This window comes from Ursus maritimus, unplaced genomic scaffold (genome assembly GCF_017311325.1).
Source record: "Ursus maritimus isolate PB19 unplaced genomic scaffold, ASM1731132v1 scaffold_12, whole genome shotgun sequence".
NCBI classification, from domain to species: domain Eukaryota; kingdom Metazoa; phylum Chordata; class Mammalia; order Carnivora; family Ursidae; genus Ursus; species Ursus maritimus.
Window position 1 is genome coordinate 28,966,226 of NW_024423564.1, and position 122,889 is coordinate 29,089,114.

The 122,889-nt window shown below is 41.8% G+C and overlaps 1 long non-coding RNA gene and 1 pseudogene across 1 annotated transcript; one reads left to right on the forward strand and one right to left on the reverse strand.

Moving 5' to 3' along the window:
• Window positions 1-2,341: 2,341 nt before the first annotated feature.
• Window positions 2,342-2,901, reverse strand: LOC121101978 (annotated as a pseudogene).
• Window positions 2,902-47,067: 44,166 nt separating this feature from the next.
• On the forward strand, window positions 47,068-99,487 carry LOC121102061. Its single transcript, XR_005834114.1, has 3 exons — window positions 47,068-47,537; window positions 58,986-59,106; window positions 99,367-99,487. It is a non-coding gene; the product is annotated as an uncharacterized LOC121102061 (long non-coding RNA).
• The last annotated feature ends 23,402 nt before the right edge of the window (window positions 99,488-122,889 follow it).

Below are 122,889 nucleotides of genomic sequence, written 5' to 3' on the forward strand. Positions count from 1 at the left end.
AGGGATGAAACAGTACAATACAGACTGTCCCCAACTTACAATGCTTGGACTTAAAGTTTTTCAACTTTACGATGGTGTGAAAGTTTTATACATTCAATGGAAACCATACTTTGATCATGAATTTCTTTTTCCAGGCTAGTAATATGCATAGGCTGCTCTGTTGTGATGCTGGGCAGCAGCAGGGAGCTGCACCTACCAGTCAGCCAGGGGACCATGAGGTAGACAACCCTTTTACACTGACAACCATTCTGTACCCATACAGCCAATCTGTTTTTTACTTTACAGTATTCAATAAAGTACCTGAAATAGTCAACACTTGATTATAAAATAGGCTTTATGTGACATGATTTTGCCCAACTATAGGCTAATGTAATTGTTCCGAGCATGTTTAAGGTAGGGTAGGCTAAGCTATGATATTGACTAGGTTGGGTGTATTAAATGCATTTTTGGCTTAATGGTATTTTCAACTTACAATGGGTTTATTAGGATATAACCTCATCATAAGTGTAAGTCAAGGAAAATCTTTCCTTGCAAATCATATTTGAATTGCAGTAAGTTGCATAGGACTTGACAAATGAACTCTTTGACTTCCCATAGATGTATCATCCATAGAAAAAATTTTCTCGTAGACCTCCCTCCTATATATACTTCCTTATGCTTTCAGGTAGATTGCTGTATCTCTGTCCCCTCTTCATCAGCACTCTTAGTTGTTTTATGGTCAGAGCATATCAATCCATTTTAATATTACTGTAAGTAAAATGTAATTAGAAAATAAATCTTTTGCATATTGTATTATAATGCATTCTAAAGCCAAACAGAAATGATTGCTGAATTATTCACTCTTTTTGGTTTTAGCACAGTTTACTCCTTGGATCCCTAGTAAAGTCACACAAAATATCTCTTTATCATGACCCAATTTCTAGAAAACACCCTCATCAAGGATAGTAGGGAACCACTCCTTGAGGACCTGTAGCCTAGGGATTACATGGCTAACACTTACCTGTGGCCTCTTAGATCGTAATAGGTGTCTATATTTAAGAACTACTTTTGTGGGAGTAGAGAAGATACCAGTGAGGAGAAATTTAGGGCAAAGAGAAGTAAACCAAGCTAAGCTCAGAATTAAGTAAGCTAAGAATTTCATCGTGGGTTTTGGTTAGTGGAACAAACAAAACAAAAAGAAAATAAAACCCTGGCTCTTCTTATCTTTTAGCATGTCAATTCCCGGCTGCCAGGAGTTAAAGGCCTTGCCATTCAGTAAGCGATCCAGAGACCAGTAATATAAGGCATTCTTTAGGAGCTGAGGTTAGATGTTCTCAGGCCTCACTCCAGAACTTCTGAGTCAGAATCTGTATTTTATCAAGATCCCCGGCTGATTGCATGCATGTTAAAGAGTGAGAAGCACTTTTTTTAAGGTGGAAAGGAAAGGAAAGGAAGCGGTATCAGAATTTTTAAGAGAATCCATTCCAGAAGACAAGTATAAGAGTAATGATGATTACTTGGTTTTCTGCACATATATTTCCTATTTTAAATGTAATATGGTGATTTCGCTCTTGTTTAATTGCCTTTCAGTATAGGTTGTTTTCTTCACCAACTGTGTAAATTATCTTTATAATTCCCATGCATCAACTGGGTATTTTTTTATGTAGCTTGAGAGGCACTTAGATGCTCTATAGAGTTTTGTTTTAATTAACATAATAAGAGCCGATAATTCAAAAGAGCAATCTTTGTCTTGCTTATTTTTACATTTCAATTCGGAAACCTTTCCCTAAACTAACATATGCCTTAAAATTTCATACATACTTCAGCAAAACAGATGAAAAAAAAACCCAAACCCTGTAATATTCTGAAAAATTTAGAAAAATGTGTATAAACCTGCACTCACATACATTGTAATTATAATTTTTTTTATCAAAAAAGGAATGAAAATTCAGCCAACTTTTTGCCCATTGAAGCACATCCTTATGACAGTAGTTAACTTCAATCCTTTAGAAAGTACACACGATAAAGTCATCATTTTGGGTTTTGTTTGTTTGTTTCTATATTGATTAGTTTGCAAATGTAAGCCTTTTACCAATTAGAACTTAAAATTTTTTAATCTAAACAAATTTGACTACAATATTTTTTCATTTCAAGTTTATTAAAACTTTAGCAGTACAAATTTTTCAAGTTGCAAGTTATCAAAAGATCAACTAAGTGAAGTTCACATTAAAAAAAAAAAAAGGACAAACATAAAACAATCCCAAAAAAATGAAAAGAGGAAAGCAACATAAAGGAGATTCATCAGTAAGTCTCTACAACTGAAAATTTGAGACAAAATGGAAATGAGCTTTCCACAACTCACTCATCCACTTTTGTCTTCATTTTTTCTAGGGCTGGATTCATAATCAAAAAATTTTTTATGACCAAACTTTTAAATTTTTATCATGTACATGGTCATTTTCTTGACCCTTTGATTTTTGGTTTTCCTTTTCCACCAAGGATGTGGACTTCTCATGATCCTTATGTGGAGAACTTTAATTCATTGTCCTACTTTGTTTTCATTTTGAGAATAGACTTTGATCTCTGTCAGCCTTTCCCCCCTGTTATTATTTGAACTCTTAAGAGCATATTCTTTTCTGACCTTGAGCATTTTCTTTCCAGGGTGAACTTTCTTGGTTTCTTTATTTTTCATTGTTTCTACTTTGACTTTCTTCTCTCTCTGAGCTCTGGGAATCTCCCCTTCTTCCCCTCCTAACTTTGTTTCTTGATGTTGCTTTTCTGTCTGCTTTCTGGCCTTTTCCTCTTGTACTCCTGTTCTCTGTATCTCTGGTACTCATTTCTTCTGCTGTCAGTTCTGTCATGGCTTCTAGATCATATCCTTCTGCTCCTGCCCCTGAGTCTGCTTCTTTCTCTTGTTCTACCATTGTAAATGCCTTTTTTTTTTTTCATTTTTGGATGCTTTATTTTATAGTCTCACCCCATATACCAGTTTCTCCCCTGAGAATCACAAGCACTTAAAAAATATTGTATAAATATTTCATATAGTATCCCTTTGATGTTGGGGTCAGATAAAAGAACCTCACTTTATGGGTGACAAAATTGAGGTGATTCTCCGGGTCACATGTTTCTTAAATTATTGAGAAGTGGCATCCAGTTTACAAGTCTTCTTGTAGCTGGCAAAATTAAATTTTTGTTGAAAAAAGGGACCATTTTATTATATTTCAACCTCCCCTCAACTATGGAAAAAGAGAGAAGAAAAGCTCTTCTTTTTTTCCTTTTTCAGAATCCTGCTGGGCACCTTATCTCCTCTGTATTTTTCTGTGAGCTCAATTACTTCTAGATGAGAGTGAGGTACTGGGATGGGGACTGAGGCTGCAGGATGAGTGAGAACAGAGGAGCAACTGTGATGAATGAGGACCATTGTAACTGCCTTGGGTTGTACCCCATTCCCTTCTACACTGTGTATCTATTCTTTTCCTTACTTTTATTATGATCATGCTCATTGCTCTTTGATTCTATTTAAATTTCTCTTTAATTTTACCCCTTTCCTGATCCTTTCCTTGAGACTCAGACTTTAACATTCTTATGATCCCTTTCTTTACTCCTTGACTTCTTTTCTTTATCCCATTATGCTTTGTATTGTATTTATTTTTGGGCTTTCTGAATCTCTTGCCTCCAATGTGAAGCAGCCTTACTATGTCTGAAATGATCCCTTGATCTGAATCTAGAGGGAGTTCAATAATCCTTGGTCCTATTCCTTTAATTTCGTTGCTAGACCTAATAACTGAAAGTCTCCTGTAGTATGAAGCAGTGTGGAAGTTAGGTAGATCTCTCTCTCTCTCTCTCTCTGTTTTCCCTTTCTTTGTCATCAGCTTTAGGAACACTTTTTCTAACTAGGAATCTATTTTCAGGTATAGGAGGGAACTCTTCTGGATGGACATTACACTTTTGTTATGCTTTAAGATTTTCAGCCTCACTTTCACTAAATGTGCTTTTCTTTTCTTTCGTGTGTGTGTATGTGTTTGGGAATTTTTTCTTAGGTTTCTTTTTCCTTTTTAAAATTTCTCTTCAGGGGCACCTGGATTGCTTAGCCGGTTAAGCATCAGACTTGGCTTCATCTCAGGTCATGATCTTGGGATTGTGAGTTTGAGCCCCATGTAGGGCTCTACACTCAGTGCAGAGTCAGCTTGAGATTCTCTCTATCCCTCTCCCTCTGCCCCTCCCCCCACCTGCTCTTGCTCATGCTGTCTCTCTCTCCCATTAAAATAAAATCTTTTTAAAAAATCTAAAAATAAAATGAAATAAAAGTTCTCTTCAGAAGTACTTTCAGAATTAGACTAGGACGGAGAATCTTTGAGCTGTATGAGTCACTGGATGAGGAGGAGGAGGATTTATGCTTTTTATTCTTAGCTCTAGTTTGGGAATTAGCTCTCCACACTGAGTATCTATCTCAGCAAATGGGTTGCTCACCGCATCTGTTTTCTGGTTTTTCTCTCTCCCACAACTTCCTGAACAGAATTCACTTGCCCAGAAACAACATGATACCCATCTAAATGAGGAGCTGGTTTTGTGGTTATGAAGAACTATGAACCTTTTGTATTCTTCCCCTTGTCACTGATAAGAGAGATTCTCTGTTGTGTTTAACAGAGAAACTCTCATCTTCAAAATATCCTCCATTAACAGATTCCCCTTCTCCTTCATTTTCTTCACTGAAGTCACCATCCAAACCATAAAATCTTTGACAATGCTGCAAAACTGAAAACTCTTATAATATAATGGCTTCTGAGTTAATTTTGATTAAAATTTTGTAAACTTTTGTAAACTTTCTATCTTTCGTCATAAATGTAAAATGTACTTCGTTCTCTTCTTCCTTAAATGTATTAAGGAATTCTTTTCTAGCTATAAACCAAAATAGTTCAATTCTAAACACAATTTTACCCATAGCTGTTGCTATACTTGTAGTTTTGAAATATTGGACACTAAGTATTGTAGTGTATGGTGTATGTAGATTAGAATGGCTTGCTATGCATTAGTGTCTGAAAATGACCAAATATCTTACTGTTCTTTCATTGAATATAGTGATTGAACAGCTGTTTTTTACTACCTCTTCTGTCATAAACTAGTCTTAGAAAAATATAGGACTTTTCAAGTTATCAAGGGTTTTTTGTTTGTTTGTTTTAAAGATTTTATTTATTTATTTATTTATTTATTTAACAGAGAGAGAGAGAAAGCGCACACAAGCAGGCAGAGTGGCAGGCAGCGGGAGAGGGAGAAGGAGAAGCAGGCTCCCAGCTGAGCAGAGAACCCAACATGGGGCTCAATCCCAGGACCCTGGGATCATGACCTGAGCCAAATGCAGACGCTTAACTGACTGAGCCACCAAGGCAACCCTGTTTTTTGTTTTTTGTTTTTAAGTAGGCTCCATGCCCAGTGTGGAGAACAACGCAAGGCATGAACTCATGGCCCTGAAATCAAGACCTGAGCCAAGATGAAGAGTTGGATACTTAACTGACTGAGCCACACCAGTACCCCAAGGTTTTTAAAAGTTAAAATCATCACCATCAAATTATATTATCAGCAAGTATTTCTAGACTCCACATAAGATTTATAGTGTTTGGACTTCTTAAGGAGGTAACATGCAGACATAGTCAAATTTATGAAAAGGAAAGCTACACATTCTTTTGGATAGTGGATTATTGAAAAAGTGAAGTTAGAGGATGGAGTAAATTTGGAGAGGAGCAAAAGATCACGGAGGGGACAGACTGACAGATTCTGGAAGGAGAAAACAAGGGGATAAAGGGACTAACAAACTGAATCATCCGCATCTAGCCGACTGGAGTTAGGATCATTTACATGCATATAAGGTATGTCATTAATGTTACAATTTGGGCTGAAAGGAATTACAAAATCAAGCACTTAGCAGCATATAAAGTAACCCATGTTTGTAACTAAGAAAAATATTTTAGGTGGAAGACTTTTTTATTCATTATGGAAAGTTGAAGTATTTAAAATGTCGTTTTAGATGGAAATGATAAAACATACATCCCTCCCTACTTTGGTGTATTTTGAGGTATTAACCGATGTTGTTGGTTGTTTTTATTTTGTTGTTTTTTTTCCTGTTGCCTCCTTCATTGAGACAGCTAGACTATAAAGTAAGTGTTCCTCAAGGAAGTGTTATCAAATCCTCGATTTTTAACATCTCAAATCTAAGGTCCAGACCTGAGACAAAAGAATTGGAAAAATACCTGATTTTTCCTGTCCTCAAGACAAGATTCTCTAGACTTAGGGAAAAGGAGAGAAGTCAGAGGAAAAGAAGAGAACTCAGATGCTGGGTACCTGAGAAAAAACTTGGGCTCAGCTCTCTCTTGGATTTATTCTTAAGTCAGGTGTTGTAAGGTTTAGGGGAAGAGAGAACACTCCTCTCTGCATAATTTAAGAAATGCAAGAGCAGAAGGAATGTCACTTTTCCATTATACTTTGATAAGGTGGCAACATTCCAGAATTCTCCCTCACTCCCCCATGCCAATGACACAGGAGCAATAGGGTCAAGAGGGTGGTGTGGTAAGTTAGAGCTAAAAAGGGAGACTGAGGTAGCCTCTGTGCCCCAGGAGAGCATGCAGAGCAGCAGAAGCATTTCCCATGCATCAGAGGCTACTACAGTCACAAGGCAGGGCATTTTGGTGCCCCATTCTTTTTCTCAGCCTCCCAAAAGTCACAGAAACTAGTGTCCAACACAAGGAGGACACAGCTATAAACTTTGTGGACTGCCATTCAGGACCAGGAGGTGTGTCTCACGGGACAGTAGCATAGAAACGATGACAACTGACAACAGGTGATAGTCCCTCAGAACATACATGCAATCCCAGTATAAAGAGAGCGGAAACTGCATTGACTGAGGTTGTTTTTCCAACATCTAGTGGAGTGGGGACTTGAAATAGAAATTAAAACATTTCTTGCATACTTGAGCTTATAAACTAAAATTTGGACCCATTATGTTATCAATAGTGATAGTTTGTGAAAGAAGTCTCCTTTCCTAACATTATCAGTATGAACTAACATCTTCAGATTCAATGGTCTATCAAAAACCATAAAACATACTAACATCAATTAGTGTAGAAACTCAGATCTGGATCTCAGTCATCAGATAAATGCTCAAATGGTAAACATACTTTTTAAAAAAAAAAAAATTCCTATCATACCTAACACTAGTACTAGCTAACATTATTGAATATGTACTATATGCTGGACCTTGCCCTAAGCCTTAGGGATGGCATAGTTAATCCTTTCATTAGTCCTATAAGGTAAATACTCCCATTATGTATATATATTTTATACATGAGGATGTAAATATATTGACAAAGGTTGCAAAGCTTGAACTTTATGTGATTGGAGAACCCTTTGCATAATCATTATGCCATTCTGTCTAGAATGAAATACTGAAATACTACATCTTTAAAGTTACATCAAATAATCAAAATCTATGTTTTCCCCTAACCTTTAGAGTTTTTCTTTTGGAGAATTTAAGGCAAATTCAAGAGGGCTCTTAGCCAAGACACATCCTCTGGTGTCTGTCTCCAGTTTAACTATAGTTTCCAGAGAAGCAAGACTACTATGACCTTTTCCACAGATTATCTGATCATTGGGTGAGGCCCTTCCCCTGTGCAGGTCACCTACCAACATGAGCAGACATCTTTTCTTCCTGTTTGGCTCTGAAACTTCAGGTCATTATTTTTAGTTTTCACACTTAAGCTTTTGTACTTTAATCTGCTTTTCTGACCTGCCTCCCCTAAAGGCTATTTATCTTTCCTAGATCAATGACTTCATTCCAAAACCCAATATTTTGGAAAGAGAGAGAGGAAAAAAAGGAGGACTGCTTTTAACAAAATCCTCTTATTAAGGGCAACTTGGAGTTGTCTGTCAGTGCTGTGTTATAAAGCTTCTCTGTTGCTATCAGTTAAAACTAGCCTAAATAAGAAAGAAAAGTGTTTTGTGACCTTTTCTGGAATCACAGTACTTCAGTCATATCTGCTTGGAATATGACTCTCATCTTGGTATTTTTTCCCCGTAATATATAGTTATATGTGATTTTTTTCAAACCTCTCATCTAGGAATATAGTGTTTTGAAGAAAAGTTTGAAAGTTAAATACAAACCTTTATTGAGAGTATTTGATATCTCTTATAAAAAATATGACTGAATAAAGTTACCCTTGAAGTTCTATTTTTATACTTAAATTAAAGTTTAAAGAAAGAAAAGGGATTAGCAGTTATTATTAGATTTTTATGTTAAAAATTATGAACTTTCAATATATAAATTTCAGGTTTTTCCCAATAGGCTTTATTACTTCTTCTGATTGTCTTTTCATTTTCCTGTGCTGTCCATCAACCAACTATTTCCTATCCTTTTGGGATTTTCCTCAATTTCTGTTTGCATTACAATGTCATATTTCTTTTATTTTAAATGATTTTAATTTCATTTTTAATATATAGTGAGAACACACTGTAATGAGTTCATTTCACTACTTTTCAGTTTCAAAATAACTTTGTCTTTTGAAATTTTTGCCTCCTAAAATAAGTCAAGCATTTCAGAGACTTCATAGAAAGAAATATTCTCTTTTCTCTTTAAATTTTCTGTATTTTAAAAGAGTTCCATGTGTCCAAGCACTTTTATAAAGTAGAGGTGTTTAGTAAAATAGAATCGCCAGTGTAATAAATATTTCTACATTGGGATATTTCTGTGGCAAAATTATGTAAAACAATTTATGGCTTTACACTTTTATTTTAGAAGAAAGATTGTTTTCTTTCTTTCTTTCTTTCTTCACAATAAAAAGAGCTTTACTAGATTTTTTCTGATTATGAAAGCATGTGCTTATTTACAATAGCTATGTTATAACAATAACTCAGCAGTTACATGCAGTAGACTTGTACATGTAGCAATGTAGATTTAAAACACATAGTATTAGGTAGAAAATGTAAGAAACAGAATGTGATACCATCTAAGTAAATTTAAAATATCTGTATAAAAAAACAAAAAAAATTTTTGTAGGACTACAAACTAAAGATTTACATCAAATGCATTAGCATAGCTGTCAGTGGGGGGCGGTTTGAGTGTTCTAAGTAGGAAATGGGGGTAAAAGAAGACATTTCACATAATACAGAAGTACAAAGAATTTAAAATCACCCTCAATCCCACTACTTAGTAATAATCACAGTGCGTATTTTGGAGTATAGCCATCCAGATAACACACACACACACACACACACACACACACACACACACACTTTCAGGATTATAATCTGCTTTTTAATCTTATTTTCATTTAACAGTACAATATAAATTGGTTGATATAAATCATTTTTAATGTAGTATGTGCATGGATCTGCACAACTTATTTAATGACTACCCTACTGATGTATATTTAGATTTTTTCCAGTTTTTTTAATGACTAATGTTGCAATTAGCATTCTTATACATATATCTTTATCTATTTGACTTTCATGAGAAATGCACATTTAAATTATTGAAACAAATTGTCAAATTGCCTTCCAGAAATGCCATATTTACATTACTAATATGAAACTGTCTGATTCTCACAAGGTTTTAAAGCTTAAAACACTTGTAAAACAAACCAGCAGGGGCGCCTGGGTGGTGAAGTCGGTTAAACCTCGGACTCTTGGTTTCAGCTCAAGTCACCATCTCAGGGACGTGAGCTGTAGCACCGCTCGGGGCTCTGGGCTCAGCGCGGAGTCGGCTTGGAGTTTCTTTCTCCCTCTCCCTCTGCTCCTCCGTGCTCTTTCCCCCTGTCCCTCTCAAATGAATAAATGAATCTTAAAACAAAAACCGGGGGCGCCTGGGTGGCTCAGTCATTAAGCGTCTGCCTTCAGCTCAGGGTATGATCCCAGCGTTCTGGGATCGAGCCCCACATCAGGCTCCTCTGCTGGGAGTCTGCGTCTTCCTCTCCCGCTTCCCCTGCTTGTGTTCCCTCTCTAGCTGGCTGTGTCTCTCTCTGTCAAATAAATAAAATCTTAAAAAAAAAAAAAAAAAAGAAAGAAAACAAAAACCAAACAGGAACAAAAGTATCTCTCCATATTCCAGGCCATCCAAATGTCCAGATCTCATCAATAGAATTAATTTACTCACAGAGTCCTTTCCATTCAGTGGGAGATGAGAGACGACAAACCATGTTAATGTCATTACACAGTCAATGACTTAGCACTGACTTGGTCCGACCTATGTATCGGAGACTGAGTGAACTACACCAAGAGAACGCAGAAAGAATGCAACTAGAACGACTCCTCGTTCCATTTACACAGATTCACTTATGGAGTACATCAGCTTATTTGCCCTTGTACAGGCATCAGAATCGTGAAGTTAAAAGAATTAAAGCCTTTAATTACTGACAGCTGGATCTATGTTCTAAGTATTGTGAGTTGTCTATTTTTTCAACCTCATTCTTAAAGTGCCTTTTATTATGTTTTTGAGTGTTCTGACCTCATTGGCAACAGTCGAATTTGTTTTCAAACATGGCCTCCAAATCAGACAGCAATTCCAGCCTGGTGGAGTGGGCAGAGCTGGGCTGTGGAGCCAGACTGACTGGGGGCCTTGTCCAAACGCCTGTGCTGCAGGGCCTTAGGCTAGTCACTAAACTTTTTTGTCTCTGTTTCCTAAGTATTACACAGAGATAAGGCTATCCACCGGGCTGTATCTCCAGGATCTAGAGCAAATATTTCAACAAATATTTGTTAGTTAACTCTAAGTAACAAGTAGCAATAATGAACGTGAAATGTCTGGTACCTAGAAAATACTAAGTGGTAGCTATTGTCATATTAAGATAAGATATGAGGATGATGTTGAAGGAGAGAAGCAAAAAGCAAAAAATTTCAGATAGTCCAGATCGCCAGTCAGAGTCCAACATTACATGCTAGGGCCAGTGTGAGTTTGAAAATGTGGAAATTAATATTGACAGTTTGGAAGAAGAGACGGAGTTGCCCTGAATTAGGCTCAGCATTCAGGGTTACCAACAGCCTGTCCAAATGGAAAATACACATGTGGCTTTTAACAATGTGTGAATGTGAATAATCAACTCATCAAGGTAAAGTCCTTAAGCTTTTTCTACCCAATATCATTGCTATACCCAAAGCCATATTGCAGAAAGAATTGATAAATGCATGTTTTCTTAATTCTACTGTGTGGCAGGAATTTAAGTTATAATCTCCTTTCAAGGCACATCTTTATTAAAAGGGAATTATTCAAAGCCATCTGAGTGGCAATTACTACATAAAGGCTAATTGACCTAATTAATCTAATGTGGGTCGATGGCTCTGTACTACCCAAAGAAGGTTTTCAAATGAAAGGGGGAAAAAAAGGAACTCCAAAAGGAATTTCTTTAAGTGAACATCCTTAAATTTAGTGAGTCTGATTTATTTCTTGCACACAGACATAATATTGCTGCATATTATAAAAATAATATAAAAAGAGATAGACTAATTCTCTGAGGATCCTGAAGAATATTCTGTTCATCACTCAGGGGAAGGCACTATATAAATTACATTATAACAATACTGCCTCTTTCTGATAACGTAGCACTGAAAGAAGAATTCAACATGACAAGAAGTCAAATTTACTATCCTACTGTTTTGATTCTCTGGGTGATGTGATAAAGTGCATGCTGATACCTGCTTTTTATTTGATTAACTTCAGCTTCCTTGAATATGCTGGCTTGTTCCATTTGGAGTACTGACTGCCAGATATAGACTGGGACTGATAATATCTGGGCCCTACGACTGAGGAGAGAATGCATAATGTACACCTGTGGTAGGCAAAATAAGGCCCCCAAAGGTATTCATGTTTTAATCTCCCGTATTTGTGAATATGCCAAATTACATGGCAAAAGGGACCTTGAACATATGAAGTTAAGGATCTTGGGATGGGGAGAGTATCCTGGATCATCCAGATGGGCCCAGTGTACTCATAGGTGTTGTTGTAAATGAAAGAAGTAAGCAAGAGAGTCAGAGAAGGAGATGAAAGGATGGAAGCAAAGGCCAGAGAGACAGAGAGAAAGGGAGACAGATTTGAAGACGTGACACTGCTAGCTTCAATGTTGGAGAAAAGGGCCTCAAGTCAAGGAATGCAGGCAGCTTCTGGAAAAGTCAAGAAAATGGATTCTCCCCTACAGCCTCCAGAAGAGATGTAGCCCTGCATTTAAAAATCAAGAAACCTTGATTTTAGCCCAATGACACTGATTTTTGGACTTCTGACCTCCAGACATGTAAGTAATAACTTTGTGTTGTTTTAAGCCAGAGTTTGTGGTAATTTGTTATAGCGTCAAGAGAAAATAATATGCCACCTTTGGGCTCATGGCACCGAGCTACACTGATGTCATTTTAGTTGGATTGAAATGACTTTCCCAAACCGTACCTATAACCCAAGACAGAGCTATGACATAAACCAGGGAAGCACCACCGCAGCAGCTCTCACTTTGCCTTTTATTCATCACAAGTTCACTTTGCTCCTATTTACCCTGAGGCCTTTAGAGAGATGGAGAGTTAGTGAGGGGCTTCCTAAATGTGGGAAGAAATCAGTTCTGTCATGAGTTAATTCCCCTCTCCTAGGATTTTAAACCCCAAAGATATTTTCTAAAAAGATATTTTCAACTATATGGGGCACCTGGGTAGCGCAGTCATTAAGCGTCTGCCTTCGGCTCAGGGCGTGATCCTGGCGTTGCCGGATCGAGTCCCACATCGGGCTCCTCCGCTAGGATCCTGCTTCTTCCTCTTCCACTCCCCTGCTGTGTTCCCTCTCTCACTGGCTGTCTCTCTGTCACATAAATAAATAAAATCTTTTTTTTTTAAAAAAAAAAGATATTTTCAACTATAAACAATGTCTTTTAATCAACGTGGTCTCTGTTCTGTACTCAAAATTAAATCGGCATGAACCGCTTAGAGGATGAGGAAAATGTTCACAAAGCCTTTAGAAAGTGGTTAAGTGTCTTCACTGGGAGTCACCAGACTGGATATGTCCTTGGGCTAATAGGGTAGAATGGGAAGGAGATTTGAGCAGCTGATCAAAATCTTACATGGGGCAGAGAAATTTTAAAATGATACTATGAACCGCCACTGTGCCAAGGAGCACTTACATCCATTAAGGAGCATTATCCTATTATCCCACGCTTACTCTCCCTACTTTTAACTGAGGAAAGTAAAGCTGAAGAAATGGCAGCATCCCCACTGTTGCGCATGGCAGGCTTACTCCAAGTCCCTTCTCCACGTCAGAACTTCCTTGGCTGTCACTTGGAAAGTTTTCTATATGACAGAGTCACGTCAGATTTGTTTTTTTCTTGATGTTCAGAGTGTGCCACCCCAGCAAATTCTTGAGGATGCGGGGAGAGTTTGCGAGAGGAAACGTGTGTATCACATACAACACGTAGCAAAGCGTTACTGCCAGATGCAGTCAGAGCATGGGCAGGTTGTGCATTGCAAGCGTGCCTTTCTCTATGTGCACAGTTCTGATGGGGCCAATGGAAAGGCCTGTTAACTGATGACATGATAGTGACTCTATTAGAAGAAAGGCAAACGTGAAAATGAGTAAGTGCACATTTTGATTCTGACCATTGCAATCATTCCAGCGAGGAAGAAAAGCAGGAGGAATCCAGCGAGGTAGCAAGCTTTTGGTTGGGTACCAAGTTTTCTGATGGACGTGGGTGAACAGTGAACAGGATGACACATACCCAAGGTCCTGGAGTAGCTCAAGTCTTCGAGGACGACTAAATGCTAAAGAAAATTTAAAATCATCTAGAGCAAGAGGAGTTCTGGTCCGGGAAAAGCCCCGGCTTGAAAACAAAGATGCTAAGTTAGCATATAGCCGCAGAGGGGAAAAGAACTTCTCCACTCCTACTTTACTACCTTTGTTTTTTTTCTGGGTAAGAAAACTGGAAGATTGACTGGAAAGGATGGAACAAATGTTAGTAAAAAGGATTGCAGCCCCAGCTTGTCCAAGATTCCACATCTGAACCATTGCATCCCAAGGAAAGGTAATATAATAGATTGAGAAAATAGGCTTCGAAGTCAGATACACTTAGCATCTACTTTATTCTCCTAGCAAGTTACTTAACAGCTCCAAATTTCAGTTTCTTCCCCTGTAAAATTGGGATAATAGTCTACTTCATAGGGCAGGGGAACAATTCAACATAAAGCACTTTAACCAGTACCTGGCACATAATAGATACTTGATGCACAGTGGCTATTTGCTGTATCATTATTGTTTTTATAGACTAAATAACTGAAATGACATCAGAAGTCTTTAAGAAATTGTGAAGAAAGAATAAATATTGTGAATAAGTAGCCAATAAACCTAGGACTAATTATATTAAAGATGCTTTTTACCAGTTTCCAGTATAATTTTTTTAGTGATCTCTAGGAATAGTTGAAGTTTGGTAAGGTCATGCCAACCTAAATGCATTTTCCTCTTTCTAAAGGGGTATGTATATCCTGGAAACCAGGGGAGTTTTATAGACGAAGAGTATTGGGGTTTCAGCCTCACCAGGGATCTCATGATACCCCTATGAAAGAACTGTGCGCTGGCTGTTCCAGGTAGGAAGATTTTAACTTGTTGAATAATCCTAACAGTGCTACTTAAGAAATGTCATAACTCCAGAGGAATGTTTCCAGGAGGAATAACTTAGAGGTTGGCCCCTCAGTCTTAAATTGTTCAACATTTTCACTAATGACTTTTATGCTAACATCTGCAGCATGCTGTTTAGTGTAAGAATGCTAGGATTCAAAAGATTAGGATTCAAATGATTCTCATATGCCCAAACAACAGACTAAATATGGAACAATATGGAATTTATCCGCAAAATTCTAGTCTTTTACTTTAGTCTAATATCAAACTCTGTAAGCAGTGTATAGGGTACATGTTTAAGCAGCCCATATTATTTTTTTAAAGGTTTTATTCATGGGGTGCTTGGCTGGCTCAGTTGGTAGAGTATGCAACTCTTGATCTTGGGGTTGTGAGTTCGAGCCCCACACTGGATGTAGAAATTACTTAAAAATAAAACCTTAAAAAATGTATGTAAAGGTTTGGGGGACCTGGGTGGCTCAATTGGTTAAGCGTTTGCCTTTGGCTCGGGTCATGATCCCAGGGTCCTGGGATGAAGCCCCACATTGGGCTCCCTGCTCAGCAGGGAATCTGCTTCTCCCTCTCCTGCTTCCCCTGCTTGTGCTTGCTCTCTCTCTCTCTCTCTCTCTCTGTGTGTGTGTCAAATAAATAAATAAAATCTTTAAAAAATTAAAGCAGAATTTCAAGGAGATACTTGTTTATCCATGTTCGTAGCAGTATTATTCACAATAGCCAAAAATAGAAGGAACCCAGGTATCTATCAGTGGATGAATGGGTTAAAATGTGATATATACATACAATGGAACATTATTCAGCCTTAAAAAGGAAGGAAATTCTGATACATGCTGCAGTGTGGATGAACGTTGAGGACATTATGGTAGGTGAAATAAGCCAGACACAAAAGGACAAATTTGCACTGTGTGACTCCACACATGAGGTACCCAGAGTAGTCAAATTCATAGACACAAAAAATAGAATGATTATTTCCAGGGTCCGAAGGGATAAAGGGGAATGGGGAGTTATTATCTAATGGGTACAAAGTTTCAGGTTTGCAAGATGAAAAGAGTTCTAGAGGTGGATGGTGGTGATGGCTGCACAGCAATATAAATATACCTAACAGTGAATTGTACTCTTTTTAAAATATATATATTTTATTTATCTATTTGTTTGAGAGAGAAAGAGAGGAAGCACAAGATGGGGGGGGGGTGGATAAGAAGGGACAGAGGGAGAGGGACAAGTGGACTCCTTGCTGAGCAGGGAGCCTGAGGCAGGGCTCACTCCCAGGACCCTAAGACCATGATCTGAACCAAAGTCAGACATTTAAGTGACTTGGCCACCCAGGCGTCCCTGATGTTTTTTTCTTAAAAATGGTTTAGGGGCATCTGGGTGGCTCAGTCGTTCAGCGTCTGCCTTCGGCTCAGGTCATGATCCCAGGGTCTTGAGGTCGAGCCCCGCATCCGAGGCTCCCTGCTCACGGGACCTGCTTCTCCCTCTCCCCATCCCTCTGCTGTCCTCTTCTCTTGCTGTGTCTTTCTCTGTCAAATAAATAAAATCTTAATAAAATAAAATAAAATAAAATAAAATAAAATAAAATAAAATAAAATAAAATAAAATAGAAAGGTTTCCTCTTGGAGACAAAATGTCTTCCTGTTTCTCACTTTGGGGACCAAACCCATTTTTATAAATAAATAAATAAATAAATAATAAAAATAAAATAAGTAAAAATTATTTAGATGGGGGCCACTGGTTGGCCTAGTTAGTTAAGTTGGTTAAACATCTAATTTTGCTCTGTGCTGGGCATGGAGCCTGCTGAACATTTTCTCTCTCCCTCTCTCTTGGCGCTCCCTACCACCATTCTATATCTTTCTCTTTTAAAAAAAGAAGGTTAAGATGGTAATATTAAATATATTTATTATATAATTTTTATATATTATTGTATATAATTTAATTATATTAAATGTATTTCATCATATTTTTTTAAAAAGTAAACCAATGTAAAATCTTAAATATATCAAGAGCAACCTTGTACAAAAAAGATGAAATCTGTCATTATTACTTTGTAATTTATATCTTTTAAAATGTTGATACTCAGTATAATTGTGAGAGGGAGAGGACAGATATCTCTATTTTTAAAATAAAAGACACTGGGCGCCTCGGTGGCTCAGCCGTTAAGCGTCTGCCTTCGGCTCAGGTCATGATCCCAGGGTCCTGGGATTGAGCCCGCATCGGGCTCCCTGCTTGGTGGGAAATAAAATAAAATAAAATAAAATAAAATAAAATAAAATATTTTCTTTTTCTGTCAAATAAAATAAAATAAAATAAAATAAAATAAAATAAAATAAAATAAAATAAATAAAATAAAATACACTGAGGTTTAGAGAGGGGAGCCCAGGACTCCTGATTCAAGGGCCAAATATCCCCCCTTCCAACTCCTCCCTGGCCACACGTTGCTCCCAGTGGCTAGGTTTTGAGGGTGTGTGATTTCAGTTATCTGCACTAATACCACGCTTGGATGTTGTTGCAGTTATAAACATCTCTGATAAGTTGATGTGGTAGGGATGTTTGTCTCTCTGCCAAGCTGGTGACAATGTAATGATAGTATTGTCAACCAGTGTCTTTGATGATTATACACATTTATCAGACAGTGTAATCATCTCTACTATGCCAGTTGCTCACACACCAGAAATGAAGCTCCAGGAACAGTTTATTACTCTGACAAGGATAATAGGTCATTATTACCAAATCAGCAACACAGTGCTTTAAAAATAAATGACCCTGCTTCCTATCATTATTTATTTTTCATAAGGGCCTCAGGTTTGTCTTAGCATCTAACAGCAGGAGACAATTACCCTATAATATTTTTCTTCTTCTTTTTTTTTAGTATGTCTTAAATGGTCTTCAGCGGTAAATGAAATGTTTCTGTTGACCCCAAAATAGTAGCCTGGGTGGTTTTATAGAGGCATTAAAAGAAAATGGGTAGATTCATACCGTCTTCCTTTGTCATCCAATCCTGTTGAAAAAGAATGGCCAGCTAGGAAGATGGGGGGAGGGGGGAGAGGCTGTGGACTACTCACACGAATGAAGGTGTGTTTAATGTTGTCTTAATGCTATTTGATTGGGCCATCAGAGTGTACAAACAATCCCCAATGTTGCCCCTTCTCTATGTAGAGTGGTTTTTGTTTTTTGGGGTTTATTTTCAAGTAGGCTCCACACTGGGCACTCCATTGTGGGACTTGAACTCACAACTCTGAGATCAAGGCCTGAGCTGAGCTAAGAGTCGGATGCTTAACATACTGAACCACGCAGGTGCCCCTATGTGGAGTGTTTTAAAAAGGAAACTGGTAACTCATAAAAGGAAAAATTCCTCTCTGCTTGCCCAGAAGTTCCCCAGCTCCTCCTCCCCTCAGACAAAACAGCCTGAGGGGCCTGAGGGGTTCTTCCCAGAGCTGGGAACCTGCTCCTACCGCTTGGCCAGAGGTTCTGCTCACAGGGCAGCCCTCCTTGCACTGAGTGTGGATTAAATCCCAACCCCTGCTGGAGATGGGACGTTGCCTCCAGCTTCAACTGAAGAAGGCCCCGTGAAGGACAGGAACTCTTGTTTTCTAAGGAGGGAAGGGGGAGAAGTGGCTGGGCGAGGATCCCGTGTTTCTTTGGCAACTGAGAACCATCCTGTTAGGGGTGGCCGCTAGCTTTCAAATCGAAAAGAAGCTTGTAACTGTAAAAGGCTACGATGGGTTTCCTGCTCCCCCACCCTTTTAGAGGCAAAACCTATTTATGAGGCTTTATTAAGTGCAAATAAGTCCCTCGGCTTCAACGGAGAAGCAGCAGCTGCTGAAGATGTGGTCATTTGCATATAAATGACATGATTTCAGCTCAGAGAAGAATATTGAAAAATATACATGTCGACAATGGAATCCTGATAGATTCACACATATTAAGGTCAGATATTGTAATTTTTAAGGCTGCTGCATGCTGATGACTGCATCATATCACACATTCAATTCTGTTTGGGTTATATGAGTTTTATCTTCTATGAAATGGATGATTTTTATTGTGAATTAATTAAACTACTTTTTTTATTCCTAAACATGAGAACATCTAGGTCAATAAGCTAAATGCTCTACAAATGCAAAGGCTCCGTGACAGGCAAAGTTACCAACTGCAAACTTGAGTGTTCCTTACGGCTAACGAAGAGGGATGTGTGCCCAGGAGTCTCCCAGCCAAGAGGCTGTGTGGCGCTTTCTCTAATTTTCATCGTCCGCCACAGGGTCGACCTTTCTTTGAAGGGCCAAAGGAGGCTCCGGTTTTTATATTTGAAGAAGCTTTCTAACAGCCTGCCTGAAAGATGAGTGGGGAAATTCCCATAGCCCAGAAAGTCCCACAAATTTCCCAAGTGCCCACCGTTGTTCCTGGCCCCCTGGCCTGTGGCTTGGAGTTCAGGGCTGGCAAGAGACACATCCTGGATTCATCTGCACTGTTCCCAGGCAAGTGTCCCCCACGCTGCCTGGAGGAAGTCGATGGGTTTCTCTCAAATATCGCCAATTTTGGCCCTGCATCAATCAGGGTGCTTGTTGGCTCCTTTCCCACCTGCAACACAGAGCTTGTTTAGAAACTGCTGCTGTATATTGGCTGCCAGGAAGGCCATAGACATACACACACTACCTTCACCTTGCCAACCAGCCCACAGCTCTCTCTCGAGAACATTTTCCTGTAAATGATGATCACTGAAGTAATAACTTTAGATCTTCTCATAAAAAATAGTATCTTTAAGTAACAGACTTGATTCCTACTGATTGAGTATCTGATCATTGAGTTACTTATTCAATAAGTCAGGTCACTTTTTTTTTTTTAAGATTTTATTTATTTGAGAGAGAGAGCACAAGCAGCAGAGGGAGGGGTAGAGGGAGAAGCAGACTCCTCACTGAGCAGGGAGCCCGATGTGGGACTCAATCCCCGGACCCTGAGATCATGACCTGAGCCAAAGGCAGATGCTTAACCAACTGAGCCACCCAGGCGCCCAGGTGGCAAATTCTCAATGTAGTTTTAAACCCAACACATGAACATTTACTAGCTGAATAAAATCCTTGGTATATACACACATTCTAACAGAGATGATTAAAGATGACTAATAAATAATTGAATAGCTAGCAAGGAAAAAAGGAAATTTAGAAAGTCGCCATAAATATTTGTGTTTCATAGAGAACTTTAGAGCCTTCAGAGAACTCTATTACACTAACTTGAAAAAAGAATTCCAATGTCAATTTGCTGATGTATTCAATATATTCTCTTAAAATGATTTGTGGAAATATATATGATGCTTTAGTTTTAAGAAAGATTTTAGAACTCTAAATTCTAAATGCTTAGTCCTAGGTAATTGATCAAATTATACACACAGAAGATGATTGTATTATCCAAAGTTTGGCATTGGGTTATCAGAGAAGTGTGATTAAACCACCCTGGGGGTGGATCCAGGTATCATGAGGCCTGAAGCTTATACAATTTGGAGGGCCCTCTTTAAAAAAATACAAAATTACTGACATTTATTTAGGTTGAGAAAAAAAATCACAACAAAATTATAAACTTAAAAAAAAATCACAACAAATTACAAAATCACAAAAGCCACAAAACTAACATACTTGGATCGATTTGCTGACTACACACCTCCACATTTTCCCTCTACAACTGACTACCTCTTTAGTCTATCCTCTAATATGGGTGATAAAATGTGGTTTTTTTATTAATGATAGTTTTTTTAAGTTTATTTCATTTCTGCAGCTTGCTACAGGTAATGTCATGTAAGGTTTTGGGATTGTTGTCAAATTGGGGAAAACCTCAATCTGTTTCTTTCACACATGAGCTGTAAAATTTCAGGGAATTTTGAGTCTTCTTGTGGAATGACTGATCCCAAACACTTCCATGTTTTCCTAGTACCTACGGCCACAGGCCACATTGGTTTCTATGGCAATGTGCTCTCCAGCCCTGCACTTTGGTGTTCCTGGAAATAGTGTCTGTGGAAGATGTCCTTATATCAGAACAATTAGTCATATCTTCACAATATACAGAGTTGACTGTAAAACATACATTAAATACATTCCCAACTCAACTTTGGCATGGCTGAAGGGACAATAAGTCTTATTAGAATGAGCCCTGCAGAAAGATTCCTGGCCCTCTCTGCCCTCGGACAGTCTAGTGGTTCTAGTGGTCATTGCTGCCTTTCAAGGCCCAGCATTGAAGAGACTGGGGAAAGAGAAGTCAAGCAGTAAAGCCAAGCAGAGGACAGTTGAACAGTCTCCTCCATCAACACAAGCCCCTTCAAGTTAAAGAAGAAAAGCTGTTCTCTAAATCCATGAACACAGTGCCCTCCAGACTCCCTCCTACCAGCATTCTCTGTTCACCAGTTCAGTTTGGCCAGACTAGAATTAAAACCAGAAAATGCCCCGAGAAAGAGAAAGATAAGAGCCCCAAGTGGATGTCAGTATCCCTGGGGAGAGATTGACTGAACACAACCAATTCTCTGGTGGGTCCATGGTCCCCATCTTCTGGAGGAGCTCTTCTAAAAGCAGCACATCCTGGAGACGCCAGAGATGAGACGGACACTCTGTTCTGTCCTAGGAAGAAGATGAAGCTGGCAGTTTAGACTGCTGAAAAACAGTTTGAGATAAGCTTGCAGTTCCATAGAAATTAATCCGTGCCTCTAGATAGCACGTAAGCCTATTGGAAAGCTTCTTCAATTCAAGCAGTTAATAATATATCAAGTCTTGTAGCTTAAGGGATACAATTTTCAAAATTATTGTACTGAGGGAATCATAAATTCTACCAAGAGGAAGGTTGTAGTCCAGATATTTTATTTTAGATTTCCATCTAGGGTGCATTATGACACGCCACATGAAAGTCAAATCGTCCATGTAAAATGGTTTCCAGGTGATAAGTTTACCCCAAGGGGTCCAGTAAAGTAATACATTCAGAGTTATATCTGACTTTCACAATCTATAAAGACTAGTTATCAATTTTTTGAAAGATTTGATAAGCAGGAACAAAAAAATAGCTTATGGATGCTGACATTTGTCTCATTAATGGGAACAGCATAAGAAGTACAAGCTCCTTCTGGATTTGGCTGTAAATACACCACTGACATACATTTTGGAAGGTTGCTATTTTGTGCTGGTGGGAATGTATTTGTCTAACCTTGCACTGACTATAATAGACATAAGGAAGCAGTGATATTACTGTCAGCCACATTCAGCTTTTTAAAACAGGGGCACCCACTCTGCCAATATCTGTCAGATTCCAGGCCACTGCATATTAAAAATTATGTTCCATCAACACTGTCTGGCCTAGTGGAAGTTTTATTAGGAAATAATTCTCCTGTTGTGTTTGGGGAAGGAAAGAAAAAAAAAACTCCACTTCACCCAATAGGATTCAAAGTAATAATTAATGTTCTTTCCATCCTCAGAATAGGAAAGCTTTGACTTCCCCAGTGTTTCATGTGAATGCCACTACCCCTCCTTGCAAGGGCAGAGCTAATACACTTATGAGAAACAGGCGGGGGGGGGGGGGGGGTGCAGGTACTAATTAATTGCCAGTTTGAGCATTGCCTATCTGTAGCATCATTCTGTGTATTGTAAGGCATTGTTTTCAAAAGTTACTCCTGTTACCAGGGAAAAAGAATTACATTCTTTTTTTCAAGAAGACAAGATGGGTAAATTTGCCAAAGATGGTTATTGAAACAATAATAGTAATAACAAAGTGCTTACGCTTGCTTGGCTTTGGTCAAACTTTCTAGTTTAAAGTGCATTCCTGGGAGGGTGCTGACTGCCCAAACCGCAGAAGAAATGCTCTGGGCTGCCTGCATCATCGCTCGAGTTCATAAGGTGAGACACAAGGAATGGCTACACTCCTCGCCTGTCCAGAGTTCAAAACTAAACCATTCTTCAAAAAACTCACCATGCATTTGAACGAAAGTATATTGCGGTAATATTTCATTTATCTAGCAAACGCCATCAGTAAATTACGGGCTTTTCTGCAAAGGTAAGTCTTCCAAAATAATTAAGTGATATTTTTATTTTAACCCATTCTGTGCAACCTCATTGCAATTCATCCTTTATAAAATAACTGCTTACCTCCCTACCATTTGGATTTGAGTGAACATATATACCAACCTTTCCTTTGTGTAAGTGAATTATTGCTCCTAGGTACCACCCAGTAGCGGCTACAGGGGCTGCTGAGCTACACAGGGCGGTCTGGCTGTGACTTTCGGGCTCCTCCCTGGCCTTAGCATTTCCTGCTCCCGCTCACTGTGAGCTTACCTGTAAATCCCACTCATCACTTCTCAGCAGAGGAGGTGGGGTTTTGCAGGTGAGGGCAGGGGTTTTGGAGTCCCACATTCTGGAGTGAATTTCAGCTCCACCACTTACTACCTGTGTGAACTTGACAATGATCCTCTGTTTCCTTGTTCATAAAATGGAAAATAAATACCCACTATAGGGTTGTTGTGAAATGAAGGGCTGTTAGCACAGAATCCGGGACTGAGGCACAACTGTCAGGCTTGCACAGAGTACATGGCAGAGTGAGTCAGCGCTGAGAGGACCCCAGGGTCCTTGCGACAGCTCAGTACACTGTTCAGGGGCCTTCTTTACTTACTTGTGTGTCGGCTGCTGGCTAGGAGACAGCTGAACTTTCCAGCATCTCACCCCTGAAGACACAGATATCCAGGCCATGGCTGTCCCTAGTAATTTAAGGATTTTATTTATTTGTCAGAGAGAGGGGGCACAAGCCAGGGAATGGCAGGTAGAGGGAGAAACAGGCTCCCCGATGAGCAAGGAGCCCAATGTGGGGCTTGATCCCAGGCCCCTGGGATCATGACCTGAGCTGAAGGCAGATGCTTAACCGACTGAGACACCCAGGCGTCCCTGAGCCTACTGATTTAAAGCAGCACCATCCAGCCTTCTCTCTGTGCCTTTCCTGCTTGCCTATCTGTATAAATAAAATTAAGTTTCTTTTTAACTGTTTTCCCATTACATGGAAATGCTTGAGCAGATCTCTCCAGATTTGGAGGTCTGACATTGCATAGAAACGATACAGAATGCCCAACATTAACTTCAGGAAGACCTGGGGGCAGGGGGTCATCAGGTCAGTGGTTCTCAGCCTGTAGCGTCCATCAGTATCACTAGTGGAGGGCCTATGAAAACACATTCCTGAGCCCCACTCCCAAAGTTTCTGAGTCAGTGGATCTGGGGTGTGACTTGAGAATTTACATCTGATCAGTTCCCAGGTAAAGCTCATGCTGATGTTGCCGGTCTAGGGATCACACTCTGAGAACCACTGCCGCAGGGAATCCAAAGTCGAGTAGGTGTTGTTGATTTGCAATCAGCCAGCGGCACCCGGCGCCCCCGTGCCAGTCCTAGGCTGATGATTGTCCAGAGGCAGGCTGGGAGGCCAGCTAATTCTACTGAAGTAAAGCCCGCCCTCTGCTCTCCTCCGGGGTAAGTGGTGATTTGTAACTTGATTCCTAAAAAGTTTGACTGAAGTGAAGGGTAAAGCAGATTTTTTTGCTGTCTTAATTCCTTCCTACATGCCACTGCCTACTAAATACACATAGCTGAAGCACTCCCACCCCTGCGCCTGTCCTTCTCTTATTTCCTCCCCTAAATCCACAGTGGCTGATTAACGTGGGGTGTGAGTGGGGCTTGTGGTCTGAATTATTAGCAATTGGGGAAGGTGAGACCCATTTAAATGGTTCTTAATTTCCCACCCCACACTTGGGTGAAAAGGAGTCAGTTTTCTAACTATTTGCGAGCCGGAAATTGTGTTCATAAAACATTCAGTTGAGATGACTCCAAACCATGTTCCTATTCTAAAATTCAAATCACACATACTTAATTGAAATGGAAAACAGCTTTCTGAGACCTAGTCTCAGTGACCCTGACTTCGCAGGTGAAGGTATTCCAGGGAATTTTCTGCCAGACCCAAAGGGGAGAGTTACCTTGATGGGCCAAGCTCATCCTGCCTGCATCTGTGTGGCCTGAGGAGAAAAGCAGGCCAGTGAGAAATCCTGGGGCGGTGGGGAGCTGAGGAACTTTTAGGAACTGAGATAACTAATTTTCAAATTAATTGTTTAATGTGTTGTATTGTTGCATAATACCTAGTCTTAGGATGAGTCTGCTGTATACATTGTATTATCAGGGTTTATAGGGTTGTGGTCTCCACAGGATGAGGGGGGAGAGAAGCCCAAGTTGGACTCTGGCATATGTCAGACGGAGTCAGTGAGACGGTAACTCAGAGAATGCAGGCCCCAGCGATTTACCCAGATCCTTTGGGGAGGACCCTAGACTTCCCAGAGCATTTGCCCCACAAGACTTAAGTGTTTTCATTTAAATAGTAAAGAAAAGGTGACCTAGCAAGGGGGACTCCAGGTGACAGGCTTCTGGGTAACCTCGGGTGATGGGCGGATTCTGACTGCTTTCGCCCCCATCCTTTCTCAGATTTCTCCGGTTTGAAGCAAGTGTGTTCATTAATTCAGTAATATTCCCAAGTGGCCGCAGGGCGCCTGGCTGTGTGCTGTTGTGATGGCCCCGAACAGCCTGTTTGGTCTGTTAGGCTCCCGTGTCTTCTCTTCCTCCGAAGCCCAGTTCCATGATGCGTGCTTTCCAGTCCTGCCTCACTCTTCCGTGCTCTCCCGAGGACCCAGTCGCAGAGCCTGCAGTGTTCACTTATGAAATGACTGTGCACCAGGCTCTGTTTGGGGCAGTGGGGACTCAGGAGTGAACGGAAGTGGGAGGAGACAGACGACAAGCAGGATAAAATAAAACAGAGCTACAGTACGTGGAAGATGCGTATGTGAGGCAGTAAGAAAGAGAAAGCAAGCAAGAACAGGAGTCTGGGTGGCGCTGAGAGGGGCCCGCCGGGGCAGGGCCTCTTGGAGGTCTGAGCGGAGGAAGGAAAGGCGAAGTGCCGCGGGCTGAGGGGGGCAGCTCGAGGCTGGCACCCGGAGGAGAGCGGGGAGGCCGGGCTGGGGGAGCGCGGGGCGGGAAGCAGGAGAGGAGGTCAGAGGGGGCGCGCTGGGAAGCAGATCAGGCCGGGCGGGCGGGCCTCTGCCGGGACAGGGCTCTACTGTGCCTGCGGTGGAAGTCCCTGGAGGGTTTTGAGCCAAGGAGTGACGTGGCGCGTCCTGGTTTTAGGGGTCGCGCAGGCAGCTGTGCGAGGAGTGGCCTGCAGGAGAGCAAGCGAGGAGGTGGCTACTGCAGAATGCTGGCGAGGCCGAGGAGGCCTGGACCCCTGCGTGATGATGGAGATGGTGGGAAGCGGTCAAATCCAGGATGTATTTTTAAGGCAGAGGCAACAGGGTTTGTTTACAGATTATGAGCTGTAAGAGAAAGAAAGGACCCAAAGAATCTGAGAGACCTCTCTCCAAAAAAGAGCAAAGAAACCCCTGTATGTATGTATGTATGTACATAGGCATTTTTAATTGGAGTGTGGTAGACATGCAATATATTAGTTTTAGGTATATAACGCAGTGATTCGCCGTTTATAGACATTAGAAAATGCCGCCCACGATAAGGGTAGTCGTGATCTGTCAGCAAACATATTATTGCAGTGTTATTGACTGTATTCTCTATGCCATGCTTTTCTTCCCCATGACCTATTATTTTATAACTGGAAGTTTGTACTTCTTAGTCCCCTTACCCACTTCCCTTCGGCCAACCACCAGTTTATTCTCTGTATTTATGAGCCTGTTTTTGTTTTGTTTTTTCTTTTTTAGATTCCACATATGAGTGAAATCATATGGTATTTGTCTTTCTCTATTTCACTTAGCATAATATCTTTGATCTGTCTTCTAGGTCCATCCATGTTGTTGCAAATGGCAAGATTTCATTCTTTTTGATGGCTGAGTAATATTCTGCGTGTGTGTACCACATTTACTTTACCCATTTATCTATTGATGGACACTTGGGTTGTTTCTGTATCTTGGTTATGTAAATGATACTACGGGTAACACGGGAGTGCATATATCTTTTCCAATTCATGTTTTTGTTTTCTCTCAGTAAATATCTAATAGTGGAATTAGTAGATCACATGGTAGTTCTATTTTTAATTTTTTGAGGAACCTCCATACTGCTTTCCATAGTGGTTACACCCGTTTATATTCCCACCAGTAGTGTATAATGGTTTCCTTTTCTCCGTATCCTAGCCAATATTTGTTATTTCTTGTCTTTTTGATAATAGCCACTTTGACAGGTGTGAGGTGGCAACTCCTTGTGGTTCTGATTTCCATTTCCCTGACGGTTAGTGATGTCGAGTATCATTTTGTGTGACTGAGGGCCACCCGCATGTCTTCTTCAGAAAAATGTCTTATTCAAATCCTCCGCCCATTTTGAAATCACATTCTTTGAGTTTTGTTGGTGTTGAATTGTATGAATTCTTTATATGTTTTATATAAATTAATCCCTTATTGGATATATTATTTGCAAATATTTTCCTCCATTCAGTAAGTTGCCTTTTTGTTTGTTGATTGTTTCCTTCATTGTGCAAAAGCTTTTTAGTTTGATGTCGTCCCAGGCATTTATTTTTGCTTTTATTGCATTTGCCTGAGGAGACAGATCTAAAAAAATACTGCTGAGGCTAATATCAAAGAGACTACTGTCTATGTTTTTTTTTTTTTTAAGGAATTTTATGGTTTCAGGTCTTATAGTCAAGTCTTTGATCCGTTTTGAGTTTATTTTTGTAAGAAACGGGTCTAAGTTTCATTCTTTTACATGTAGCTGTCCAGGTTTTCCAGCACCATTTATTGAAGAGGCTGTCTTTCCCCCCATTGTATATTCTTGCCTCCTTTGTTGTAGAATAATTGTCCATATAAACATGGGTTTCTTTCTGGGCTCTCTATTCTGTTCCATTGATCTGTGTGTCTATTTTTGCACCAGTACCACACTATTTTGATGACTATAGCTTTGTAATGTATCTTGAAATCTCGGATTATGATACCTCTGGCTTTGTTCTTCTTTCTCAGGATTGCTTTGGCTATTTGAGGTCTTTTGTGGTTCCATACAAGTTTTACGATTATTTATTCTAGTTCTATGAAGATGGGCAATAGGTATTTTGATAAGGATTGCACTGAGTCTATAGATAGTTTTGGATGGTATGGACATTTAAACAATATTAATTCTTCTAATTCTTGAGCATAGTATATCTTCCCATTTATTTGTGTCATCTTCAATTTCTCTCATTGGTGTCACAGTTTTCAGAATACAACTCTTCCACTTCCTAGGTTAAATTTATTCCTAGATATCTTTTTTTTTTTTGGATGCAATTGGATTGCATCTAATGGGATTGTTTTCTTAATTTCTCTTTCTGCTAGTTTGTTATTAGTGTATAGAATCACAACCAAGTTCTGTATATTAATTTTGTGTCCTGCAACTTTTCTGAATTCACTTATTAGTTCTAATAATTTTTTGGTGGAGTCTTTAGGGAGTCTTTAGGGTTTTCTCATGTTATCTGCAAATAGTGACAGTTTTACTTGTTCCTAACAATTTAAATGCCCTCTATTTCTTTTTCTTCTCTGGTTGCTATACCTAGGAGAGAGAAAAAACCTCTTTTGTGGCTGGGTATTCTTTCTAAAGATGCAGTCTATTTAGTTATTGTTTGACCTCTGCCAATAGTACTCCTGTGAGACATTCCAGGGCTGAATGAAACTAATCATTGTTATATGTTCATTAACAGCTACCACATAGTTGGATCAGAGCTAGTGATGGCTGGGTTCTGGTTTTTAAATTTTCTTCCAACACAAGTGCACAGAATATGGTCATACTGACCAGCAGGCAGCTGGGCCTGTACCCTGCTTCTGCTGGGCTCTTCAGAACATATTTTTTTAAAGATCAGGGAAGAATATGTCTCCCATGATGCATTGTGCATTAACTGCTTCGGTGTGTTTTCTCACCTTGGACATGTTTCCTTCTTAATTATGATGAGAACCCAAAATCTGAAGTACTTTGGAAAGTCATCTATCTGCCTCTGCATCTGTGTGTGCATGTGCTGTGTGTGTCTGTGTATGTGTGTGTGTGTGTACTCTGTGTACATATGTATGTGTGTTCTCCCAGAAAAAAAGCAAAACATCCTTTTGCTGTTTAAAGTATCTTGTCATGTATTCATTTAAGAAAATAACCTGGGGCAGTAGGCATGAGCAGGTTATATTTAGGGGTTTTAAAATATATGAAATGATAAATGGATATAAAGCTAGCAGAATAGGGGTACCTGGGTGGCTCAGTCCATTAAGTGTCCGACTCTTGGTTTCGGTTCAGATCATGATCTCAGGGTAGTAAGATCGAGCCCTGTGTCAGGCTCCATGCTCAGTTCAGAGTCTGCTTAAGACTCTCTCTGCCTCTCCCTTTGCACCTCCCCACCATGCACTCTTTCTCTCTCTAAAATAAATAAATAAATCATAAAAAAAAAATAAAGCTAACAATAGAAAAAAAATTTTTTAATTGTTTTAATTAACACATATTGAGTGTCTACTAGCTATTACAGGCATTTTATATGTAAGAACTTGCTTAACTTCTATAATAGCCCTGGTTAGGTAGGCATTATTTATTCACTTATTTTAATTTTTTCGTTTTTTGAATTTTAAATAGGCTCCATGCTCATTGTGGGTCTTGAACTCACAACCCTGAGAATAAGAGCTGCATGCTCTACCAACTGAGCCAGCCAGGTGCCTCCAAGGCAGGCATTACTAACCCTATTTTATATATGAGGCAGAATAGCTTGCTGAAGAATATGCAGTTAACAAGAGACGGACAGGTTTGAACCCAACTTTGTCTTGCTTTACAGTCCATGTTTATTCCCCTACATCATGTTGACTTTCAAAGAGATCATACGGTCTATGTATAAGGTGAAAATGTCCTTTGCCTTGTAAATAACCAATGAGAGTTTGTGAAGTACTGCTGGAAGGAGGGGGTGTGAGCACTTCACATATTCAAATCGGATAGAAATTAATTCTCTGGAGTTACAGTTGAGGAACAGTCCGTAGGTGGCACGTCTCTCACTATGTCAGACTTGCTTCTCCGGAGGCAGAAGATGAAACTGCTAGTGCTGTTAGTCTGAAGGACGCAGAGAAGAACTAGCATATCTACAAAGGGGAAGAGCAGGTGCTCTGTGTCTTGGGCTCGGCTCAGAGGGCAGCTCCGGTTGAACTGTATTCTGGCTGGGACAGACACATATGCTCCTCTTCACACTGTCCCTGCCCCCGCCCTGCTGATGCAAATCACGAGCAGTCAACAAAGACTTCCAAGGGTCTCCCTTTGGGCAACCCTGCCAGTGTCTGGGATTAGAATTATAAGTCACAGCAAGTTGTTCCTGTCTTCTCTCTGACTGTTTAAAAGAGCTACTGCCACGTCTGGCCAAAGTAACTTTACTTTTCAGAGGGAATCTTCCTTAGAATATTTTGCTTTTTTGCAGAGTCCACTAAATTTAAAAGAGCCTCAAAATGAAACTATATATCTGTATATGGAGATATAGGTGTAGGTAGATATATAGATAATGTATGTTATATGTTATTAGTAATTATTGCTAATAATTCAAAATGATTAACTACTATCTGTAATATATAGTTATTTATAATATGTAGTTATAATATATAATATACTTTATATATACTATATATCTGTATAACTATAGATACAAAGAGAGGAATATATAGAAAGGGTATAGTTGTATGATATAAGTATATCTGTATATTCTTACTCCTTTATTGTATCCAATAATATAAATTAATGTGGAAATATTTCTCACGATACTGTATCTATAGAACTGTATCTATGTATCTATATCTATATCTATATATTCCTCTCTCAGGAGACACCAGCCTCCTCTCCTGCTGGGTCTTGCTGACACTTGGCCTTCGTGCATTAGCTACATAAGGATACCACCTAGACCCCATTGTTCTTGGCCCGGACAAGACCGTGGGGAACCAGAGCTGTTTGGATATTCCAGGTATCTTGCCAAGGCCACTGCTACTAAACAACTCTGGCAGTAGCCCAAGTCTTATCATTAACCACGCAGTAAGCCAAAAGCAAGGATGTAACTCAGAAGCAGGGAAAACATGCCAAGATCCTGGAATCTGTCCTGCTATTGGGCATCTTTCCCTGAAAGAGCCACAAGAGCAATTAAAAATCAAACAAAAGAGAGACCATGCACACACACGCCCCTACCTCAAGGTTCTGGAAAAGAGACCCCAAGGGGAAAATAAAATTTAGGAGGTTTGTTGAACCCACCGTAGAGCTGATCCAGAATTTAAATTGATTCCATAATTTATTGCATTTTAATTAGCAATCACAAGAGACCAAGTATTGTTTACTCTCTTGTTAGGAGCTCTAGCTGGAAACAAATACTAGAGAGTCTTAATAAGGATGAGTTATATTTACTGTTTTCCATTTTACAGTCTTGTTATAATCATCACAAGAAGAGATTCATTTAGTGCTCATCTGTTCTTGGTATGACATTTGTTGACCACTAGGGTGACATAAAATCAGAACATACCCCACAAGCAGAGAAAGAGCCTCCCTACCCCCACCCCACCCCATGCTTACTCCTTCATTGTTTTCAATAATATAATTTAATGTGGAAATACTTCTGGCTTAGGTTAGATGACATGAGTTCCCAGGTGCCGTCGTCACCCAAAATGCATCTAAATGACTGCTGTTGGTTATCTATTTAAAGCAGAATAACGCTCCAAACAGCAGACAGCTGCATTTATATGCACTCCTCCAACATGGAAACATTAGCCACATCAGACAAAAACTGTCTGTCTGCTCAGCATACACCCGTTGGCTTATCAGACTACCCATCTGATGGGTTATCAGACTTTTTTTTTTGCTTCATTCTATTCGTTTTTGTTAACTAATAGAATATTTGTTCTTTTTAACGACATTTCCTGAGGGCCAGAGTTTTTGGGGTTTCCAAACAGCTCTTGTTATTCTTAAACAGGAAGAACCCTGAGCTTCTCTACTTGTGGGATGGGACTCTCTGCAACAACGCATTTCTTTGGGAGCACTCTGGGTCCCGTTCCTCCCTAGGAACATTCTAAAGTACTTTTTAAATACCACTGTGTATTATTGCAGTGATGGCCATCAGTCATCCCAGCTCTGCTTCTTGGATTGGGCACCCAGCATGTAATCGAGCTCATTATCTCAACTCTAAAGGATATTCCATTAAGTGAAAGAAGAGGACGTGATTCCAAGAGGCCATCCTCAAAAAAGGGAAGTTTTGTGTAATTTGAAAACACATACCCTTTTGAGGCTTTTCATTCAAAATTGACTTTTTTCTTCAAAAGTAGGTAGAGTAGATGCCATTGTTTATTTCTTCTTCTTCTTCTTTTTTTTTTTTAACCCACTTTTTCCACCCAGCCACAGAGACACCAATCTGATGCTTGGGCTTTAATTAAAACTTGCTCCCTGTTAAAAAGCTCCTATTGTTCTTTCCATTTAAATAGGATTCTTCTTAGATCTTTAACAAGACCACAGAGGAGTAATAAATCTAAGTAATTGTCCTTATTAAGAAGAGATTATTCTCACAAGACTATAACAGTCACCAAAGTAACTAAAGCCATTTCCAGGTAGCACTTAGAGTGTCTTCCTCCTACCCAAATACAGAAATGCCTCGTTAGTCACTTTCTTTGCAGCTCAAATTAAATTAGATGGCATTCTGTTTATTTTTCATATCTTTTGCTAACAGAAGGGGATTTTCCCGTTGATGATATTAATCAGGAAACCTCAAGTCCAATTGCACTGAGTTCATGGGATGGAGATGACCTCTTCTTCCTTCCTTCTCTCCTTCCTTCCGTTTCTCCTTCCACAACTGATGCCTGAGTTCTTGCTATGCCAGCCACTCTGCCAGGCATTCATGGTTCAAAGATGAAAGACACAGTCCATTGGATGGTGTATTATCTATTCATCTAATATTTACTAACCCTCTTCCATGTGCAAGACACTGTAGTAGGGGCTGAGTTTTCAGAGGGAAAAAAGCCAGACACTGTCCCTGTCTTCCTGGAACTTGAGATGTGGCAAAAATGTAGACATCAACCCAATAATTCCATAATTGATTAATTGCAACTATGGTAAAAAGATATAAAAGAAAGGACAGGGTGCCATGTGAGCATGTCTTAGGGAATTAGAAGCAGTCCATTCAGAATTATCCACTTAGTTTTTCTATGACAAATGGTCAGACCTCTGCTTTCCTACCATGCAAAACTGCCAGGGAAGCTTTCTCATTCCCCAAGTTCTATGTAGGCGGTGGCTCCTGATGTTTTCAGTTTTTAAAAAGCCATGTTCTAGGAGCGCCTGGGTGGCTCAGTCAGTTAAGCATCCAACTCTTGATTTTGGCTCAGGTCATGATCTCAGGGTCATGAGATCGAGGCCTGTGCTGAGCATGGAGCCTGCTTAGGACTCTCTTTCTCCCTCTCTTTCTCGCTCTGCCCTTCCCCCATCTCTAAATAAATAAATTAAATAAATAAATAAAAAAATAGTAAAATAAAATCCATGTTCTAAACAAGTCTCCCTCAGTTAGAAAAAGCTAACTTACCATGTCTATAATAGAATTGTTAGAGAAAAAAAATGGCAACAGACTCAAATGCCCACCAAAGCTTTATTTCATAGCAGTGTGCTCACGTGTGCATGCTTACATACAGGTGGGCTTGCCAACACACAGATGCCCTAAGGAGCTAGGGAAGGGGGCTTTCCACCAAAAAAGACAAAGTATTGGTTGCCAACCTACTGGCCCCAGTCTTCGTTTTCATATCTTGAGGACACAGCTCACATTGGTTCAGCTCTTACACTTTGTGTTGAGTATACTGTGACTTCTTGTTTGCGAATTGCGAATAGGAACTGAGGAGTTTGTTGCCTCCAAAATTGCCAGTAACATAGAAATTGTGGGTATTACTCGCAAAATTCCTTCTCATCACACAAAAGAGAAGCACCCTAGGGCTGTTCAGGGATGAGGATTGAAAGCTTGCCATCTGACATGGAAAATGCTCATCATCTGACCAAATCAAGGGCTCTCTTTCACCCACCCAACTCAACAAGTTTTCTTGAGAAACAAAGTCAGCAGTCCATCTGCCAGGAAGGCTTTGTGGATTGTGCCCATCACTACCTTTGTGGATTGTCCAAGGGCTGTTCTGGACTTCAGCCGTGCAGACTCAGAACATTAACAACCCACCAAGAACAGATCCATTTTGGGGGTGGGGGTAGAGACTCATTGGCCAAGTAGTGAGACTGAAGAATAAAGGCACTTTGCCAGGGCCCTAATCAGCAATGCCAAGTGACCATCATCAGCACCCAAATGTTCAAAAGCCTCCATGACTAATATGTTCTTTTCCTGAAGGTACACTCTAAGTCATGATCAGAATTGCTTGGGAGTAGAAGAAAGGTAAAGGAATCAGAGCAAGAAGGGCTAAATGACTTGAATATGAAATCAAATGAATATAGACTGATGCTTCCATCTGACCAATGGATCTAGAACTAGTTGGGGCTTGAAGATTAGAACTCAACTGGCCTCAACTCTCTGCGTTCATCTTCACATCACACTTGCCTTTGTAAATGGGGCCCAGTCACTCAGTTTAATGAGTTAGACCCCCTTTAACCTGGATGCATCTTTCCCAAATAGCACTTTGCTATGCACAAGAAAGTAATTGAGAGAGCAGCCTCACAAGAGCCTTTTTGAGAATTTAAATATAAGGCTGCTTCCTCTTTACCACGGAATAGTGTGTCGGGGGGGGAGAAAACAATAACACTTCATCTTATGTTTGAACATATCGGATATATACAATAAAGTTAAGAATCAATAATTAAGAATGTTCCAGAACCACGACCTCTATAGGGTAAGATTCCTTTCCATGACTTCCTACTGCCTCTGAAAATATTGGTTTTTAGAAGACATGAGTATAATATTTGCTGTCTGGAGAAAGTGAGGGAAAAGGGGCCCTAAAAGTAGTTGAATTGGTTAAAAGGGTAAAATAAAAAAGGCACTAAGACAAATGCACCTACTTCGTCACTTTGGGATCCTGTCCCAATCCCTCTGCACTGGCATTCAAGCCCCTTAGCTTCTGCCATCAGCATATGCCCTTGACTCTCTCCTTTCTCTAGGCTTCCAGGGTTGACTAGCTGCTCTTCTAATGGACGTAGTACTCCTTTGTCTGTGTCGCACTTGCCTGCATTGCTAGTGGGGGCCCTCCTTCAAGTGGCTTCACTTCTCTCTGATGTCGATCATATTGTTTGGCTCTCAAAGAACAACCTTATTTCCTGGTTTTGGGGGAAGTGGGTGAGGTTGCAGGGAGTACCATCTTGAAGCCCCAAGTATAAATACAGAAGCTCTATCATTGTAGCACACTTCACACTACCAAAATGAACAGGATTTTGATTTTGGCAGATGCCAGAATGCACGTGTGTGAAAACACACACTGTAGTCTCTGCTTTGAGATCCTCTAATGGGAAAACCCTTTTGAATGAAGATGTGATTACCTAAAGTAACAAAGGGGGAAATTTGCATTTTCTCTAAGCTTAATGGAATTTATTATTGTAACTTTGTCTAGGATGAGTTTGGACAACAGATGTTCAGTGACAAATATCTGCAGATAATGATCAGAAAACTATCAAGTGCTTTAGATCTAACCATATATCTCGAGTCAGGAAGAGAATGATGTTTTTAAAGCTTAAGACTGACCTACAATTCAGGATAAGCCACATATTCTGGGCTTATTTATGAATCCCGAGAATAAGAGGGTGGATTTGTCTCTCTTACTAGTTCCCTTTACAGGATTCTTGCTGCATATGTCATTACATTTCTTGTATTATTAGATCCATTTCTTGACAAGCAAAGAGCTGTCCCCCATGTGCTCCCTGTTCTAACACATGGGGCTGTCCTGTAGCTCAGGGTAGGAGATGGGCAATTTAGAACACCCATGTCAAAGGGTCTCTGGTTTAATGACTATGGAGACATAAGAAAGAAAAAAAAAAGCCTGGTAGATGGGATAGAAAAGTCCTAGAATGAATGGAAAACGACTATTTAGTTTTAAAATGGTCCCCAATGGAATGGCTCCCTTACTGTGTGTGGCAGAGACAGTTGGTGTTCACTCAGGCCCCAGGTGTGTATGCCACTTTGGGGCCTGGCCCCTAAAATGCCCAGCAAGGTCTTTCATGGCCCCTCGCTTGCCCATCTCTGTGCCTGGAACAAAGGACTCTGACATGTCAGAGCAACACACAATGTCAGGAGCTGGAACTCTCAACTCATGACTTCAAGTCACCGAACCAGTGACATTCACGTTGGACTTGGTGTGAATGAATAGCTTGTATTATTTCATTGTGTTAAGCCACTGAGATTTTACAGTAGTCTGTTACCACACTTCACCTAGCCCAGCCTGACTGTCAGAAGTAGGCAAACCCAGTGAGTAACATGTTACCAACACGCCATGGATCTCATCCTTAGGCACATCTATCCTCTTTGTTCTGATATATGAATGCAGGACGCACCCATCACCCAGGACATTCTTCCCCTGGAAATCCAGCCAGCTCCCTATTTTGTAGCATATCTGTAAATGATTTTCTTATTAAATAGATATTCCAGATGGAAAGGCCCATCAGACCCAATATCGTATTCAGACTTACCTGGGGCCTATTCAAAGTGGACTCTACTTTAAGGCTGGGTCCGAGCCAGCGTCCTTGAGGAGCAACCCGATCAAGACCTGATCCCAAGTGTAAGCCAGTGCCTAGTACATATTGAAATCTCCACAACCATTGACTGAACAGCGAGACCCTGAGGTGCAGTCAAGAAACCATGTCAAGGGTTAGGGGCAGGAACAGGAAGGAGGGGTCTGAGAATGGAGAGCTGGCTGAGCCATGGCTGCCTGTGTTGTCAGGAAGATCTGCATGGTGTATTGAGCTGCCCAGAGTTCTTTTTTTTTTTTTTTAAGCCCAAGTCGAGGTTCACAGCAAAATTAGAAAGTCTGGACAGTTCTGATATATCTCCTGCCCCACATGTGCTAGCCTTCCCCATTGTCAACATCCCCTACCAGGGAGATACACTTGTTATAACTGATGAACCTACGTGACGTTATCGTCACTCAAAACCCATAGCTTATATTATAGTTCACCCTCGGTGTTGTACATTCTGTAGCTTTGGGCAAATGTATGATGACATCTATCCACGGTTATAGTATCAAACAGAATAGTTTCACTGCCCCAAAATCAGAGGTACATTTTCACAGTGGACACAAACAGCTTTGTCCACAGCTTTCTCTTCTGAGGCATTTTCCCAGCATGCAGCCAAAAGACCCCAAGAATTCTTCAGCTATCCATGTGGGGAAAAAAAGGCCACCTAGGATCCTGGCAGATGTGAATAGAGCTGTGGCTCCGTTCCCAGCATTCTCTGGAGTTTAGCTTGAGAAAATAATAAGAATCCTATAGGATCAATGATCTCACTCATTTGGACTACAGTAAATCTCTCCTATATTACTGCTCAGCCTCTGAGAATATTATACTGGGTCTCATTTTATTAAAGAATGTCATGCATACCCAGAAGTCGCTATTTAATTTTTAGCTGCAAGATACAATTTTGAAAAACCATTATCTAGAAAGTGCAATAATCAAACAATGTAATCATGAATGTTAAACCTCCTTGGAATATTATTTTAAATGCTTGCCAGCTGGAAGCAAGAGTTGACAAGGAACTGTGTGACTTGGTTGACTTTCTAATTTGTCAAAGCATCTACACTTTCCAACAAGATATATTTGCTAAAATATGTTTTTTTCCTCTGCATGATTGTTTTGAAACTATCAAAAATGCAAAATCCTTAAATAAGGAAGACAGATTTGCATTTTCTATTCATTCCAGCTTAAGATTTAGGATTAAATCACTTTAAGAGACACAATTGAATTTTTTCTCAGAGGAGCCAGACGGCCCACATATATCACCAATTGCCTCTGAGCTTTCTGGCTGCTCTGTGAGATCAGACTCGTAAATTTTGTGACATATGGAAAATATCAGAAAACCACAGCATGCATTTTAAAAGAGCCAGAAAGCAGGACTCACGCTATCATGAGACATCCCTGGTAATTCACCAGTCTTCCCATCACCCACCCCTGACTCTTTGCAAAAAGGACCGAGTGGGTATTTGGCCAGAGACTAGGAATCTCGGGAGTAATCCAGTTGTTTGGGGGTGGGGGGAATGTGCCAACCTCCCTGCCAAAAGGAGGTCCAGCAGGGCTGTGAGTCATAGTGCAGTGCCCTGGGAAGGATGTGCTATGGCTCTGAACTCACGCTAGTGACTCCTCCCGCCCATGATATCCTCTGTCTCAGTGAATTCCCCATTCTGCTCCCACGTGCTTCCTACCGACCCCTCTCTCGGCACCTGTTTCCTTGTCCTATAACTTACATGTCTGTCTTTACCATTGGTGTTGAACTTACAGAGGCCAAGGCCTAGGCCTTATTTTCCTGGTATGCCCTGAACTTAGAGGCACATTCAAACCGATGAATGTGTCCGCCTGCTTGGGGAGCCTGGGGATAGAGCAGGGATTGACCTTAACTCCTGCCTTCTCTTATTCACACTGGTTACATGGCCTTAGGCAAGATACTGAACCTTCCTATACCTCAATTTCCTTGTCTATAAAATGGGAATGATGATGATGCCTGTCTCATAGGATGTGACTATTGAAGGATATGTACACATATTATACTTAAAATGATATCTTGCAATCAATATATCTTAGCTAAATGAGCTCTTACAAAATGTGAGCTGTCCTTATCAGTCATGATAATGTCATTCCACATGGCCCAACTCCCTTGACTTCCTGCAACAACCCAGGGTTCTCCTCCAAGTGAGCAAGTGAGCATGATTGAATTCACTTGGAAGGCTGATTTGCTGGGACTCCCAGGCATTCTGCTAAAAAGATGGGAATTTTTTTTTCTGGAGTGGGCCAGCCATGGGTCTTGGCTGTTTGAATGACAGAATAGTAGGACTTAGTCAACATCTGCTTGATGAAAAGATCAAAAACACAACCTTCACACTTCCCCTCAACACTGTCCCTAAGGGGTCCTTGGATGACCTTGGAAAGGGTGACAGAGGCTGGATCTGGCCTGGGCCAGCACTTCAGGCTCTAATGTCCTTAAAAGTCCACAGGCCCAACAAGGATTCTGAAGGGAAGTGGAGAATGATGACTATGAAACAACAAGATTCACCCCGTGGGAAGCATGGAGAAAAGCCCTCGCCACCAGCCGAGGTTAGTTAGCAACCTCAGAGGCAGAAACAATTAAACCTCAAAAGCTTCTAGGCAAAAGGAAAAGGTGCCATTTGGAAGAAAGGGAGGACAGTGGGCAGGGAGTGGACAGAGGTGGAAAGTTGTCCTAGACAAGGATTTGTCTGGCCCTCTAAGCAGGGGGCTGTGAACTGGGGAGGCAACATATCTGGGTGTTATCTGGGGGCACTAGGGGATGGAGAACAAGGACAAGCCTCCCTAGAGTCATTTTCATTGGAGACTCTTCCCAAAATGGAGAGGCCCTCATCCATAAGGAAAGAGATTCTGTGATGTTGGCCCTGGGTCCACAGACAGGTGACTCAGGAGCAGGTCCCGGCTCTCTGTCTACCTGTTTGGGTCTTTGGGTGGTCACTAAGCCGTGCTGACTCACCCCCTCCTCCTGTGGAATGGAGTTAATACACCTCCCCCCCCAGAGCCATTGTCAGTCTCTAATGAAATAAGGCTTATGATGTTCTGATAGCTGCAATGTGATAGATTAATAGCAGGCATTTTACTGATAATAATCAGTATTTATGATGGTTTAAAGACTCCTGGGTGGTAGAACTGAGCCAGGTTTGGTCTTTAGAGGCCAGCAGTCGTGGCAGCAATGGAGAGAGTCCCACTGGCTCCAGGGCCCCTTTCCAAACCGGCCTCTCTCCCTCATCCTTCCTCCGCAGCATGGCTGAGACTGGCAGTATAGGGTGGTGGTTGAGAGTATGGGGGACCAGACCGCCTGCATTTGAACACTATCTCTGTTACTGGGTGGCTTTATGACCTTAGGCAAGATACTTAACTTTTCCATACCTCAGTTTCCTTGTCTGTAAATGGGGACAATAGTGGTGCTTACCTCATAGGATATTGTATGAATGGTTTATTCCCTATGTTATACTTAAAATGATAGCTAACAAAATGAGGGCTGAAAGAATGTGAGCTGCCCTTATCAGTCACGGTAATATCATTCCAAATAGCCCAACTTTGTTGACCCCCTTTATTTAAGGAACACTGGGACCTCTCTAGTCTGGCAGGCCAGCCAGGAAGCTGGGAAGAAAAAACATCAGAAATTTCTGCAGACGTGAAAATATCTTTCCAAGGAGAGAGAAGAGGGGGTGATTGCAGACCATGGGTAGCTTGTATGACTCACTCAGAGCCCAAACTGGGGCTGTCCCTAGTGATCCAAGCTGACCTCCCACAGAGGGAAGCTGGAGCCTCCACCATTTTGGAGCAGTGGGACCAGCTCTCTTCTGTTCCTCCCATGCTCCTCCAGTGAAGAATCATATACTTTAAGACTGGAATGGACCCTCGAAGATCACTCAGGCCAATGGGATGGTGGGGTTTTCTGGGGAGAAAGACAGTTGACTGAGGAAGTTCTGTTCTTCAGGGGAAAAACCACTATCTGCCTCCCAGGACCAAAGGCAGAGCAGAAAGTGGGCCTCCTGTGCATCTGAAGGGAGGATTGATAGCAATCCCAGCAGTTCCGTAATTGCTTGTTGAACACCTACCACAGCCCCAAGCCATCCAGAATCTCACAGAGTAGTAGAGGGAGGCACATGGCAAAGATCATTGCAGTACAATATAGTGAGAGCCACGTCATGAGTAGCCACGGGGTGCTGTGGCCGAGGGCAAGAGCACCACACCAGCCGGGGGTTATCTGCACAAGGTGCTTTGAAGAAGTTGGTGATTCAGCTAACTTCGGAAGAAGTAAGAGGAGTAAATTCAGGGAGATGAAAAGGGCCCATCATAGTGACAAGAATGAATAAGCAGAGGCTAAGGTGCCAGAGATAGTGGAGGCAGATGAGGCTGGAGAGACCGGAGGCCAGGGAGTGCGGGCCTTTGGGCGCCATGTTAAGGAGCTGAGCTTGGAGAATGGGAGCCGTCGGCAAAGTTTTCAGCAGAGGAGCTGTGCAATCAGGTGTGTAATCTGGAGAAGCCATCCAGGGGTTGGCTGGGTGGGAAGTGAATTGGGGTGGGCAGGCATTGAGGACATTGTCCAGTTAGCTACCTGGAGGCTTAGTCCTGAGCCTTTCCCTGGTTACTTGGTGAGCAGTAGGACTTTCCAGAGAGCGAGGGCACCAGAGTCACACTGCCATTCCACATGTGGCCAGCAAACATCCACCAACACCACCACCTGGCCCCTGCCACCATGTTAACAGTTGTTAATCATCCAGGTAACCCCCTCACCCAACACAGCCCGTGTATGAAGCTTAGGGGAAAGTAACGACTCAACTCTATGCCCTGGTCAGTGTTTGCTCTAAGACTGAGCAAGTGATTCAGCTCAGGCCACTGAGACCCAGGCAACAATTTCAGGGAGGCTCCAGAAGGTGAAATGTGCAGCTATGAGGCCTGGAACCACTGTGGCTGTTTTCTAATTTGAGGGAAGGCAACCCCAAGACAAAGCGGCCAAGAATAACAGAAAAGATCAGAAAAACAGACCCAAGGCCCTAATGATGGGGTGAAACCAGATCAAACTGGACCTGAAGTACATATCCCTCTCCTCAGAACAAATCTCTGGGCTTTTCAATTACATGAGCCAATAAATTCTTTTTGTTTCATAAACTTTTTTCCTCGCTCTCAAAACCTCAGAGCCCAGGAGCAATCATCTAGGGCACCACGGCCCAAACTGAGCCACTCTAAACATGTAAAGAAAAATCACTAGGAATTTTTTCTGACATCATTTTAGAACACTTAAAGATTGTTTCAGATTAAAACCATTTTGCCAAGCTCTCTGCTACGTGGGACTTGCATCTCAAATCCACTTCTTTCTGAGTCCCCCCCCAAAGCAGTGGTGCACTGCCACCTGCTGGTCACAAAACAGAACCTGCCCCAGAAAGCCCGAGAAGCTTTAATGCTGGAAAAGGTCTTAAAGATCAGCGTGGGAAATAGAAAGGGAAATTCATTCTCTCCTAGTGTATATTTCTGAACTGTTTGAGTTTTGGTTAGTATGTGTTATTTTTATAATCAGATAAAAATCGAGATGTTTAAATTGGGAAATATAGTATTTCATATCTTGTGATGTTTGTTCATCATACCTAGCTGTTTCATCGATACCTGTGGTTTCCTTGGAAAGCAGTAGCTACAACAACCACACCACAACAAAAACCCTCTCGTTCTCTTTGCACTTCTGGAAACACACATGCACGTGCACACACAGGCACACACACGCGCTCCACACCCATTAGTTCTTCATGTGCCACTTCACTCCTGCTTCCAGCCAGCGCATCGCTAGCCTGTTGGATCTTCTAGGCAACGGGCCGACCCCAGTCCAGTATCTCTCTCTATTCAGGAAACACGTATCAAGCTCTCCAAGTACTCTCCTTAGAGTGGCCCTCGAGGCTTGACGCAAGGAGCAGCCACAGACCCCCTCTCACCAACCCTAGGAGGGATGGGATTTGAGGGCAACTCTGAATATTCTCTGCAAATTCTTTGTCTTGTACTATGGTTAAAGAATTTAAGAGTTGTTTGCCCTGTTCGTGATACTACTTTGAGATTTCTGCACAGTGGCTCCTTTAGCGTCTATTGCATTCCTGCCTCAGTCAAAACTTAAATAATAAGAATCCCATCCTAAATGCTGTTACAAAATCCTGGCCTCCGTTTGAGGCTGACCCAACCTGGACCAGGAGACTAGCAGTAACGTCAGACTACCAGCAGGTGGCACCCCAATCAGCCTTACCTCCCGGGCTCCACCTAGGGCGGCGCTTGGTGCGGGTGCCTTCCACCATCTTCCCTGCAAACCATCCGCCTCTACAGCCTTCCTTCAGCCTGCCATCTTTTCCTGTGTTGCCCCAGCCCCAACCCCTCCACCGCTGGTTGGGACTGATTTGGCTGGACACGTCCTCATGGACTTCCACAGCCATATTCTGCTCTGCATCAGAACACTTTACATGGGGTCACCTGGGTGGCTCAGTCATTAAGCGTCTGCCTTCGGCTCAGGGCAGGATCCCAGAGTCCTGGAATCGAGTCCCACATCAGGTTCCTCCGCTGGGAGCCTGCTTCTTCCTCTCCCACTCTCCCTGCCTGTGTTCCCTCTCTCACTGGCTGTTTCTCTCTCTGTCAAATAAATAAATAAAATCTTTAAATTAAAAAAAACAAAACAAAACACTTTACAGGACCACACTGTACCAAGCTTGAATTTCCCAGGTGCCTTAGGCCATGGCACCGTGGACTGTACCTAGCCTCATAGGAGTTTACCCTGTAGCCAAGCGAGTTTTCCCTGGCCCCTTCCCAGCTGGTCCAGAAGCCTTTTCCTCTCTTGAACCAGTGTTGAAGCTGCTCCCCGCCCCCCCCCGCAACCCCCGCATATTCCCAACACATGTGTATTTATAGTCCCGAGCTTGCAATGTCCCCTATGATCTGGCCTCGCTCCAGTCACATCTCTTACTTCTTTCCCCAGCCTTCCCCACCCCCTGCACTGACATTCCTCCTTTCCGTAAGCACATGTGTTCAAAGCTGCAGGAAACCAAGCTCGCACCTGCCTCAGGACTTTGCACTACCCTTCCCTCTGCCTTCTGCACTCCCACTGGTGCCCACCCCTATCTTCCCATTCAGGTGTTAGCTCAGAGAAGCCTTCCTTGACTACTCTATCTGGACTATCAACTGCCATCACACCTTATGCTCCTCCCCTCTTTTCTTTATATACTTGTCACCCTCTGGAATTGTCTTATATACTTTTTATTTACTTGTGCGTATCTAGTCAGATAACAAACACTACCTGGAATATAAGCTCCATGAGGTTGAGTACCTTGCCTTGTCCTGTTCTGTGCTGTATCCCCAACATCTACAACAGAGCCTGGCATTAGTGGGGACTCAGTGTTTCTTAATGAAGTGTGTCCCAGGGCCACCCTGCTGGAGTGTCGCATCCCCTGAACCTACAGTTGACTGAATCTGCATAAGACACTACCACAGCACCTGCATCCATTTAGGTTTCTTAGTCTCCACCCCCTGCTTGGTAGAACCCCCAGTGGCCCTCAGAAGCCAGCTTGCCCACAATTTCAAGTCTCCAACTTTAGCCCACCCGGCTGCAGGGGGTGCCTGACATTTTCCCCCATCCAGTTCCAGGTGGGGCATCTGCTGCTGAGGTTGCTGAGGCCCACAAGCCGCCACAGCGTCCAGCCCCCTCAGAGGTCCACCTATGTTGTGTGATGTTGTCCTTCACTGTGTCACAGCTCTGGGCATTGAGGGCTCAGGGACATGGACAGGCCCCTCTCCCCGGCCCTTAACCTTCTCCAGAATGTCCTTCCATTTTTGTCCATCTCTCATCCTTTAGGAATCAGCACTAATGATGGCAGTGGTCTGAATGTTTGTATCCCCCACCCCCAAAATCATATGTTCAAATCCTGACCCTCAAGGTGATGGTATTAGCAGGAGGGGCCTTTGGGAGGTGGTTCAGCCATGAGGGTGGAGCCTTCTCGAATGGGGTTAATACTCTTATAAAAGATTAGTGTTCTGCAGGATCTAGCACCCTCCAAGCTCTGTCCCGAGGAGCCCCCTGCCCCCTCCACCGCGCGAGCACGCTGGTCTGAGACTTCCAGCCTTCAAAATGCGAGCAGTGCAATTCTGCTGGGTACAAGCCAACCAGCCTGTGGTGTTTTGCTACAGCCGCTCGGACGGACTATGAGAATGACCTCGGTGAAGCTGCCCCAGCCTCTGGTGTGGGGACACCGGTGCACTTACCTGTACCGGGGCTGCAGCGCCTTCCCGCGGCCTGAGCTCCTCGGCCCAGCCTCCTCAGCGCTCCCGCGTCCTGAGCCCCCCACTAATCTCTGCCTGCTGCTAGCACCAGGGCTTGTGGTATCTCTGTGCTAGGAGGTCTGGAGTAAAGTGTACCGATTTCTCTAATCGCTATCACTGTGTGACCTAGGGCAAGCAACGGAACCTCTCTGAGCCTCTGCTGCCTCTTCTGTAAAATGAGGTCATAGTAGTATCTGCCCCCCAAGGCAGAGGGAGGCTCAGATGAGGTAGACGGGGCTTCTCAAGCTCTCACTCAAGAGCCTGGCACGGAGTTAGCGTTCCAGAAAGAGCAGCTATTATTAACTGCATAAACCCAGGCTGCTCCCTGTGTCACTGTCATTTCTCGGTAGAAGCTACATTTGGAGACAAGAGCGAGTTTTCCTCAACTTTCTATTGCCTGCACTTAGGATGGTGTTTGATACACCGCAGGGGCTCAAGTGTTTGTTGAAGGATTTGATGGCTTTAAATTCTCTCATTTAGACTATCTTTGTGAAGCATAAACATTACATATATATGTAACAGCATGACTTTTTTATTGTGGTAACCAATACATAAAATTCACCATCTTAACCATCTGTAATGCACAATCAGGGGCATTAAGTACGTGCACATTGTTGGGCAACCGTGTGGTATTTTTAAATCCCTCACAGCCTGCCCTTGAACAGGAACAGAAGCTGAGTCTGCAGACACTCAGAGCATGTGAATACAGAAACCTTCCTCCAGCAGGTTGGCTTTGTTCAAATAGGGACTGTGCCTGCTCCCAGCCCTCCGTACAATTCCTTGACACAATAGGTGCTCAATAAATGTAAAATGAGCCGCCGTCAGAAGTGGCACTCTGGCAGGGGAACCAGACAGGACTTTGAGACAAGTTTTTGGGGTTTTTTGTTTTGTTTTGTTTCGTTTAGTTTTTAGCGAGAGGTTTCGAATAGGTTGGAATCTCACACACAAAAATCATATTGTGGAGCAAAAACTGGAGGCTCTGGCAACGGGGGGCCTGGGCTGCTGCGAGGTGGCTCCCAGCTTCCGCTGAGCAGCAGCTGCCCCTGCGGGGCGTGTGCTCTCCAGCTCCTCCCGTTTCCGGTTCCTGCCCTGGTCCCGTGGCCGTGCGGGTTTGAGAGCCCTGCGTGAGAGTCGAGAGACGGGGCTGGCGACCCACCCCTCCCCTTGCCAGGAGCTCAGTCAGCACACGGAGCCTCACATCCTCTTCTGCACGATGCTGAAGGCTCTTCAGGCGTCTGCGAAGGGCGCTCTGAGATCCAGCATGTGACGGTGTGTCGCACGACGTCAAGGCTATGACACAAGCATTCGCCCCACATCACGGGCGTCCTTTTGCGTTTGCACGGAGGATGTCTGGAATCCTGCCAGGTGGCATACCCGGGTTTTTGTGTACCACGTACTCACCTGGGAAGACACCAGCATCTGTGAAAGCTAGGGTGCTCTCTGGTCAGCACCCGTCAGTCACCTGAGGGCTTTCGCAAAGTCCCTGCCTGGGTGTGACACAGTTGAGAGCAAGTCCCTCGGGGACAGGCCCGCTCTCCTGCATCTGCCATGTGAGAGCCCTTCACCACACCGCACAGTGGCCCCACAGGCGTGTGACTCCACCTGACACGCCACAGCAGAAATTCACGGGGTATTTGCCACATCTGAAAGCAGCTCCTCGGACAGGGGTTTGGCCTCAGGGCACCACCGATTTCCCTTCTCCTCCCTTCCTTTCCCTTCAGAGCTGGGGCTTGGTTTCTGCGGTGACTTTTCAACCTCACCAGCTGGAGGAAATGAGTGCTCTTCCCCTTTAAGTCCCTTTTACGAACTCCATCTCACCAGTCACCTCAAAACTCAGGCCAACTGTGTTTTATTAGAAGCACCTTGATAGTGAGGAAGAATTCAAGGCAGGCAATAAATAGAAGGTAAGTCAGGTGATACGGTTTTGAAATAAAACAAGTTTATGTAGTAACTGGTTCCAGATTGCCTTACAGTCTTGCTTGGCAGGTAGAGATTTATTCCTGATAGCGAACCAGATGTCACACTTGCTCTTCTAAGACATTTGCTTTTATCTGCAGCCGTTCCTGATGGAAGAGATGCAAAGAGAAGACTAGAGCCTTGTTTAAGCACAGAGTCGCGTTTGCATCGTGACACCAAGAGGATCTGATCATCTGAAAGCTTCCAGTCTAGGTCTTAACAGCTTTCGGAAATCAAACACGTTCAAACAAAACAATACAAAACAAAAGCACAGAGAGGCAGTTGCACGTTTTGCAATCATTTCTGTGAAGAGAGAACATGTAGGTGGTACAAGAACTACCTACAATAAGAGATGTGTCGCTTGGCTCTTCTAGAAGAAAACAAGGCTTCCGGAAATTGGCTACTGGTTTTGTAGAGAACATGAAGCCATTTCACAACACTTCCTTGTAACAATGAACCCAGAAACTTCTGTGAGCCTCATTTTATTTTTTTGAGAGGAGCGTGCACGTGCGACGGGGGGAGGGGCAGAGGGCGAGACGCTCTCCAGCGGACCCCATGGCGAGCTCGGAGCCTGACGCAGGGCTCCAACTCACCACCCTGAGATGCGGACCTGAGCCGAAATCAAGTGTGAGAGGCTTAGCTGACTGAGCCACCCAGGCGCCCTGTGAGACTCCTTTCCGCCAGGAGCGGCAGCCATCTCCACGCCAGGGCTCTCAGCCACCCCCTGCTCTGGCCTTTTCTGCTCCTCGCTCCCCTTCCCCTCTCCGGGGCGCATTTCCTGAATCAGCAAATGTAAGCGCTCCGGCTCTTTGGCAAATCGTACAAACCCCCTGCAGACTGGTTAACGTGAAACAGCATAGCCTTCCGGAACCTCCACAGCGCGAATCCACGGCCCTTCTCTCCAGACCCTTGGTCTTGGGGTCTCTTGGCTCAAAATCCAGGGAGAGACTGCCCCAGCTTGGCTCACACGTCCATCCGCTCCAGTCAGCTCGGTCCAGGTAGGAGGGTCTCACGTGAACGTGGTTGTCAAGGCACATTCAGAAGCTGGGGAGTGTGCGACGGAGTGTGGGTCACGGGCTGGCCAGGTGCCCTGTGGGGAAGCCCTCGCTTTGCCTGACTGGGCTTTCATTAGTGGCTGTAGTCGCGGTGCGGGAAGTTGTGTGGAGAGCGCCTCCCAGAGAGAAGTATTCTATATGGGGGATGGGACATGGCCTGGTGAATTGAGGGGCTGTAGCTGGGAGGAAATTGTCTTAGTTTTAACAAATCACCACAAACAACACAAATGTGCTATCTTACAGTTCTGCGGGTAAGAAGTCTGACAACTGGTCTCACTGGGCTAAGATCAAGGTGCGCACAGGGCCAAATTCCTTTCTGGGGCTGGAGGGAAGACTCTACTTCTTTGCCTTTTCTGGCTTCTGAGACCACCCGCATCTCTTGACTTGTAGTATCTTCCACCATTCTTGACAAGCCAGCAGCGTTGCCTCTCTCTGACCTCTTTTCTGTTACCGGAACGCTTTCTTTCTAAAGATTTATTTATTTACTTTACAGAGGAGAGCGAGAGAGCATGGGAGAGGGGGGCAGAGGGAGTGAGAGAATCTTAAGCAGGCTCCACACTCAGCTCAGAGCCGGACACAGGGCTCGATCTCTCACAACCCTGAGATCACAACCTGAGCTGAAATCAAGAGTCCGACGCTCAACCAACTGAGCCACCCGGGCACGCTTATCACGACTCTTTCTCACTGACCACAGGAGGGAAAGTCTCTTCACATTTAAGGACTTGTGATTAAGTTGAGCCCACCTGAATGATTCAGAATACCCTCCTCATCTCAAAGTCCTTAACTTTAATCATATCCACAAAGTCTTTTGTTATGGGTTGAATTGTGTCCAAATTCATATTTTGAAGTCGTAAACCCCAGAATGTGAACTTAACTTGGAAATAGGGTCATCGCAAATGTATTCAGTTAAGATTAGATCATTAGGGGGGCGCCTGGGTGGCACAGCGGTTAAGCGTCTGCCTTCAGCTCAGGGCGTGATCCCGGCGTTGTGGGATCGAGCCCCACATCAGGCTCTTCCGCTATGAGCCTGCTTCTTCCTCTCCCACTCCCCCTGCTTGTGTTCCCTCTCTCGCTGGCTGTCTCTCTCTCTGTCGAATGAATAAATAAAATCTTAAAAAAAAAAAAAAGATTAGATCATTAGGGTGGGCCTTAATTCAATATGACTGGTGTCTGTATCGAAAGGGGGAAATTTGGACACAGACACCACAGAAGGAGAGACACAGGGAGGAGTCAGTCACCTACAAGCCAAGGAGAAAGGCCTGGAACAGATCTCTCCCTCACAGCCTTTAGAAGAAACCAACTTGTTGACACCTTGATTTTGCACTTCTGGCTTTTGGAACTATGAAAGAATGAATTTCTGTTCAAGCCACCCAATTCGTGGTGCTTTGTTGTGGTGACCTTAGCAAAAGATATCTCATAGTCACTGGTTCTGGGGATTAGGACATGCACCTCTTAGGGAAGGCCATTATTCCACTTACCACAGGTTTAAACAGTGGATCCTAGCCAAGTGTTCTTTACTTCACTTTGTCCTGGGACCGTGCTCAGTAGTTCCTGTACCGTGAATGAAATAATGGATTGGACCATAGGCTTGTTGCTCACAAACACCACGCATGCATGAGAGCAGACTCCAAAACAATAAGTCTTTGCACAGGAACATTGTCCAGCCTCAGGCACACTGGTTTTTGTAGCCCTCAATGCAAGGTGCTGGTATTTATTGCCATTTTTGAAGGGCAGACATTGTGTTTGCAGAATCTACTGAACTGGAGGTTATTAGCTTTTTTCTTAGAGCAAATAAAAACATGGGAATGACATCAGCAAAATGTGGAATAGGAGTTTTCTACTATATTTTCCCCACAAAACAGCGAGTTTGACAATCACCCACAGATGAGAATGAGTTTGTGGCTGTCCAAGAGTCCAGCAGAGAAGTTCCAGCAAACTGTTGGAGCAAACAACAATCAGGTTGGATGCATAGGAGAGGATGAGAGAAACGGTTTCACTTTATCCATGTCACCACTCTCCCAAGGCACAGATACAGCCCAATGCCAAGGGAGACCTTCTAATTCTGTGGCTTCATTCACAGGGGGATCTGAGAGTGTGTGAAGGAGCATCTGGCTTCCCAGCTGTGTGGAATGCTGCCAAAAAGGCCCACTTCTTTTTTCACCCTATCCAGAATACTGGGGTATGCTGCACAACTCAGGAGCAGAGAGGGGCTGGGAGAACAGCAGATGGGGTTCTCAGAGGGCATCAGAAAGACATGGATCTTACTAACCACTTTGTGGAATCCATCAGGAAGTCTGCCCACAAGCTGCTGGGGGATGTTTCACTTGAGGATCCCCCCCCCAGATGGCCCATGGGTACCTGAATACTCCATTTGCCTCACCCACATACACCCCACCCTGTGGCTGGCTCTCTCACTCCAAGAGCAGTGAGTATGAGCCTTTGTAGACAGCTAGTGAGCACAGGCAGAAAAGCTGGCCCTGATGCTGCAAGATTGGGAGAAAGAACACTAACTTGAGCATTTAGCACCACTTTAGGGAAAGCAAGAGAAACATACAATCTTAAGAAATCCCCCTAAGAGGGAATAAGAAATAGGGAGCATGTGTATCCATAGAAAAGGTCTGAGAAAGCCTCAGCCCCTTAGTAGAACTGACAGAAGATATTTCTTCCCCAAAGCCATTCAATAAAGACTAGAGAAGGTAACTATTTCTTCAGATGTGAAGACAGCAATGCAAGACTTCAAGGAATACGAAAATTCAAGGAAATGAAGAAAACAATGCTATTTACAATGGTATCAAAACAATAACACAGGAATAAGTTTAACCAAGGAGGTGAAAGACCTGTACACTGAAAACTATGACATTTGATGAAAGAGATAGAGGAAGACACAAGCAAATGGAAAGATATCCAATGCTCATGAATTGGAAGAATTGATATTGTTAAATGTCCATACTTCCTAAAGTGATCTACAGATTCGGTGCAATCTTTATCAAAATTCCATTAACATTTTTCACAGATAGAGAAAAAATGCTAAATTTTATATTCATATCCACAAGAGACCCCTGAATAGCCAAAGCAATCCTGAGAAAGAACAAAGCTGGAGGAATTACAATATGGAGGTTCCTCAGAAATTGCCACATTATCTACCGGAGTAGATCATAGTAATTCAAACTAGAATGAACTACTACATGATCCAGCAATCTCACTTCTGGGTATGTATCTGAAGAAAATGAAATCAGTACCTCAAAGAGATATCCGTATTCCCATGTTTACTGCAGCATTATTCACAATAGCCAAGATGTGGAAACAACCTAAGTGTCCTTCAACAGATGAGTTATAAAGAAGATGTGGTCTATATATAGAATGGAATACTAGTCAGTCATGAGAAAGAAGGAAATCCTACTATTTGCAACAACATGGATAAAAATAGAAGACTTTATGCAAAGTGAAATCAGCCAGATGAAAATAGACAAATACAATATGGTCTCACTTACATGTAGAATCTAAAAAAAAAAAGAGAGAGAGAAAAAAAACATTGAACTCCTAGAGAGAATAGATTGGTGGTTACCAGGGGCTGCGGCTGGTGGTTGGAGGAGACGAGAGATGCTGGTCAGAGTATAAGCCTTCAGTTACAAGCTGTACAAGCTCTGGGGGTGTAAGTATAGTATGGTGATAATAATTAATGACACCCTGTTGTGTACTTGAAAGTTGCCAATAGACCTTAAGTGTTCTCAGCACACGTATAGAACAGGTAACTATGTAAGGGATGAATGTGGTAATTAATTGGATTGTGGTAATCATGTCACAAAGTCTACGTATGTCAAATTACGTTGTACGCTTTAAATATGTGTAATTTTATTTGTCAATTATTATACCTCAACAAAGCTGAAAAAATGTTGTCAAAATCTTAAATTGCAGAATTTCAGTAATTGGTTATAGGGATTCAGTACTGTCTTCCCTATTTTGTCTTTATAAAATAAGTTTCTTTTTTAAGATTTATTTATTTATGTAAGAGAGAGAGAGAGCACGAGTGGGAAGAGGACAGAGGGAGAGAGTCTCAAGCAGACTCCCCACCCAATGTGGAGCCTGATGTAGGGCTTGATCCTATGACCCATGAAATCAGGACCTGAGCTGAAATCACAAGTTGGGTGCTTAACCAACTAAGCCACCCAGGTGCCCCATAAAATAAGAACTTTTTAAAAGTATGTAAATTAAAAGAAACAAAAATCCATATGCACTCTGTCACCCTCCAGTGTGATTTCACCATCAGAGAAGTTGCCTTCCCTACACTATGCCAAGAATATCCCTCACAGCCCTTCACACCCTCACCCCTGCTCACACATCGACCAGGCAGAGCTCAGCGAGGACCTGCGCCCCAGTTCACTGGGGCTGCTTGTTGGTTTAGGCCAGATGCCAGAGAGCAGAAAATAAAGTAAAATAATAATCAGCGGGACATGAAAAATGACATAGATTAACCAGAAAAGTAAATCTGTGACTAATAGTAAAATAACAGGTTCGTGCTCACTGTAGAAAGCACTCACATTGCTCCATTTCCCCTGCCAACGCCTAAACACATTCTTGTCCTCTTCCATTTGGACCATGCAACACTCCTTGCTGGTTACCTGTTTTCAATCTCTTCCTTCCTGCCTTTCATCCTCTGGCTGCTGCATTTGAAATAGGGAAAAAGAAAAGGAAAACACAAACACATACACACACACAAATCTGATAGTGTCATTCACCTGCTTAGGCTTGAAGGCATCCCCATTACCCATAAAGTTCGAGTTTCTGACTGTGATGTATGAAGCCCACACCAGGTGGGTCCAGTCAGCTTTTCCAACATCATCTTTCACCACCCTACACATTCAAGAATCAATTCTAGTATTTCTCAAAGTATGGTCCCTGAGCACCAGAATTAGCATTCTGGGGTGCTTGTGAAAGATCCCAGTCCTACTGACTCTGAGTCTTTTAACAAGCACTCAAAACAATTTGTATGCAAACCTAGCTGGAGGCTGCTGATCACCAGTCATTGTACTCCTTCCCTCTGTCTCAGGTGCCCTCCTCCTCCTTGTCCATTTCTTCTTTTGGGGCATTGTTCAGGTAGCATCTTCTCCCTCTCATAAGCCAAACAAATTGCTCCCCTCTCTCTATTCCCTTAGCGCTTTATGCAGACCTCATAATACAGCCCTGTTTTACAGATGTTTGCTACAGATCTGTCTGTCCTGCTGGATTATAAATTCCTTGCCATTAGGAACCATGTCTTAGTCATTTTTTTCCCCCTGAGTGTGCGATTTCTTTGTTTCTACAATGGGAAATGTGTAACTGACCATGTTTCCCTTTCCCCTTGGCCACCTCATGTGCTTAGAGTCAAATTCACAGCTCAAGTGTAGCAATTATGAAGGCTGCCATTGGCTGTATATCTGTGTCCCGTTTACCCTCTAGACTTGACCTATTTTAATTTATATTTCCCTTGCCCTGAGTTTTGAAACCTGTATTTGGCCATTTTATTTTATATGTTTCTGCTACAAGCCACCTCAGATCCTTTCTGGAGCAAGGTGAGAGAGAGATAAATTATTCATCTCACTATTCCTACCACCCAGGACAGCGTCTGGCAGATAGAAAATAATAACAGTTTGTTAAATGTAATCCAAGGAATACAGTTATGTGGACTCTGACAGCTATTTTACTCATTGCTTAGAACACTTTTTCTTGCTTCTCATTTTGATTACAATGTTCCAGAGCTAAAGCTGCTAGACCAGAGCTTGTAACTGTACAAAATTCACTTGATGTCAGAGATCTGGTTGTCTCAGTTTTCCACCTTGATCCATGGGCAACCCATTTTAGGAGTTGAGGCTACTCATTAACTCTGTAATCTGTGATTAATTTTGAAAGATAGTAAACAGGTAGAAATCTGGGAAATTGAGAAGGGAAAGAAGGACAGTGAGCGGGAGGATAGCACAGGGATCGAGCCAAGGACAGAATACAGGACACTGAGGACCAGTCTCAGAGACAGGGGGCCAAATAGGGAAATGGCAGTGGGCCACGTGTGAAAAGCCCATGGGGAGGTGCAAGTCTTCTGTTTCCTGAGGACACACCATGGTAACGTCCCCATGCGTATGCTCAAGCGTATAGTTAAAGATGTCAACAGGGGGTGCCTGGGTGGCTCCGGCAGTTAAGTGTTGGACACTTAATTTGGGCTCAGGTCATGATTTCAGGGTCGTAGGATCGAGTCCCGCATCAGCCTTGATCCCACAACCCGTCCCACCCCCATTTGCACTCACAAGCGCCCTCTCTCTCTCTCTGCCTAAAAAAAGTAAAAAAAGGTCAACATCAATTGCTGCATAATAAAATTATGAAGAAATAAGATGAAAAATTTTTGAGAAAGGAAAAAAAGTAACTTTTTCTACTTATTGTTCTCCAACTTAACGTCTAATGTCTCCCTAAGAAAAGCCATCTTTTCTGTCATTATGTATCTTATCTGAAGAAATAGTAGCAGCACCCCAGTCTCTTTAAATTGGAGATTTTATTTTCCCTAGAAAACAACATGTGTAGTCTTGACTTTCAGTTGTCACGTCAACTTTCTACACAAGTCCCTCACGCTGCCAGTTAACTATTTTCAAAGCACCATTCTATCAGATTTTTTTCTTTTGAAGAAAAATAAAGGGATGCTTACCCATCAGTTGTTACACGTAACAACTACATGTAAAACCACGTCTAATTTAAATTTGCTTCTGACATCTTCATTTCGATCAGAAACATCAATTCAGTGTGTTTTCTTCATGAAAACCTGGAGAAACGGAGATAATTCTTTGAACAACATAAAGGAAGGTGTTATTATTAAATAGATTAAAATGGAACTTTTGTAGAAATGGATTTGCTGACATGGGATTCGACAAAAATCCTGGTCCATTATAATAAGATATGGCTCTTTCCTCAAAAGTGAAGTTAACAGAGAAACTGGAAGTTAAAGTTTAAGATATCTGGTTTGTTTACGCCCTCCAGGGTCACTGAGCCGTTAGTCCTGGCTGAGAGGTGGGTCTGAGCCTTGAAGGATTCCGTGTTAGTGACAGGATAGTCAGGCGGCCAAAGCAAGGAAGCCTTGCTAACCTTGGGTCTAAGGATCAGCTGGCCGCAATGGCAGATTGAGGCCAGGGTCAGGGGTTATGTGCTAGTACCTCTATGGCGGAGGCCTCCCGCTCAGCAGCAGCTGAACTGAGAGTCACCCTCATGGCCAGCTGATGGCACTAATACCCTCAACTTGTAGGCCTAGCCTTCCCACATTCTGAACCCCTGAACCCCACCACATATACAGGCAAACAGTAAGCTCAGAAGGTCCCAGGTTGGCATGAGGTTAGTCTGGCTGTTATAAGCCTGGGGAGGAGGATGGGGACAGACTGGAAGCCTCTCTGTGCCCCCTAGACCATCTAATCTTTCTCTGAAACCTTCTGCAATCCCCCAGTTCCTGAAATTGTGTAACTCCTCTCTTCTCTCTGTAACACTCTAGTTTCCCTCTGGGACCTCAGCTGCTTTAATGGAAGTCCTGATGCCTTGTCCGACTTTAGCCCACCCCCTCCCAGGGCCTGTACCCTGACTTGTTAAAAAACAGATGCACCACCCCCAGCCCACAATGCTGCTGGGGGTCTGCCTGATTCATCCTGTCACCAGTCCTGGCCCCTAATAACTCTTATCATGTTGCCTTATGCCTCACAACTACTCCTGTTATGATGTCAAAATCATAATCAATAATAAGAGCTACCATCTCTGGAGCTCTTGCCATGGCCAGGTTGTGTCCTGAGAACACACATTATCTCGGCACATTTTCACAACGAGAGAATGAGGCAGATACGCTGTCTTGATTTTACAGCTCATAAACTAAGGCTCAAAGAAGTCAAGTGGTTTGCTCAAGAGAACAAAACTTACAAGTGATAGAGCCAGGACTCAAATTCAGGACTAAAAGAGTCCAAAATCAAAGTTCCTGACAATTTGTCCCTTACGATGAATAAGAAACAAAGAGACTGTGGAAGTCATCTGGAATCTCAGAGCTATATCGCTGAAGTTGGTTGGTGTGTTGGACATAACTGGGATACCACTCCAAATCCCTGCAGCTCTGCCTCTTCCTCTAGCCACTAAAGAAGCAGCTCGTTCTATGTGGGCTTTAATCAGCTTCATCCACAAGCAGCCTGGCGGTGTCTTGCTTCAGGCTGGGTCTCATCCTCTCACTTCCTGTCCTGTGGCTTCTCTGATGTCCCACCATAACACAGAATCCCATGTGTATGGCTCAAAATGCAGGGGAGTTCACACCCTGGGGCCATTCTTGACCAGAGGCAGATGAGAACTGATAAATGTTTCCTTCCTTCATCATCCGTGGACATTCTGAGACACATTTCATATGCATCCTTAGAAAGTTCCACAGGATCAAGCCCTATTGTCCAGGCCATGGCCAACTCAAATGCACATCCTTAATTTGGCTTTCCTTCCTTCCCTGTTGCTCTGTTCCTGTGCCCTCGGACCACATCCCCAAATAAACTACCTGCATGGAAGCCTTTGGCTCAGGTTCTGCTTCTAGGGAAACCCAGGCAGGTGGGCACAGAAGAAGTGCCTGTCTCTCAAGAAAACCAGTCCACTCATTTACATATTGTTCTCTGAGCGTGACCACAGTGATGTCTCTCTCCATTTCAAAGTCACAACTGATTAAAATGCCCTGAAAAGAGTCAGAAGAAGATCTAACAGAGAGGCAGACAGGGCAGCCAACACCTCTGAGCCAAAGGCCTAGGGAAGGCAAAGCTTCTGTAAGGCAGATAAAGACGTGAATTTAGACAGAAGATAAAAGCTTTTCCTGCTACAAAGGTAGAATAATTAACTTAGGAAGAAGACTCTCCAGACCGACAAGGTGCACAGAGACCAGCGCCTGTCACATCTGGGCGAGGACTGCAAGTTGGCCTCTAACCTGCTCCCACCAGGCTTCTCCAGGATGCTCTCCTGTAGCAAAGTTCCAGACTCCTTGTTTCCTTAAACCATTGCTACTTTTAATCAACATTGTTGTCTCTTCTCCTCACATACACTCTCAACAGGGAAGTCAGCATCATCACTGTTGGCCTGAAGACGGGCCAAGAGAAACAAATCAAGAGAACCCCCATTGAGGCCACACTCTGCATCTCATCTCAGCAGCAGAGGTGCACAATGGACACCCCTGAGCGCCCTGCTGGAATTCCTTCCATCTTCCTGAGCACAGGCAAAACTGAGGCATGGGCCAGCCTCATTCCCAGCCCTGAAATGAGATTTATCCATTTTTCCAGATTATTTATCGAGAGCTAATTTGATATGGAGACTTTCTGCTAAAATAAGCTTTATCCTTTCAATTATTTTATTCTAGTGTCCCTGATTTACTTTTGGATGCAATTGTTTATTCTCTAATTCTTAGAATCCTAGATGTTAAAAAAAATCATGATACTATGTACAACTGATGAATCACTGAACTCTACCTCTGACACTAATAATACACTATATGTTCATTGACTGCACTTAAATAAACTAACATTTTTAAAAAATCATGATGCCTATCATAAATTACACAAATAAATGGTACTTCCTTTGTTGTTAAATCTAACAACAATCTAATAACAACTAATTTAAAAACAATAGCAATCTAGTGATTGCCTACAAGTACCCTAAACCACTGTAACCATAACCCACTCAATGGCTATTATACGGTGGGCCTCTGTCCCAGGGTTGCAGACCCCTAGGGTATTTGGAGCTATTACAAGAGATCATCAAAGAGATGATGTGTGTTAAGCATAATTTGTGGCCTAAATACTTAATACCTATTGCACACATATGTATGACTTAAGTGTTTGTAGACCCTGCTGTGATTAGTAAAGTGCAAACCCATAGATATTCTTTGTAGCTCAACAAATAGAGTGGTAGGGCTACGTAGTCTTAAAAATATTTTTATGTTAAAATGAGGTCCTAGTGCCTCAAAATATTGGGGTAACTGGTGTTATGCAAAGAAGCCCCAAGACAAGAGTCCAAAAATCCAGGTCCACATTCTAGCCCCGCTGATAGGCTCTGAAACCTTAAGTAAGTCATTGGTCTCGGTAACCTCAGATTCTGCATATATAAGAAAATAACCAAACCTCTACCACAGAACTTTTACAAGAAATATAAATCAGGTCATGTTGTGGTTTTTCAAAGTTTTTTAAAAATGTGTCTTCTCCCAAAGATTGTGTTTTAAAAGTCCTGGGTGGTACCCAGGATTCTATACTAGAAAGATCTTCAGGTGTTTCTGATACACTACTGCCTTTGAAATAATCCACACGCTAAAAAAATGTAGGTTAAATTCTCTAAAAATTTTAAACTGCTGAGGGCACCTGGGGGGCACAGTTGGTTGAGCTTCTGATTCTTGGTTTCGGCTCAGGTCATGATCTCAGGGTCCTGAAATCGAGCCCTGCGTCGGGCTCTGGGCTCAGCATGGAGTCTGCTTGGGTTTCTCTCTCCCTTTGCTCCTCCCCCCATCCTTTCTCTTTCAAATAAATAAATACATAAATCTTTACAATTTTAAACTGTTATAGAAATATAAAATATCATTAGTAATAATGAGGAACTCTAGAAATTACATTCAAGTAATATTCAAAGACTGGTCCTCCAGCCACAGACCTGATTGGGCCCTGGCCACTAGGATGTATCGGAGATCTGAAGGGCGGCCAATTCCAGCACACCAGCTCCATGTTATTTGTCTAAGGGCCCTGTTAGGGTCAAGCAATAGAAACAGGAAGAAAACTATACCAAAACACATTATAATCAAATTGCTGAATACCCGTGATAAAATGTTAAAAGCAGCCAGGGATGTCGAGTGGGAGGAAGGGTGGAGAAACAAACTAGACATAGAGGAACGAAAATAAAAATTACAGCACACGTCTCATCAGAAGCAGTGCAAGCCAGAAGACAATGGAGCAACAACTGTAAAGTGCTGAGACAAAGGGGTGCCTGGCTGTTGGTGGAGCACATGACTTTTGATCTCAGGCTGGGAGTTCAAGCCCTACGTTGGGCCTAGAGCTTCCTTAAAAAATAAATAAATAACATAAAAATAAATATAAAGTACTGGAACAAGAAACCATCAACCGAGTATTATACACCCAGAAAGGGTGTATTCATTTTTCAAAAATGAAAGGGAAAAAAGACTTTTTTCAGAAAAATAAGGCCTAGGAAGCCACACTACCAGCAGATTAGCATCACAAACGTAAGCCAGTTCACACCAGTTCACACAAACTGATGGCTAAAGATGTAGAACTTTTGCATATTGATTGTTAAAATGTTGGTAGCTTAAAATTGGTAACGACAGGAGAATTTATGTCGTGGAAATGAGCAAACACTACATCAGGGCTCTTTTTGATTTTGCAGAGAGCAACTTGACCAGCACATCACTGGGGACAAGAATATTAAAAGTAGTCCTTCAGGCAAAAGGAAAGTGATACCAGATAGAAATTTGGATCTGTACAAAGGAATTAAGGACGACAAATACGTGAGTAAACAAAAAACATTTTTCTTAAATTTAAAATCTCTTTAAAAGACAACCACCTATTTAAAGTAGCGTAAATGACTAATATTTATAGAAGTACTATCTATGACAGAAGTAGTATAAAGGATGGGAAGAAGAAAAGAGAAATATACTCTTGTAAGAATCGCACACCATATGTAAAGTAGTGTGTTAGTCAAAGGTAGACTGTAATTAGTTGAAAATGAATATGTATTATAAACTACATAAGTTGAAAGTGTGATATTGTGTAAGTTGAAAACAGATATTATAAATTGTATAGTAATTGCACATATACACACACAAACTCAAAGAGGTATGGCTAAATAAATCAGCAGTGGAGATAAGATTATTAAAAATGCTTGATTAATTCAAAGGAAGACAGAAAAGAAGAAAAGGGGATAATGGAATGGATGGGGTGATGAAATTTTTCTATCCCATGATTGTAGTCATTACACAGCTATATTTGTGAGAAGTTACCAAATCACCCAACTTGGCGAGTTCTACTATATGTAAATTATACGTCAATAAATCTGATAGAAGAAGGAGGAAGAGGAAGGGGGGGGGAGGATGACTGCCACCACCGAATAGGAGACTTACGCTACCTGAGTGCAAGACGTGCTATGAAGCTATGCTAGTCAACATGTTGTGGTATTGGTGAAAAGATTGACCTAGAGATCAATGGGACAGATTGTCTGGCTACAAGGAACTCATTCCCACCAAGCCGACAGGGGGTGATGGTACATGCTATGGACCACAGTTACTGTGTGTTCATTTCTCTTCTGTTTTTTAAATCGGGAATGAAAGGCCTAATTATCATACCATTCTTTGACCAACAGAAATAAAGCTCAACAAAGTTTTGACTAGAAAGATGCACAGATGATAGTGATTATCTAGTTTATCATGCAGGGGTCCTGCACATCTAGAGCTGTAAGGGTAGAGGTATATAATGTGGAGAGCCCCCTGAGGATGAAGTCAATTCACAGGGATGCAGAGCTAGAAATGCAGGAAGGGACAGAGCCTCTTGTGTCATATTGGACTCCTGGATCTAGCTACACCTGAAGCCAGAATCTTCTTGGACTGCCTGATTATTTGAACTAATAAATTCCCTTTTCTGTCTAAGCAAATTAGAGTTGTAGCAAGAGGAGTCCTAAATAACGTAAGTGTGTACTCGGTGTTGATAGTAGAGAAGCACTGGCTTACACACATAGTAACTGGCAGGTCTTTGAAAAGCTCTGGGCCCAGACTTCTCATCTGTTAGTAGAAGTAGTTAGATTAGGGCAGTAGTTTCTCAGAAGAGTCCTACAAAGATGAGGAACAATAGTGACCTCAATGGGAAATGAGGGAGAGACACAGAAGCGACCCTAGGCTCTCTTTCAACTATACCAGGAGTAACTCTTCATTTTAAAAATCTGTTTTAGGGCGCGTGGGTGGCTCAGTCGATTAAGTGTCTGCCTTCGGCTTAGGTCATGATCTCGGGGTCCTGGGATTGAGCCCCACGTTGGGCTCCCAGCTCAGCAGGTAGTCTGCTTCTCCCTCTGCTTCTCCCCCGCTGCTCGTGTTCTCTCTCTCTCAAATGCAAAACTAAAAACTTTAAAAAAAAAATCTGTTTTAGATTTCGGAATTACACATAGAGTTAGATTTGAAAAAATGTTCCTTTGTTTAAAAAAAAAAAAGCTCTGTGATCTCCTCCAGTTCCCCAAATTCCAATATTCTTTGTTGATTTCTGAGAAGCAATATGGCATAAGACATTACATTACAGCACATCAGACTGCCTGGAGTTTGAATCCATCTCCACCCCTACGAATGGTGTGATCTTTTTTTTTTTTTTTTTTTTTTTTTTTTTTTTTTTTTTTAAAGATTTTATTTATTTATGTGACAGAGAGACAAGCCAGCGAGAGAGGGAACACAGCAGGGGGAGTGGGAGAGGAAGAAGCAGGCTCATAGCGGAAGAGCCTGATGTGGGACTCGATCCCGGATCGCCAGGATCACGCCCTGAGCCGAAGGCAGACGCTTTAACGACTGCGCTACCCAGGCGCCCCCAAATGGTGTGATCTTGAACAAGTTTCTCTGTTGCTTGGTTTCTTCATCAGTAAAATAGGAGCAATAACAGTGCATATTTCTAAGAGTTGTAATGAAGGGTAATTGACAATATTGGGGAAACCCTTCCAACAGTGCCTGGTACGTGATACATGCTCAATAACTTAGTGGTGGTAGCGGTGGTGGTGATGATGATGATGATGATATGAGGATGATGTTAAGTCTGGAAGATGTCAGTGAATCTGGTTTGCCTTTATCAGTTCCCCCAAGGAGTGAGCTGAAAAAATAATGGAGACCCAAATCAGGTCATGTGCTTTTTCCCTGTAACTGTGTCAATAAGTTTAGGGTACTGAAAGCTTTGGTGTCTATTCTTTGTTTTCTGACTGTAATCATCCCCTCTAGAAATGGCTAGCTCAAATGATAATTTTGTGTGTGTGGTTGAAGTAAAACCTTTCCTGATTATATTAATAATGCATGTGCAGTGATGAAAATTTAAAAAATTAATAGAAAAAGAAAATATTAAAGCACTTATAATTCTACTACCAAAAGATAAATTCTATTAACATTTTGATCATTGCATATTTCAATTTGGAGTATTTTCTTCCAGGTTTTCTTTTAAAGCATTTAAAAAGAACATATAAATACATACAAAAAACTTCATATATAAATATATGTATATATATCCGTGTCTGTGTATATGTGTGTGTGTATGTGTGTGCGTGTGTGTATAATTTCTTTTCTCAAATAAGGCTATGAGTAATTTTCCATGACATTAAATATTCTTTGAAAACCACATATGACTTCTTAATAATTTATCATATGGCTCTCCCATAATTTACTTGACAACTTCCTTATAATTGGAACTTTCAGAAGTTTTTAGTTTGAATCTAGTATAAATAATGCTGTGATAAACATCCTTGGATATCCCTCTTGAAACATATCTGATTAGGATGCTTTTCCTAGAGGTGGGATTTCCAAGTATGTATTTATAAGGCTTCTGATACAGATTGTCAAATAGTCTTCCAGAAAGTTTATACCAATTTATTATTATTTTGATTACAACATACTCCTCAAGTCTTTCATGCCATGCTTTGTGAAGGACCAACGTCCCATCACTTAAATAGTGTAGTCAAAGGGATTCCCATCATCACACTAACGCCGACGTCACTCTTGTCCTTGCACAATTAATGATCTCTGCTTTAGAGCAGGGGCCTGTGCTTCATTAAACATGAGCATTTGAACTTAAGTGTGACAGACAATAGGAAAGTATTTCTTACACGTCTCTCATTCGAGCCGTGGACACTTCAAGTAGGAGAATGTTCCAGGGGACAATTCTGTGACTGGAATATTGTGTTGTGAAAAGCAAAATGGCATCATCTAGAATTCAAAATAATCTTTTTAAAGGCCTCAATTTCCCTAGAGCTATGACTGTCCTGACTGACATTCTACTTCTCTGGGAAGCCAGAATGTGTAGCCGATGTGATGTTTTCTTGGCCTCCTTTTTCTCAGTATTTCTTCACCAGTATTAACTGCATTTATGACCTGGAGGAAACTAACAGAGAAGTGAATCTGATTATGTCCCCATTCTCCACCCTGCTTAACGATCTTCTCCAAACCACAGCATGACAGACAGACTGCTGACAATCTGGACCCTACTATTCTAACCCCAAGGACTGCCATCCTCCCCCATCTTTCTCTCTCATCCCATCCATCTTCCCACCTTCCACCTTGACCTTCCATGCCTCTATACCTGGATTATCTGCACCCCCTAGAAAAGTCTCCCCGCCCCATGCAACCTAGTAAATTTTAGTTATCCAATCAGATCCTCCCCCGACACACATCCACAGCTTCAGTTCATAAGACCAAGATTCATACTTTGTTAGGTTCTTTTGGTTGTAAGGAATAGAAATTCAAGGTACTTCCAGTAATTGGGGAGTTGTTACTCACATGTCTATTACATGGGGGTACTAGGTAAAGAAGCTCATGGAAACCACAGAGCAGCTCCTGCTCAAGATCTAAGACAGGCCTCGGATCCAAGTGGTTTTGTCCCTTCTTCAGTTACAAGAGCCAAAGGTCTCCATTCTCCTTCTCTGTTGCTGGGGTGACTCCCACTCTTGCTGGCCCTGTGTATCTTTATGTGTCAGCTCCTTTCTCCATTTTCCTCCCCAGCTCTTGCACCCATAACTGCCTCTCTCTGTGCCTCCCCTTTCAAACTTACATGAAGTGGTTTCCTGGGCAGAGCTTCGCAGATGAGACCACTTCACAGATGTGTATCCATCCCCTGGATTGGCTGCCTTCAGTGGCCGTCCCACCTTGGTCCAGTCCAGGCCATCCCATGTTTCAACCCCCACCTGAGGCCCTAACTCCTGCAGGAGGGGACTGTGGGAGGGCAGTTGCCCTTATAAAGGGAGAAAGGGCAAGATGGGCATACACCAAGTTGCTAAATTTGGACCTAATAGTATTACTTTTGTGGATAGAAGAGGTAGGATCATAGTTCTCATTTGTTTCATACGTTGTAAAGGAGAAGATTTAGAGTCATCCTGCAAGCAACATGAGATCATCCACACAATATAATGTCCTGGGGTGGTATCAGAGAGAGACTTTTGAAATTTTGTTTTATCTGTTCCTAGAGCAATAAATTCTGCCCAGTGTCCACTCCATCCCCAGCCTTTAAATGAGGCTTATCCACTTACACAGGAAGCACTGTACGTTCCATTATCAGCTCTCCACCCACCCTTACCTCCCATGTGGCCTCTATAATCCCTTGGCCTCATTCTCCAGCTCCCACCGCCCTCCCCAAGAAATCCTCCTCCTTCCCATGACCCACTCTGCTCTGGCTAAGCACGTGCTGCTTGGGATAAGAGGTACCTCTCTCCCAGCCATGATTCGCCAGCAAACCCCCCCTCTTCTACCCACCCTCCACTCCAGCCCTTCCCCTCGACCCTGAAGGGAAGAGATTCAAAATTTAGGGCAAAATGGAGCATTGCTTTTAATGAGGTTTGGGTTGGACTATGGCTGAGAAACCAACATGTTCTACTTACCTCAGAGATTTGTTTTTAGGACTCAGTGAGGTAATCTATGTGAAGTGCTTTGAATGGCACCTGCCCTTAATTATTACATCTTAGTATTTGTAATCCTCTTGGCAGCCTCCTGAGTTGTTCTTCCTTTCAGAGTGGGATCTGCCCTGTGGTGTAGTCCAATTTATGCAGAGCGATTATATTCCCAAGGGAGGAAGCTGAAGCATTTCATGTAGAAAAAGCACAGATTATTGCTAGTAATATTTAGTATTTATTGATATCAGACCCTACATTTAGTGCTTTGCAATAGTTATCTAATTTATCCCTTATGAAGTTAAGTACTGTCATCACCCCACTTATGAGGAAACTAAGGCACAGAAAGATTAAATAATTTACCCAGGGTCCCTCAGTCAGTGAGTATCAGTCAGGATGCAAATCAATCATACAGTCTCTTCTAGAGTCTGAATCTTCTGCCACTGAACCATGCTGTCTCCAATTAGAGTAGTGAATGTTGATGCAGGAAATGGTCTTGGAAATCGTCTTGCCTCTACCTCCTCATTCTATGGATGGGAAACAGAGGCTGAGGCAAAGGAAGGGGCTTTCCTAACATGTAAACCTTGTGAGGGGCACAAGAAGGACTAGAACTCAAGACCCTGCTTTCATTTCAGTGTTTCTCTCACTACTCCACTTTACGGTAATATTTTTTAGGCTAATTGTATTAGCATCCACAGAAATGCTATCTTCAGATTCATTTTGCTTTGAGAGAGTTGTTTTTTTGTCCTATCTGTCAAAACAGGCTTCCGTATTCAGACGTATTCTCAAAACCTGGAGCAATTACATCACTTTTTAGGCACCAGTTTCCTCATGTATCACGTGTGGTGGTTGAGTTTAACGACTGGTTTCTAGACTGGATTGGGGGGGAACGACAAAATTTTTTAAAAACTTAGGGACCAACATAGAATTACCATTTCATGTTTATGGCTCAGGTTTTTCTAAAACCCGTGGACAAAAGAAAAAAACAAAAACAAACTACAATCTAAGATACTATCATCATTCTGTAAAAGAAAGAATATTACAACCAAAAAAACTAGGAAGACTATAATCTTAAAATAAAGGAGAAGTCATTTACAAAGAATACCATTTATTGTATGGAAAGACAATAAATTGTCCTAATTGTTTTCATTTCATCACAGACCGGTAACGGTTTCGTCATGGATCAGCATCTGGCGATCTAAGTTAGATGAAACTTTGAAGTTCTCTCTGGCTTTTAAACTCTGTGATTTTGAGCATCATTTTTTCCATTTACGATTATTTTAGATTTCTGGCTCTTGGGTCTTTGTAAATTAATCCTTCTTAAGCCTGTCCTTAAAGGCTTTGTTACATTGCGTGTGGAATGACTATTGGAAATTTTACCTTCAGAATAGCAATGCATGGACATAGAATTATCTGTCTCCTGTCTTAACATTTTGCACAGCTTCCAGTTTCCCTCACCCCCATTCCAGAGGAACAAAGCAATGATTCTAAACTCTGACCTCTCCCTTCTCCCCAGTCTCCTTCAGGGCAAAGGAGTCAGGCTTATACTGCTGCTGAAAATCTGGTTTTTCTAGTGAGCCCTCTGAGACGTGACTCCTTCTGCCCAGGCTCTAAGCAGGGAATTTTTCCAACAGAAGGAAACATTCCTTAAGGAAAGAACACTTGACTCCATGTAACGACCTGAGAACAAACCAGTCTGGCCCAGCTACCCCTTTGAATTTGTCCCTCAGAAAGTGCATTTCTTTGTTTTCTACTTCATACTGCCATGCCTACCTGTGAGTGTTTGGGGTGAGGAGGAGACATAGAGGGGGTTGGAGGATGCCAGGACTAGGGCATAAATGCATTGAGGGCAGAGATTTATCCATCCATTTGCTTTTGCATCCCCAGCAAGGGGATACTGGCCATAGCAAGTACTCTGCAAATGGGTGCGGAATGCACCACATTTAAGCACACTAGTTTAATAACAATAGTTTTTTATTGTGTGACTACTAGTGTCAGTCACTGTGAGCAATGTTTTATAAAAATTAGGTCTTTTTTTCTTTTTAAAGATTTTTTAAATTTTTAAGTAATCTCTATACCCAATGTGGGGCTCAAACCCACAACCCCGAGATCAAGAGTCTCATGCTCCACTGACTGAGCCAGCCAGGTGCCCCTAAAAATTATTTCTAATTCTTACCAGAACTCTCTCGTAGGTGAATCATTATTCCTATTGTATGGATGAGGAAACTGAAGCACAAGGTAGTTAACTGGGCCAAAGGCATTGAACTAGTTTAAGTGACTGAACCAAATAATCTTTGCAGTGCGCTGAACTGCGGAGCCTACACGTGAGTCAGCCTTCAGGAAAAGGAGGGGAAAGGCAGCTAGCATCTTCCTCCAAGGGCTTAGCAGAGCCTCTTTCCCAGCCAAGTCTCTGCATAGGCAAAGAGGGCAGCTGTGTCATCATCACAGAAGAAGAAATTACTGACCTTCTTCTTAGACTCTCAGATCTCTGAGACCATTTAGGTCCATCAGGAAGTGAGGGGTAGAACCCAGACCAGGACTGGCTCTGCTGACTGCCTATCTGGTACCTCACCCACCCTGCAGACACCAGCAAAACATTGAAAATCTCATCGTACTCATCAGAACAGTCCAACTGCTTCAACCACTACCACAAGGATTAGTAGCTTAGCACAGTGAGAATTTATTGTTCCTGTCACAGTACAATGTAGGAGCAGGTGGGCCTTCCCTCTCCCTCTGAGCTCTTGGTGTCCTTGGTGTCCTCTTCGTTCGGTCAACAAATGAAAATGAAAAATCAGAGCAAAGATGGTACCTGGGAGGGTTTAACAGGCCAGGCCTGGAAGTGGCCCACCTCACTTCCACTGTCCAGAATTCAATCAGCTGGCCACATCTAACTGCAAGGGAGGCTGGGAAATGTAGTCCGTGCTCAGGAAGAAGAGCACTCATGGACACTCGTGAGTGGGGCCTGTTTTGACTTTGTAGTTTTGTCCTGAATTTGCTATGGGCATTTGAACTTTAGGTCCTTATAATATATTTATTGAAACATGGTTTTCTCTGAGGTCACTGCAGTTAGCATGCTTGTAAGCAGGGGTGGAAAGGAGAGGGCCATGGTGGTTTTAAGCAGCTAAAACTTTTTACATGACTCTTCAGGGTTTCTTGTTCTGTTTTTGTTGTTTGGTTGATTGAATTTTGTTTTGTTTTGCTTTGTTTTTTGTTTTGTTAACATTTATTATATAGTTACTACAGGCTAAGTGCTATACTAAGCACTTGACATGTGTTATCGTTGTTAATCCTCGTAACCGGAAGGTGAGTGTTATCATCATCCCCATTTTGCAAATATGAACATGGAAGCTTAAGGAGGTTCTAAGACTGACCAAAGTCACAGAGCCAGTAGGTAGGAGAGCTGAGGTGTTAACCTGGGCCTCTTCCACTCCACTGGCCTGTGGCTGGCAAGCTTCTGGCCGGAGCTAGAGCCCAGTCCCAGCCTGGGACAGCTCTCTAAAGTCTACGCATCTCTGCTATGTGAATTCCATTTGTTGACCTTGGGGTCACCACGTGCCCCATTGATGGAGGCTCCTACGAACATTCTCCCCATGTGAAGGGGTGCCAGACTCGCAGCAACTCTTCCTTGAGTATAAAACAAGTTCTTTCATGTTTATACATTTTTGGCCCACGTTTTAGAGGCTAATTTCAGCCCAAATGAATTAATTTGTGCTCAGCCCAGTATCTCCTAAAAATATTTAATTCAATGGGATAGTTCAAAAGGAATACTGCAACAGTTCTCTTCATCCACTATGGTTACAGGCTAGTCAGATCTTTCATTACATGCTTTTAAATACTTAGAACACCCTGGGAGTGAAGCACGGGATCAATGAGGGCAAACTGACTAAAGGTTAATTTAACAGAGCCCCAAACAGATGCTCTGCCTGTCTTTGCGGCTCAATGGTCTAACAAGCTGAGCTACTTTGTGTAAACACCATTAGAGGCATAACTGGACCGGGGTTGCGTATCCACCCCACCATTAGAGAGTAGCTTAAAGAACCTTATTAGAAGGAAACCATTGGGTGGAAGGGCGGGGAGCAGAAGGGAGAGAAGGGGCTTGTGGAGCTATTGAACTCTAATTGAACAATAAACAAGGCCTTAAGCACTGTTCCCAGTACTCAGCCTGTGACCCCCTTCCGGAGTTTCATTGTAAGCAGAGTTTAATCACACACCTGTCTTTCCAGGGCACCATACCACTCCACTTGCCTCTGGTTCAAGTCACTGAAAGGTGTGAACAACAGATTTTGAGATCATGCTGCAGCACTCTGTAGGGAGCACTCAAGCAGCACAAGGCTGGACCACAGAGATGGTCCCATGGCTCAGGAATCAGGCATGGAGCTGGTTACAGTCCTGTACATTCTTCTCCAGCACTGACAGCTATCGTGGCAACTGGCAGCTATCTATGTTCATTTCTTAGGGACTCATTACCTGGTTTTCAAGTGATTCCCATGGTGGTAGGGAGAGTCCCAAGAGCACCCAAGTCCCAAGTCCCCAACTCCTTGTCTAGCACAGTGGTTCTGTGTCCCCCACTTCTTGTCTAGCCCTGTGGTTCCATGTCCCCCACTCCTTGTCTAGCCCTGTGGTTCCGTGTCCCCCACTCCTTGTCTAGCCCTGTGGTTCTGTGTTCCCCACTCCTTGTCTAGCACCGAGGTTCCATGTCCCCCATTCCTTATCTAGCACTGTGGTTCTGTGTCCTGAGTATCAGAATCACCCGGGGAGCTCTTTATAATACTGAGTCCTGCTGCCCTTCCCAGAGAGACGGTATATTTTACAAGCTCCCTGGGAGGAGTTAATGTGCAGAGTTGAGAACCATGGGAGTGGCCTCCACCTGTCTCCAGCTGGGTTGAGTAGTTTGGTCCTAGAAATCTTCGATACAGAAAATAGAAAGGAGAGGGCCTCAGAGCTGGTACCTGTTGGGTGGGCCAGCTATGCCTAAGCCTCTATTGCACAGGGAAGATGGTAGAACTGTATAATCCTAGGTGGTCAACTCCCAACTCAAGTTCCCTGCCTTTCCTTCTCCCTGCCACAATGCCTTCTTACCACATGACAATTTAATGAGCATTTATGAAATATTTCCTGTATGTCAGGTGCTGGGCTGGGCAATATGGAGAGAAAGAGAAGGAGAAAAAGACCCGGTCCTTATCCCCCAAAGAGCTAACAACATTCACCAGAGAAGCAAATATAATAGTATGGAAATCAATCTCCTACTTATTAAGAGCTCTTAGTAAGGGTTCCCTGGAATGAGACAAAAAGTAGGCTTGCATAACATTTTCAAAATTATTGGTGCTTTTCCCCATTATAGAGGTAATAAAGAATTTTAATGTCTTTTCACCCAAACCTGTTCCCATTCTCTCTCTCTCATGCATACACACACACACACATACACACAACATCTTCAGAAATAGGAAAGAACTAAACATAGATAATTTAGATACCAGCCACAAGCGTGCTATCTTTTTTTATATGGTACTTGTTTGTAGGAAAACCTGGGTGAACTAAAGTTTAATCAAGGCCCCAGAATCCTTCTAAGGAACAGGAGACCCCATCTAAGCTCAATGGACCTTTGCACGTGGCTGCTTCAGACCCCCCACATTCATTTAGTCAACTAGGATTTGAGCCCTGTTTTGTAGACACCATGCTAGACACTGAAAATGAAATCGTGAGCCCCTAACACCATCCCCCCTACTCTACTGGTGCTTAATACCTAGTGAGGAAGATAATGTCAATGTATAATTAGTATTGTTTTAAGTGAAGATATACATGAGGTTTGTGATATTGTTAAAATGGGAACAGATCCAGGAAATCAAGGAAGGACCCCCAGAACTTGGTCATGACCCTGAAAATCCCATCTACGATGTGATGGCCAAGTAAAGAGGTAGCGATGCGGTTCCATCCCAGCCAGAAGGAAACGTATGATTGAATCAATGAGGGTGGACTACATTGGTGGCTCTCAAAATGTGGTCTTCAGGCTGCTGTGGGTACCAGAGATCCTTTCAGAGGTTCTATGAGGTCAAAATTATGTTCATAATTATACCAGGATGTCATTGCTCCTTTGCACTGGATTGACATTTGCACCAATGATCTAAAAGCACTGGTGGGTGAAAGTTCTGGGGCCTCAGCCCTAAACAAAGCAGTGGCACTCAACTCTACTTGCAACCACCGTATTCTTTTTCCCTGCACTTGGTGGGGGAGGGGAAGCCAGTTTCACTTAGCAATGCCTTTGATTAAGCAGTAAAAGTTACCTTTTTAATTAAATCACTACCCTTGAGTGCACATCTTTGTAATATTCTGGGTGACAAATGGGAAGTATGCATAAAGCACTTTTACGTTATAGAGGTGCGGTGGTTGCCTTGAGAAAAAGCATGTTTGATTTTTTTGAATTGTAAATGGAACTAGCTGCTTTTATCATGAAATGCAGTTTTTGCTGAAAAAAACAAAACAAAACAAAACCTAGTGACCATACACCAGAAACCATTGTTTGTGGTTATTCAAACGAGTTCTTGGCAACTCTTTTTTTTTTTTCTCTTTTTTTGAGAATGAATAAAGCCAGCCTGTCACTTCAAGGAAAATAACTGACAGTCTTTGTTGCCAAAGATAAAATTCAAGCTTTCAAACAAAAATTAGAATTTTAGGCAACTTGTAGCTACTACCATGAGCTTAAGAGTTTCCTATTATTTAAAGACTCCAATGAGATTGTTGGTGATACCAATTACTGTGATTTTTAATACATTTCATATAATGAAATACATCAACATTTGGAAGATCTGTTTAACTCAGTGAACCAATCTTTTCCAAATGACCAATGCACAAGGTTACCAAGTCATACATGGGAAAAGGATCCATTCAAAGTGCAAGATAGCCAAATGGATTTAATGTAACAGAGTATGGAAAGTTCACTGATATAGTTTCAGATTCCATATCGTAACTAACTTTTAAGAAACTACTACTTGTCGAGTTTTGATGTATTATCCAAAAAAGAATATCTGTAATCATCAGAAAAGGCCATTAAAATACACCTCTCTTAGCTACGGTATCTGCTTGAGGCCAGAGTTTCTTCGTGTACCTCAACAACAGTAACAAAGCGGATTGCAACTGATTAAATGCAGGAGCAGAGATGAGAATCCAGCTGTCTTCAATTAATCTAGAAATTTGCAAAAATGTGAAACACTGTCATTCTCACTAGTTTGTTTTGGAAGCTAGCTGTTTTTCATAAAAATATGTTATTTATATTAATGTAATAGTTACACCATTGTTATTTTAAAATGAATTAATATATGCACACTTTAAAAATTTCTCAGTTTTAACCTCTAATATGGAAATATTGCTAGATATAATCCACATAAACAAAAGCTCTCTGGGTTCATCAGTCATTTTTAAGAGTTTACAGGGGTCCTGAGACCCAAATGGTTGGAAACTGTTTGACTAGATTATTTTGCAGTAACAAAATTGTCTTGAATCTCAGTGGCTACACAGAAAAATGTTTATTTCCCTCTCATGCACAGACAATCAGGCAGCTCTCCAAAGACAGCTGTCCTCCATGTGCTGACTCAGCAACCAGGTTACTCCAGCTTGTGGTTCTGCTGTCTCAACATATGGCCTCCACCATGGAAGTTCTGGAAGAGAAAGCTGAAAGATGGCACCTCGGCTCCTAACTCTTCTGCTGGGTGTCATGTCCACTCACAGCTCACTCAGCAGAACTGGTCACAGGGCTTCACCCAACTGCCAGTGGGCTGGGAAATGTGAGAAAGTTTGTGAATACTTGGTGGTCAGCAAAGGGCTCCAGGCACAATGGAACCAAGAACTTCTGGTAAGAAACTGAAGCTTCATTGGAAAGAATGATGGGGCACATGTGGAGAGATGAAGCATGATGTGAGAAAAGGCAGGGGAGACCTATGGGGGCCAAATGGCATAGACTGGCATCATAAGGTTGTGGTCTTTCTCAGAGCAATGGAAGACATTGGACCATTGGATGGTGACGGCCATCAGCTGTATCTATCGATGGCCCACCGTAGCTGTGGAGGGAAGGAAATGAAGGGACCAGGAAGTGAAAGCAGCTCTGCTGGGCTGACGGATGGGACTGTTGGGGAGAAACAAAAGCCTTGATTTGTGGCCGTTGACAATTCATGTTGTGTAAATCTTCTACCATGGCCAATTTCAAACTTACCAATCGATGCCACTGGATGCAGAGTCAGGAGGAGACACGCACGATCAACTCTTGTGAGCCTGCAGAGGGGCTCAGTGACACCGAGGCAGTAAGGCAAGTTAGGAGGCTAGTCTAGAAAAAAAGATGATGATAGGCTGACCTTTCCTGTCCTTGGAGCACACAGCCGGAGCTAAGCCAGCATCCTCCATATGTCAGTGCTGAAACCCCCTACTCCACCCCAAACACAATCACCACCACCATCAAATATCACCAAGAATTTCTGACTGTTGCTGTGACACGTGAGGGTGAGGGATGTAGCTGTCTCTCTCGAGTTCATCCACAGTCTTGCCTCCAGAATGAAAGTATGGGCCTCGATCCTTGAAGAATCAGCAAAGAAATATCTCCTCCCCCTTTAGCTCATCTTCCCAGAGCCATGTTTGCAAACACCCTCAGCTATTCTGGCATAACATTCCTCCCCAACTGTTCCAAGGAGGGGGCAGCCCAGAAAGCTTCCAGAAAGGCCCTACTTGGGTTTTCAGCCTCCCTGGATTTACATGGAAAGATTCACAAGAATCAAAATAATTACGGTCTACAACTATAGGTTACAAAAAAAAAAAATTGCACGTTTGTGAACGGGATGAAAACCATTGGCTGGCTGGCTTAGAACGGAACCAGATCACTGTCTAACCAGGACGAGGGATGGGGTGAGGGTCCCTACCCCAGTTACAGTTACCTGAGGCTTAAAGCAGAAGCCAGATGTGCCCCTCATCTCACCCAACCTTGGCTTTAGTTAGTTCACCCAGGTCCTTTTCCTTCTCCCTTCCCCTCTATCTGTTTTCAGAGCAAAAAAGAGCTTGTGTGTACCAGAAGTGGCACCTGCGGGGCTGCTATTGATGCAGCTCTGCCTCTCAACACAGCAGGTGTCCCTCACAGTCTAGCTCCCAAAGTCTGGCTGGCTTTTTTTTTTTTTTCTCCAGAGGGCCATATGGATTTTTTTATTTGAAGAGCTTGCCTGCCTCAGATAATAATCTCCAAATCTCCCTCCCTCACCTCCCTCCCTCTTTCCTGGCTTATCATTCCTTCCTTCCTCCCTCCCTGCATCCATCCTTCCTTCCTTCCTTCCTTCCTTCCTTCCTTCCTTCCTTCCTTCCTTCCTTCCTTCTTTCCTTCCTTCCCTCCTTCCTCCCTCTCACTTTCTCTTTCCTCTTTTTTTTTTCTCTTCATATAAAGCCACAGACTGAAGTCTTCCTCAGCAGCCTCACCCATCCTTCCTGCTTGTTCTAGAAGTTACTGGCCCTTAAGCAGAGTGACACTATTGCCCTGGCTCTGAGGTTCCCTCCTCCTATCTCTACCTGCTGGATAAACCTCCCACCGGGAGCTAGAATTCCTGATTCAGCCTGATTCAGCCATAATATCTGCATTCCCATGAAAGGTTTTACATAAGCCAATCACCGGGCTCTGAAGGATTCAAAGAAAGGCAGCCAAGGTTGATGTGGTAGACAGATGGGCAAGAAAATGCCACAAAAACCTGGATGCCACCAAATGCTAACATTCTCTCTTGAGACAAATTACAAGTATGAGACTGAAGCATGGACATGCAATTTTCTATTTTGGAAATTTCCATTTTTATTCCTAAATTAACTGAAACCACTAACTAAACAGAAGATCTGAATGCAAAAGAGGGTATACCTCTTTATTTCGCTGGAGTTGCTTCATCCAAACATTCCTGCCCATGCGGGCACAAATCCCAAATAACTAGATTAATAGACTGACTTCTTATATAGCTCAGAAAAAGCATTCTTTAAAGAGATGATCTCTCATCACCATCATTTGATGAAATATAGGACATTTTAACATTAAATATTTCAATGAGTTCAGCACAATGAAAACCCATTACATTGTCCTTTTTCACCCAGCAAAAGACTGGTGAAGAATTACAGTCCACCTAACAGCACTCGAGAAGCCAAAGCTCAGTGCCTCCCACACCATCCAAGAGAAAGAGACTATACTTGGTAGTTATCCCCATTGGACTTACAGAGAGATGAAATCTCAGAAGGGTTAAACCACTTGTTCAAAGTCACACAGCTAATAATGTCAGAGCTAAAATTCAAACCCAAGATGCAACTCTGTACAAAAAAAGGAGTAATGTTTTCCCAGCCCTGATATTGAATCAATTTTACTAAGTTTATTCTTCCTGCTATGTAACTCTCCTATCCTGTTGTGTTTTTGATTTCACAAGCAAGCCTACTACCAGGTAAAGAAATTCTGGAATAGATTGTGTCCCCCTTGTAAATTGAGTCCCCTTTGTAAATTATTAGCTTCTTGATTACAAATCAACCGCAGCAGAGTTTGGTTATCATAGGCCTATTTCCTGAGGCCTCTGAGGCACTGTTGGGGAAATGAAGAATAGGTTGTGGGGTTTTTAGACTTGAAAAACCTGATTTTCCTGCCCTAGAACTCAGAGACAATGACCATGCTGACAAGCGCTAACAAGGTTGTGGGGAACGGCTCTGGCCAGGCTGTGACCAAGTGGGATGGATCCTCCACCTGCCAACCGGGTGGGTCTCCAGGCAGGTGACATGGTTACTGACTGTGTGACCTTGGGCATGTCACTACACCCTCAGCCGAGCTGCAGCCTCTTCATCTATGAATGGCAGAGATTTGAATAGAATGATCTTGAGGTCTTGCTCCAGGTTGATAAAAAAACAACAGTAACCAAGGACATTCATAGGACATTTTCTGCCCCTAGCCATAGGGGTCAGGCATTTCTCCCCTTTAAGCTACATACAATTTGGGCACCGAGCAAGACTTCTTCATCATTTTTCCTGTACCCAGCCATTCACCTCAAGACAAATACTGGGCCAGCCAAAGCTCTTTCCCTTTGAGGAGTTCTCAGGTGTGGCTGAAATGTAGTTCATGCAGCTCCATGTGCACCGTATGCTACAGCAAGCACTCAGTAGTCAAATTGCCATAGACTTATGTCCATTGCTCAATCAGCTTTCTTCATTTCAAAGTGTGGACTGAGGGACGCCTGGGTGGCTCAGTCATTAAGCATCTGCCTTTGGCTCAGGTCATGATCCCAGGGTCCTGAGATCTGCTGGGCTGGGAGCCTGCTTCTCCCTCTCCCAGCCCTGCTGCTTGTGTTCCTGTTCTCTCTCTCTGTCAAATAAACAAAAATCTTAAAAAATAAAATAAAATAATAATAAAAGTGTGGACTGAGGTCCTCTTCCCCCTCTTGTGTCCCATAGGGGTGACACATAGCCAATCAGAAGAGCGCCAGTGGGGAGTGGACTCTGGATGTTCCCAAAGCTCCCAGTCCCAGTCACAGAACAAGGCTGGGTGGGCTTTACTGCAGCAGAGGAGGGGGCAGGGCTCCTGGGTTTCACTAGTTTTATCACTTTGGCCTCTAACTTCCTGTCTAACTATTCCTGTCTAACTTTTTTTTTTAAGGTTAGTTGTATCACTTTGGCCTCTAACTTCCTGTTTCCAGAGGGGCCCAGGAGGGGCAGATGCCATTCATTCCATGGCCTCCATCCTCTTCTTCCTCGCTCTCCCTTCCCTGTGGAAATTTCTCCATCCTCCTATTCTCCCGTGTGTGGGGGGATTGGGTGGTGGGGACAGGCCAAGTTTATCCCTCACACACAGACCACTAGCACTGGAGCAGTGAGTAGCTCTTGGGAAGGGAAACAAGGTAATTGAGGGATAGGGGAGAGAAGACTCGGTTTTCACTATACCCCCTTTTGTACTATTTGAATGTTACACCAAGACAGCATGACATGCTTGTTCAATAAAATAAGTTTCTTTTTTTAAAAAAGAGTGACTCTTAAAATCATGCCACCGGGGCCTAATTCTTTTCTTCTGTTGGGCAACTCAGTGCTGTCCAACACTTACAGAAATCTCTCTTTCTCTCTTTTTTTAAAATTTCTTTTAATGTGTATCAGACACCATTGCCAAATTTCTAGTTAAAATCGTTCTTTCTTGGGGCACCTGGTGGCTCAGCTGGTTAAGCCTCCGACTCTTGATTTCAGCTCAGGTGGTGATCTCAGGGGTGTGAGATCAAGCCCTGTGTGGGGCTCCTCCCTGTGGGGAGTCTGCTTGAGATTCTCTCTCTCTCTTTGCCCTTTTCCCCACGTGTCCTCTCCCCCTCTCTCTCTGTCTCTCAAATAAGTAAATAAATCTTTTTGAAAAAAATGTTCTTTCTGGGCCACCTGGGTAGCTCAGTCGGTTAAGTATTTGCCTTCAGCTCAGGTCATGATGCCCAGGTCCTGGGACTGAGCCCTGCGTCTGGCTCCCTGCTCAGTGGGGAGTCTGCTTCTCCCTCTCCCTCTGCCAATCCACCCTGCTCCCGTTCTCTCTCTCTCAAATAAATAAGTAAAATCTTTTTTTTAAAAATTGTTCTTTTGTGTCCGTCTAAAGCCGCTTTTGGTGGTCTGCCTTGGAGCCACTGAACATGTCAAGGAGAAGGGAGTTTGTAGCGTTGAGAAGAGGACAGGATTTAAAGTCAGGCCAACCTCTGTTGCAGTCCTGGCTCTTCCCCTTACTGGCTTGAGCGGGACTCACGTTCTCTAAGCTCAGTTTCTCCTCCCTCTGAAACAAAATCAAATTACCTGCCTTCCCGTGAATCATAGTAGTTAAGAGCATAGGCTTTGGAGTTAGTTCACTTCCTGCCACTGTCACACCCCTGCTGTCTCACGTCTCAGCCTCCGCTTCCTCAACGGTAAAATGGAGCTAATAATAGTATTGGCCTGATTAAGTTGTGAATTTAAATGAGATGATGCATGGAGAGTCCTCAGCAAGATAACCAAGATAGGGCAATAGTCACTAAATTGTTGCTCTTTCTGTCACGGTGTTTTTGTGAGAATATTGTAAGATGAGGTGCCTGTTGCTCAAAAATATAGACGCGGATTTTTTAAAGTTTGTTTGTTTGTTTGTTTGTTTGTTTTAGTAATCTACACCCAACATGGGGCTCCAACTCATGACCCTGAGATCGAGAGTCAAAAATGCATATTTTTAACGTTACTTTTCCTCTAGGTTCTTTCTCTCTGTGGAGAAATTCCCTATGGGGGAATTCAATGCTGCCTGGCTTTTTGAAGTGCTCTCTGTGTCAACTAATGCACTCCTTTTCGTCTGCCCATTACAAAGATTTCATGTGAAGAAATCAACTGGAATGGCAAAAAAGGGAGGACTCAAACCTTTTCTAAAGTGGGAAGATTCTGTAAAGTTTCACCCATCCTTCCTTCCATCTATCCATCCATCCATCCATCCATCCATCCACTGAAAATGCTAGGACCTGGGATTGCAGAATTGGTTATAGACATGGTCCTTCTCCTCTGGGGACTTCTAGTGAGATGTGAGGATGGCATGAACTCAAGCCTGTGTTGACCTGAAATTTCTTTGCCTTCAGACCAAAAAGCTTATAAGAAACCTGCATTTGTGCTCATCAAGTCCCCCCTAAGTTTGGGCTAAATGTATCCAGGAAAATTCCAACTGGATAAATTACAGTTCTACAGACAACTGTGGGACGGGCAGCCCCCTTAATGCCATATATTGAAGAATCAACCTTAATCTGTGGTAAATTATGCAATTCCCCCAGAGTTTATGTAACATATAGCAATTTGTTGGTTTTTCAGGCTTTGTGGGCCTGAATGGAGGTACCAAAGAAAAAGTTCACAATTTTTTGGGCTTCCTTTACTCCAGGCAGATGCTCACCCTGAAGGGATACTTGAGATTGAATGTGGCCAAGCAGGTGAATGGGCTTGGAAAGAGCAGAGGGCCATCCGAGTACATGGCATCATCGCCACTATTTCAGCGGCTGCTGAGGGTGGGAAGGACCCCAGAGTTTCTTGAGGCTTTAGTGTGGGTTTATATGACTGGAACTAGATGGAGTTGCATCCCATCCATCCATTCAATCAATCAAGAGTGATAGAGCAGCCCCTAACTGCCAGGTGCTGGGACACAGCCCCGAAGAAGAGAGACTAGGCTGTCTAGCCAGAAAGAAGTGGGGCTGTAAGTAATTGCTCAGGGCATAGTGACCAGCAGAGGGCTTGGGCCGGTGTTGTCCACATTTACTCGAAGTGGGCTTGGGTAAAGTCTTCCTATGTCTGTGGCTGTGCTGCCCTCATTGTTCACAGAGTTGGGCAGAAAGGCAGCATGAGGGAAAGAGGGACACAGGGTGTCAGGAAATGTGGGGTCCAATCACAACATTTGAGGACACATTGCACTGCTCTATGTTTCAGACTTTTCAGTCATTAAAGGAAGGATTTTGAAAAAAGAAAAATGGTTGTCTAAGGACCATCTGGTTCCAACAGAAGCTCTGATTCAGGAGTCAGGGAATAGGCTGTACTATGTGGGTCCTTGTCACTCTGAGAGTGCTTAGCCAGCTCTCACATACCTGTGTGTGTGGGCACATACCCACACACTCACCCACACACATATACACACAGACACGATTGCCCCCAAAGTGAGGACATTGAGATCACTTGCTTCCAGTCATGTCTTCCCTCCCAGGATCAGATGTCAGCTGGGGCTCTCCTCGGCCCTCAAAATTCAGGTAAAATTGTATAGTGTCTGCCATATACACTTCCCCAATTCCCATGACCTATGGAAGTCAAAAGCCCTCTTGAATATTTCTGAGAATGCAGGGGAGCAGTGGGGTGATGTTCCCTTTGTCAGCTCTCTAGCTTCTGAATTCAAAGGCACTGGTTAGGGGACTTTCCCCATTTTCTAAGTTTGTCTTTGCCACTGCAGGCACCAAATCCTAACACACGTGCCTATGAGTGATTCCCTCGCCTGCACCCCAGGGTAAGGGATTGCATCATATTCATTTTCCTAGTGTTAGCACCAGCCTACACCTGAAATCGAGTAGGCGTTCAACATTATTTGGTGAATAAATTGAAGGAAGAAAGAAATGGTGTGAAGGGCACCATTGAGATTACTTTGAACGGCAGGTCAAGGCCAACTCAGGAGAAAAATGTGTTAAAGGCAATAAGAGTTTCTTTTTCTCCAGGGTCATTCCTGCCCTGCCTGCTTCTGATGCCTCTCCAATTCCCAGTGCAATCCCAGTCTGACCACAAACTGATGAGCTATTAACTGACAATGACATTGTTAATTCATAAAAGTTCAATGCATTTGCACTTGCTCCCTGTCCCAGCCTGTTTGCTTTAGGAGGCTTCCTCTATCTCTGCCCTTCCCTTCCAACCCGGTCAAGGAATACCACTGTAAAAGGCCATCCCCACTCGGGCTAATCCAGACCTAGCCAGACCCAGAACGGAACTGACTTCGCAGCTCTGTAGCTGGGTTCCCTTCACTCTTTGTACAGAACTCACTTCCAGAAATGATCACTCCACACAATTCTGTTTGTTTCTCCAGCTCACCCGCTAGACCGTGAGCATTTTTTGTGATTCCTTCCCTAACTCCAGTGCTTAACTCAATGCTTGAAACATAGGAAGACCTAGTAAATGTTTGCAAAATGAACGAATAATGGGGAAAAAAAAAAGAGTATGGGTGCGGTCATTTTGAGAGTCAATGAGCCAAAATAGCAGAAATGCTTATAGCAAACAAAAGGCCAGGGGGAGTAAAAAAGTTTCAACAGAGAAAAAGGGGGACTGTTCATTCAGCATTATTGAACAGATAAGTCATTTGGCAAAGCATGCTGAGGGCGAACCGGGCTTTCTAAACCCTAGCTCCACGCTTTTTCCTACTGCCTTTATCATCTCTGTCACATTATTTTTGTTTGTGTTTTGCAGCCTTTGGGGAATTACAACATCGGCTCACTGATTGCTGGGTTTCACAATTCTCCCTTCCCATCAAGCACATACCATGAGGCACATACAATAATTGCTTTTTATATATCCAAGAACTTAAATTCTATTTTGTTTTGCAAACTTCATGATACCCCTTGGAGATAACTGGAAACACCTGGGGATGTTGTGAAACCAGGCCTGAGAATGGCCATTTCCCAGTGTGCTCAGGGGGGCTCCCACGGTGAAGAAAGAATGCACAGCTCCCTTGCAGCCTTCTTCTTTACATGTGCTTCTGCTCCTGTGCTCAGTAGTTGTGTTCAGCTCAGCTGGAACAGAGGGACAAGTGGCAGAAGAGTCCAAATTATGGAGGGGTCAAAAATGTATGCAGAAGTAACTACTTTCCTTCCCAATTGTCCATTAATTTAGGCAAAGAATTTTGACTTGAATTAGCAAACTAATTGTGTCTCTTCTGTACTTGGCTTTGTGTAGACCTGTGGCACCCAAAGCTGTTAACTGCTATAACTACTAGTCACTTCTAGCTACTAAGCCCCTGAGATATGGCTAGACTGAATTTTGAAGACTTAGTAAAAAAACAAAAACAAAAACAAAAAAAACCTCAATAATTTAAACGTCGATCACATATTAAAATAGGGATATTTTAATATGTTGGTTAAATATGTTATATTATTAAGGTTAATTTCACCTGTTTCTTTTTACTTTCTTTCAATGTGGCTACTGGAAAATTTTCTATTACATACATGGTTTGTATTATATTTCTGTTGGACAGCACTAGTGGAGACAATGCCTATACACACTCAGTAGACTATTTTCATTTTTATTTATTTTTGAAGTAATCTCCACACCCAACATGGGGTTTGAACTCACAACCCTGAGACCCAGAGTCACATGTCTGCCAACTGAGCCAGCCAGGCACCCCTTTCAGTAGACTATGGAAGCAAAAAATCATGAAGACTGGATCGCTAACAGAGTGAAAGGGGAATTCATTCCAGGAGAAAAGATAGTTTATTTTAGACAAAAACAAAACTTCGCTTGAATTATTTTGTTATAATTTTCATTTCACAGTGCAATCTATTAATAAGCTAATGCTCAGAGTTTATAACGAATGGAAATTCTTTTTTTTAAAGATTTTATTTTTAAGTAATTTCTACACCCAACGTGGGGCTCAAACTCACAACCCAGAGATCCAAGATTCAAATGCTCCACTGAGCCAGCCAAGCACCCCAAAATTACTTCTGTATTACAGAATTAATGGGCACAGTAAATATATCCAACTGCCATTTCCTCCTGAATGAAACACTGCACCTAAATCTTTGGATCGTCATGATTGCTTTATGTATTTTCCTACCTCATCTCTGGACGGTGAGCTCTTTGAAGACGGAGACTCTGTGTAGGTCATTAGTTAGAGTGACCAACCATCCTGGTTTTCCCAGGATTGAGGGTTTTCTGGGACATAGGACTTCGGTTATAAAACCAAGACAATCCCAAACAAACTGGATCAAGTTGGTCACTGTGTGTGGAAAAAATCCCCCAGGCCTTCAATATTCCTTGTGCTTGATATGTAATAAGTACTCAATAAATGTTTAGTTGAATTTGTACTAAAAACTGTGAATGTGTACTGAATGTTTTCCCATTTGTGCATAGAACAATATGAGGTGCTTTTTAAAAACGTAACAGTTGACGAGAGGTTATGTAGCTGGGCATCTTCCCAGGCATTAGGACTGCAAGAACTATCTTTTGTCCCTGTCAATGGAACTTGCTTTCATCTTCTTCCCTTTGGCCCCACCCGTACCAGTTCCACCCATCTACACCAGCTAACTTAGGGGGCCCTTGTCATTGCCAAGGACACTACTCCGGTAGGGGAGACAGCTAGTTTCTCGAGCTCAAGGAGTTCCAATGTATATTGTGCAAATGCAGCACAGTTGTGCCTTTGGGGCAGGGGAGGAGCCAGGGAAAGACTGAGGACTTGAGGGAAGAAAGGAGAATTCTCTGATCTGTTGTTGGCTTCACCCAGGAAAAATATTAGTATATGTGGTACCTGGATTCTGTGACCCCAGCTCAGAAACTTCACAACCGAAGCAATCCCACGGAGTGATTAAGAGCCTGGGCTCCAAAGTTAGAGTCCTAGGTTAAAACCTGACTCTTATTTGCTAAAATTCTCCGGGCTTCCGTTCCTTATCTGTAAATGGTAACAAGAGTACTCACCTCATAAGTTTATTGTAAAGAGTAAATGAGCTGATGGATGTAAAGTGCTTTGTACAGTTCCTGGCACATAGGACTTACTGGGTGTGAGTGCCAACCATAATTATCCTGTCACTCAAGGTCAAGAGAGAAAGTTGGTACAAGCAAAGAGCATGGACTTTGGAGTCAGACCTGGAAATAGTTCAGATCCATGTGATTGCGGTCTCTTTATGCTTCAGTTTATATATTTGTAAGGTAGAACACCATCTTAAAGGATTGCTTATGAAAATTAGATGGTACATAAAAGTATGGTGCCCCGCATATGGTGATCAGTGAAGATAATTGGTAAGATCCTTTCTGTATTCAGCTCATCTTCTCCAATCTAAGTCTGAGAGACCCAGAGGATTTTCTGTCTTCCAGTGCATCCCACACTCCCATGCCTAGGCTTCTACTATCTCAGTTCTAGAAACTGCCCCTGAAATGTTAAAAGCATGCCTAACACTCAAGATCCAGCTAGAACCCACCTGTTCAAATGTCGTTTCCTGTTACCAAGCCGAGAAGGTAGTTCTCTCCTCAGCCAAGTGTCCCTTCATTTAATCCATTCCAGTGAGTCAAGTTGCATCGCCTTAAAGTCAGCATTCCACAGTTCTTGGAAAATGGCAACATAGAAAAAAATAATGATGACAGTGATTTTCATAAACCAAATCACATATTATGTCTCCTCTTCTAAAGTAGTGCTAAAATACTCTTTATTTTATGTAAGCATGGGGATAATCGATGATAGTTGCTATGTTTCAATGTCTTTTTTTTTTTAAGATTTTATTTATTTATTTGACAGAGCGGAGACAGCCAGCAAGAGAGGGAACACAAGCAGGGGGAGTGGTAGAGGAAGAAGCAGGCTTCCCAGTAGAGCAGGGAGCCTGATGCGGGGCTCGATCCCAGGACTCTGGGATCAAGCCCTGAGCCGAAGGTAGACGCTTAATGACTGAGCCACCCAGGCACCCCTGTTTCAATGTCTTTATTTGGCAAAAGAAAAAGTAGACAGCCCTATATTAATCACCAGAATGTTTCTCATTCTGTTTGTTTGTTTTGCTATTTTACTGGTAGGCAAAAACCAAAAAGTCTAGGAACTACTTGATAGTGTACAAACGAGAGAAGAGGGGTGAGAGGAGATGGGGAAAGAGGGATGGAAGAGGGTTAGTCAGAATCTGCGATCCCCATGTGGCCACTTTCTGCTGGTTGAATGGGGGCCCCAATGATCTTGTCTATGTGCTAACTAGGGACCCACATAAAACAGTCCACAGTTAAGAGTACATTCATTTATTAGAATCAAGGAGTGATAATCTCTATCTAATTCCAAGTTGTAGTGGGTAAGATTGCCTCCACTGGTTTTATTATTTTTTTTAAAATGTTTAATAATTTAAAAAATTGTTTTTTAAGTTATCTCTATACACCCCGTGTGGAGCTCAAACCCACCACCCTGAGATCAGAGTTAGTTGCATGCTCTAGTGACTGAGCCAGCCAGGCACCCCCTCCACTGGTTTTAAAGCAATGACTTTCAAACTGCATCAGAAATGCCTGAAAAGTTAGTGGAACTCTGGAGTCCTGGGCCCACCCACAGAGACTCTGAGTCAGTCCGTCTGAGGCATCTGCATTTTAGATCAGCCTCCTCGGAATTGCTGATGTTGGTGGTGCTTGGGCCAGCCGGCCAAATACTGACCATTCTGTGCTCTCCTGTATATCCAAAGGCTCACCCGCCCCAAGCCTCCATCTTTCCCAGCCTCCGTCCTGATACTGCGTCTGCTTTCACATAAGAGCAACTCTCAGGCGTCCGTAATACTTTTTCTCTTGGAACCTTAGTAATGAAAAGTCCCTAATGGTCCTAGGTGGGTAAGTTCCCCTGAATCAAAGCGACGTCTTATTTCAGTTTGGGCAGCCTATTTAAAATGCACAAGTATTGTGAGCATCTCTAGGTCCTGACAAAGCAGCAGGCCCTCAACCTCCCCCATCACTGCTTCTAACCCACGTCCGGCGAGAGGGAAATGCTTTTCCTCCGCCCCACGGATGCTGTGTGAGAAGCATGTTCTGTTTCTTAGAGCAGGTGCTTAGCACTTTGTGCGTGATCAACTATCTGAATTCAGTACCCCAGGTTTCCAGATGCCACGGGAAAGAACATGTGGCTTCAAGAAGCTACCTCTGGTCGATTTAGAAAAAGCAGAGAGAGAAGCTAATGTGGAAACTGACTCTTGTTTTCTCAAAATCACTAATGCATTCACTTCACCTTCAGCACATTGTAACGTTTATCCATTTTCTTGTTTTAGTCACCACTTAGTGTTGCTGTCAGATTTTAATCATCTTTTTGCAAAACTCCTGACCAATATTCATGCAAATACCCCAAAAGAAAGGGAAAATAAGCTTTCCTGGGCCCCCCTCTGGCAGCCTGCATCCAGGTGTTTCTCCAGAATCATAAAGACTTTTGAAAGGACTTTACAGGTGTAAAAAGCTCTCAAAGAGTTTGATTTACAAAATGCCAACTTGGGTCCAACCTCACTCTTCAAAAACTTGAGTTTCTGGAGGAGTGAATTTTAGGGGCCTAGGAACAAAGCCTCGTAAGCTTAGGAAGGATAGGTGAAGAAAGATGTTCTTTGCTTTACACACAAAATAATTGAAAAAGGAGGCATGTCAGTGAGGAGTGTGGGGGAAGGGTGTTCATTCCTGTGTTGAAAGAACAGAAAGGGACCATATTTTGCTTTTTAAATTTTTTTTCTTTTTTTTTTTTTGGTGCAAGGCAGATGGGCTGTGGATTGACACTAAATAAATCCTTGAATAAATGAATCTCTCAGCTCTGGGGTGGGGGTGGTGTGGAGGGAGGGGGGGTGGTAGGAAGTGGCTTGTACATATGGAGCAGATAACTTTTTAAGGAAAGAGGGATTAAAGCAAGAACTTCAGGGCATTTAATAACTGTGGCATTTTATTCTTGCTTTATGTGGATTATTGGGGATTATCTGCTAAAAGCAAGAGCCCAGTCTAGTGTTGCTGTTTGACTCACCCTTCGTTTCCTCTCATTTAAAATCTTCTGTCTCCTCCATGAGTTTCATTTGGTTAAAGGCAGACAACTCTGGAGTGTAAAAGAAGTTTTTCTGATAAATGAAAGGCTCTGCACAACGAGCCTTCCCTAGAGAACAAAAATGGGTTTTGCTGTCAAATGCAACCTTTACAAAATCGAAAAGCCCAATTAGAAGCATTACAAAGTAGATCGAACCAAGACTTTTGCAGCCAACTGCAGGGGCCTAAAGCTCAGAGGGGCTGAAGCTGAGCAGAGCCGGTTGGTGGCAGAACATGGGCTCTAGCCCAGGCGTCTGTGGGCACACGCCAGCTTTTCCCTTGCACCACGTGATCTCTGCGGCTTCTCAGGGACTCGTGCCTTATGAACCAGGCAAATGCTTTTGCCTTGCCTCAAATATTACAATCACCTGATGGAGAAACTGTACTTCAAAAAGAGAAGTCTTTCCTTGGGCTTCCTGGAGCCAGAAAGCAAGGAAATTCTAAAGCAAAGCCCAGCAGAGGGAATGTTTAGCCTCCTTAAAGTTCAGTGGGGGGGATTCTAGACATATGGGATCATCTGAGAAAGTTAGAAGGAAGTAGTAGTCTAGGAGTCTCAGGAATTACGATCTCAGAGCAGTGGGCTTTGGAGCCAATTCCAAAGTGTGGATTCTAGTCCTGGTTCAGTTACTTATTTATAGTTTGACTTGAGACAAAGTCGTTAAATTCTTTAAGTCACAGTATCTTTATTTATGTAACAGGAATAACAACATTTCTCTCACAGACTTGTTATGAGTATGCATGACATAATACATTGAAATCTGTTTCCTTCGATATTTAAATGCGCAGTAAATATTACTTTCATTTTCCTGCTCCCTCTGCCTTCCTCCCACCTACCCCCAAACTCCTCAGTCCAACCAAAACTTCTCACTGCTGCTGTGCCTATATGCCTCAGGGACTTATTTCATAATGTCAGAGGGGGATAATTTGACAAAATCTGCTAACATTGAGGAATTCCCTTAACAGACATATTGGTAAGGCCTGCAAGCTCTGACGGCAGCTGTTCCAGGTGGTGACCATAATTTGCACCTGATATGAAGGATTTCGCCACCGGAGACACTGCCTCACAGTTTTGGTCCAGGTCCAGCTGGAAACAAGAGAAGGCGGGTCCCCAGCGAGAATGTAGTCAGAGGTAGAGAGCCAGTCAAGAGAGAGCAGCAGATGAGGCAATGGGGAGGCGGGGGAGTTGAGTCGGGGAGAAATCCAGGCCAAGGGGTGAGCCGNNNNGACGACACGTTGACTTTAGAGACAGAGTGAAGTCAGAGGAGGGGAGAGACTCTAAAGGCCCGGGAATTCTGGTCCAGGGATCTGAGGGCAGCAATCTTGATAGAAGGGTGATTTGAAGCTACGTTTGCATAGCACTCGGTAATGATAAAGCTAATTCCTACATTGAATCCCACAAAATGGAGGCCATCCCAGTGGTCTGGCCCAGGTCACAAATCTAAACCTAAGTCAGCCTCCATTTATAGGATACACCTCACTGCCAAGGAAACATAACATACTCCAATCAGAGAGCCAGCTCCACTTTAGCTAGCTCACCATACCCTAGAAAACAGGACCTGCTAGCCTTATAAGGAAATTCTGTCTCCCAGCCAATCATGCTGTTTCCTGGTTGCCTCTTGCCCCAAAATCTCTCTGAAAGAATGCTCCACTGTTTGTGAGGTGTTTTCCCTTAAATGAAGAACATCAAATTCATTACTAAACTGTTTCTGTTTTGTCATTTGGCAGTATCCAAATGGGGCGGGGGTTTGTATTAGACCTAACAAAGATGATGAGTGAAGGAATGAAGGAGTTTAAGGAAGGAGAGTGGCTGAAGCTTCTCCTCCTGAGCTTTCTTCCCCTGGACACAAAGGGACAAGATGAAGACTCCGCAAAAGGAGCCAGACCAGTAGGAGGGAGGTGGGGCAGGGAATGAGGCCTTGAGCACACAGAGAAACTTGGCCTAAGAATCTGTATTTTTTTAAAGCTTCCCCACGGATTCCATTTGGGAGCTCCTCCATTAGCGGTGTCCTGTTTTGCATGACAGTGAGCCAGCAGAACCATCTGCCCCAGCTCCTCTCCTGCTCTCATTGTTATGTAAAGCCCATGTCTCTCCTCATTTTGTTTTCTTTCCACAGGGACATTAACAAGGCATTAGAGGCACAATTCCTAAGGACGTATAAAAAGGTCTCACACTTTAAAAAAAAAAAAACTGGCTGTAAAAAAGGAAATGAAAAATTAATACATGTTTAAATGCTTGCAAAATTCAAGTACTCAAATATAACTCCATTCATATTTACTATACATGAATTATAGTCAAATATTCAAACTCTGTTCCTCACATTCTTCTTCTACATAATGGGTATATAATAATAGCACCTTTCTCCTCAGGATTTTTGTTTGTTTGTTTTGTTTTTTAAAGATTTTATTTATTTATTTGACAGAGAGAAAGACAGCCAGTGAGAGAGGGAACACAAGCAGGGGGAGTGGGAGAGGAAGAAGCAGGCTCCCAGCAGAGGAGCCTGATGTGGGGCTCGATCCCAGCACTCTGGGATCAGGCCCTGAGCCTAAGGCAGACACTTAACGACTGCGCCACCCAGGCGCCCCTCTCCTCAGGATTTTTTAAATCCTTACTTGACACTGGTGGGAATAAATGGATGTTATATGGAAAGCACTATACAGGGCCCTGGGACACAGCGCGCCTGCTTAATGTTATTAACGGTGTTGTTAATGATAATGAAGATGATGATGGGATAATGAAAGCATACTTTTCCCATGCAATACGGTGAAGAAATCTCAGTGTACTAGGCATTTGTGACGTTGATATTCCTCTCTCCGAAATACAGGCGGAACAGCAGGCCAGAGCCAAACCATAGCTCTCTATAAATAGACTCCCACCTTTCTGTTCTGGTCTGGCTGATGAGGATGTGGCATGGGGCTTTCAAGCCCCAAAGTGTGCCAAGCACTTTCATATCCGTAATTTTCTTTCCCCCTCTGAGCTGCCCTGTGAGCGAGGCAGCCAGGGCATGGCGATGAAACGCTCCGGAGGACTCCGGCTGGAGCTCTATGATTTTGAACAAGTCCTTCAAACTTTTTAGGCTCAGTTTCCTCACAGGGAATCGATAGTGAATTCCTGCTTTGGGAGATCCACAGTCTTGCAGGAATCAAAAGGGAAACTGTATGTTGAAATGCTAAGGCACATATCTGCATATAAATATCTGATCTGCCCTTATTTGGGGAGAGCAGGAAACTAACATTGACAGAAATGACCTGACATGTGCAAAGTCTCTCAGCTTACAAGAGGGAAAGGCAGGACAGGAAATTGGGTCAGTGTGCCTTCCTTCACACAGCACAGCTTCCGGAGCCGCTAACATTCCCTGCGGGCCCTTCACCACAGAAGCAAAGTAAGGAAAGACTCAGGTCACACAGACCCCTGGGGGCGGAGTTTTGTAAAGGAGACTTGGCTGAGAGACCACCGGACCCTGGCCCCATCAGTTAGGCAACCACCTCTCAGTGGGAAGCGTGGCTTCCTGTGTCAGCCTCTCGCCAAGCCAAAGCCCTTTGGGGACATTTAACTCTTTGTTACATTCCAATTTATACTAGGGTTGTGTGGCATGGTGGGGTCTAAAGTTCCTGATGATGCACTGACAGACGTTATGAGTTGAATAATGAATATATTTCTGCCTAAATTCGAGACAACAATAGCTACCATTTCTTGAGTGTTTCATATGCATACTTTACCCACATTATCTCATTCAGTTCTCACTATAGCTCCCTGAGGACTTAAGCTCTATTATTATCTCCATCCTTCAGGTGAGAAAATTGAGGCCCTGACGGGTTAGGTTACGCTTCCAAGGTCATGCAACCATGTCTGTCAAAAGACAGGTAAGAAAGGAAGCACTTTGATCTTCAATACCAAAGCATCTTTGGCAAAATTGTGGACAACAAAAGCCAAGTCCCTTTTCCCTTATAATTTGTTGAATAACCTACACAGCTTCTCTTTAGTAGGTCTGAGTGGGACAAGGTTGTTCCTGTTGATTGACAGGGATTTTAGCATGAATATTTAATGGACAGGGCAGCCAGTACACTTGGCTAATGTAATATTTCAAGCTCTGCTTTCATACTGAAGGGATTTGCCCTCCCTTAATGCATGTCTACATCCTGTCCCAGTCCTTCCAACAGCATTTTCCACACAGATAATGCCAGTTCAGGGAGCCTCTTTTTCCCAGCTCTCAGTTTAAGATAGCACTTACTCTTGTCTTGAGATAAGGATTTTTGTGATGACAAAAAGCCAAGGGCATTGTCTTGATTTTTATCATTTCTTGTCCTGGCCCTCTGTGCCTTCTTGGTTACAACCCATTGATAGAATCAGCTTGGCTGATGTCATTCAGATGAATCGTTCACACCTTTACCATTCTATATCTCCATCATCTCTATCTCTATCTCCATCTCTAGCCCATCTCTGTCTCTGTCTCTATCCCTATCTCTGTCTCTTCTTTCAGCCGAGCCAATCAGAGGCACAAAGCACTCCGTCATCAAGGACTCTACTTTGCTGTGTTTCTGAAAGTTCTTGAAGAGCAATTGCGTACAACTAACATTATACTTTTAGTGAAAGATGAAATACTTTCCCTCTAAGATCAGGAACTAGGCAAGGATGTTTTCTCTTAACCTCTCTGTAAAGCAAATAAATGAATGCATTCAGGTTGGAAAGAAATAGGTAAAACTGTCTTCATTCACATGACACAATGTTGTATGTAGAAAATCCCAAAGAATCTACAACAAACTACTAGAACTAATAAACAGGTTGAGTTAGGTCCCAAGATACAAGAGCTATACACAAAAGCCAATTATATTTCTATGTATGAGCATCAAGCAATCCAAAAATAAAATTAAGAAAACAACTTCACAACAACATAAAAATATATCTAGCAATAAATGTAATTTAAACGTGGAAGACATACGCTAAAAATGACAATACATAGATGAGACACATTAAAGAAGATCTAAACAGATGGAAAGACACCTCAGGTCCATGCATTGGAAGACTCAATATTGTTAAGGTGACAATTCTCCCCAAATTGATTTATAAATTCAATACATCCCTATCAAAATCCCAGCCTTTTTTGTATATATTGTCAAATTGATCCTAAAGTTTATATGGAAATGCCACAGTAGTCTAAGTAGTCAAGACAGGGTAGTATTGGCTCAAGGATAGGCATAGAGATCAATGGAACAGAATTGAGAGTCCAGAAATAAATCTCACATTTGTGGTGAATTGAATTTCAACAATTCAATGAGCAAACTGTAACCCTTCCAATACGTACTGCTGGAATTGGATATCCATATGCAGGATACCCCTCCCTACAATTGGATATCCATATATAGAAAAATGAACTTTACAAATACACAAAGATTATTTTAAAGACCTCAATATAGGATCATAAACCTAAGTTTAATAGTTAAAATTATAAAACTTCTAGAAGAAAATATAGGAGACAATCTTTTGAGTTTGGATGAGGCAAAGTTTTCTCAGATACAATGCCAAAAGCAAAATCACCAAAATGAAAAACTTTGCCACTTCAAAAAACACCATTAATCTGGTAAAGCACTTATATCTAGAATATGAAACAACTCTTATAACTCAACAATAAAAAATTAATGAAATTAGAAAATGAGCATGACATTTGAATGGACATTTCTCCAAAGATACACAAATGGTGAATACCCACATGAAGAGTGGCTCAGCATCAGTAGTCATTAGGAAAATGCAAATTAATGCCACAGTAAGATACCAATTTACATCTGCTAGAATGACGATGATTTAAAAAAGAGAAATAATAGCAAGAATTGGTAAGGCAGTGGAACAGTTGGAACCCTCACACAATGCTGGTGGGAGTGTAAAATGGTGTAGTCACTTTGGAAAACAGTTCAGCAGTTCTTCAAAATGTCAAACATAGAGTGTCTTCTGACCCAGCAATTCTAGTTTAAGATATCTACCCAAGATAAATGAAAATATGAGCCCACACTAAAACCTGCACATGGATGTGCATAGTAGCATTATTCATAATGGCCAAAAAGAAACAACCCAAATGTCCATCAACTGGATGAATGGCTAAACAAAATGTGATCTATCCATGCAATGCAACATTACCATTAATAAAAAAGAATGAAGTACTGATATATGTTACAACACAGGTGAACTTCCAAACCATTATGCTAAGTGAATGCAGCCAGTCACAAAAGACCACATATTGTATAATCCCTTTTACAGGAAATGACCGGAGTAGGCAAGTCTTCAGAGACAGAAAGATTCATGATTACCAGAGGCTACAGGGAGGACAGAATGGAGAATAACTGCTAATGAGTACAATGTTGCCTTTGAGGATGATGAAAATGTTCTAAAATAAGAATATGGTGATATCGCACAACCCTGTAAATTACTAAAGGCCATTGAATTGTACACTTTAAAGAGGTGAACTTTACGATATATAAATTATATCTCAATAAAACTTAAAAAACAAATAACAACAATAAAAGACACCATTAAGAAAAAGAAAGACAAGACACAGACTGGGAAAAGATACTTGCAAATCACATATATGGACAAGAGCTTGCAGCCAGAATATATGAAGAACATTTGTAACTCAATAATAAGACAAATGATCCAATTATAAAATGAGAAAAAGATTTAAGTAGACATTTCACTAAGAAAAATATGCAGATGTGTAATAAGCACGTGAAAAAAATGCTCAACAGCATTAGTTATTAGGGAAATGCAAATTAAAAGTACAATGGGATAAAGTCAACACACTTCATATCCCATAGGAGGGCTTCTATCAAAAAGACAAAGAATGTTCAGTGTTGGGAAAGATGTACAGAAATCGGAACACTCATACTTTGCTGATGGAAATATAAAAACGATACAGCCAATTTGGAAAACAGTTTGGCAGTTTCTTAAAAAGTTTAACATTAAGTTACCATACAATACAGCAATTCCACTCCTAAGAATCTAGAGAAATGAAAACATATAGTGACACAAAGGCATGTTTGCGAATCATAGCCCCAAACTGGAAATGATCTAGATATCTAACAACTGAGGAAGAGACAAACAAAAGGTGTCGTACTATACAAAAGAATTTTCCTTTTTTCTACATGTATAATCTTTCACTTAAATGAAATATTATTTCACAATAAAGAAACTACTGAAATACTGTTTAGAGAAAATTCTCCACTGTCTAAGGCACTGATTGTCTTCATTCCAGACCATTTTTTTCACGGATGATTATTAAGCAAGCAGGTGTGGAAGATTGAGATTAGTGCCTCACTGTGGAGCAGAGGGATAATTTGTTTGACGTCCAGTTTAATCAAGATGTCTTTCTCCGGGCAAATGTTGAGTGGGTTTGCTTGCAGCCCATTACAAAAAGTTGGGGTTTCCTAAGCTTAGAATTCCTCATCTTTGATATAAACCCACTGCATGTGCATCCATGTGGCCCCACTTGCAGCATACCTGTGGGACTTGGAGGGCAGAGGGAATCAGCACAATCGTGAAGCCCATGCTGCCTGCTGGGCCGCAAGAAATGAAGTCTTTTCTCCCTTATCCAGGAGTCTCATGTCTTCAGTCATGAAATTGAGGCAGGCTAACTTGTTAGCTTGCAATCAGGGTAAAGTTTCAGACCTTCCATGGTTCCTTTTCCTTCTTTCTTTTTTTTTTTTTTAAGATTTTATTTATTTATTAGAGAGAGAGAGCTCGAGTGGGGGGGCGGCAGAGGGAGAGAGACAAGCGGACTCCTCACTGAGCAGGGAACCCTACCCAGGGCTCGATCCCAGGACCCTGAGATCATGACCTGAGTGGAGTCAGGCCACCCAAGCACCCCAAGACCTACCATAGTTCTTGGCATACAAACTACAACTTTGATGAATCTCAAAAATGTTGTAAGTGAAAGAAGCCAGATACAAAAGACTACCTATCGTAGGATTCCATTCACATGAAATAGCCAGAAGAGGTAAATTATAGAGACAGAAAGTAGATCACTGATGCCCTTGGGCCAGGAATGTGAGCAGACTGACTGCAAGTGAACGTGTGGAAACTTTTTAGATAATAGAAACATTCTTAAACTGGTTTGTGGTAATATTTACACAAGTATCTACATTTACTAAAAATGATTAAACTGTATGTACACTTACAATAGGTGAATTTTTATGGTATGTAAGTTATACTTCAATAGCTACTTAACACACACAGTAAGATGCTATTTCACACTCACCAAAACAAAACCGAGAAGACCGGCCCCCATGTGGATTGGCCAGGACAGAGAGCAACACTCACGCACCACGGGGTGAAGTGTAAAATGGTGCAACCACTTAGAAAAACCACTCAGCAGTGTCTTGAAAAGCTAACACACACCAAACCTCCGAGCCAGGAATTCTGCTGCTTAGGTGTTTACCCATAAGAAATGAAAATATCTGTCTATAAAAGGGGACAAGGGCAGGCCGTCCCAAGATGGTCACTTTGGCATGAAGATTACTTTGAGTTAAAAAGCCATCAAAACCCAACAGATTCAAGAAAAGCTCTCTACCTCTCCTACAATTGCCTAAAAAGAATTTAGATAGAGGAACTGCTCCAGGAAGAGAGCTATTACCATAGATAAGTACATTTTACTAAGAAGTATATAACCAAGTATATACTAAGAAGTAGGTAACTGGAGGTGGGAGGAACCTAGGAAGGCCTGTCTAATCAAAGTGCTTCAAATCCCATTATTTCTGAGTGGTCCACTTAGAAACATTTGTTTACCAGATATTTACTCTTTTTCATCTTCCTGTCAATTGTATTCCTTCCCTTTGAAGTCCCAGATCCCTACCCCTCTCTCCTTAGTTCAGGATAACATACATACCTCACTTTGCCTGCCTTTGGAATTTCCATGTCTGTGCGGATTCTCCATAGGTATGCTATTAAATTTGATTTTCTCCTGTGAATCTGTCTCATGTCCATTTGATTCTCAGTCCAGCCGGAAGGACTTTGAAGGAAACAGGAAATTCTTGTTCTCCAACAGCATATACTAGATGTTTATGGCAGCTTCATTTATAATTACTCAAAATTAGAAACATAAGCAAATGTTCATCAACTGATAAAGGAATAAACAAATGATGGTATATTCATACAATAGAATACTATTTGCCCCATCCCCCACCTCTACAAGTTACTGATACACGCAACAACATGGACGAGTCCCACAGCCATTCCACTGAGCAAAAGAAACCAGATACAAAGAACATAGGAAGAAGTATAATTCTGTTTAAGTGAAATTCTGGAACAGGTAAAATCAATCTATAGTAACAGAAATCAAATTAGTGGTTGTGAGACATGACGAGGAAAGGAAGGGGCACATGGGAATTTGGGGGGGACCCACAAGTGTTTGATATCTTGATATACACTTGTCAAAAGTCCATTTGTGTGCTTCACATGTGTAAATTTTCTTCTAAGTAAATTGTACCTTAATAAGGTAAAAAAAAAAAAAGTTACCTTATTATCTTCCCTTGAAATTGCCTCTCTCCATCATGGATAATAACATCCTCCAAGTTAACCATCCTCCCAAACTCTGAAGATTTTGTGGACCTTTCCTTCTTCTTTATCTTCCAAATCCAGTTAGCTATAGGCCCAGCGGATTTTCCCTTTGAAGTCTCTCCTCCATTTATTACCACATTTTCCCCATACTGTACGCCTATTGTTTCCATGTCTGGCACAGACAAAAGCAGAGGCAGAGTGGGGGAGAAAGAGAGAAGTAAAAGGAGAGAGAGGAGGAGAACTTCTACTAATGATTTCCTTGTTTGTTTGTTTGTTTGTTTGTTTGTTGTAGGAGGTAGGATTTAAACTTCAGGTCTCTGTCGTGTTTCTGTTCTTTGCAACAAACGCTGCGGCAGAATGTTGTGCTGGTGACTGGCTTGGACTCTGGAGCCACAATGACTCGCCTCTGGCGAGTCCCTGCTCTACCACTTACTATGTGACTTTAGGCAAGTTGCTTCATCATACTGAACCTCAGTTTCTCCATTATCACTACACTACTACTGCTACTAATAAAACAACCACACCTTTCTACTTTGTAAGCATTTTTATTGCCATTATATAATTGAATATTTTTTAAAAAGCAAACAAAAAACAAGGTATTGGACGCTATAATAGAAGCAGTGACAGCATGCTGTGGGAGGACTGAAGTGGTACACCACACAGTCAGACAAACTTTCAAGGTTGAAAGCATAGTCCCCGGGGTGCCTGGGTGGCATAGCGGTTAAGCGTCTGCCTTCGGCTCAGGGCGTGATCCCGGCGCTATGGGATCGAGCCCCACATTGGGTTCCTCTGCTGGGAGCCTGCTTCTTCCTCTCCCACTCCCCTTGCTTGTGTTCCCTCCCTCGCTGGCTGTCTCTCTCTCTGTCAAATAAATAAATAAAATCTTTAAAAAAAAAAAAAAAGAAAGAAAGCATAGTCCCCAACACTGCCTTCATCAACTCCATGTTTGGGGAGTCCCCAAATCACCGTCAGGTTCTTTAATTGGCTCTAAGGACTCAGAACTCACAGAAAGTGGTCATAGTTTAATTACAGGGACAGGATACAGATAAAACTCAAGTAAAAGAAGAGACATATAGGGCAGAGTCTGAAAGGGCTTCAAATTTGAAGCCTCCATGCCCCTTCCCAGAGAGTCAGGATGGGTTACTCTCGCAGCATCAGGGAATGACAGTGCTCACAGGGAATTGCCAACCTGGGAGGCTCCCCTGAGCTTCAGTGACCAGTTTTCATCGGGGCTTCATTACATAGGCATGGCTGATTGATTGCTGCAAGAGTGAACTCAGTCTCCAGGTCCAATGACACGACATGACCCAAAGCCCTGACCCTAAGTACATTGTTGGTCTTTCTTGTGTAGACAGTCCCTGCCCTGAACAAAGACACTCCTACCAGCTATGATGGAGTGCGTCCCAGAAGCTGAGAGCAAAGATCGGAACTTTTCTTTGGATAAAGCCAAATTCCTTAGTACACAGGACCTAACGCACATTTGAAAGCCAGCTATGGTTTATGATTAGGGTTGAGATCAATTAAAGTCCTTGGAAGAATCTGGCAGAAGCCACACTGGATTGATTTGTTACTATTATTTTTATGTGTTTTTAAAAAGAATCATTTTCTTGTTTATTTAAATATTAATAGCAATAATTCTTACCCCTAGACTTCTGTGTTATCCTGGCCACCCTTTTCTTCTTTCTTCCTGTTACCTCCTTATGAATATTTAATGTTTTCCTAAAATTAGAAAGTTTTTAAGGGTTGTAAAAAAAGCTGAACTGAAGGTTAAACACACATTTTACTTGGAAGAACATAACAGAATGGCCAAAATCAAGTGTGGAAGTTTATCTGTTTTTAGTAATCTGTGCCTTAGTCTATATTGCTGTAGATAATTGAGAGTTGCCCAAGATTGGTTTTTGTAAATGCTAAATTTTACTTGATTTTTACAAGATAATCATTTAGCAAAAGAAGTTTCCAAATAATTCCTCATTTCAGCAATAATAGGCAAGAAAAGAAGATCAAATCCATGAACTATTTACTTAGATGAACAGAAATACTCTTTTTTGAAGTAATGGATATGCAAGATTTAGCCATTAAAGGGTTAGGGTGAAATGAAAATCCTCTCAATAATAGTTGAAATCTGAGAAAATCTTTCAAGGAAATTAAACACTTGATCGAAAAGAGGAAAGGGTTATTGGTGAGAGCTGAAATTAAACAGCAGAGCTGTTTGAGAAAAGGCCTCAATTATATGAAGCAGGCAGTTAACAATATCCTCTCAGGGATCTGTGTTTCCTCAAGACCTCTCTTTGGGGAAATGCAGTAGTTTCATTTTCTTTTCATTAAAATAGGAAACAGTGCTTCACCTTTGAAAAATGTGAAGAAAACTTTAACATTTTGAAAAAATCAAAATCAAGAAGGAAGAATTTAGAAGTCTGTTTCTAGTATAATCTAAGAATAAGACCCACCCCAAATTGAGGGTCTAGGACACTGTAAAAGCATACTTCCATCAAATTTTATTTTGTAAACGGAATTTTTTTTTTAAAAAGCAAAATAATAGTGATTCACACTTTATTCACAAACTAACTAGGCACTTTCAGCATTTAAACACTTTTTGGCTCATAAGAATGTACAAATCCGGGGAACCTGGGTGGCACAGCCAGTTAAAGTGTCTGACCCTTGGTTTCGACTTGGGTCTGATCTCAGGGTGGTGAGATGGAGCCCCATGTCAGACCACACTCAGCTGGGAGTCTGCTTGAGTTTTTTCCTCTCCCTCTGCCCCACCCTCCCCCAGCTCTCTCCCAAATAAATGAATAAATCTTTTTTAAAAATGTGAAAATCCCTAAAATGAGTTGGTTATTTGAATCCTGTCTTTGTTAGCCACTCATCATATGACCGTGAGGAAAAAGGACCACTTTCTCATGATGTATTTGTCTATGGGAAAAAAGAGCATGAGACTACTTTCTAGTGAAAATGTTACTATTATTGTCATCACCTACCGTCATCATCCTCTGTACAAGTACCATATATTAAGTATCAACTATGTGCTTTCCATAGTTCTTTTATTTAATTCTCATAAAAGCACTGAAGGTTAAAGTATGATTATTCTCACTTTATAGATAAAAACCCAGCACTCCGAGAATTCAGTTGGTAAGCAGCACAGTTAAATTAAAACCTAGTTCTGTGGGCTCTAAATGTCCCTACTCTTTATCCCTGCCCCTGTGGGTTGATAGTGGACTATTTCCTATGAGCAATTCTATCTTTACTGCTGCCAGTGTTCAGGACTGGCACTCACCATGCTTGTGCTCACGGTCAGCTCACTACCTGGAAGGACAAGGGCTCTGCCATGTCTGTGGGCCTAAGGTTTACGGAAGATGGGTCCCCACAACTTAAAGGGGAATGGGCAGTGTGAAGCAGTTCAACTTCACTTGGTTGTGAAGAGAATTCTTGCATCTGGGCCTGAGTGGCAGGCTGACCAGTCCCTGAGTTGAGCTAAATGAGCTGTTTGGTCCTGGGCCAATTCTCTCTCACACTCCACCCCAACACCACGTGTCAATGATAGGTGCCCGATACCTCCTAATATTCAAAATTCTTTCTAATGTTATTTCAAAACCAGCATGCCTTCTATTACAGCATACTACCTTTTAGGTAAATATACAAACAAAAAATACTTCACTGATGTCTTCAGTGGGAACTCTGTTTGCATGAGACAAAACCCCAATTGGTGTCTGAGAAAATGGATTAATCTCTTGACTCACAGAGCTAAATCATGGCACAGGCAGGACTAAGCTGGCCTGAGGGAAGACTGGATCTCCGTCTCTTCACGGGAGGCACTGGCAGTTCCCAGCTCACACCCTCAGGGGGCCACAACCAGGAAGGAGAAAGTATGTGTGAATCTCTACAGCTCCTCACTGAAAAGTCCTGGGAAGTAGCTGTGATGTTCCAGCTTGGATCATATAGATCATGTGTCCAATTCCTGGAACCAATCACTGGGGCCAGGGTGACTCCCATTTAGACCATTGGGTTAGAGTGCAGAGAGGAGGCATGGTGCCCCCAGAGAACGGGGAGATATCAACATGGACACCGGGAGAATTGTCGGCACCTTCCCCAGTCCTAGTCTACCACAGGGTCATATCTGGAACAGGGACTAGGTTCTGACATCAGCCTGAGGCTAAAACATCACACATCTCAAAATCATCCTTGAAAAATCTCTAAAATGGGTATAGAACCCTAATCCTTAGTTACACTAAAGATTAAAAAACACCCAGCTTAATTAAAGGGAAGAACAAAATAAATGTCTATGAACCGATATTTGGGTATTCAAAAGAGCTTGCTTTTAAGACAGTAATCACACCTGTTCCCAAGAATGGGAGATACACAGAAAATTCTAAAAGTGCCCCTCTTTATCCACAGGGTACACTTGGTTCTTTTTAAATATGAAGCTTCTGTTACCTTCATGCATCTCAGGAAAATGATTTGTTGTGACAGTTGAGAGGTGTGTGCGAGTACAGAGCACAGGATCTGGTCATAGAAGGTACTCGGTAAGTGTCTGCTGGAATCAAGTCCCGATCTTCCTTGAAAGGGAAGTTTCTTTGTTGGGATTGGCAGCTCGTGTTGTGGCCCCTCCAAGCTGTGACCATGGCCTGCTAATTTAGGCGTGGTCTTCTGTCAATGGAATTGTCTGCTACAGGAGTGTCTTACAGCATGGGTTTTGTGCCGGGAGAGGCAGCTCGGGGACATAACCTGTGCTGGGACGGCCTGAGGAGCCTGAGTTCTCTGCTGAAATTAGCCGTGAAACTTTAGGCAAATCCTTTCGGTTCTCCAGGTCTGTTTCCTCTCTGACAAAATTGGGATTCGAATATCTCTCCACCAATAAAGCTGTTGGAGGGAGATTAAATTAGATAGCATCCAGCTAAGAAGCAAGCTCATGTTAAGCACTGACGTAATGAACTTCTTTCCTTTCTGGGAAGGGATTACATTGGGCCAGACCTCAGGACACCAATACCCAAAGAGAGTCTGGATCGCCCACGGACACATCTGGCATGAAATGGTTAAAGCAGCAACTTCTGTCTCAAAAAGAGAAAGGTGGCACGCAGTTCTTCACTGCCCCCCTTTTAAGGCAGAGGTAGCTTCTCCCTGTTTCTATCAAGCGGCCAAATTATTATTCTCAAATATGTGGAATTGTGCCTCTTGAGAAAAAAATCATTTTTGATTTGGATTTCTGTGTGTGCATGAGGTGTGATGTCGGTGAAGAGACCCTGCTACTGATCTAGGAAAGCGTGTGGTTTTTAAAAGCATTCTGGACACATTGTTGACTGCTGCATATATTCATTCGTTAATTCATTTATACTTGACCACTTGTCCTAGCAATGTTTTTTTTCATGTTTCACTGCTGGCAGTCGAATTTCTTCCTTTCCCGACTCTGGGATTAGCTGCTTTAACCTCTCCTAATTGATGACTCTAAAATAGTTTACTATTGTTCATTATACTGCAGCTCATGTAAACATGTTTAATGCATGTTATGATTATACGGACCCCTTTTGGCCCAGAGAAACCCAGATGTGGCACAAATATTCATAACACATGGCCTCCGGAAAATACCTGGCTTGGAGATCTAAGCCAACGTGGAATTAATTTGATGTAATTCAATCTCTTGGAAACACTGTCTAATATAATTGCCTTAACATTATATTACTGATTGGTTAATTTGGGTAGAAATGATTTTTTTTTGATAAGCATAAATTAGAATCCTGTGCTGATTTTGCAAAGGAGATTAGGCTATTCATTTCATTTTAATGGCCTTCCAGGACTCCAGTTCAATTGTTATTGAAGTACAGTTGCTGCCCAGTAAATCGACACCCGGGCTTAATGAGTATCTTGGGGTAATCATTTCAACATGGCATAGACCTAAGGAGCAACCCTCATTTTTAAAAACATGAATCATGTGATATTTATTTTCTTGGGCCATGAATTCCCTGTCATTGTAGCTCATCTCGGGGATACATACTCTAGAACAAATGGAACATTTGTGATCATTTCATATGTTAAAATATCCACACACTAAAGAAAGGTACAACATAGGTGTACAACATAGGTCCCCAGACTATACCTAGAAGATGGCTTAGCACATACCCTTCAGTTATCCCACTCGATCACAGACCCAGTAAGTCTGTGTACACTGGAATGCAGGACAAGAGTGATAACTTTAATACATAGAAGACACGAAATTTGACTAGGCTGAGACCTGGCCATTCAGTACGCTAGATCCTACCACCTCCTTGCCTTATTCACGTCTCCAAGCAGAGCAGCAGCAAGTGACTCATAATTTATTTGTTTGCCAGGGCGAGAGTGAGCGGGTGGTCTGGTCCAGAAGAGAGACCAGCAGACACAGAGACCTAGAGATGAGAGAGGGCATGGAATGCTCACAGAAATAAGTCCGGGAGAGCTGGGAATACAGACTGAGAGGAGAAGAGTAAGGAGCAGGGCAGCATATGGAGACGAGGGCAAGTCTGCAAGGGGTTTCGCCTCACTCTAAGCGCAGTGGGAAGCCCCTGAGGAGCATTAAGTAAGGAAGTCACATAATCAGATCTCCATGATATTAAGTGTTTTTTCTAGCTGTGGGACAGAGAATAGATTGTACGCAGGTCAGGAGTGTATCCAGGGAGCCCTTTGCAATAATCCAGGCAGAGGCTAGGTTTCCACAAGTGGGAGTAGGGAGAAGTAAGGGAAGATCTGGCAATGGGTGATTGACTTGATGTGGGAGTTGGGGGCGAAGGAGGCCAGAAGAGCTCCCAGGTTTTCGACGTGAGCAACCGCGTACCTGGGGCCGTTTATGAAGCAGTGGACACTGGAGGAGTGGCAGGCTTTTCGTCTGTTTTGTTGTTGTTTGTTTAGTTTGCAGGGTAGGAGCTATGAACATGAGTTCAGTTTCAAGCACCCTGGATTTGAGGTGTCTGTGAGACACCCAAGCAGAGATTGGTTGAGGAGTCATGGGGAGCTGGGAGGGGCTTGGTGGTGGCCAGGGTCAGAGAGAAGGGCTGGCCCTGAATTCTGACCTGAGAGCTGTGGGTATAAAAATGACAACTTGAAGCTTCAGGAGTGAATTGAAATCTTCTGAGGAGACAGAATTTCAAAGAAAGGAAGGAGGCTTTCCAACATCTATCCTTAAGGAGAGGCTGACAAAGGGGATGGAGAAGGAACAGTCAAGAGAGTTGGGAAGAAAACAGGAGAATGTGATAACTTGCAAACCTAGAAAAAAAAAATTCAAGAATATTATCCTGTTTCCCTGCCTGTGGCCTAGAAGGCCGGAAGTTCCCCTAAATATAGCACGTCTGCATCGGACTTGGGGATCTGACCCTGGTCCTGCTCCACAAAGCCAGGGATGCAGCAGCTGAACAACAAACACGGCAATTAGTGTTGGAAAGCTCTCCTGTGGCCTCTGTGGAGGACAGAAAGAGGTAGACGTAGGTCCTGTGCTCAGGGAACTCACTATCTTGCAGGAGAGTCAGGAAATATTTTCATATAGAAATAATCCACAGGGTAGGGTCACGTGAGTATTCACTTCCATGAGGCTCATACACTGGATGTTGCAAGAGTTTTAAGGAAGCAGGAATTGCTGTGGCCTGAGAGAGTCAGAGGAGATGGTGGCTTGAGCTGGCAGGGGCCACATCCTTAGGTCTGAGTAAGCTGGCATTTCAGCAGTTGGGAACTGCCCGAGCACAGAGCACCGAGATGGCAAATCAGACCCGGCTGTGGTCCTCCGCCAGGGCTCCCTGTTGCTGTCGCAGGACCCCCCACAGGCTTCCAGGCTCTGCCGGTGACCCAGACACACTCTTTCTCCTCCTGCTTGTATGTCTTCACACATATACACTCACACGTAACAAGCCACTTCTAGCTTCCATGGTGTTTTTGTGCTGTCCCTGCACTTTGAATACTCACCTTCCGCTCCATCTGCCTCTGGGGCTGAGGCAGACCTAAGCTCTCACCGGGGGGCTCATCTATACTCCACCTTGGCTCTCCAATCTCCCCCCGCCCACGCCTGTTCTCTAGCAGCAGGAGCAAACACATTTCCATGAAGACCCCCAACAGCACTCTGCTCTAAATGTCTAATTGTTCATGTGGCTGTCACCCCTCCCCCAAACGGACAGTTTCCCCAAGGCAGAAGCTGGCTTTCTTGTTTTTGTATTTTAACATAACTCCAGCATCCGACCCAGACAATACATTTCTGTTGACAATCTTAATAAAACAAATGAACTACAGATGCTCCACTTTGCTGTGTTACATTCGACTTCACTGACAGTCAACCTTATATTCATTGCGTAATGCAATAAAATGCAATAAAACAGTAGAGGTATGGAAACACAAAGTAGCCAGGGGCAAGCTTGAACACCATGGGGATGGAAAGCATTAGATAAGCAACTGGTGCCTCGAGGAGAGGGCCCTGGCTTCTGGGTGCTCTCCTGCTTGGTTACTGTGAGCATGCTCAGAGGCTCAGAGCGGTTCATGCTGATCAGATTTGCAAAGTGCCAAGTATTAATGAGAGTGCGAGAGCAATTTACAAGCATGAGAAATCCATTTTAAAACAAAAAAAGAAAAGAGTAAGGTATAAAAAACTGTAATAGCTAATTTTTCGTGGGGACTTACTATGTGCAACCTATTCTTGTTTAAGTTCCCAGACCAGAAAAATTGGTGTCAGTGAGGAAGGGTATATGTTTGTGTTTCTAAAGGTGAGGGTACCACCATAACGTCAAGTTCAAGACATTAAAAAGAAATTGTTACCAGTTTCTGTCATTATTTTTAAGCGGAAAGATAGGAAGCTGATAGAAGTAAAGAGCAAACAATTACTGAACATTAGGCAATCTTCTGAGTCATATTTTACGTTTATATTTTATTTCATCAAATCAGCATGACCACTTGGGATGTACCTGTATCATTATTCTCCTTTTGAGAAGAAGAAACCTGAGGTTGGGAGAGGTTCAGTAATTTGCCCATGTCCCTGGGTTGTAAGTGGCAGGGCTGGGATTTGAACCTAGACCTCAGTTCTTTATTATTATTATTTTTAAAAATAGAACTGACATATAAACTGTGTTAAGTTAAAGGTATAGAACATGTTGGTTCGATACACATATATTGCAATTTGGTTGCCACCGCAGCATCAGCTAACGCCTCTATCACATCACACACATTATCATTTCTTTTTTGTGGGTAGAACAATTAAGATCTAGGGGGCGCCTGGGTGGCACAGCGGTTAAGCGTCTGCCTTCGGTTCAGGGCGTGATCCCAGCGTTATGGGATCGAGCCCCACATCAGGCTCCTCCTCTGGGAGCCTGCTTCTTCCTCTCCCACTCCCCCTGCTTGTGTTCCCTCTCTCGCTGGCTGTCTCTGTCAAATAAATAAATAAAATCTTTAAAAAAAAAAAAAACAATTAAGATCTAATCTCTTAGCAACTTTGAAGCTTATCATACAATATTTTTTGTCTTATAATTAAATACGTTATAATTTGTCAACTGAATTATCCTGATAATCATTTCTATTAGAGGTCACAGCAAGAAAATCATTAAATAAACACAAAAAACTCAGTAAGAGAGTTACAACAGGTCAAAACAAAAATTTATTTTTGTTGGAAATGCTATCAAACATTTAAGAAATAATACGAATCTTATACAAACTCAGAAAACATAAGAGGAGAGAATACTACATACATTATGAAGCCAGCATATCCTTGATACAAAAACTGGACAAAGATATAAGAAAAAAATTTACAGACCACACATTTCTCTGGAACATAGACACAAATGTCTTAAAACAACATTCACAAATCCAACTAGTAACAGCAACCAAAACAGTATTCTTTTTTTTTTTTTTTAAGATTTTATTTATTTATTCGACAGAGACAGAGACAGAAGCGAGAGAAGGAACATAGGCAGGGGGAGTGGGAGAGGAAGAAGCAGGCTCATAGCGGAGGAGCCTGATGTGGGGCTCGATCCCATAACGCCGGGATCACGCCCTGAGCTGAAGGCAGACGCTTAACTGCTGTGCCACCCAGGCGCCCCCCGAAAACAGTATTCTTGACTGTAATCACTATGCTGTGCATTACATCTCCAGAACTTACCTACAGGTTGCAAGTTTGTACCCTTGAATAACATCTTCTCAATCCCCCACCCCCAGCCCCTGGTAACCACCATTCTACTCCCTAATTCTGAGTTTGGCTTAGATTCCATATATAAGTGACATAATGTGGAATCTATCTTTCTCAGTCTGATTTACCTCACTTATCCTAAGGTCTATCCATGTTGTTGCAAATGGCAGGATTTCCTTCTCTCTCATGGCTGGATACTATTCCATTAGATATTCATAAACCATTTCTTCTTTGTCCATTCATTTATTGATAGACACTTAGGTTGTTTCCATGTCTTGGCAATTGTGAATAATACTTCAATAAACATAAGAGCACAGATATCTTTTCTTTTCAATACCATGTTTTTATTTCCTTTGGATATGTATACCCAGAAGTAAGATTGCTGGATCATACGGTAGTTGTATTTTTAATTTTTTGAGGAACCTCCATACTATTTCCCATAGTGGCTGAACCAATTCATTCCCACCAACAGTGCACAAGGAATCCCTTATCTCTACATCCTCAGGAACACTTGTTATCTCTTGTCTTCTTGATGAGAGCCATTCTAATGGGTGTGAAGTAATATCTCACTGTGGTTTTGATTTGCATTTCCTTGATAGTTAATGATGTTAAGCACCTTTTCATGTAGCTGTTGGCCATTTGAATGTCTTCTTCAGAAAAATGTCTGTTCGGTTCCTCTGCCCATCTAAAAAATCTGTTTTTTGTTATTGAGTTGAATGAGTTCTTTATATATTTTGGATATTAACCCCTTACCCAATATATGGCTTGCAAATATTTTCTCCCATTCCATAGGTTGCTTTTTTATTTTGTTGATGGTTTCCTCTGCTATGCAGAAGCTTTTTAGTTTGATGTAGTCCCGCTTGTTTTTTTGCATTTGTTGCTTGTGATTTGGTGTCATATCCAAAGATCATTGCCAAGACTAATATCAAGGAGCTTCTTCCTGATGTTGTCTTCTAGAAGTTTTACAGTATCAGATCTTATGCTTCAGTTTTTAATCAATTCTGTTAATTTTTGTGAGTGGTATAAGATAGGGATCCAATTTCATTTTTCTACATGTGGTTATCTGATTTTTCCATTTATGTTAAGAGACTATTCTTTTTCCACTGAGTATTCTTGGCTCTCTTGTCAAATGTTAGAACCATATATGTAGGAATTTATTTCTGGGCTCTCTATTATGTTCCATTGGTCAGTGTGTCTATTTTTGTGACAGTATTATACCATTTTAATTACTATAGTTTTATAGCATAGTTTGCAATCAGGAAATACAATACCTCCATCTTTCTCAAGATTGCTTTGGCTATTTGGGGTCTTTTGTGGTTCCATAAAAATCTTAGAATTGCTTTTCTATTTCTGTGAAACTGACATGGAATTTTGATAGGGCTTGTATTGAATTTATAAACAGCTTTGGGTAAACTAGGCATTTTAACAATATTAATTCTTCTGATTTATGATCACGAGATATCTTTCCATTTGTGTCTTCTATTTCTTTCGTCAAAGTCTTATACTCTTCAGTGTACAGGTCTTTCACTTCCTTGGTTAAATTTATTCCTAAGTATTTTATTGTTTTTGATGCTTTCGTGAATGGGATTGTTTTCCTTATTTCTTTTTCAGATGTTTCCTTGTTTAGGCCTGTCCCAGTTCTGAAAACCATGTTCTCTCCATTATGCCAGACTATATATAATCATAACTTTCCTCCCAATCACCCCCTTCTTCTTTCTATCCAAGCCATGGGAAACGCCTATAGCTCTTTTTACTTTTCAAAGAAAACTGCCTTTTTAAACTGCCAACATCACACTGCCCCTTTATTTCTTGTACTTTTCTTTCCTTCCTTTCCTTTTGTAACAAAATATTAAAGCTTATGAAAAAGATTTATGAAAAGGAAGAGAGAATCACTAAATTCTTAAAAACCCTCGAATATGAGTATCCTACCATGGCTCATGGAGATACTTTCACTGCTAAGCCCTAACTGAGAAAAAATAAAAACAATTTGCTGAGTTTTCCATAAACTAAATGTGTTCTCTTTATTCAAAGTTTCTTTTCTTACTGTTTATCTAGTATTAAAATATCTTTCTTTTAAGAAATGATAATGGCAGCAACTGGTAATTTCTTTTTAATGTCATGACTTGGCAACTCTATGTTTGCCCTTCCTCCCACTTCTTATTCCCTCCTCCCACCCCACCCCTCACCCCCATAATTTTGCTGCTCTGGAAACTGCTGCCCTAACACATGGCTTTTGTTTTTTTTTTTTATAGTGTTAATACATCTGCCTATTTTTCTCCTAGATCCTCCCGTTCTTGTTACTGCTTCTGAAATCTGATCAAATATAATATTAAATCTCTGAATGTCTCTGTAATTGTGACTGCAGCCGGAGCAGGTGGGATTTTTGCAAACAGGGAGATGTTGACAATACAGCCACTCTCTAAAATATTTTCTCTGAAAAGAGTGAAAATGCTGCCTCCTGAGGTATCTCACACCAAACATGATTCGGAATTATACCCAGTCACGATTATAAAAGCCAAACTGATGCCATTAATGTGTTAGCTCTTTTGTGGAAAGTGAGTGTGCCATGCCAGAGAAGTGTACTGACAGAAATGAAGCGGATTTATTCTCATATCTTAAGCAAAGAACTTTAAAGAATGACAAAAAAAAAAAAAAGGATTTCTATCTAAGTTTATTTAATAAGCTACTTGAAAGAAGAAACTTAGGTATGGGCATTCATTGTGATAGTGTAATTTTAGAACCAAAAAGAGCTTCCATCCCCAAGTTTCTTCCTGCCAACCTATTATAAAGCACAGCTCAGGGAAACTGCCTGTAACAACAAGACTCCCAGCTGGTTTTGCCTTTGCAGAGGTGACTTTCTTCTGACATGATCCAGGGGGCCCGGGTTTCCTGCCCCTGGACTCACAGCCACTCTCTCTCCTCTTCTCCAGCAGCGCCCCTCCCCCATTCTGTGGCAACCTACTCCATCAGACCTTCCTGAGTATTTATAGTAGAATGAGAGAAAATGGCCACAAAATAGTTACAAACTTGGTAACTACCCCCAATATAGAATTGTTTGACCCTGATTCATGTCCCATCTAACACCTATTACCCCTTCCCCAGGGTCAAGCTTTTTATAGTCATTTCCAGCTCCTTTACCCAGTGAACTCAGACTTCCTCTGCTAGGCCAAGGGGAGAGTTCCTTTGCCCAAGAAAACAATCTTGTCACTTACGTCTCAGCTCCCTCCTTCCCCCAACCCCACCCAGTCCCTTAGTGCAGTCCATTTCTACTTGGTTTTCTACAACCAGTGTTATGCCCAAGCAGCTCATGCTGTCTTAAAGAGCTGATTGTAACTTTTTCAGGAATTTTGCAAGCCAGATGTTAAAATAGTTATTATTAAAAATCAAGTTACGGGGCGCCTGGGTGGCACAGCAGTTAAGCGTCTGCCTTCAGCTCAGGGCGTGATCCCGGCGTTATGGGATCGAGCCCCACATCAGGCTCCTCCGCTATGAGCCTGCTTCTTCCTCTCCCACTCCCCCTGCTTGTGTTCCCTCTCTCGCTGGCTGTCTCTATCTCTGTCGAATAAATAAATAAAATCTTAAAAAATAAATAAATAAAATAAAACTAGTTTAAAAAAAATCAAGTTACATAAACTTACAGAAAATTATATAAAAACAAAGGTACTAAATAATCAAAACTTGTCACTTTTTTTAAAAAAAGATTTTGTTTATCTATTTGACAGAGATAGAGACAGCCAGCGAGAGAGGTAACACAAGCAGGGGGAGCGGGAGAGGAAGAAGCAGGCCCCCAGCGGAGGAGCCTGATGTGGGGCTTGATCCCGGAACACCGGGATCACGCCCTGAGCTGAAGGCAGACGCTTAACGACTGAGCCACCCAGGTGCCCCAAAACTTGTCACTTTTTAATTATTCTACTACATTTTACTCTTTTCTGTGTGCCTATGGTTATATACGTCTATTGTATCTGTATGGTGGGAATAATAGATAAGAGTGTGCCACTAAGCAACTCTTCCCAAGCCTGAGTTCAGTAACACCACATTGATAGCTTGAAGTCAGTCATAGTGGGATTATTTACACTACTGCCACAAATCAGGGTTCTTCCCATCACAACCCTAAAGCACCTTGTTGTGCAACATGACAGGAAAAGCCAGTTATTCCCTCCACAGTGCCCTACATATTGGTGTTGGTGTAAATTCAGAGTAATCGATTTCAGATGGGTCCTCAGCTCTGCTCTGCCGTCTTGCTTTGTTTCCCCAGTCAGTTTTCTCCTCCATACTCCAAAAGGGTTTTTTCCTTACCTTCTCCACTTCCCTTCAACATCTAACCCCCACCCCCCCTTCCTCCTTCTTCTCTGGAGACAACTTAAATTCCTAATTCACAGAAAAAAACAGAAGCCATCCAAGGAGTGCTCCCTCAACTTCCTGGCTCCGAATCTATGATTGAACCTGTGTCTGCACCGTTCCTTTTCTGTTACAATGAAATAGGAGACCTTCTTTCCCCTTGAGCCCTGGTCCCAGTCTCTTCTGCCTCTCCAGAAACTTCCCTTTCTCTACTATGTTCCCCCCCTCTGCATCTGGTACCTTCCCTCTCTGTGGTCTCCTCTCCATCCGATATTTTAACTTCCGCAGCTCTCTCTATCTAAGCAAAAATCCTTCTCAATTCCATGTCCTCCTTTAGCTACTGCCTTCCTTCTTTCCTTTCCTTCATAGCTAAACTTGGAAACATTTGTCCAAACTCTTCCACTTCCTTTTCTCCCTCTCTCTGCTCAACCTGTTGGAAACTGGTTTCCCTCTGAGTTCCACTGAAAGGCTGTTACTAAGGCCAGCAGGATCCTCCAAGTTACAAAGTCAGATGGAAAGTTCTCGGTCTTTATTTTAATCTCTACCACCTCTTGATCACTCTGTTTTTGAAATTCCCTCTTCCTTTGGTCTCCAGAACATCACTCTCCACTGCTTTTCTTCCTACTTCTAGAGCCACTCCTTCTCAGTCTTCTGTGCGTTTCCTTTCCTCCTTTCGTTTTCCCAGAAAATCAAATTTCCTTGATTAAAGCTGGCACTGATTTCTCCGCATTACTCTTCTCCTTACTGTGATTATCAGCAGCAGCAGGCCAGCCACCAGCCCTTCCAGATATAAACTTGATAGGACAAGGGGGAAAAAAATTCTCAAATGTGTTTATTTTATTAGAAAGAGGTTGGGGAGCCTGGCAGCTCAGTTGGAAGAGCATGCGACTCTTGATCTCAGGGTTGTGAGTTCAAGCCCCACGTTGGGTGTAAAGATTACTAAAAACAAACAAACAAACAAATAAATAAATAAGTAAGTAAACTTACACACACACAAAGAAGGAAAGAAAGTAAGTAGTTGGGGCCCCTGGCTGCCTCAGTCAGAAAAGCGTGTGACTCTTGGTTTCAGGGGCATGAGTTCAAGCCCCACGTTGAGTGTAGAGATTACTTACATACATACATACATACATACATACATACATAAATAAATAAATAAACAAACTTAACAAAAAAAAAGAAAGAATGTAGTGGAAGCAAGGAAGGAAGCTAACATTTATTGATATTTATTATTAAATGCGAGGCATTATGGTAAACGTTATACATATTCATATATTATTCTATTTAATCTTCATGATTATACTGCAAGGCAAATATTATCAATCCCATTTTACAGACGATGAAATTGTTTAAATAGCTCACAAGCTAGTAAGTAGCAGGCATGAAATTTAAACCCACTTCTGACTCCTAGGACAGTGCTCTTTCTGGAAATGGCATACCCAATCAGATCTGCTCTTGGCTTACAGGGGTTATGTGGAAAACAATTAAATGCTTCTTTTGAGTGTGCTAACTTTGGGGAGAAATGTCCTATAGTTGTTTGGAAGCAATGGGTTGGGGGCTTGATTGGATGGCCTCCTGGCAAGACTTGCCAGCACAGCAATAACTCACAAAGGACTCCACAGGCAGGTTATGGTTTTCAGCCCTGCAGGTTGAGAGACTCCATTCTTGCCCATGCACCCTGGAACAGTGTCGGGGACAGCCTCATACCGCTGAACTCAAAAGACTGGTATATAAAGAAGAAAGCCAATTTATATAACTATCAACATTTTTGTCTTCATTTACTAATACGAGCCTACGGAAATAGCTCTATGAGAATTTTTTTTTTCTTTTTAGAGAGGGAAAGAGAGTGGGGGGAGGAGCAGAGGGAGAGAGAAATAATCTTAAACACGTTCCATACCCAGCACAGAGCCCGACAGGGGGGCTCAATCTCACAACTCTGAGATCATGACCTGAACCGAAATCAAGAGTCAGACACTTAACCTGAGACACCCAGGCTTCCCTCTTTATGGGAAATAAATTTTTTAATCAGCAGGTTACTGAGCAAGAAATTGAGCAAGAAATCAGAGTCAGGTGAGTTACATTGATTATCTTTCTTGTTGGGGCAATTGCTCTAACATCTTGCTAATAGAAAGGAGGGTAGGGATCGGGTGCCTGGGTGGCTCAGTGGGTTAAGTGCCTGCCTTTAGCTCAGGTTATGATCCCTGGGACCTTGGATCAAGTCCCACATCAGGCTCCTTGCTCAGCAGGAAGCATGCTTCTCCCTCTGCCTGCCTCTCCCCCTCCTTGTGCTCTCTCTGACCAATAAATAAATAAAATCTTTAAAAACCAAAACCAAAAAACAGCGCAAACACCAGATTGTGGCTACAAGTTTTCACAGAAGGGTCCTCTTCTTCTCCCAACCCCTCAGAACAGGGCAATTTTCCTTATTTACTCTAGCCATGAGCGTGAGGGAGGTGCTTCTGGGTTATCCTACCCTAGAGTCTAGCTTAGCCTAGAGTCTCACCTTTATTGGGGCAGGGCTTCCCATTAGACTCCCTAGCTTGGGTGTCCCGTAAGCCAAAACGATGAAAACCGCCCCTCAGTTTTTTCCCTTTTCAGCAAACACTCTCAGAGTAAAAGGAGCTTCGTTTCTCAGCTACACCCGGGATTCCTACCTTCACCCAGATTTTGGCCCAACGACGTCTTATCTAATGCTAAGATGCTTTTAAGAAGATATTTTAAAACATATTTCATCCAGCATTTTTAGTTGATTTTAGCAGGAGGCTTAGTTCAAATAACCTGTCCTCCTATTAGTAATAATAACATATAATAAGTGCTCAAAAAAAAAAATGGTCACTATACTTTGTCCAAATGGTTGAGGACCAGATCTACTAAGATATGCTTGGTCAAGCCCGAGTGCCACACACCTGGGACTTGTTCAACAGAGTCTCTGAAAGTGTGCTCTTGCACTGTCTGCATCCTTTGCCAGAAATGCAGATTCTGGACCCTGTCCTAGGCCTCCTGATTAGAACTGGGGGGATCGAATCAGATCTGCATTTTTATAAGCTCTGCAGGTAATTCTTAATGTGCACTGAAGTTCAGAACGATTGAATTAAGGCATGGTTCCAAATTAGATCTCATACATTCCCAGAAATGCCTCTTTCCTATAGCCTTCCCGCCTGGAATATGCATTAGCCAAGCATTCATTTATAAGAGAGAGATTATTTCTCAGTACATCTTCTCATTTTCTTCATATTTATAATACATATTCATAACAGATTCTTACTAACATACTTAAATTACCATAAAGAGTGTATAAAACTTTAAAAATCCTAAAAATGCTTGACGGCATAACCTTCATAAAAATCTAGGAACTGGAAATCCAATTATCAGTTGAATGGGGAATTTAGACCACCAACTGTAATTTAAATCACAAACCTAGTATTCCTAATCAGCATAAGCCCTTATACAGTTGCAACAAAAATACGTAAAAGCAAAAATAACACAAAGGCACTTTCTTGGTAGATGAAAGCATTATAGAGTATATGGATTATATTTTTCTATAATAGCACTTTTCTTTGTTATTTAATACCACAAATATACCCTTAATTTCTTTATTTGAGGTCTTCTCAAAAAATTTATATTCCTATAACCTCTGATTCCAATAGAAGTTCAACTTTGGAAAGAACTACAGAAAAAAATGGTCATTTATTATAGCCTAAAAATATCCTTATTAGCACATACTGTTTTTTCTTAGCATTTAGAAATTCCTATGGATAGATATATGATAAAATAGCATAGAAATATTAATGGTAGGATCTGGGGGCAGTACATGGGTGTTCACTATAACATTCTTTCAACTTTTTTTGTGTTTGAAAGGTTTCATGACCCAGTTCTTGTGATAAAAGGGATCAATAGCCACATATATAGCCAATGCCTCTTTATTGGCCAGTAACAACCCTACCACGTGCCCTGCCACAGTGCGTCCTGATCCTAGGGCATCCTTCTTCTCCCTTGTTCCCCTGACTAAAGTCTACACTTCCTTTAAGACTCGATTCAAAGATTGGGACTTTTCTGATACCCCCACCCCAGCCCATGGTCTGGTCACAGCTTCCTTCTTCTGCAGTGTAGACACCCCACACTTGTAGCTCTTATTCGTTTACATGGCCTAGATCCCTATGTCACTGTAAGCTTGCAGAGGACATGGACTGTGTCATTTCATCCCTATGTTCCCAGGGCCCAGGCCAGGTCTCCACTCAACTCTTTTCCCTGCTTTTATTTTTCTTTTATCTTCTGATACCCTGTTGTTTACACTGAACAAATTATCTACAGGATAAGCTGTTGAAACAATTTGTCTATAGCTAAGTGGGTTTTATTTTCCTTTGCTTAAAAAAAAATTAATTTAGATTTGGAACAATCTGAATTTTGTTGCTTTCTATCTAGAGATTGTTTCAAAGTTTAGCTGTCAGTGGCAAAGCTTTGTCTACACTTTGTCTTTTCATTCTGACGACCAGAGTTTCATGAAAAATAACTTTTTGTTTGTTTGTTGTTGTTTTGGGGTTTTTTTGGAAAGTAACTTTTTAATTTTTTTTCTTTTTCTTCTTTCTTTCTTTCTTTCTTTCTTTCTTTCTTTCTTTCTTTCTTTCTTTCTTTATTTTTAAAGATTTTATTTATTTATTTGATAGAGAGAGAGACAGCCAGCGAGAGAGGGAACATAAGTAGGGGGAGTGGGAGAGGAAGAAGCAGGCCCCCAGCGGAGGAGCCTGATGTGGGACTTGATCCCAGAACGCCAGGATCATGCCCTGAGCCGAAGGCAGACGCTTAAGGACTGAGCCACCAAGGTGCCCCTCTTTTTCTTCTTTAAACAGTCATTAGGCGCAAAGGACATCTGAATGATCCCCTCAAATATTAACATTTATGCTTATAACTTGGTATAAAAAAAGTGAGTTGCCCTGTCTAGAAAACAAAGTGAGGTCTCAGGTTTGTCCCACAAAGTTTTACGGTATATAAAAAGTGATAGCAAAAAAAACCCTGAGATTTAAAATTTTCTTTATTTTTGCTATTTTCCTAAAGACTTGTTTAATGCAAAAACTCTCCTATGTATTTGGTTGAACAATATAAAACTACTGATTGTCTACTATTTTTGACTTACAAAAATGGCAATTTCATATTGTTCAACCTAAAAGTTTCCTCATTTAATCACATATAATCTTGGTCTCTTGGAGAAATACTTTCCATTGTTTTGTTTGTTTTATCTGTCTTTTCTTGGACACTTTCTATTTGGTAAAGTGTTCATGGCTATCAAATGTATTTTTTGTTCTTAGTGGTAAAATGAACAAGTTATTTCTGTTTCTCCTTTACATTTATAAAATGATTTTTTTAAATGTAAGCCATATGCGGTTGTATAGATTAAATTCTAAGAGATTACTTTTGTTTTAAAGCCTTTCTTCCTTAAACAGTTCTCTTATTTTTGCTTCCTTTTCTATGCTTGAATGAGGGACATCTGGTTCTGTTTTCAGTCTTCTTTTGTTACATGACAAAGTAGAATATCAAAGTTCTCCTCCTTCAACAAGAAAAGAATGCTTTAATTTTGTTTTTTATTTCCTTTTATTTATTTTCACTGGTTTAAGAATTACAAATATTATATGAAAAGGATGAACTGCTCCCTGAAAAAATCTAAACAGTAAGGAAGTACAAAGTGAAAGCACCTCTCTCATCTGCCTTGTTCCTACTTCCTAGGGGTAACCACTGATAATAGTTGGTGTGTATCCTTCGAGACCTTTTCCTATACACATACATATATGTGTATATATGAACATATATATGTGTATGTCAGTATCATAGAAAAGGGATCATACTAAACAGATTATTATGCAACTTGATTTTTAACCCACTAATAAATCATGAATACATTTCCAGGTTACTACACACAGATCCATTTTTGTTGACTACCATTGTATGAGTATGGCATAATTTATTCAATCACCCACCCCATTGATGGAGATTTAGATAATTTCCAATATTTTACTATAACATCAAACGTTGCAATGAACATTGACATATATAACTCAATTCTTTCTGTGGCATAGATTCCAAGAGATGGATTTAACCAAGTCAATAGTCTATATATTTAAACCTTTCAGAGGTGCTGCCAACTTGCTCTCCAAAAAGGACATTGTACCAATTCACACCGCTTCCAACACTGTATAAGAGAGCTCTTTTCCCAAATAATGAATCATGGAACATTGCATCAAAAACTGGGGATGCACTGTATGGTGACTAATATAACAAAATAAAAATTATATAAAAAAAAGAGAGAGCTCTTTTCCCCTGTTCTTGCTTTTATTGGAGATTACCAGTCTTTAACATTTTTGCTAACCTAATAGGCATAACCTGATATCTCTTTGTAATTTTTCTGTATTGTTTTCCTAATCACTAGTGAGATTAAGCATTTTAAGAATCATCTGTATTTTTTCCTTTATAAATTGCCTGTTTATATCCTATATGAGTTATCTATTGCTTTATAACAAATTAGCACAAATTTAATGGCTTAGAACCCACACATTTATCATCTTCCAGTTTCTGTGGATCTGGACATGTCTTAGCTGAGTCCTATCTTTCAAGGTTTCTCACAGGCTATGGTTTCATTTGAAGGTTTATCTGAGGAAGGATCCACTTCTAAGCTCATGAGGTTGTTGGTGGATTTCAGTTTCTTGAAGGCTGCTGGACTGAGAGCCTCAGTTCTGTTGGCTATTGGCCAGAAGCCATTCTCAATTCCTTATCATGTGGGTCTCTCCAACATGGCAGCCTGACTCATCAAAGCGTATAATCTAAGCAGCAATATAGGGCATCAGCTAGCAAGATGGAAGTCACAGTCATATGTAACCTAATCACAAAAGTGACATCTCATCACCATTGCTGTATTTTACTGGTTAAGAGCAAGTCAGAGGTCTGCCCACACTCAGGAGTTCACACAAGGGATATAAATATCAGGAGATAAAGGTTATTGGAGACCATTTTAGAGTCTTCCTGCCACATGTCCTCTACCCATTTTTCAGTTGGGTTGTTTGTTTTTATTTTATTGATTTTCTTTTTTTTTTAAAGATTTTCTTTATTTGAGAGAGAGAGAAAAAAGAGAGAGAGAGAGAGAGAGCATGAGCAGGGAGGAGGAACAGAAGAAGAAGCAGAACCTCCTCCCTGCTGAGCAGGAAGCCTAAAGCGGGGCTCAATCCCAGGACCCTGGGATCATGACCTGAGCCAAAGGCAGTTGCTTAACCGACTGAGCCCCTCCTCCCCAGGCACCCTATTTATTGATTTTCCAGAGCTCTTTATATACTATAGATATAATTGTATGGTGTATGTGTCTGTGCATGTTGTGTGGAGATGATAGATAGATAGATAGATAGATAGATAGATAGATAGATAGATAGAAGAGAGAGAGAGAATTTTCTCCAAATGTTTAAGTATTTAATTTTATGTAATTGGTCTTGTAAATCTTTTCTTTTATGATGTCTTTTACTTCTTCTTTAAGGTCATATTATCTCTAATAGTTTTTAAAAATTATCTTTTCTACTTTTTTTCTGTTATTATGTAATCTCTACACACAATGTGGGTCTCAGACTCATGACTCCGAGATCAAGAGTTGCATGGCCTAAAGACTGAGCCAGTTGGGTGCCCCCATATCTTTTCTACTTTTTACTTTCGTAAAGATATACTTTGATCATTAAGTCAAATGGAATTGATTTTTTCATGATAGGCAAAGCGAACATCTACTTCTTCCAAAAGAATGATCAATTTACCTAGTACCATTTACAGTCCATTTATTTGATTTTTAAGAATTAAGTGCTTTTTAAAGGTTTGTATATGTATGCCTAATTTACTCATATTATAGGAAGACATACTAATAGTTTCTGAATTTAAGTTTGTGTTTTGCTTTCTGAGATATCCTTTAAGGTTAGTACTAAGTGCTTTTAACCAACTGACTAGAGATATACTGGAGAGATAATGGGTCTGGGTTATCCTGTCTAATAGTTACAACTGTGAACCTGGGGTGAGTTACTTCCCATTTTTTGCCTAACTATGTTTAGCACTGTGCTTGATCCATACTTAGTGCTCAATAAACAGTAAACAGTGCTTACTAGTGCTGCGTGCTCCTCTGCTTTTACTTGATTTCTCCCTTTCCTGTGCACTCATGGATTTGAGGAATATCCAATACATATGTTCCAAAAATTGCCCATTTTTTTTACATGATGACAAAATGCCAAGTTTGAATATAAAACTTTAACCAAGCCAGGTAAATACCAAGAATCTTGACCCTAAATGAAGTTCTTTTGAATGATTATTCAAACCCAAACCTGTATAGGGATAGTTAATTAACAGACTATGGGGTCTATCACTTGGCACAATTCTGGGAAATACACCACACACATTTTCTTCTATGAAGAGGAGTATATTTGGAGTTGCACATCACAGGGCCCTTTGAGTATAGGTCTGAGCATAGAGTTCCATTTGTGAGAATTATAAAATTGCAATGATGTGTTTTCATAATTTTGTTCTAACAGATTACATTGTGCTTTGAACATTATTGAACAATGCCACATTCCTAGAGAAGCAGTTATACTTGACTGGTTAATAGTTGGGGTCCCAGGAGCTGGTGTGCTAAGTTTGGAACCCTCCTCTATCACTTATTATCTATGTGATCTTGGGCAAGTTACTTGCCTCCCTGTATCCTAGTATCCTTTTCTGTAAAATCAAGAAAATCTATTTATCTATCATCTATTTTTCTATCTATCAATTGAGGGAACTATCATATAACAAAGGAGAATACAGACACACAACACAATTCCTTGTCTCAAAGCTTACAGCCCTTTGAGAAGACACTCATGCAAAGACAATTACAAGATGGTATGATAACTGTTGAAAGAGAGGTCTCTACAAAGTTCAATTAGAGCATGGAAAAGAGTGCTTAAGTCTAAATACCATCCACATGCCAATGACTTCAAGTTTCACATTTCTAACCTTGACCTCTCCCTTGCTCCAGGCATATACAAAAATCTATTTGATATTTCCTCTTTAATGTCTCACAGGCATAAATTTAACTGGTATAAACAGAACTATTGATTTTTTTTTTTTTTGCCCCAAACCTGTTCCTCCCCCTGGCTTCCTTGTCTTAGTGGATGGTACCACCAACCATCTAAGCCAAAAACTTGGAGGAGGCTCTGGGAAAGGAGTCAAGGAATCAAGAAATTAAGAAGAAAGGCTGGATCTAAGGAATATTTGATTGATTTTAACCTCCAAGTTAATCTATCAGCAATGCTCTTGATCTCACTTTCAGGATGTCTTTCCAGTCTGTCTGCTTTACTCCTTCTCCATGGCTTCCATTCTCAGCCAGGCCTCCTCCTTCTCCCACTGGACTGCTGACATGGCTCTTCCTGCCTTTCTGCATATGCTTCTACAGTCTACACTCCATCAGCTGCCTCATCTTGGTCCACAGTTCTCCCCAACGAGGCTCTCCTACTACACTGGCATTGTTTTATTTCCTGGAACAGGCTAAATTCCAGGACCTTTTCACCTGAGGTTCCTCTGACTGGACTACCCTCCCATAGCTCATCCCTATGGCCAGCTCATTCTCATCCTACAGATCTGCCCTCAAAGCTTTTTCTGGTCAGGCTGTCTGAAGTTGTTGTTTCAGCATCAAAACACACTGTATCATGTCAATCTATTCATTTTCCTCAGAGCATTTATCACAACGTGAACTAATTATGTGTTTGCTTATCTATGTTCTTCCCTCCTCCTCTCAACTAGAGTGGAAGCTCCATGAAAACTTGAACTTTTATTTCTTTTTTTTTAAGCTTTATTGTTTTTTTAAGATTTTACTTTTTTAAAGTAATCTCTACACCTAACGTGGGGCTCGAACTTACAATTCCGAGATCAAGTGTCACATGCTCTACCAACTGAGCCAGTCAGGTGCCTGGCCTTTTAATGTCTTGTTCACAGCACCTAGGACAGGGCACATAGTAGGTGCTAAATAAATATTTATTGAGTGAATAAAAGATAAACTGCCCAGGGGTGTCAATGAGGTTTTCACAGAGAAGGTAGCTTCTGGTCAGGACGTGTGTGATGGGTAGGTTGGGAACAGAGAATGCTGACATCTTTACACTATGCTAAGGAGCTTAGATTTTACCCTTTGTATGACTGGAGCCACTAGTTAGCTTGAACAGTGAATTTTTGTGCATTAGTTCTCTATTGATACCACAGCAAATTACCGTAATTTAAAATGACACCTGAAAGTTTGAAGTCCAACATAGGTCTCATTGAGCTAAAATAAAGGTGCCATCAGGGCTGTGTTTCTTCTTGGAGGTTCCAGGGAAGAATCTGTTCTCAAGCTCATTCAGGTTATGGGCCAGAATTTAGCCCTTTATGGTTAAGGGACTAAGATCTCCATTTCCTTGCTGTTGTTATGGGGGAGGGGGGCACCCTTAGCCCCTAGAGGCTTGGGTGCCTACTCTCAGAGCCATTAACAGCATGTCAAATCCTTCTCTTGCTTGATATCTCTCTGGCTTCCCCTTTGGCCATATCTCTCTTCTTTCTCTTCCAATCGATATCTCTCTGACTCCAGTTGGAGAAAGTTCTCTATTTTTGAGGGCTGATGTGATAGGATTGAGCCCACATGGATACTCCAGGACAAACTCCCTGTCATGAGGTTGAAAATGTTCATTGCTCTGCCATGTAGTGTGACATTCAGAGGTTTCAGGGATTAGGGCACTTTTCAGAGTTGGGGGGGAGCACTCTACCTCCACATTTTGTGATCACATTGTTTTGCTGAATTCCTCAGGAGGCTGTGTGAGGTAATCTCACTAGAATAGAATGGGGTAAGACTAGTAATCAAGTGGCTATTCCAGCTCAATGATGATGAAGAACTAAAAAAATAAAAAATAAATAAAAAAATAAGAAGGGCTGAATCTAAGGAATATTTAATAGATTTTATCTCCAGGCTTTGGTAACTGATTAGATGTAGGGGTTGTGGCCAGAAGGACTCAGAAATTGCTCTCTGTAGTGCCATTTGGTGGGATGGGGTTAAGGGGATGATGATAGATTTTCTGAGGCATTGAAGATACTCTTGCATTTTTCTGATGCATCGTTTAGATTAGCAAATTACTCAAATGACCATGTTGATAATTTTCAACATAGTATCCCTTATGGGGATTCTTGACATATTAAGAAAAAATTATTTTAAAACACGATTAACAGTATTTATTCACTCCTTTCCAACATTTAACATTTCATGTGCTGACAACCCTAAGTTTTTCTTTGCAAAGTGTGTAAAAAAAATTTTTCTAGATATTTGTAAATGGTGTTATATAATGCTTTATTTCTGTCCTCTATTTAAGAGGACAAAAAATTGCAATAGGACAGAAATAACTGAAGGGCACCATAGGTAATACAAGAGGAAAAGGCACAGCGCGTGATCTTTGTCCTGGTCTTCGAGGGTCATGACAGGTTTGCATTACGCAATCGCTGATTTATCAGAACATACTTAAAGCTGGTCGCTGTATTTCAAGAAAAAGCAAGACAAATCCAGGAAAGGATTGGAAGCTCGATATGGAAATGACACTTATTTGGGAAGTTAGGATGTAAGCTCTAACACAGGTTTATGTGTTTGTTTTTAAGAATAGCAACATTTTACTGAACATTTACTCTTAACAAACATCTCCCTTAATCTTTATAATAAGCCAGAAAAGTAGGGATTTTATTAATCCCATGTTGCAGAAGAGGAAACTAAGTCTAAGGTAAGTTACATAAGTTGTTCTAAATCCCATAGCTGGTAAGTAGTAGAGAGCCTTCAAAGCCTAAACTGTCTTGTTCTAAACACCATGCTCTTTCCATGGAGCCCCAGGGCCTCACTCTGAAACTCATGGAGCAAAGGGGACTTCCAAACTAGTATTTCATAGGACTTCACCTTGGGGATCTTCCTTGATCTACCTGATGACATCATTTTCTTCTACCTATGCATAGCTCCACAAATATATCTTTTGGGGCACTTATCCACAGTTGTAATTTATTTGTGTAATTACTGTATCTTCTCCCACTAGATAATAAGTTCCATAGATTAAGTACCTCGTGGGTTTCGGTTTACCCTTGAATTCCCAGTTCTTAGTTCAGGGCTTGGCACATAGTAGGTGCTCAAAAATCATTTGTTCAGTAAATGCATGCAGGCATGAATGAATGAGTGCCAGTCATTTAACTTTTCTGGACCACCAGTCTGTCATCTACAAAATGAATAATGGACAGATAAATTCTTTCATGCATTCAGAAACATTATTAAAGGCCTGCAAAATGATCTGTAGTTCCCTTCAGAAAAACAAAATACAGTGAAAAAAATATCTCTAGCTGAAGTGTTATGTGTGTTTATATCTATCTATATCTATCGTCTATCTCCTTTCTATGTATAACATTTCTTTTTGACCTGTAATTGTTAGTTACCACTGGGCCATTAATGAAACCTTTTAATGTTGAATAAATTATTAAATATGCAGGAATATTTGAATCCTAATATGTTCTACTCTAAGTAGCATTATCATAGTCGATTGTTTAGAAATGTGTCTTTTTTAATTTTTTTTTTAAAGATTTTATTTATTCATTCGACAGAGATAGAGACAGCCAGCGAGAGAGGGAACACAAGCAGGGGGAGTGGGAGAGGAAGAAACAGGCTCATAGCGGAAGAGCCTGATGTGGGGCTCGATCCCACGACGCCAGGATCACGCCCTGAGCCAAAGGCAGACGCTTAACCGCTGTGCCACCCAGGCGCCCCGAAATGTGTCTTTTTTTTAAAAGATTTTATTTATTTATCTATGAGAGAGAGAGAGAGCGAGAGAGAAAGAGAGAGAGAGGGAGAAAGCAGGGGGAGGGGCAGAGGGAAAGAACTTAAGCGGACTCCAGGGTGAGTGTGAAGCCCCACACAGGGCTGGACCCCACGACCCCCAGAGACCTTGACCGAAGTGGAAACCAAGCATCGGACACTCAAATGGCTGAGCCACCCAGAAACCTAGAAATATCCTTTTTTATATTTGAGGAAATTTTACAGATTTAAGAATGCATTTGGATTAGCTTTACGTCTTTTACCTTTTTTTACTGCAGAGTCTTTTTATGTTTTCTTTGTAATTGAGGCTGATAACATGAAGCATTGAATATAAGAGATATAAAGTGTTTATATTTGTTGCATCTCATTTATTTCTTTCTTATTCTACAGTTCTGTAATTGGAGCTACCAAGTGTTACATTTTATTTTCTGCAGGCTACTGCTTGCTCTTTTTTTTTTAGTTTATTCTATCTTAGTGCAAATGTGTTTTGCTTCCTCAAATAGAAAAATAGTAAAGAAAAATATTTTCTCACTCCATATAAAGGAAGATTTGCTGTTGTTGCCTTTTCATTTATTAAAGTACTTTATACATCTAGTATTTTTTTAAAGATTTTATTTATTTATTT